At 39.6% G+C, this 144,179-nt stretch overlaps 3 protein-coding genes and 1 pseudogene across 4 annotated transcripts; 1 reads left to right on the top strand and 3 right to left on the bottom strand.

Annotated features, from left to right (window-relative positions):
* Positions 1–237: 237 nt before the first annotated feature.
* LOC122702726 lies at positions 238–908 on the bottom strand (annotated as a pseudogene).
* A 32,455-nt stretch (positions 909–33,363) lies between these two features.
* Positions 33,364–61,005, bottom strand: DNAAF10 (dynein axonemal assembly factor 10). Its single transcript, XM_043917617.1, has 8 exons — positions 60,703–61,005; positions 49,545–49,645; positions 47,071–47,201; positions 44,431–44,532; positions 41,679–41,794; positions 40,556–40,690; positions 37,377–37,474; positions 33,364–34,294 (listed from the first exon to the last, which is right to left on the bottom strand). Exons 1-8 carry the CDS (start codon positions 60,883–60,885, stop codon positions 34,087–34,089), a joined length of 1,074 nt encoding a protein of 357 aa, XP_043773552.1. The 5' UTR covers positions 60,886–61,005; the 3' UTR covers positions 33,364–34,086.
* A 253-nt stretch (positions 61,006–61,258) lies between these two features.
* On the top strand, positions 61,259–70,864 carry PNO1 (partner of NOB1 homolog). 2 transcript variants are annotated; one of them, XM_043917618.1, is made up of 7 exons: positions 61,259–61,615; positions 61,843–61,992; positions 64,166–64,249; positions 64,442–64,502; positions 64,743–64,860; positions 69,227–69,297; positions 70,190–70,864. In XM_043917618.1, exons 1-7 carry the CDS (start codon positions 61,409–61,411, stop codon positions 70,255–70,257), a joined length of 759 nt encoding a protein of 252 aa, XP_043773553.1. In that variant the 5' UTR covers positions 61,259–61,408; the 3' UTR covers positions 70,258–70,864. The 2 variants fall into 2 exon arrangements, with proteins under 2 accessions (XP_043773553.1, XP_043773554.1); XM_043917619.1 differs by lacking the exon at positions 61,843–61,992.
* A 4,958-nt stretch (positions 70,865–75,822) lies between these two features.
* On the bottom strand, positions 75,823–135,270 carry PPP3R1 (protein phosphatase 3 regulatory subunit B, alpha). The gene is made up of 6 exons (XM_043917614.1): positions 134,739–135,270; positions 101,466–101,505; positions 85,033–85,209; positions 83,895–83,954; positions 82,646–82,830; positions 75,823–77,968 (listed from the first exon to the last, which is right to left on the bottom strand). The coding sequence occupies exons 1-6, from the start codon at positions 134,739–134,741 to the stop codon at positions 77,921–77,923; spliced, it is 513 nt and encodes a 170-aa protein (XP_043773549.1). The 5' UTR covers positions 134,742–135,270; the 3' UTR covers positions 75,823–77,920.
* Between the last annotated feature and the right edge of the window lie 8,909 nt (positions 135,271–144,179).

Raw genomic sequence — 144,179 nt, 5'->3', positions numbered from 1 at the left:
TGATGTTTTTCTCTGTTGGGTATCAGTGGTTAATTCCTTTTTATTCTATGAATGTGTCAGAATTTGTCTATCCAGTTGTTAATGGGCCTTTATGTTGTTTAATTTTTTTGGTTATTATGAATTAAATAGCTATGAACGGTTAGGTACAAGTCTTTGTACAGACACGAATTTTCGTTTCTTTTCAGTAAATACATAGGAGCAGAACTTCTGGGCCATATGATAAATTTGTGCTTTTTTTTTTTTTTTAAGTTGCCAACAACACTTTATTTTTTCAACATCCTGTTCTGCGGCTTCCTTGGCCCTTTTTGCCCGGATGCCAAAGAGCCGGCGTTGGCGCGGGCCATGCGGAGACTAGCAAATGCCTTCAAGTTCTTCTCCTCCTCTGTGATGACTCTGGCTTTCTCCTTCTTATAGACGTTCCGTATGGGCATAACAGGTCCGGTCAGCTGAGTGGCCAGTTTGAGGTCTTCAGCAGAGCTGTCTCCCTTCTTGGGGGCCGAGGGCTTCCTGGGGAACAGGAAAAGCTTGGAGCGGTACTCCTTGAGCCGCTGCACATTGGCCTGCAGGGACTCCGTGCACTTGTTTGGCCGCCTCGGGTCCACCGAGATCCCAATGGTCCGGGCCACCTTCTTGTGGATGCCTGCCACCCTAAGTTCCTCCATGCTGAAGCCCCTGCCGGCGCGAACCTTCGCGTGGTACCTGATCGTCGGGCGTCTCACCACCGGCCGGAGAGGACCGGACGCGGGGCGCCAGGCGATGCGGCGCGCCTTGGCCTGCCGGGCCTTGCGTCTACGGATCTTGCGAGCCGGCTGGTTGAACCACGTGGCCACACGCCGCTGCTAGTCCTTGTGGAAGTGGGGCTTCAGGATCATGCCATTCTGGCTGGCCGCCATGGCTGCGGCCGAAAGGCCTCCTCCGAGGGCTCACGGCCGGGAAAGGAGGAAGTGCCCCACAGCACCCTGGGATGGTAGTGAGCCCGGCCCTGTGCTTATGTTTTTAAGAGACTGTCTAACTGTTTAAAAAGTAGCCATAGCATTTTACACTCCTACTTTTCCTACAAGGGTCAGTAAACTTTTTGTAATGGGCCAGAGAATAAATATTTTCAGCCTTGTAGGACATATATGGTCTCTGTCACATATTCTTTGCTTTATTTAACAACTCACTAAAAACATAAAAGACATTCTTGGCTTAGGAGTTATACGAAAGCAGGCCTTGGGTTGGACTTGACACTATTGCCAATTTGTATCAGTCAAGGTTCAACCAAAAGCAGAAGCCCCTGCATGATACAAACATAGTTAGGGAGTTAGCCCTTCGAATCTGCAGGTTCCACATCTGAGGATTCAACCAACTGCAAATCAAAGGGAAAAAAAGTTTTTTTAATTCCAGAAAGTTTCAAACACCAAAACTTGAATTTGCTCCCTACTGGCAGGTGTTACATAGCATGCTGTGTGCTAGGTCACTTCAGCCATGTCCTACTCTTTGCAACTCTATGGACTGTAGCCCACCAGGCTTCTCTGTCCATGGGATTCTCCAGGCAAGAATACTGGAGTGGGTTGCCATGCCCTCCTCCAAGGAATCTTCCAAACCCAGGGATCAAACCATAACCAGGGATTGAACTTGCGTCTCTTATGTCTCCTGCATTGGCAGGCAGGTTCTTTACCACCTGGGGAGCACATCTATGTAGCATTTACATTGTATATACAATTATTTACACAGCATTTACATTGTATGATGTATTATAACTAATTCAGAGATGATTTAACATATAAGAAAGAAAACGTGTGCAGGATATAGGCAATGTTGTATGTCATTTACATCTCAACAAATTTTGAAGTTAGAAAAGAATCCTTAGTAAGGATTTTAATAATGATTGACAATATGACCCATATGCTAGAGTTATTCTGTAGATTGCAGACTCTGCTGCCACCAGAGGCAGCATCAGGCAAGATGTGACCAATCTTTGAAGATTCAGTGAACTTTTTAGTTTAGTTGCCTGGTTGGTAAAGCCTGTACTTGTGATAAAACAGAATAGTTAGGAAATAAAACCACCACTGTGGATATATGAATGTGGTGATTTTTAAAAGTTGCCTGTGCATCAGAATTACCCAGAAGACTGGCTGTGATACAGATTGCTGCCCCTTCTCCACTCCCCCCAGAGTTAATTATTCAGCATGTCTGGGGTGGGGAGCAGAGCATTTTCATTTCTGGCAGGTTCCCAGGGGACACTCATACTGCTGGTTCCAGACCACACTTTGAGACTCACAAAACTCCCATTATTTAAGTGAACTCTGACGATCTATCTATGCTAGTTGCAGTATATGGGATCTAATTCCCTGACCAGGGATTGAACCCAGGCCCCCTGAATTGGGAGCTTGACCACTGGACCAGTCTTAACCACTGGACCAGTCTTAACCACTGGACCACCAGGGAAGTCCCATGCTGATTGTATTTTAATAGATGTTAAGTTCTTTTTGTCTTCAGGATGTAGATGATTTCTCTCCCTGATATTGATTATTATTAAAAAAATAATAGAAGTTTTCTGAAAGACAAACCATTTTGCCTATCTGAAAAATTATTTGAAACCAGTTGAAAGACTTGAAGACCAAACTGCTATTTGGGGACTCCCAGAGCACAGTTGTAAAAAACAGTCAGGAAGAAAATGACACAGACATCTAATGCTAAATGAATTACTATAAAAATCGATCTGTCTTTACCATTTAGCCTTGTCTGGATTAAATATTCCTAGGCTACAACATAACTCAGGCCCAAAATAGGTTTTAAAAAGATAAATTAACAGCTCTAAACTGAAACTTGTTATATTTCCCTATACTTTCCATTCCTGTTTTTTTCCTTTCTCATCCTGATGGATTTATTTTTTTACCCTTTCTGTTTTTCCTTTTTCCAACGAGTTCACTTTACTAAATACCTCCAAATACTTTTTCCCTTTTTGGAGATCTGCTAAGTATATACTTCATAGTTCATGTCAAGTGTCCAGAGACTGCATAAAGGAACCTATTATAAACAGCTGGACTTAGTGGGTTTGAACTAAACCCAGTGTATTCTCTGCATGGCTCCAGATAATTTTCCAAGCTAATGCTGTTATGATGTCAAATGGAAATGGCTCCCTGGACCCCACTCTGTCTTATGAAATTACACCCTCTGTCCTTATTTAATGGTGGGTATAACACAAAGTTAAGTTTTATGTGTTTGGCCTACCCACTCATTCAAATAGGAATAGTGAAGTCATTGGGGCAGGACTGACCTGTGAAAGAAATATCAATTCCTCAGGTTTAGAGGAACCCAGAAATTATGTTGATTTGCCAGCATGAGCTCTGGTGACTACATTTTACCACTATCAAAGCCAACTCACAGACGCTTAGTCTGTCCTGTGGCAGAGGAGTCACTGAAAATATAATACTTTATTTCCTTTATGTTGTTTATTCACTAAATTGTGTCCAACTCTTTTGGGACCCCATGGACTGCAGTCTGCCGATCTCCTCTGTCCATGGGATTTCCCAGGCAAGAATACTGGAGTGGGTTGCCATTTTCTTCTCCAGGGGATCTTCCCGACCCAAGGATCAAAACTAAATCTCCTGCTTTGGCAGGTGGATTCTTTACCACTAAGCCTTCCTTTATGAATTTGATGTCTTTACAATGGCTTGGTGTGTTTCATGAGATTCATATCAGTGTGATTGTTGGAAATCAAACAACTAACTTTTACAAAGCCATGTTGGAACCCAACCAACTCATTTGCTAAAGACTGATGGGGTTCTCCGGATGCAGGACCTTAACTTCTAAAATGGGACAGTCACAGGTGACCTGGAACAAATCAATCATCCTAATAAATTTAGCACATGTGGGTGCTGAGGCATCATTTCTGAAGGCCAGTATCCTCTTCTACAGCACTCTGAGACCCCACCAAAGGAGATGGCCTTTGTGTGAAGCCCAGAGCCCTTGAATAAGGAAGGTGGTTTTACCTCCTGAGGGGCTAACCTGAGGACTCCAACATCATTCACGTCCTCCCAGAGGAGGTGACTGGCTCCTGTCATCCTGTCACCCCTTGCGGATGCACAGCTCTTTCCTCACAAAGCTTTTAGCCATATTTTGGTCCGCCATTGGTCCTCCTCACCAGAAGCAATGGGGTCAGAACTTCTGCTGCCTCAGTTCTTATTTGGAAGGTGAGGCTGATACCAGTCACCCCACGTTTGCAGTGGAGAGTATGGAGGTGCTCAGTGAAAGCCCCTAGCAGCATGCCTGGCGTACAAGTGTCCTACAAACGCGAGGTTCACCCTCCTTTGAGTTTCTAGTAAATCTATAAAGGAGAAGAAAACAACTCTTTTAGAAGAGACAACCTCTAAATGATCATTTCCTAAGAGCCTAGTATTTATTTTTGTCAGTTTCTTTCAATGGAAGCTTTCTGTGAGAATATCGTAACTGAACTTGTATATTGAGAAGGTACTGACTTACTATGGTAACGGATTGTTTCCCATCCTACAGACATAACCTGAAACAGACCTGAACAGAAGCTGCAACTTAGCACACAGAACCTGGCCCTGAGACACCCAGATGGCATTTAAAGAGTTTGTCTCAAAGTATTAGACATGAGAGACACTCCCTGATTTATTTACTATGAACTATAAATTGGTGTAGTGGGTGGGAAGCTTTTAATTTTTTTTTCTATGAAAAATTTTAAACATGCACAAAAGCACAATAGTAAAATCGAGGGAGTTGTTTTTAACATAGCTGAAATTATATTGTTAACATAGGGAGCAGGGTGATTAAAGGAAAATGTCCCAACCCTAAGTTTATGCCTCCAATAAAGGAGTAACGGTTTATTTAGCAGTTGTAAGATTCTGTTTAAAAGTCGTATGGTACTCTCTCTCTTTTTGGGGGGCGGGGTGTGGTGTTGTTTGTATGATACTCTCTTTTAAGCAGTCATTAATGCAAAGCACTGTAAAAAGAAATACATTTTACCTTGTGACTCATACTTAATCTATGACCAAGATCAAAGTTTTCTAAAAGAATCCTTACTATTTGCAATGAACTCTGATTCATTTATTTATTCCTCCATTTGTTCAGTATATGTTTGTAGGGTTCTATAAAATAGGTGGAGTAACACCTGTTTAAAGAACAGGAATATAGAAAAGGGAAGAAATACCCCATTTGTCTCACTTAATCTTCTTTCTGAGGATGTAACTAAAATTATCCAGGGGACATAATTTCTTTTCTGCCATAGGAAGCCCACAAACCTAACGTTCAGGTAGCCTATTTATTATAAAGGAAACTTTGAACATTTTCATCACCATCTTGAAAACTGGAGAACCTAGGCACACATGGATCATTTAGATCCTGTGATCTGGTGGATTTTCTTCAGCAAAGTACACACCCAGACAGCTCATAGTCCCAAATCCTAAACAATTAAACACATCCTTTGCTTAAGTAGTGGTCAGTCTACTTGAACTTCTGTTCACCCTGGACCAGGATGAAAAATGAAAATGAAAAGTATGAAGAAGAAAGAGAAGAAAGCACTTGGATATGTCTAGCTTTGATAATTCCATTATCCTTCATCTACTCATCTACCACTTAGTTCCTTTTTCTTTTGTTTTCCTTTTGTTCATTTTTCAAGAAATAAACACAAAATAGCTCATCAAAATAGCAACCACTAAGGGGTTAGGAAGAAGGAGCCCAAATTTGATGTTATTTTGTTTCTAAAAGAATGAAAAAAATTCTAAACCCAAAACAAACCCTATAATTCAACCCAACTTGTTGCTACCCTCTGATTAAAGCATTTTTAAAAATAACAGATAGGAAGTTGAGATCTGCATTGAGATAACAATGGTTAGCATAGATCAAAAGGAATGGTACATATGTCAGTTAGATTAAGTGACAGGATGTGGGGAAGTGGTAGGTCCCATATCCAGTTACTTCATGCAAGAGTACATTTGCTGAATGCAGGTACTCTTCACGGGAGCTGCTCATAGATGGAAACCAGGGAAATTAATGGAAGGCAATCTATAAAGGTTAGAGTGTTTGTTCTAATACGGCTCCAAGACCACATTTCTCCTGATTAGTAATATTACTGTAATTTTTTATAACTACCTATCTTGCCCTGCCCAGGGTAGTAAATTATCTTTGAAGCTTTCATCTGGCATTTCTGGGAGGTCAGCATTATGTTTTAAGTACACTATAGCCCACATACATAAACTTAGTCATTAAATATAGACAGACTATCCCCCCAAGGCTATTAGAAGGAAAAATATTTAAAATCTGCCCTCCCTCCACACACAAACACACACAAATACAAAACACAAAGATTCCATCCATGGCATTTGGGGGAACAAAAGGGGCAAGAAATGTAGAAGAATGGCAATATCTGTGTACCCCAGAAAATAATAGTATGTAAGTTTGGGGACTGGGAAGAGGAGAGGATGAAAAATAGTAAAATGGGAAAGTCACACAACAGTTTTTCCTGGCAGGGAAATTTGCAATAGAAGGGTGTTGCTAAAGACTACAGTTAATGCCACAAATTTCTTTCAGATGCCATCACACATTACATTTCATAACAGAGATGATCTTGGCTAACCGAGGCCATGCTATAAATCAGAGAAATTAAAAAGCCATGTTACAAATTCTATGCAGCTTAACATGAAGGTTGCTTCCTCATTTAACTTAATCACCGAAATCTAAAATTCTAGAACCAGAAAAGACCTTCTCATTTACCTCCTATGAGGCTTAACTGGTGGCTCAAACAGTAAAGAATCTGCCTGCAACGCAGGAGCATGTGAGCGTGAGCGCTCAGTTTCTTCAGTCATATCTGACTCTTTGTGACCCTACGGACCATAGCCCAGCAGGCTCCTCTGTCCATAGTATTCTCCAGGCAAGAATACTGGAGTTGGTTGCCATGCCCTCCTCCAGGGGATCGTCCCCACCCGGGGATCAAACCTGTGTCTCCTGTGTCTCTTGTATTGTCGGCAGATTCTTTACCCACTGAGCCACCTGGGAATCCTTCAATACAGAAAAGCTGGGTTCAATCCCTGGGCCAGGAAGATTCCTGGGAGAAGGGAATAGCTACCCACTACAGTATTCTTGCCTGGAGAATTCCTTGGACAGATGAGGCTGGCAGGCTACAATCCATAGGGTCACAAAGAGTGAACACAACTGAGTGACTAACACTTTCACTCAGGTTTAACTACCTCCAGCTTAATTACAATCAAATCAAGTCACTTTTAAGCTGAAACAATTCCACACCCTTGATAATCAACAGGCCAGGACTAGAATGAGACTGAGGTCCTTGCCTTCCTCAGTAATCAAGATAAATATTATATTAACTTTCTCTACTCAAATTCCATCTCTGTTGGATCCTGTCTTTATTTAAAATTGTGATACCCTGTTCATCGTAGATTTTTTGCACTGATTTTTTAAATATATCATTTATCTTGATTACTGGGGCTTTTGACATTCTCAAATTATGCACCCTGAGGCCAGTGCTTCATTCACCCCACAGTTGCCCTGGAGCTGGAAACCCATTCTGAGATTTGTACAACCTCAGGTTCAGAAACTTCTTTATTCCATCTTGCCCAGGGTTTCTCAACCTCAGCACTATTGACATTTCTGGCCCAGATAATTCTTCTTGTGGGAGTTTGTCCTGTGCCTTGTAGGATATTTAGCAGCATCCCAGGCCTCCCCCAGCTAGATGCTGGCAATACTCTGCCTTTCCCCTCTTCTTACCAGCATTGCCAAATCATCCCTGGTTGAAAGCCACTGATGTAATGAAAGTCACCTCATTTCTTCACATTGTGTTCTCAGCAGAGACAGAAAGCAGCTTTTCATCATCCTCTAAATAATCACCCCAAGAGAGTCTTTGCTTTGTAGAATGTGTGTTTACATTCTAACTTGATTAGAGAGATGATAATCATATTAGCGTGTCTAGACTTACCAAGGTCAAACCCCTGGCCTCTGTAAGGTTTATTCCTGTCTTATATCTGGCATCTCAGTAGACCACTTGGCCATCTACAGCGGTAGCTTCTTCCAGAAGTTCAGCGATGCCTTGTAATTGTAACCCCTTTGTCAAACTGCAAATTCAACCCTTTCATTGCATAAGGTCAGAGAGATCCATTACCCACCAACCACATTTCACTCTCTTCAAAGTGAATTCCATCTTGGAATTTATCAGTAACTTTTTTGTAAGCTATCGTATCTTCTTCCATCTCAGAAGCTAAGCCTCCAGTGAGTCAGGTTACGTTAAATAATTCAGCAGTTCAACTTCCTCTGTGATCTTAGTTTTGTAAGTAGTACAATTTTGGGAAGCCATTTTGCTTATAATAACAGGAAAGATATGTATTTAAGTAATTTTCTTTCTTATTATTCAAAGGCCAAATTCATCACAAAATTTTTAAAGCTCTGAGTTAGACTTAGAAGTCAAATTACACTTGAAAGGTAAAAGTCCACTTCTGGATCCCAGTTTTGTAAAACCACACTGAAAAGTCCCATAATCATCCATGCAAATTGTAACATGAATCATAAATAGATCAGTGAGCTAGAAATTGTTCCCAGTGACCTCCCACCATCACCCTCCACTCTGTCGAACTTTCATAAAATTCTGTGTCCATGTGTGTTTTTAATTCCAGGTAAAAATGATGTATGGCAAAGTCAACCTACATTCAAGATTATGAGTGTATATGTTATATCAGTCAGTGTTGTTGGCTGCAAGCAACAGAAACTCATTCTGGTTGACCCAGCAGAAAAAAAGCATTTGTTGCTAAGTTATGAAATAGTTCCAGGACTTTCCAAAATGATTGAAACCAGACTAGAAAAGAAGACCAGATGAGGGAAGCTGTGCCACAGGTAGACTCCAGACAAAACACATCACCTAATCCACCTAGTGGGAACCACTACACTGACCCATCTCTGAAATACGGGTGCCACAGTTTGCCCAGCAACCACAGACACCCGGACTTTAGGTAGTGCTGCTCCTGCTACCGCTCCCTCAGTGCCTCTGGATTCTCTGCTGTCTCTGCCTCTTTATGTCACCAGCTCTCAATTCAAAGTCTGTAGCAGAGGCATCCATCCAGTCAACCCCAGGTCATCTGCCTGTGTTTTAGCTGCAAGGGAGGCTGAGACAATGTCTGGGCTTTTCAGCTTCTAAAGTGGAGGCAGGGAGCCAAGGGAATGACAGTTGTCCATTAGAGCGGTGATGAAGGGAGGTCATTAATAATAAATGAAGCCTTGGCCTTTGGAGTCAGACTAAAACTGAATTATAATTTATGCTCTATTACTAGCTATGGGACCTTGGGCAAATGACTTAAACCCTTAATCATGTCTCTTTCCTTGCTTCCATAACAAGTCCTTGTGAGGACTGAATTAAAATGTCCATGTAAAATTGTGTAGTACAGTATATGGTAGATAGAAATAGCTCAATACATCTATATGTGTGTATGTGAATATGTACACATTGTGTGTGTGCATTCCAGCATCCAACAGTGATAAGAGAGACAGAGTTTCTCCACTTCCATTCCCTTCCCCCTTGTATGAACCCCTACCAGATACTTGGGGCTTCCCTTGTGACTCAGCTGATAAAGAATCTGCCTGCAATGCAGGAGACCTGGGTTCGATCCCTGGGTTGGGAAGATCCCTGGAGAAGGGAAAGGCTACCCCCTCCAGTATTCTGGCCTGGAGAATTCCATGGAGTGTATAGTCCATGGGTTTGCAAACAGATGGACATGGCTGAGTGACTTTCACTTCACCAAATTCTTCCTATTTCAGACTTTTCATTTAGTTTAATACAGGACAAGACAATTCAGTTTAACTTTGGTCTCCCCAGTGAAAGCATACATGATCTAGCAGAGCAACACCAATGAAGGAATAATTATAATTCACATATGCTATAGTACCATAAAGTGAAAGTTCAAGGATTTCTCTGGCAGTCCAGTGGTTGAGACTTCACCTTGCAATGCAGGGGGCTGCAGGTTCAATCTCCGGTTGGGGAGCTAAGATTCCACATGACTCAAGGCCAAAAAAAAACACAAAACATGAGATAGAAGCAATATTGTAACAAATTCAATAAAGACTTTTAAAGATGGTCCACATCAAAAAAATGTCAGCGGATAGGATTAATTTCCTCTGAGGAGCTAAAAAAACCATTATAGAAGCAACTTGACTGGGAATATAAACAGTTGATAAGACTTTTCCAGAGAACAGAAAGGGAAGGACTTCTACCAGACAGAATCCTCTCAGTACAGCCATGTAAGTAAAGTATAGGTTGTGCCCAGGAATGGGGAAGAGTTCAGAAAGACAAAAGCAAGGAATTGGTGTGAAGATGGAAAGATGAACTGGGAAAGAGAAACTGGAGCTGGATGATCAAAATCCTAAGGTCACACCAGACTGATGTCTCTTCCTCTGCTAACACACATGGCGGCAAGACTGCTAAGAACTGATCAATAGCCCCAGCAATGTGTCTCGTCACTGATACTACTATCTTAGGTCACTCTTTACTCCTCGCAAAATTTTTAATTCATTATTCAGATGTTCAATCAGTCAACTGGAAAAAAAAAAAAAAGCACAACCTAAAAGTTGAGAATTTTATTTTATTCAGCAAACTCATCAGGGACTTAAACTTGGGATCCAGACTCATAGATAGCTCTGAGGGGCTGTTCCAAAGAGAAGGGAGGAGCCAGGATATATACGAGGTTTTGCAAAAAAGCCAGCTTGTCAAAACATTAATAGAGAGCTGTTAAAGGAAAAAGCAACCGTTTCAAGGTAATGAACTTAGTGTTTTCTACTTAAGAGTCTGGGCTCAGTAAAATCGTTCCTTTGATATGCTCCTCAGCTATGTGGGGCCAGTATCCCTTTTTCTCCATCCTGAATCCCCTCAAGGTTCAGTCTGGGGCAACTGCAGTGGCTGACGGCTTGAGGGCCACATCATCCTCTGTTTACTGATATGGCAAGTGGCATTTTTCGACCACAACCCCCAGGAATTAACATCGACTTAAGTGAGAAAAGGAAACAGGCAAAGCTTGTTCCTTCATGTTGTTGAGTCTCCCCACCCCCCCCAACCAGGGTCTCCAGGGCCCTCTGGAAGCCTCTACCTGTACAAGACACCAAATGGTATACAGCTAGGGGCTTCAGGCCCTCACTTGTGTTTCCAGCTCCATACTTTGCCATTCTTCTGCCCCCACCATTCATCAGAGCCCCAGTTTCTACTTAGGATGAAATTGAGAATGGGCCAAACAGATAGACCAGCCTCTGCCGCCTTGCTGGTCCATGGCCCTTCTTAGTAACACAGTACGTTAGTGGTTGCAGGGAGTCCCTTCACTGTGAACAAAGTTTTCCGACATCAATTTCTGTTTGCTCCTAGACGTATTTTTTTCCCAACCTCTCCACCCCTCACCCCTGCCACAGTTCGAATATGTGCTCTCATCAGACAGAAGAAGTTTTATCGATCACAAAATAAGGATGCTCAAGACATGGTTGCTCCAGAAAATCTGAGGTGAGTGGTTGCTTCCTCTTTCTTCTCAGGAAATAGAGGCAGCTTTATGTTGGGGCTGAATCTTCTCTTTCCCTCTGGACCTGGAGTTTGGTCTCCACTTCTCCAAGCCCATTCACCCGGGGATCTGAGCCCAGCAGCTCCAGCCTCTGCAGGATGAAAAATGGAAGGATTTGGCCCCTTGCTGTGGATGCGGCTACAGTACACCGATCACAGATCTGAGTGGGTTTCTTTCAGCTTTTGTTTCAGCTGCCAACAGCACAGGGGCTCAAGACCTGTGAGAAGGGACTTCCCTGATGCCCCAGTGGTTAAGACTCTGCAGTCCCAGTGCAGGGGGCCTAGGTTGGATTCCTGGTCACGACTAGATCACGAGTGCCGCAACAAAGGTGCTGGGTGCTGCAGCTAAGACCCTGTGCAACCCCAAACCAAAAAGGATCTGAGAGAAGCTCCAGAATGTCAAGGAGGTGGGGTCTGCCCGGGGGAGGCAAGGAAGCCTGGGGATGAGGCCCATCCCACAGTGCTGAGGCTGAGAGGCCTCCATGCTGCAGGGCCAGCCTCTTTAGTAACCTATTCTGGTAAGACATGAGGGGTGGATAAAAATGAGCTATTATACGTGGGACAGATCCGTTCCTGCAGTGGCAGTGTATTTTCCTCACATGCTTTTCTCTTCACAGCAAGTAAATGCATGTGAAGCCAGTGACTCTGAAGTCGGTCATATTGAATTTACTCAGTTTTCCTTTAGTCTTCAAGCGTGAAGCGTTGCAAACCTTCATATGTACACCGGGGAAAGAAAAAATGAAGGAAAAAAAAGACTCCCCAGAAAAACCTAAGGAAAAGCCTGTGAAAGAAAACAGTAAGATAAAGCAACACAATTTCGAATCTTAATCTCCTGAAATGGTGCCTTGAAAGCTGCCCTCTCCACTTTTCCGAGTGGGGTCTTCAAAACTGCGTGTCAAATCGTGTTATAACCTTGCTTCTTATCTGTTGGTGAGAGCTTTCAAGGCCCAGTAATTCCCCCAGATATGGCAGGAAAGTTCACAGTAGAGATTTGCGCACTTGACTAAGCTTTGCACAATGCTTTTTGTGGCAGGCTGGTAGAGGAGAGAGATTTGTTTTCCCTTTCAGAACTAAAGCATGCCATTGCCAAGGACACAGTCTTGAAGCCAACCGGAATCACTCCCTTGGTCAGATAATCTCCAGGACAATGACTTAATATTATATACTCTCTGTTTTGGTCCAATAAGACACATAGCCAAGGGGAATGCCCCTGTGTTCCCGTACAAGTGAAAACTAATAGACACAACCCCACCGATGAGGGAGGCTCTCTGGGGGCCCTCTTCCCAGATGCTCTCCTGGGGTACACCATCCCGTAACCAGCGAGGGCCTGGATATGTGAGTGCTGGCTGGAGGCGGGGATGGCGACTGTGCAGGGGACTTGGGAGAGAAGAGTTCCAGAAGCACTAACGGCTGTGGAGAGAGGTGTCACCCGCTGTAGGAAGGGTGGGGGACCACTCACTTGTCTCCTCCTCTACTCACCTGGTGGCTCTTTGGCCCGAGGCTTCCACAGGAAGAGGCGTGATGAGCTTTGAACGGTACCCTCAGGACGAGGGGTCACAAGCCCAAGTGTGGACTGGGGTCAGGCAGGTCACGTCAGTGAGTGACTCACCTCAGCCAGTGAGGTGTGAAACTGTAAAGATAGTTGGGGTCTAAGAAAAGAAAAGCAAAAGAGACACCATCTACTATTTTTTTTAAAAAAAAAACAGAGGCGACTTTCTGAAAATTAATTCCTCTTGGCAAACTAATATGCTTTCTTGTATTAGGCATGACATTGTAGCCTTTTTCCCTTGACTGTCCTGAGGCTCAGAGCTATATTTTGTACTTCTTTTTGATTTTTAAAAATTTTCCCTTTGCTTTTCCCCCTCTCCTTCCTATCCTTTTCCTCTTCCAAGACACACACTCAGACACACATATGCTTAGTAGTCTATAAGATAGGACATAGGTAACACAAGAGTTACTGGTTAAATATTTCAGAGTTACTAATGACTTATTATTAAGCATTAATGTATGCCACGGTCCTGTTTTTTATTTTCTTCTATTTTATGTATCTTCATTTAAAATGCTCTACCAAATGTCCAAACTCAGTGGAAAACACCATTTGGTTAATTCTAAATTCTGGCTCTGAACTGCAAGGGATCCTAATTTTAAAAACATTCTGTTATCCTCATTTAAGGACTTAAAAGTGTTTCCCTTTTGGAAGGTTTTTTTTTTTTTTTCTTTTCCTCACTACCATCTCTGTCTGCAAGCCAAGATTATGAATAGAGATGATATATTTTAGGAAGGGGCCATAGATCCAAAATTAATCTCTACCAAAGTTAATTCCTGCATAAATTAGGTTGAATGTGTTTTTCAACACCATAAATCAAAGGTAATAGGTATAAATAAAACATAAACCTAGGTTTCCTCATTTATAACTTCATATCTATGATACTTCAGTGTAGAAAAGGCAGAGTTTTTTTTTTTTTTCTTTTTTTAGAGCTGTTGGGCTAGCCATCTCAAAGGTTGTAGTAGACAGTGTAAAATTAAATGTATTTCCTCTCTATGGCTGAAACAACTAATAATCAGAAACCCACAGAAAAATTTCCTCTGTGTATTTGTGCAATACATCATGATGCTCCTCTGGGAACCAGCAAACCAGTAGAATTGCCAGGGACAATTTGAGAATGAGGTGGGAGAGGAACCAGCAGCTCTGGGGACCAGGAAACTTGTTCTGCTTGATGAAGCCAGTGGCCAGGTGTTGTCTTCAGGTTATTCTATGGCTATAATTCAGTTCTCGAAGAATCTGTGAGATGGGAAGAAAATAGGGTGTCAGGGTGACCCAGTTGATCATTCTGTGATCTGTAGGGGGCGTGCTAGTGTCTGATCCTCTCTACTTGACCAGTACGCACACTCACACACCCTCTCAACTGTCTAAATAAAGTGAAGTCACTCAGTCATGTCCAACTCTTTGTGACCCCATGGACTGCAGCCTACCAGACTCCTCCATTCATGGAATTTTCCAGGCAAAAATACTGGAATGGGTTGCCATTTCCTTCTCCAGGGGATCTTCCCGACCCGGGGATCAAACCTGGGTCTCCCTCATTGCAGGCAGATGCTTTACCCTCTGAACTATCAGGGATGCTCCCAACTGTCTGAATGTCCGCTGCTAATAGTTTTTTTTTTTTTTTTAATTTTTATACAAATATAGTTGATTCACAGTGTTGTATTAGTTTCACATGTACAGCAAAGTGACTCCATTATTGCTGCTGTTGTTCAGTTGCCGAGTCAAGTCCGACTCTTTGCCACCCCATGGACGGCAGGTCAGGCTTCCCTGTCCTTCACTGTTTCCTGGCATTTGCTCAAACTTGTGTGCATTGATTCAGTGATGCCATCCAACCATCTCATTCCCTGCCACCCTCTCCTCCTCCTGCCCTTAACCTTTCCTAGCATCAGGGTCTTTTTCAGTGAGTCAGCACTTCACATCAGGTAGTCAAAGTATTTACATGCATATATATATATTTTTTTTTTAACATTCTCTTCCATTGTAGATTATTACATGATATTGAGTATAGCTCCCCATGCTATACAGTAGGTCCTTGTCAGTTACCTATCTTATATACAGTAAGGTACATATTTTAATCCCAAACAAATATATCCCTCCTCCTCTTCCCCCTTGGTAACCATGTTTGTTTTCTGTAACTTATTTACAAAAACATAAATAGATTCACAGACACAGAAGAGCATCTGTTGATTAAGAGGAGAAAGGTAAAGAGAAAAGCACTGCTGACAGTTTTGCCTGGAAAATTGTGCCCCACCAAAGCCAGGGCAGCCCGCAGTCAATAGGTCCACAAGAAGCTCACTCCTTCTTCTCAATTCTGACTTGAGGTTCATACTCCAGAACTGCATTGTCCGATAGTAGCCATCAGTCTCACGTAATTGTATAATTTATTTAAAATTATGTAATTTATTTAAAGTTAGGTGATTTATTTAAAGTACACATGTAATTTAATTAAAAATTATATGCCAGTTACACTAGTCATATTTCAAATGCTCAGTGGCCCTATGTAGACAGTGGTAACTCCACTGTACTGTGCCAGTTACATAGACCATTCCCCTCTGCAAATACTTCTCCTGGACAGCACTGCTCCAGAGTCTACCCCTAGGGATCACAAAGTCCTGTCTTGCTTCCCTATCTGACTTTCTTGTCTCCTTTTTATTTTTTTATTTATTTTCTGATGGCCACTCCATCAGTGACTCATATGCACTCAGATCCCTGTGTCAAGCTCTGCTTCCACAAAATTTTACCCAAGACACCGTCTGTGTTGTTTTCAGCTCTAGACTCATTGTAAACCAACAACTAAACATTAACATATGGAACACATAGAGGGCCTTACCCTGGAAAGTGAAAGGGAAAGTGAAGTCGCTCAGTCCTGTCTGACTCTTTGCGACCCCGTGTACTATAGCTTACCAGGCTCCTCCATCCATGGGGTTTTCCAGGCAAGAATACTGGAGTGGGTTGCCATTTCCTTCTCCAGGTGATCTTCCAAACCCAGGGATCGAACCTGGGTCTCCTGCATTATAGGCAGACGCTTTACTGTCCTTATCCTGAAAGATACTCATATGTGCTGGCTGGCTAAAGCATAGGCCCATAGACAGGGTTAATGGGCCAGGTTTTTATAAAAGGAAAAGTGTTCTGGGACCATGGTGAAGCAGTTTTAAATCACCCAAGATTGTGACTGAGGAGGGTGAGTCTCTATAAGAGGCATGAGATGCCCAGATGTGTGTGGCAGGGGGGCCGGGGGTTGGTTGCCTAGGTGAACAGCGCTGGGGGCACAGAACAGTAAGTGCCCTGGATATGAAAGCAAATACCTGACTGATGGCTGAAGACGAGCCAGACTCTCAGTGTCAACTTTTTCATCTTTGTTGTGTTGCTAAGTCGTGTCTGACTGTTCGTGACCACGTGGACTATAGCCCGCCAGTCTCCTCTGTCCTTGGGATTTCCCAGGCAAGAATACTGGAGTGGGTTACCACTTGCCTCTCCAGAGGATCTTCCCGACCCAGTGATGGAACCCAAATCTCCTGTATTTGCAGGAGAATTCTTTACCACTGAGCCACTTGGGAGGTCCCCAAAGGTCAGAGAGAACCATCCAAAAACATTCTGAAGCATATGCCACATCTGTTGGGCCCTAACACAAAGATTCTGGCCCTTTATACTTAGGATTGTCTTCTTAGCATCCATATATGTGCTTTTATTTATTTTTTAAAAAAATATTTGGCCACACCACACCACATGTGGATATGGTTCATGCTTATATTTGTGAGAGGGGGGTGGAAGGGTCGGGGTGCTGGCATCAAAGCTGAGATGCACTGGGGACCTAGAGATGAAAGTGAATGGATTATACCCAGACACATGCTAATCAGTGGACTTGATTGCACACAGTGACCAGAGGGAAGGGATATCCAGGAATAAAAGTAATTATAATAATTACTTCTTACATTTACTGAGCACTTACTAAGTGCTTTACAAGTTTGATATCTTTTATAAACCTCTAAGGGATAAGAACTTATTGCCCCTATTTGAAAGGTGGGAATACTGAGGCTTGAAGAGGCTAAGTGATTTACCCAAGGTCATACAGGCAATTAAGTAGCAGTGGCATGACTGAAACTGTTTGGTAATTTCTCATTTTGATCTTTTATTTAGTTGTCTTTAGTCTGTAGGAATCCTGAAATCCTGAATTATTGACATCTTCCTGGCACAGTGGTAAAGAACCTTCCTGCAGAAGTGGGAGATGCCAGAGACACAGGTTCTATCCTTGGATCAGGACAATCCCCTGGAGAAGGAAATGGCAGCCCACGCCAGTATTCTTGCCTAGTGAATCCCATGGACAGAGGAGCCTGCTGGGCTAGAGTCCATGGGTCACAGATAGACACAACTGAACGACTGAGCTCTCCTCCCAAAGGGATTTGCATTTACTTTTTCCTGGAGTTGTGTATCCTACCAACAGGGGATGCTTTTAAACTTCATAACGAGGTATGGGCCCTGGTAGCAGGCTCAGGGCTTAGCTTCCAATCCCTGAATTTGAGGCTGACACTGACATTGATCCTCCAAGCCTTGCTTTTCTCCCTTGATTCTAGTTTTAGCTCACTGTGCATGTATATGTATGTCCTATTATTTTGTTATTGCTGGAAATTTCCTTCTGTTTCTGTATTTTTCTGACCTTGCCTCGAGGTGTTTGAGATCTTAGTTCCCCAACTAGGGGTCAAACCCGTGCCCCCTACAGTGGAAATACAGTGTCCTAACCACTGGACTGCCAGGGAATTCCCTCCCTTTGTTTCTTATGAGAGTTCAGTGTATTACAAAGCCTATTATTATCCTGCGCTAATGCCATTGGAACATCACATCAGGGCATCTGTTCACCATTCTGCCAGCAGCATTCCAGTTTCACCCTTAAAATGTGCTACAAAGACTTCACATCTGATTGGCCCATCCAATATTTTGGTGCAGACTTGGTCCCAGTAGAATTCTTCTGGAAAACAGATTGGTTCCACCTACTTTGACCACAGACTTGATTCTTTTATTTTTATGAGGAGTTCAGCTCACAGTCATTAACTGATTTTTAGCATTTCTGGCAGCTCTTTCAAATTACACAGGCTCATTTCTCTGTCTTCAAAGACTCTGATACATTTCCAGGGACATATATAACACAGTGTTACTAATGGAGTCATATTATACATGTTACAAGGTGTATAATATCCTGCAGCTTGCTTTTTGGTTTAAGAACATATCATAGTCCAACCCAGGGAGCCTCCCCGGTGGCACTAGTGGTGAAGAACCCACCTGCCAATGCAGGAGACATAAGAGATGTGGGTTCAGTCCCTGGGTCTGGAAGCTCTCCTGGAGGAGGGCATGGCAACTCACTCCAGTATTCTTGCCAGGAGCATCCCATGGACAGAGGAGCCTGGCGGGCTATGGTCCATAGGATCACAGTCAGTCACAACTGAAGCAACTTAGCACACACATAATCCATCTCAATACTTACAGTTGCCTCATTGTTTTTCAGAGCTGCATACTACTCCATAATATTATCGCAGTGTCTTTTTTTTAACAATTTAGTAGTCAATGGACATTTAGGTTATTTCCAATTTGCTTATATAAATAGTGTAGTGATATAATAATCATGTGTATAGGTGTGTACATATGTGAGAGTAACCTATAGAAAGGATTTATAAAATAAATTTGGGGGTTTAAAGAGTATGAATATTTCACATTTTAATGGATGTCACCAATTTGTCTTTCCCCAAAACCATGCTAATATAACAGTGTTTGTGACAGAACCTGTTGACACTAACACCAGCACAATATCCATTTCCCTCTAATTTCTTAGTAAGGGATTCCCTTTTTAGTTTCACAGTGGTGGTAAACCTAACAAAACACTGCATTTCACAGCCCCGCTTTCAGTTAAATATCATCACAGGGCTACCTTCTGGCCACAGAATTGTGAATGCAAGTGTTGTGTGGAGCATTCTGAAATACTGCTTCCTGGAAGTTATGCCTCTTTTGGTTCTTCTGCCTTTATTTCTCCCTCCAACCTGCATAGTGGTTAGATGGCTAGCATCCCAGTAGCCGTCTTGGACCACGAAGTGATTAGGAGACCATATACAGGCACTGTGGAGGAGAAAGGAGACAGAATCATGGAGCACTGCCCTGCAATCCTAGACTGCCTTCGTCTTAACTGCCATTGTGTTGAGAATAAACCCAGGACTTTCTGGGTCTTTGTTACATGCAACTGAAAGCAATCTCTAAATGACTTCATTGCTTCCAAACATTTAACCAATAAGCCAGTCTTTGCTGAGTACTTACTATGGTGAGCCCAGTCAAGTGCTATGGATAATCACCACAATGGCCTTGCCCATCCCCAAATTGGGCTGTCCTTCTTACAGGGGTCAGTGCCACCAGGTATGTGACCTTGTATTAATACATTGACTCCCCACCCTTTCCTCCCCATAAATGATCTCAGTCCACAGGACTGATCAAGCGAACTTGACATTCCCATCTCTTTGGCTCAGATCATCTAAGGAAATCAGTCTGTGGACACACACACACACACACACCAGTGCATACAAAAAACAAATCAGCTTTTCTTGGGGTCCACAAAACTTCCTTATCTTCCAGTCTCAGGAATTTTCCAGGATAACCTTTTGGCCCCCTTTAAGAGATAACCTGCCTGATGAAAAATGTGACAGCTCCATGGAATAAAAATTTGTAGAGTTAATAATTCAAAACTACTATTAAATCAATGCACTTCTTTTTGGTTTGTCAATATGGACTTTTTCAATTAGACAATTTTATTACAGTGATGAATATCAACAGCACAATTAAGAGACCACTGTTCTAACTTATGGTCGGCTTCGCCTAACGATCCATATTTGCTCTTGAATAAATGTGGTGCCTGTAGCCCCCTGAAGATTGATAGACCTTTATCAGCAGCTGAGCCTCTCCCATCCCTGGTGAGGATCAAGCAGGAATGACTTTCTTTTTTTCCCTTTTTTAAAATTTTTTAAATTATGAAAATATGATAACATATTTACAGGAGACTTGGAAATACAGAACAAGGCTACATATAGTTCCACTATATATTACAATTATTTTTTAAGTAGATAAATTAAGGTTTTTAGTTAGATTTTCAATACAAAACTAGGAGTGACTCTCTTCACATTTCCTGGAGGGATCCTGGCTGGGGCTTGAGCCCTTCTGGTGACAGATGTTATATACAGTGTCTGACAAGTAAGCTGAGTACCCAACCAAATCCCACTTTTCCTAGTAAATAAAGACAGCAAATAAAATTCCTTTTTAATCTCCGTGGGGACCTGTAGAACCTGTCAATTTGGAATCAAGTGTGGCAAAAGCTCAGTTAAACCCAGGGGATCTCTCTGCTCTAATCATGATTCATTGTCACTGAGTCATTTAGCCTGCTTGTAGGAGAAGGAACATGGGATTTGCAGCAGATGTCTGGGGACCAAGGCTCACTGGCCTGGCTGGGCCCAGGCCCTCCTGAACTAACCAGGATGATCAGGGAGCAGGAGTGCTCCCATCTTAGGACTCAGGCTGGTAAAAGAAAAGTTCACATACTGAGGTCTGAGAAAGTTATTCTGGCTTATCGACGAGCTCACTTGAATTTCATGTCAACTAAAACAGCCTGTTTGTGGCCTTTCAAGCAACAAAGTGTGGAAAGTTCTTAAAGAGATGGGAATACCAGACCACCTGACCTGCCTCCTGAGAAATCTGTATGCAGGTCAAGAAGCAACAGTTAGAATCGGACATGGAGCAATAGACTGGTTCCCAATAGGGAAGGGAGTACTTCAAGGCTGTATGTTGTCACTCTGCTTATTTAGCTTATATGCAGAGTACCTTATTCAAAATGCCGAGCTGGATAAAGCACAAGCTGGAATCAAGATTGCCAGGAGAAATATCAATAACCTCAGATATGCAGATGACACCACCCTTATGGCAGAAAGCAAAGAAGAACTAAAGAGCCTCTTGATGAAAGCGAAAGAGGAGGGTGAAAAAGTTGGCTTAAAACTCAACATTCAGAAAACTAAGATCATGGTATTGGGTCCCATCACTTCATGGCAAACAGATGGAGAAACAGTGGAAACAGTGACAGACTTTATTGGGGGGGGGGCTCCAAAATCACTGCAGATGGTAACTGCAACCACGAAATTAAAAGACGCTTGCTCCTTGGAAGAAAAGCTATGACCAACCTAGACAGCATATTAAAAAGCAGAGACGTTACTTTGCCAACAAAGGTCCATCTAGTCAAAGCTATGGTTTTTCCAGTAGTCATGTATGGATGTGACAGTTGGACTATAAAGACAGCTGAGCGCCGAAGAATTGATGCTTTTGAACTGTGGTGTTGGAGAAGACTCTTGAGAGTCCCTTGGACTGCAAGGAGATCAAACCAGTCAATCCTCAAAGAAATCAGTCCTGAATATTCATTGGAAGGACTGATGCTGAAGCTGAAACTCCAATTCTTTGGCCACGTGATGCAAAGAACTGACTCATTGGAAAAGCCCCTGATGCTGGGAAAGATTGAAGGCAGGAGAAGAAGGAGACGACAGAGGATGAGATGGTTGGATGGCATCACCGATGCAATGGACATGAGTTTGAGCAAGGTCTGGGAGTTGGTGATGAACAGGGAAGCCTGGTGTGCTGCAGGCCATGGGGTCGCAAAGAGTGGGGCACGACTGAGTGACTGAACTGAACTGAAGCATGCACTGTACATCTACCTCAATTATTAGAGAAAAGGGCACCTTGACCAAAAGTAAAGAATGTTCATGTAAAATATAGTGGTGACTCACTGTGTACATACTGATCTGGCTTTTTTGACATCTTGATGGAATGTGTACCTGACTTATTTAATGTTCTTTGTTCTGATAAGACATAGAACCGTGCTGGAAATCCTGCTTCTCCGGAGGAGTTCCTCAGTCATCTGAGAGCTGTCTCCAGGCTATAATCCTTGGGTTTCCCTGATGGCTCAGCTGGTAAAGAATCTGCCTGCAATCCAGGAAAGGAGATGCAGGTTCAGTCCCTGGGTTGGGAAGATCCTCTGGAGCAGGAAATGGCAACCCACTGCAGTATTCTTACCTGAAAAGTCCCGTGGACAGAGGAGCCTGGTGAGTCACAGTCCAAAGGTGCACAAAGAGTCGGACACGACGGAGCACAAGCATATAGTCCTCAGTTAGCTCAAATAAAACTCTTGCATTTCTATTATAGAATTATTATTTATTGATTTATTATTTTCATCAACAAGGCCCAAAATTCCAAGCAAGATGAAGGTTGCAATAGTTCCCACATTGAAGTCAGGCTATGTTGGCAGAGAAGTAGGCCAGCAGCTGGGCAACCAAGACTGCAGATGCATGTAGACAGGTTTTTTTGGTCCCCGTCTGCCCTGTGGACACCAAGCTTCAGCATCAGACCTGAGGACAGCAGCCTTACAGACTCTACTTAACCAGCTTAACCAGTTCCCACAATTGCATGTCAAACCCCTGTAATAAGCCCATAGTCACTCTGCTTCTCTGGTTGAACACTTACTGATACCCACCCCAAATCCTCCCAATAGAGTGCTCTTTAGTATAAGTTATCTAGAGCAGCAGTCCCCAGCCGTTTTGGTACCAGGGACCACAGTCGGCAGGGCCGGGGGGTGGGTGGTGGGTGGTGGGTGGATTTGGGGTGATTCAAACACATTACATTTATTGTGTACTTTATTTCTATTATTATTACATCAGATTCACCTCAGATCATCAGGCATCTCAGACCCCAGAGGCTGGGGACTCCTGATGGAGAATCTATTTCTGTTGCTTGCAGATCCTAAATCCCAAACCATACACATTGCCTAACGTATTTTTAAATGTTTTCAAAATATTTTTTAAAATGTCTTCAAATTATAAAGCACTAAATACATGCATGTCACTGTTCCTTTTGCTAGTATAGACTGTGCTAGAAAGACAGAAACTCTAGGGTCAGATGGACAGAGGCAAATCTGAACTCTACCAGGTAATACTCATACAACTTTGGATTAAGATACTTACTCATTCTGAGCCTGAGTCCCCCTTTGTAAAAAGTGGGAGAAAGTTAGCAGTTAGCACTAGCATCCCTGCATGCAAGAGAATCCCAAGCTGTCCCTGGCTTAAACAAGAAGCACGTTCATTAGTCTTCAGGTAGAAGCAGTCGAGGTAAACAGACTGTGTGGGCCTGGAGGCTCCGAGGTCATCAAGACCCAGGCTCCTCATCCTCTAGACTCTACCCTCTTCCTCAGCGTCCCCCACCCCTACCCTATGTTGGCCCCCCCTACCTGAAGGGGAAGCCGGCAAATATAATCTTCATTATGGGTTGTGATAAAGACTGGGCTTCTGTTACTGATGAAGGAGGTAACCCTGGGCACGGACTGTTGTTGTGTGTGGTGGAAGGTGCTGCCCAGCCCACCTGTGAACCACGCTTTTCCTTCTCCCCTCCGCCCCTTACAGTGCTCCTTGCTCCCTCCTCCCCCCCCACCAGAACTCCTCCCAAATTCATCAGCAGCTTCCACCGATACATCAGAAAGATGAAGTTCAGAGTCTGGGTTCCAGAGATGGACAAGCTACACTTCTTTCTTTTTTAAATCATTTTTTTAAATTGAAGGATAGTTGATTTACAATATTGTGTTAGTTTCAACTGTACAGAAAAGTGATTCAATTATATACATGTATGTGTCTATATTCTTTTTTTTTTTTCTGATTCATTTCCATTGTAGTGTAGAGGGAACCTCTTTAAAAGGAGGTAAATCACATGTAATTTGTTAAATTTTTTATTGGAGTATAATTGCTTTACAATGTCATGTTACTTTCTGTTGTACAACAAAGTGAATCAGCTGTGAAAGTGAAACTTGTTCAGTTGTGTCCAACTCTGCAATCCCATGGAGTGGGGACTGACAGGCTCCTCTGTCCCTGGAATTTTCCAGGCAGGAATACTGGAGTGGGTAGCCTTTCCCTTCTCCAGGGGATCTTCCCAACCCCAGGAATAGAACCCAGGTCTCCCACATTGCCAGCGGTTCTTTGCCATCTGAGCCACCAGGGAATCAGCTATACACACACATAATTCCCCTCTTTGTGGATTTCCTTCTCATTTAGGTCACCACAGACCATTGAGTAGAGTTCCAGTATATTCTCATTAATTATCTATTTTATACATAGCATCAATAGTGTATATGTGTTGATCCCAATCACCCAGTTCATCCCATCCCCACCCTGAACCACGTTTCTATACTTCTGGATCTCCTGCTTCCTAGCCACAGGGCTTTAGGTAAACCTCCTAACCTCTTGAAGACTGTTGCTCAATTGCATATGTCCATAGCAATAGCGCTGACCTCAAAGTTTTGTGGTGAAGAGTGAAAAAGTTACTGCGGAAGGGGAGACAGTATAGTGCCTGCCACATAGTTACTAAGCAGTAAATATTAGTTGTGATTATTGTCAATGTGATTATTTTTATGTTACCTTGGTCAAGTCTCTCCAGAGACAAACTCATGGTGTTTTTTTCCCTCTGGGTTCATTCTTCACAGCTTTCTTCAGCTTTGGGAGCCTGAATAGTGAGAAATAGGATGAGACTTAGGACGTTTTCCTAAGTTTTACTGAGCAGATTTGGGAAGTCCAGTGCACGCCCGATGGCTCTGCACAGATGAGTAAGGAGCCTAGCTGCCAGGACCCCCTCCTGAGCCCTCCCAGGAGCTCAGGGCCCCCCGGGTGGGTGCTAACAGCCTCCCCTTGTCTATCCTTCCGAGCCTGCTGTTCAGTGGCCTTGAGAACCAGGCCAGCTTCTTACCACAGCACAGGAGTGTGACTGCTATCTCTCACCAGATAAGCAGTGTGTTCAGCCCAGGTCAAACACTCACTTATCTGCAGGTGCTAAGCGCCAAGCCTCTGCCTTTCTTCCTCCAGTCACTTCTTTGCTCACTCTTATCGCCTCTGAGCCTGGTGTGGTTTGCGCACCTGATCTCAGCTTCTGGCTTGAGGCCTGAGCGGTGTCCTGGTTCCGGGGGACCGGAGTGTAGAGCGGCCTCCTTGGGCACTGCGCGGAGAAGAGCCCTAGGCCAGGGTCAGGGGACGCAGACCCCGCCTGTCTCCAAATGAACCCAACGGTCTCAGCCGTTTCTGACGCCTCTTCCAGAGCTGACAATTCTCATTTGCTACGAAAGGCCCCTGAGTGAGCATTCTTAGGGCCTGTGGATGAAGAATGTCACCTGCCATATCAGGAAACAGAGGGTGTTGTGGCCATCAGCTACTGCAGCTGCCCCTAGAGTGCACCCTGGGGGAATTCAGGGTGGAGAAGAATAGGATACTGGCCCTAGATAGTTAAGGTGCATATCAAAGGGGTGATTTTAGTGACTACTGCATCCTCTCATACAAAAAAAAAAATAGTGCTAAATTCATTAATTTAAGATGTCTGGTTTTCTTAATTAACAGCAATCTTTTGATGCTCCAACAACTGATTTTTTGCTTTGTTTTTTTAATGTTTGTCTGAGCTAGGTCTTGGTTGCTGCCCACAGACTTTCTCTAGTTGTGGCAAGCAGGGACTACTCTCTGGTTGTGGTGCGCAGGCTTCTCACTGCGGTGGCTTCCCTTTTTGCAGAGCACAGGCTGTAGGCACGCGCGCTTCAGCAGTTGCAGCACTCGGGCACAGTAATTGTGGTGAGCGGACTGAGATGCAGCACGCAGGCGCTGGAGCACGTGGGCTTCAGCAGGTGCAGCTGGAGGGCTCAAGGCAAAGGCTCAGGAGTCGTGGTGCCCCGGCCTAGGGGCTACAGAGCAACTGGGATCTCCCCAGACCAAGGCCCGAACCCACGTCCTATGCATTGGCAGGAGAATTCTTAACCGCTGGATCACCAGGGAAGTTCGACAACCTGGTTTTTGTTGCAAAACTCCTATGTATCCTGGCTCCTCCCTTACTGCTTCTTCAGAGCAATCCCTCAGAGCTATCTCAGAGGCTGCCCCCTGGGGCTTGAGTCCACAGCAATCCACCAAATAAAACATAATTCTCAACTGTGTATTTTTTTTTTTTTTTCAGTCTACAGACAGACCAAAGAAGAGAAGTTGAAGGAGATTTAAAATGAGGAGCAGGAAGTACGTCTTCAGCCTTCTGGTGAAGGAGGACCGTGAGTCTCTCTTGACTGCACTGTTGATGTTGCTTGTGTGGCTATGCGGTCTACGGTGCCCACAGTGGGCGGGTGGAAGCCTCTTGCTCATCAGCTTGTTCATGCAGAGACAGCTTGTGAGAGCAATGACTATCCCATGCAAATCCCGAGCAAGAAATGTGGGGGAAAACTCTAGAATATTTGCAGGAAGTTAAGTAATGACATAAAGAAGTCCTTACTTAAGAAACACTTCACATTACAATCAGCACTTACAGAATGAACCAGTGGTGGGCAGGGGAAGCACATATTATTTATGTACTCTACAAGATGATTTTCTCACTTTATAAAAAGCCAGATATTTCTTCTCGGACATCAGCACTCATGGTGCACTAAATGTAAAGTTAACGCATGTAATAAAGCTAATTAGACAACTTTTGACTAATAAACCTACTGTTTAATAAGCGTAATAAACATAGCCGTGCTCTGTAGTGTTATAGATAGATAAAGTGTTTTGTTTTGTATTTTAATAAACACACTTTGGGGATAATTTCCATAAGTGTTGTACAACAGACACTAACGTTTGCCGACAAAGTTCTGTATAGTCAAAGCTATGTTTTTTCCAATAGTCATGTACGGATGTGAGAGCTGGACCATAAAGAAGGCTGAGTTTCAAAGAATGGATGCTTTTGAATTGTGGTGCTGAAGAAGATTCTTGAGAGTCCCTTGGACAGCAAAGAGATCAACCAGTCAATCCTAAAGGAAATCAACTCTGAATATTCATTGGAAGGACTGATGCTAATGCTGAAGCTGAAGCTCCAATACTTTGGCCACCTGAGGCAAAGAGCCGAGTCATTGGAAAAGACCCTGATGCTGGGAAAGATTGAGGGCAGGAGGAGAAGGGGCAGCAGAAGGTGAGATGGTTGGATGGCATTACTGACTCAATGGACATGAGTTTGAACAAACTCTGGGAGACAGTGAAAGAGAGGGAAGCCTAGTGTGCTGCAGTTCATGGGGTCACAAAGAGTGGGACACGACTTAGCGACTGAACAACAACAAAAAACAACAAAGCAATCATACTCCAATAAAAATTAATTTAAAAAAGAAAATAAAGTCAGGTCAAAAAAATTCTATAAGATAATGTCTTTCTCAAGGTCCAATGTAACGTGTGTGCCTACTGTGAATTGAATAGAGAAGGCTTGTCAGTTGCCTTTGAAGGTGAAATCCATTTTGTGTGATGAAAGCTCTGTAATACTAACATGTTACCACAAGGGGGCAGCGCACCACAGGGTAGTTAACAGCAAAACCCGCGATTGGGAATGCGCAGCCTTGGGCGAGACTGCCTCGTTCCGGGACGGGGGTAGGGGGTGGGGGGACAAATCATTTACAGTTGTGAAGAGGCAGATCTGATGGTGCCTTGGCACAACCGAAAGCCCTAAGTATTTGCCAGAAACCTTCTGTTTGCCTGAACAGCCTTCTCCTGCAGAGAAAGGATGAAATCATTTTGTGTGATGGACAAAACTTAAACATTGACAGAAAGAATGTTTCCTATATAAATACAAAATTTGCCCACCGACATCATCAACAAATGTGATTTTAAGCAGGTACCAGTACACACCGAATCGTAAACATACTATTTTCCCTTCAAGTTCCTTTCGTGAGCTTATAGAAGTGCATGCTCTCTCACTCATGCTGTCACTCAGCCGTGTCTGACTCTTTGTGACCCTTTGGACTGTAGCCCGCCAGGCTCTTCCGTTCAGGGGATTTTTTCAGGCAAGAATACTGGAGTGGGAGGTGCCATTTCCTCCTCCAGGGGATCTTCCCGACCCAGGGATTGAACACGTGACTCCTGCATTGCAGGCGGTTTCTTTACTGCTGAGCCAGCAGGGAAACCCTAGAAATGCATGAAGTAAAATAATTCATTCATGTTCTACTGATCATGTCTCTGGACTGTCTCTGGATGGAAATAATGGTTAGGGTTTATAGTAAATTATCATGGAGTAAGGGCTTCCCTAGTGGCCCAGATGGTAAAGAATGTGCCTGCAATTACTGAGTAAAAATAAGTCCCCAAGAAATTTAGGATAGAAAATTAGAGGTGTTTTTGTTTTGTTTTCGGGAAAATTTTCCTTTGATATTTTTGTCATGGACTAGATTTCCATTGAATGTGTTTAAATATTATAAAGGTGATTAAACATGTCAGGAAACCAAGTGATTCTACTCTGTCTTGTCTATACCAGCTAAAGGACAAATCAATGGTCCTTTGGTTCCAGGTCCCAGATCTGGCCAAAAGCAGCACATGAACTGATCATTCCATAGTTTTCACCTCATGGGAAAACTTAGCCAAGGGGAGTTTATGCTTGACTATGTGGCAGATCCATGTATGTCTTCTGATACTCATTTCCCTGTCTTTCTTTGTACCAAAGCTGCCAGCTGTCAGCTGAGTATATCACTGCACAGAATAAAGTCTATGTTGCTCAGACTTACTTTTAGGTATGACCAAACCATGGCCTATAAAGATCCCCTTTCAATGGGATGAAAGCAAAAGTGGTGTTCTTTAAAGTGGCAGGGCATTACTTTCCTGATGGCTAAAATGTGGATGTGATGGTTGGAGCTGGAGCAGCCACATTGGGTGTTGTGGGGAAAGATGGATCATGAGGAGGGTGGAGAAACAAGACAGAGAGAACCAGGTCTCTCATCATTATGAGCCATCACAGCAGCCTGCATTACCTCCCTGGACTGCTCTAAGAAAGAAAAATATAAATATTTTGTGTTCTCAGTTACCTGCAGCTGAATCTGTATATCAATAGAGGTATCTTGAGAAAACAGGTGAGAGGTAATACGATGGAATTTTTACTCATTTTGTCATTGTTTCGTATTTTTTTTAATCACCAATCAACATTTAATTGAACACTGTATGAAGGACAGCGCTGGGTGATCTGGTATTATCCTTAAGGATAGAGTTGGATCAAGACACCATAAGCAAAGTTCAATTGTTAAAAAAATCCCTCAGGAAAATTGCTCCAGCACTACTGTATAAATATAGCAGTACTTGATCAGAGCCATAGCCGCTTCTGACATGTATGCTTTCCCTCCTGGGAGGAGAGGTGGTGTTTATCTTGAATTTCCCTTTGTGATGCAAGAACACAAAGTCAAAATCCTATTCCTCCCTTCAAACCTGAAGTTTGATGCAAAACATTCAAAGTCCGTGGACACTGTGTTGATGGCCATGGTATTGTGAGGCTAACCTGCAACTGCTCCTTCTGATAAAGAACGCTTTAGTGGGAGTTCCCAGGCGGTCCAGTGATTAGGACTTGGCGCTTTCACTGGCGTTGCCCAGGTTCAATCCCTGGTCAGGGAACGAAGATCCTGAAACCTGCGTGGTACAAAAAGAAACAACCACCCACCACTTTTCTGGTTCAAGGTTGAGCAGAGGCAGGCTCCTTCCCCTCTAGATCCCTACACAGTGTCACAGATTCTAGAAAAAAATGTTTTCACACCATCCCTTGTCCACCCAGTCCCATAGGGAAAATGAAAGGGGAGTCCACAGGCCAAAGGACTTCTCACCACCCCAGGCAGCACTCAGGGTGTGGGGCCGAGGGGTAGGGGACATTTTCTGGCAGCCCTGAGTCCTCACCTGGATGGATGAGGGACAGGACTGCTGTCAGCAGGTCCCAGTGGATCTGAGAGCAGCATGTGCCCAATGCCCCAGGTTCTCTCAGGAGCAGCATCAGGCCCTTCTAGGGACTTACTATACAGCCCATAAGGCCTGCAGGGTAGAGCCCAGCTCTAAGGAAGAGTTCCGTGGAAAGAGAAGCCTGGCAACCTAATCTCAGCCAGAGTAAGGAGGGCAGCTAGGCCTTGAGCGACAGGGGCTTTCTGGGCAAAGCCGATCCTTTTTAGAAACATAACTAAAAGCCAATGGCTGACTTATTTTCCAAATTAGACATAGCATCTGATGCAGATGGTGATATTCTACTCATGTTGCACAAGGCAGTTTTGTACAATGCAAAGCCTACAGGCGTCACCTACTTCAGGGGACCATCTGGTGACCAAAAGGAAAGCATCTCTCTCTATGTAGCAGCCCTTGCCTGAAGGGCCTAGGCCCCACGATGAGAACTATTCCTGGATCCCTTATCAAAACAGTCCACAATTTACCACCACACCTAGCAAAGAGCCATATGTTAACACAAAAGCAGAGAGGAACTGGCAGTAAAAATGTGCCCAGTATTCAAGGGACTCACTGCTCTGTGATGCTCTGATTATTTCAGGCTTCATTAAGGCCAAGAATTGATGCTTTTGAACTGTGGTGCTGGAGAAGACTCAAAGAGTCCCTTGGACTGCAAGGAGGTCAAACCAGTCAATCCTAAAGGAAATCAACTCTGAATATTCATTCGAAGGATTGATGCTGAAGCTCCAATACTTTGGCCACCTGCCTGATGTGAAGAGCCAACTCATTGGAAAAAGACTCTGATATTGGGAAAGACTGAAGGCAAGAGAAGTGCGTGACAGAGGACGAGATGGTTGGATGGCATCACCGACTCAATGAGCTAACTTTGGGAGATAGTGAAGGACAGGGAAGCCTAGTATGCTGCAATCCAGGGGGTCACAAAAACTCAGACACAACTGAGTGACTGAACAAGGCCTATATGAATTCTTTCTAAATGCTTTCAAGAATGTCTGCCTCTAATTCCACACTCACAGGAAGCCTCCAGAACAACACAGCACCTCAGAGAAGTTGACACAAAAAGAGGAAGGTGCACCAGTTGGCAATTTTAAGCACTGTGGTACTTAAGAGACTCAACCCTCACTGTATCATAAGGGAAGTGCCATCCTGGTTTTTGCATGGTCAGTTTCTACTATCTCGTGCAGGAGGGCCTCATCATTTCAGGTGGGGATACTGACAAAGCTGAGGATCAAGGTGGGGTCCACACTAAGGTAATGATCCCGGTCCGGGAGGCTAGCTGGCTCCATGGGGCAACACTCTCTAGACTCAGGATAGTAAGTAAGTTTGGGCTCACCTGCCAACACTAGGGAGTGGCTACTAATAGAGTGTGATAAAGCTTGTGAAGCTCAAGAGAAAACAAGTACCATGATTGATTAGCAATGTCTGCGATAGATCAAGGGCAAGGAGGGGTATAGACAGATGAGTGGGATGGGGTACCCACATAGCAAGTAATGTGTTTCATCACTTTTAACAAGCACATCACCCCCACCCTCCATTCTTCCATCTTTGAAATTGGGATGCCTCTTTTAATCACTGTGCCAGATTGTATTTCCAAAAATGAACACGATATTTCAGTCTCTCACATGTTCTTCCAGAACCTAGCCAAGCTCCCATCAGAAAATGGAATGTGTGTCCCCTCCCCTTGCATTGGTGGGACGGTTGGAGGGAGTGGGTATAACTGCCTTAGCTGATACAATAGTGAGGTAAAAGTGATGCTGAGTGAATTATGAAGGTAGGCCACTAAAAATGTTATTGCTTCTACCTGGCCTTCTCTTTGGGGATGCTCATTCTTGGAAACCAGCCACCATGCTCTGAGGAAGCCCATGCCATATGGAGAGGCCCCTGGTTCTCAGGCCTAGCTGAAGTCCCAGGGGACAGTCAGCACCACCTTGCAAACCGTCTGAGTGCTGCCTTGGAAGCAGGTGCTCCAGCCTTGAGCAAGACTGCCATGGACTCTGTGTGGAGCACAGATGAACCTCCCTACGAAGCCCTGCCCAAACAACAGACCTTAAACACAGTAAATGCTGCTGCTGTCTAAGATACTAAGGTTAGCAGTGGTCTTCACACAGCAGCCGCCAGGCGGCAATGTTAACAGTTGTCATGGCCTGCAAGTGCACACCACAACTTGTAGGGTGAGTGTCAGTCAACTGAAGGAAAACCTTGAAGACAATAGAGAAGCATGTTTTAAAGAAACGTTGCATCATCAACGATGTTTATGATAGGGCCTTACAAAGGACAATATCGTAAGGAGAAAAAGAGTCAGTTCAGTTCAGTCGCTCAGTCCTGTCTGACTCTTTGCAACCCCATGAATCGCAGCACGCCAGGCCTCCCTGTCCATCACCAACTCCCGGAGTTTACTCAAACTCATGTCCATTGAGTTGGTGATGCCATCCAGTCATCTCATCCTCTGTCATCCCCTTCTCTGCCTGCCCCCAGTCCCTCCCAGCATCAGGGTCTTTTCCAAGAAAAAGAATAGTAGTGACTCAATTCAAAAAATGACTCAGAAGGATCAGACTCTGAATAGGAAGAAATCTGAGGAATATCACACCAAATTTATTTTGAATATATTTTCCTTTTAAAGGACATACAAGAGTGACAATATAATGAAAAAAACTATAAATAAGTTTGAAAAAGCGTTCAATGAATATGAAAGAAACACTAAGTGATAAGAATGCATTGTATCAGTTTCATTGGCAACATTTTTCTTTCTCAGTGGTATAAGATAATCTTACAATCAAGGACATCTTAGGGCATCCTTGGTGGCTCAGTAGTAAGGAATCCATCTGCCAATGCAGGAGACACTGGTTTGATCCCTGGTCCAGGAAGATCCCACATGGCGTGGAGCAACCAAGCCCATGAGCCACAACTATTTAGCCTGTGCTCTAGAGCCCAGGAACCAGAACTACTGAAGCCCACATGCCCTAGAGCCCATACTCTGCAACAAGAGAAGTCACCACAATGAGAAGCCTGCACACTCACTTGCCACTAAAGAAAAGCCCGTGAGCAATAAAGACCCAGCATACTCAAAAGTAAATAAAGTTTTTAAAAATATGTTTTATCATTCTTGACTTAAATCTAATTATACCACCAAATATAAGTGTTCTAAGAAATTTCACAAATTTTTCATTTTTTTTCCTTTGAAAATTAAGAACAAAAACAAAACACATCAAAGATAGGTTTTTTTAAAGTTCAATTTAATTTTTACTTTAATAATTATGTCCGTAGCTTGGCTCTATAAACATTTAGGGAATTTTTAAAAGTTTAATTTTCTGAATTTAATATTATGCAAACAAGTGACTTTCCAAGAACCCCTGAAATCATAAGGATTTTATGAGTGTTCTGGTTCTGTCTCTTGAAGGAGGGGGAGTGGTGATGAAGTCAATGTCTCTGAGCTTAGTTGCAGACATGGGCATTGGAGAAACAAAGTGACTTAAGAGATGCTTATTAAGAATCAAAACTTCTACAGACTTCAAAAACAAAATTTATTCACAGAATATATTAAAAAGTTTGACAAAAAACAAGACTACAAAAGCCCCACAGTCTTATACATCTCAACATCATCACAGTCAGCAACTGAAAAGTCTCCAGTATTCAACTTGTTTTTTAAGATTAAAAAAATTTAAAAAAGAAAAGTCTTTGTCAATCACAGCATTTCATTCTGAGTTAAATTGCTGAAAACTGATGACCATGTCACTTTGGTATTTCATAGAGTAATGTTCTTCATGGAGATTTACTGACACTGAAATATCTCAAAGTGTATTTACTTATGAAGGTTAATTCACAATAGTCTTACCAAGGTAAACTATTTTAAAACAAATTAAATCACTACTACAAACTTGTAAAGACTAAAATGCAAATTACAGAATATGAAACTCTGAGGACATAGAACAAATTTAAAATAATTAATTATAGAAAAGTTGCAACTTTTTATCAGAAATGGAGGGGGGAGGAACAGAGTTGGCTCTGGAGACCTTGGTACCCCATGTGCAACAGCAAACCACCACCCAGTCAGGACGCTGGTCAGGCCGTGTGACCTTTCCCAGCCAGAAAGAGGCTGGCCCAGAGGTTTGTCTGGGGCCTTTTCCCATCAGTCAAACCGCACTTTGTTCAGTGAGGGTTAGAGGATCCCAGAACGTATTCTACATTCTCTGAGTATTTGCTTTGGAGGGTTTCAAGTCCAAAGATCAAATTTTGTGGAGTTTTGTAACGATCAGTACTCTCACTGTTTGGTCAAATGAACTACAGATGCACAGACCTCTCTTATCTGGACTCCAGTCCAAACTTGAAATGGGCTGAGTAGACAACGTAACATTCTGCAGAAGGCTGACGGAACCTGCAACTCCCATCTCTACACCCTCGGAATCTTTCTTTGATCGCTGAATCGGGTATTCGCTGAAAATAAGATCAAAGTGTATGAGGAGATAAACCTTAGTATTTGTCATTTTATTCTTACACATGTGCTCCAATAGCTATTTTTATTTCTCACTTGACTACTGGAACTGATAAATACTAAGGCATCTTTCTTGGAGAAGGAAGTAAATACACACTCTGGTATTCTTGCCTGGAGAATTCCATGGACAGGGGGAGCCTGGCAGTCTATCGTCCACAGGGTTGCAAAGAGTCGGGCACGACTGTCTGACTAACACAAGACATCTTTCTAATGTTGAGTTGTATTGCAATAAGGAGACAGTATTTCAACCTCAAGCCCAAACCCCACAAATCTCATAAAAAGCCATTATTTCTACTAAAAACGTTGAAACATCATTTCTGTTCAGCATGAGTATTTTTTATTTTACTGTGAAAGCTCTAGATTGATCTAGCATCTTTAATAAAATTGATCTGGTGCTCTTAATAATCTTTTACTATAATTCTCTAGATGTGGATTGTTAAGATGCCACAAGTAACCTTCTGTCTTATAAGTAACATTTGCAGAACCTCATCTTAACACTTCCAGAAGAGACACTGACGCTGGTTTCTAAGCCCAGAGCTCCTCCAAGCTGAAGGACCTTCTATGTACCATTTCTAAGGGAAAGTGCCATTGGGAGGAGATTTTAGACCTGGACATCATTGCCTCAAAAAAGAAAACAGTGAGTTCTAGAACGTTTGATCTTCTATCAGCTAAAAATATAAAATTATAACATAAAAAGAGCTGAAGGTTAACAACTCATAAATATGATTTGGTCTAGATTTGAGAAAGTGAGAAATGAAACACCTGTCCCCCATGGAGATGTGTTCCTAGTGAAACACAGGGGTATTCCTCCAAAGGTCTTTTAAAGCCTGTTAGGTATCAACTATGACTACCCTTATTTCAAAAGTAGTAATAAAGGCCAAGACTTTCAAGAGGCATGAAGCAATTCAGAAGCAGAACAGAAACAAAGAAATGATAAGCAGATAACCGCCTATCCTTTCTTCCTCTCAGACCCTACACCTCCTTTTGATTTTTAAAAAGAATACAACATTCAGATGAACAGACATTACAGAACATTTTCCATGTCTCTTGGCAAAGCCTGCAGTTGTTTAGTATTTAAAAGATAACAAAGATCTTTTTTTTTCTTTCCCTAAATCAGTGGAAACTGATCAAGATGGCTGAGAATAGGATGTGGAGCTCACCTCTCCCCACAAACACATCAAAAACAGGAACAATTCTCACTGAAAACTAACTAGAAACTGGCACAAGGATTTCTGTACAACCAAGGCTGTGAGGAGAAACACATGGAATTGGGAAGGGAAGAAAAGAAAAGAAAAATGATCGGGTAGGACGGGCCCCTGGGAAGGGACTCAGAGGAAAAGGGGAGATACATAGGCAGACACCCGCCCTGGGGGGAGGTGATGGGAGCTACCGAGTGGGTGCCTCCAAGTCCTATGTTGGGGAGACAAGTCCCCTTGGCTGCTTGGAGGGCCACTGGGACTCACAGGAAGGCTGCAGCCTGGTCCCACCTCCCTGGCTTCTGTTCAGCAACTTGGGATCAGACCCCTACCCTAATAGGGCAGTAATGGCCACTGAACAGAGGGGAGGTCCCACCACATCCCCGGCTCCAGCCCGAGCCCCTCCATCTCCAGTCACACCCCCTACCAGAGTGACGGCTGCCAGCTGCCCGGAGGAAAGATGCAACTTGTGTCCACGTCAGATGCCGCTCGCTCACCAAAGCTAACGCGCACACGCAGTCTCCCACATAAGAACCCCCTTTAAGACTTACATAGGCACAGAGGCAGAGAAAGTTAAGCAAAACAAAACTGCACGCAATTGAAAGAGAGAAAATCTCTAAAAAAGAATAATGAAACAGAAATAAACAATTTACCAGATAAAGAATTTAAAGCACTGGTAAGAAAAATGTTAACTGAATTAGGGGAAAAAACCAGATGTACACAGTGAAAATTTTAACAAAGAACTAGAAAATATACAAAGACCATTAAGAACTCAATAGGTGGAAGAAAAAAATACTAAAAGAAACAAATAACAGACAGTGATGCTGAAGAATATATAAATGACCTAGAAAACAGGATGATAAAAATCACCCAATCAGAGGAGCAAAAAGAAAAACAAATTTTAAAAAATGAAAACAGTTTAAAAGATCTCTGGGATGACATTAAGTGTACAAATATTCTAAAGGGAGTAAGAGAAAAACAGAAAGTCACATACAAAGGACTCTCCAGAAGGCTATCAGCTCATTTTTCTGCAGAAACTTTGCAGGTTGGAAGGGAATGGCACAACACACTCAAGAGTGCTGAAAGGGAAAAATCTGCAACCCAGGATGTTTTGCCTGGAAAGATGATCATTTAGAATAAAAGGAGACATAAAACAACTTCTCAGACAAGCAGAAACTCACCAACACTAAACCTACCCTAAAAGAAATGTTAAAGGGTCTTCTCCATGTGGACAAGAAGAATCTACAGGAAAGGGGAAAGCCCACTTGGAAAGGCAAATAGGGAGTAAGAGCAGACACGCGAACGCAGTGACAAGGTTCTTCCTGGAGGCCGGGCAGCGTCTTTAAGCTCTGTTCCTGTCCTATCACAGTGACGTCGCCTGAACTTGGGCAAGTCAGTTATCAGGATCTAAAACTAAGAATTTCAGCCCCTTTCCTTTCTTCCAAAGGTTCTGTTCTGATGACCGAATAATAATATTTCACAAAAACCTTCAGTCAAAGTCTTCCTATTAAAAAAAAAAAAAAAAACTAGCAAAATCCACGATTTCAAATTTATGAAATGAAGTGTTCATGAGCTACTCTAAAGTATGGAACATACCAGTAAAAAACCTACTTGTTGTGTTAAAAGGTTTATATTGCTATTTATAAAATATATATAAGTATATTGGTAAAAAAAAAAGGTTAGAAAGTAATTCTTATGTAATACCATGAAATTTAAAATCATATCAAAGTGAACTAAGTCAGAGGAGGAAAAACAGAGAGTTCAATCGAATCCTACTTTACGCCCACAAGTCCCCTAAAACGGGCACAGTGCCCTGGGAGAGACTTACTACTTCCAGAGGTGCAGGCTGCCGGCGCCCCCCGCTGTCAGGAAGACCTCCCGGTTCTGGGGCAGGTGTCGGACCTGCCACACAGTAGATTTATGAGCCTGAACAGAACAAGAGGCACACAAGCAGTGTATAAGTTTTTAGGATAAAGAAAGACTACCCTACATAGAGAACAGACATGGTTGCCAGGGGAGAGAAGGGGTGGGATGGGAAGGACTGGTAGTTTGGAATTAGCAGATGCAAACTATTATAACTGAAATACTTTGCTGTAGAGCAGAAATTTATACAACATTGTAAATCAACTATACTTCAATAAAACAAATTAGGAAAAAAAGACTGTCCTAGAAGAGAAACCTGTAAAAAAAACAATTTTTACCTCTATCAACGACAATTTTAGTAACTTCGATCATTTCAGTCACTGTTACAAAAGTAATTATTTTCTGGCATGTCTCTCTTTTTAAGCTTTCTTATTTATTTTTAAATTAAAAAAATTTTTTTGGGGCTATACTGCATGGCTTGTGGGATCTTAGTTCCCCAACCAGGGATTGAACCTGGGCCCTGGGCAGTGAAAGTACCAAGTCCCCTGGCACTTCTCTTTATAATGGCTACAGAGATTTATAAGGGCCCAACAGAAATTAGGAAAAGAATCACTTTTCTTGTTTTATAAAGCAAAGTTCTGCTGAACTTAAAAAAAAAAACTTATCAGATTAAAAGTCTTAACATTTAGCTTCATAGTGTCATACAAATTATGCAAATAGATTTTATACATTTAAATATCTCTAGCTCACTCTAAGGAGAAAAAAAACCTTAAAATACAAAAAAAGAAAAATATTTTCTAAGGAGAATAAAGGATAGACTGAACTTCTTTTTAACAACTTTACTTTTTTAGAGCAGTTTTATGTTCACAACAAAACTGACTGATAAGTACCAAGATACCAAGAATCACCATAAATAGAATGAATTTAATGTAAAGCTCCAAGTCTTATCTGTAATTTACACCACTGGACTTGTCTAGTCTTCAAAACAAGGGTCAGGAGGACTTACAGACAGTGTTTATGGTTATAACAAGCCCGGTCCTTTATCAGTCATATTAAAGATAGAAATAGCAACTGGATGAATGTTAACAGCTTGTAAATCAATCCTTATAGTGCTACATTCACTGTGTGGAACTTGAGAGAGGGAGGGGGGAGGGGGAGACAGGAGGATGGGGGAGGGAGAAAAGACTTCTGCTTCGTAGAAGTAGTGAGACCAGAGAACTTGATTTAAGCCACACATAAGACATCTGCATTTCAGTTAATGATCAGTCTTGACATATGATTTTAATAGCCTTTTAAGAGAATTACCATTAGCAGAGAAAAACACATATCTCAAAAGATACACTTTAAGTATGTGAGAGTCCTCAAGTGACTAGGTTCCAGCTGTTAAATCTTAATTTGTTTTGTAGCTTAAACTTCTCTTTTTCTCCTGGAAGCTGATAAAAAGCAAAAAGTAAGAGGGGAAATGACTAAAATACACCAGTCTTTTATTTGACAGATTTAGCAATTACTGGATTAACTAAATGTAACAAAAAAAATTTTTTTTGGAGACACTGTAATTTCCAGTTAAGGAGAAACGTGTTAACAATTGTATTTGGAACAATTTAGTAAGTGCTTTATGTTGCAGATGGGCTTCCCTTGTGGCTCAGCTGGTAAAGAAACCAACTGCGATGCGGGAGACCTGGGTTCGATCCCTGTGTGGGGAAGATCCCCTGGAGAAGGGAAAGGCTACCCACTCCAGTATTCTGGCCTAGAGAATTCCATGGACTGTATAGTCCATGGGGTCACAAAGAGTCAGACATGACTGAGTAACTTTTACTTCACTTATGTTGCAGATAGATACTTTATATACCCTTGAATGACAAAGGCAAAACAAAATTACAGTGGATAGCTAGTTACCTTAAGATTACAGTTCACTGAGCAGTAACAGTAATTTGTATGCAATAACAATTAGTTTAATAATATTAAGACAAAATATGAAGGTCTGAGAAGTACTACCGACTCCATGATAGAGGGAAAAGGAGCAAGGGAGTGAATTTTTATTTCCTGAGCAACTTACATAATTTAATATTATGGAAACTACAAATCTTAGACTGATTTTTCTTTTCTTTTATACTCGAGGAAGCTCAGAGTCACATTTCCAACTCATCTCTCGCAAATGATGGGATGTTTCAGCAGGAACTTTATGCCATCCCCTTACTCCAGACGGCAATTTCATTTTTTTAAACCAGTGCTTTCCACTTGTGCTGCTTCCTTCATCAATTTTTCTAATGTTGTAATACCAAATGTCTCCCTCTAAGTTACCTCAAATACTATTTGGAACAAGGCAAAGTATATCTATGAGGCTTCTCTGATGGCTCAGCAGTACAGAATCTGCCCGTAAGGCAGGAGAGGAGGGTTTGATCTCTGGGTTGGGAAGATCCCCTGGAGGAGCCCGGTGGGCTACAGTCTGTAGGGCCGCAAAGAGTTGGACACGACTGAGCACACGTGGATAAATGTTGATACATTTTTGAAAAGCATATAATTAGTATTATGTTAAGGTATATATTGGGCTTCCACGGTGGCTCAGATGGTAAACAACCTGCCTGCAATGCAGGAGGCTGGGTTTGATCCCTGGGCTGGGATACTGGCATATACCTAAAAGTATATAATTGGGTATTAATACAAATATATTTATTAGGAAACACCAGACTATGTTTTGTTAACCAAATTCTTTTTTTTTCTTAATTTTTTAAAGAAAATTCTGACAGTTGCTTTACAATGTTATGTTAGTTTCTGCTGTACAAAGTGAATCAGCCACACATAGACAGACATACTCTCTTTTTTGGATTTCCTTCCCACTTATCGTTGACTAATTTCTTAAACCAGCTAGTTTTCTTGTGATTGCTCTTAAACTACAAAATAAGAGTCACTACCAACGAAGGCCTTTATTATGAATATAATCAAGAAATATGAAACTGACAAACTTTGGGAAAAGTATTCTTTGCACAGAAAAACTTATCAAGATCCTACAAGAATATATTAAAAATAGCTCCCTTCATGCAAAAAACCTGGAAGGAACTTGGTGACTCATTCTATTTATCAGTCTAAAGCAAGCTATTAATATGAACATTCTCCTTCATAGAAAGGTATTTCCCTCCTCTTTACCTTTTCTGAAACAGAAGCAAAACCTTTGGTTGGATGCTGTGTTCTCATGTCAAAAACATGAAACTTTCCTTCCAGAGATGTAGCTACTAACTTATTCATACTTATGTCTTTTCTGTCAAACTCCAAGCTACACACCTGAAAATAGAGAATATTTATGAGTGATGCTCCAATGATTATATCCAAGAGTTTCTTTCAAACCAAGTAAAACAACTTTCACATTATTGGCTCATGTGAAAGCACTTAAAAAACAATCATTTTATCTTTTGAATCTGTATACCAAATACTTGTAACTAGAAAATTTTCTTCTCGGTTAGTAAGGTCCCATAATCATCTAAAGCACTGAGGTACATTTGGAAAGCCATAATTTAACATTTTACCATTATTACATAATGATTTTATAAAGTTAAGTCAAGGCTGACTAGAGGAAACAGGAAGGAACCACATTCTTCACTAAAGATGTACAACCCAGGAACCAAAAACCTGCAAGTACCTGGGAGTCAATTACATCTCGGGCTTCCTGATATTACCAGCTCACATTAACATCACACTGCGTAGCCCACAGGCATCCAGAGATGGGCTGTAGGGGCGGTGACCCACCAGGTACTGTCACACCACACCTGGGTGTGTGTTCTCCTTCTGCAGAGAGAGTCCCTGATTTTTTTTTTTTTTTTTGTAGTTTTGTTATTTTATTTTTGTGGTAACTTTACAGCATTTTAAGGTTATATATGTTTAAACATCTCCCTGAAAAGGGCTGACTTATAATGAACTAAACGTGACTGTATCATTCTTCTACTACAAGGTGGGAGAGAACTCCCTTTGTAAAACTATGAATCCAAATAAACGACTGTTTACAAAGCTGGCTCTGATGGTAACTAAAACATTACCAATTTCATTTTTTTGAAAAAGCAGTGTTCCGTCATTGCCACGGGTCTGATCTGAACACAAATCTAATCTGATTTTTAACCAGATCCTCAAAGGACTTCACAGACCCTAAAGGTTAAGAACCATCCATTCATAAAGGAGTTTTACTGAGACGAGTTATTAGGGGTGCTTTCCTTTTATAGTTCAGAGGTGCATGGAAAAGACATTCAGAGAAACTGCAAAGAATGCAAATGCACATTACCCCATTTTTTATATTTGTCTCCCACCGTAAGGACATATTTCTGAGATCAAACAGCTTGATGTCTCCGTTGTCGTAGCCGGCACACACGACACGTTCCTCTTGATTATAAGCGTTGCCTGGAAATCAGGACATGACATTTCAGATCTTTTTAAATGCTGATTTGAAGGCTGCTTAAAAAAACTTATGGACATCTGAAACTAACATAACATTGTAATCAACTATACTCCAATAAAAATAAAAAACAAAACAAAACAGAAAAATAACCTTACAAAACTACACAGGTCACTTGCACCAAATCAGGTGAAGAAGTCACATTGGGTAGAATCTCATTTTACTAATCCTATAGGACACCAGGATTATTAATTTAGTGTCTGATATTGTTTATCAAAAAAGCTCTTTACTGAGATTCTGTGCTCAAGAGATATATGAAAGTGTTTACTGGATTTTAAATTGAAAACAAATATTCTTTCTATACTCTATTTGTAAAGACTAATAATTCAAGCATAGCAGGATTTGGTAGAATAAATACAGTTACACTTCCATTGCTTTCTTTGAATGCAAATGGAAACTACTGTAAACTTACTTATTTTGCAAAATGTTGTTCTGGTGTTATCTTATCAGATGCTCACAGTTGAAGTAAATCTACAACCTGCAGTTGAATTCATCTTGCTCACATCCAGGAATTTTTTGGATTACTCCCTTTTCTTATAAACTCCAGCCCTGCATTTCCATTGGAGGGTTCACTGAGATGACATGACAGCAGCTGAAACTCATGATGTCTAAAACTGATGTCATCGTCTTCCTTTAAAAACTATTACATACTCTGTGGAACTTTTTCAATTAACATCATTCACTTCATAGTCAACCTCAAAATTCAGTTACCTTGGACATAATCCTTTCCCTTGTTCCTCATGTCCAAAAAAATTGCTAAACTGTATTTATTTTGCCACATTGTTATCTTCTGAATTTACTCCTCTGTTCCATTCTCACTGCTTCTTAAACCTACATATTTCCTGGAATACTGCAAAGAGCTTCAGAACTCACATTTCCTCTGCCACTCAGCTCTCCTGCCTACACGACCACAGTGTAAAGCTAAAGCTCTGATCATATCTCATCCTTGCAAAAGCCTTCAAAGGTTTACCGCTACCTCCAGACCATCTAAACACCTCTGGCTGTGGCCATGCGCCATCTTTAAGGCTATTCCTACCTCCATTCCTTCTACATACTCTTCTTCCAATACTTGAAATCTCCTCCCAATTTCAGTGTTTCAAATCCTACATATCCTTGGACTGAGGTCAATATGTTCTTTTGGCTCCCTTGGGATTCCTTCTGTATTGATCCATGCCTCTGTGACCTATTATCACTCTGACCTTGTATGAGTGATACAATTAATGTAAATAGCACTTTTTATTAAAATTACCAGCTTCTTGAAGTTAAAATAAGAGTCTGCTTCAGATAAATGTCCTTTCTTTAAATTTAATGTCCTATATTTAAAACTGCACTTACATCCCTTAGAACAATGATTAAAAAGCCTTTAATGGACCCAAAGTTAATTATTTTTTAATTATTACATAAATTTTATATGACGATTCTAAACACTAATTCTGAAATTTCTTCCCAAGTGTGCATGTTTTTGGTTTATATTGTTATTTATACACACATACATAGTAATTATAACATATACACATAGAAACCTCCCAATTTCAGTGGTAATTTAGTTTTAAAATGGGAAATTTAAAACTTTCCTCTGATGAAGCAACAATCCAATTTAAAACTAACATAAAAAGCTAGACAGGCCACATACATTGTTAAATCTCATTTTTAATGTCTGTTAATCTACACCAATTATACTAAGAAAAAGGGGAAAGAAAATAATGGTTTAAAACTAAATATGGACAGATCACCAGCCCAGGTTGGATGCATGAGACAAGTGCTCGGGCCTGGTGCACTGGGAAGACCCAGAGGGATCGGGTAGAGAGGGAGGTGGGAAGGGGGATCGGGATGGGGAATACATGTAAATCCATGGCTGATTCATGTCAATGTATGATAAAAACCACTACAATATTGTAAAGTAATTAGCCTCCAACTAAAAAAAAAAAAAAAACTAAATATGGCTCTTATCTTTATTATTAATAACAAAAATAATTGTAATTTTGGTGCTCAGTGAAAGATACAAGGGCAAACATCAATATTCACTTTAAGTATATTAATAGAGGAACATGATTATAAAATTTTTAAGATACAATTTTGTAATAGTATAATTAGTTTTAGAAAATACACACACACTGTGTAGCATACAATGTAAGCTTGGTCAGGTTACCATCTAAGGCTCTACTTAATTTCACTAATGGCATGTGGTTCTAAACTAGGTCAATATTACCAAGTTAAACAGAAATAAATAATAATAGTCCGTATTTTTGAACAGTTGATATCTAAGCACAATTCTAAGCATTTTACGTGTATTAACTCTGAATTCTCATAACAATACTATTAGGTAAATTCTATCATGACTTCCATTTTATAAATGAAGCAAGCAAAAATCAGAGAAGCCTGATAACCTGCCCTGGGTCACAAAGCCAGTAAGTAGCACAGTAAGAATTCAAACCCAGGCCCAATCACCATGTCTATTTGCCTCGATAAATTGCCAGAATAAGGTACAGAAGAGATTCTAAACCGACCATCAGGCCTTTACTGAAGCACTGTGCTTTTTATAATCTGGTATTTCAGGTGTAAGAGTCCTTCAGCCATTTACCAAATGCCACAGTCCAACAGTCTCTCTTGTTTTCTCCTTGTACAGGTTCCATATTAGCAACAGGATCATCTTTCTGCCTTGGGTCCCACACCTTTACAGTTCCTGACATTAAAAAAAAAGGAGTTGGCAAAATTCAATAGTGAATGATGGCATTTCTTTCTGCATTCTCTTCACATGGCTTCCTATGCACATGGAGATATTATTGATGTTACAATATCTGAGAAATAGTCACGTTTTTCTGACTTGTTATTGGGCAAGTTGTACTTAATATAAGAGATATATAACCCACATGTTATACCACCTGACTTGATTTCCAACTAGTAGATACACAACAAAGCCAACAAGTGTTCTTAAGTCATCAACAAGGTAGGACTGACAAGGCAAACACAAATGTTATATAATTTAAACCATGCCTTACTTTCTTGATTTAAGCCCAAAACAAATGTACTATTTATTTAGAATAAAGCAAGTGTCATTTTAATGTTTTCTCCTTAGTACCCATATAATCATTGGCATTTTTCTTATACATATAAATAAACTAATTTTTATATCTATGATTTCATATATGAGGCTTTAGAATACCATTTCATATACAATTCAGTTTCATTTCCCCATGGCAGTAAAGAAGAGAGAAGAAGTTAATAAAAGTAACCAGTAATTCTTCTCAATTTAATTTTAACTCCCTCATTTTAATGTAAATTATGGGAAAACTAACTAGGGTCACTGATTTTGAGAAACACAAAGACATGTAATAAAATGGTTATAAGGCAAGTACCCAAGTGAGATCAGAAAAAAGGTAAAAAAAATCCTTGAAAAGGATTACAAATGCAGGAAAAGGGGAGATATTTCACTAGATTTATGGCCAAGGATAAAGCTGGTCATTATAAAGGCTGCTTCAAGGAAAAATAAATTTCCTATAAATGTGACAAGTTATTATCATTTCTCTATGGACTTCCTTGGTGGCTCTGTGGTAAAGAATCTGTCTGCCAATGCAGGAGACACAGGTTCAATCCCTGGGTTGGGAAGATCCCCTGGAACAGGAAATGGCAACCCACTCCAGTATTCTTGCCTGAAAAATCCCATGGACTGAGGAGCCTGGAGGGCTACAGTCCATGGGGGTCACAAAGAGTTGGACATGCCTGAGCACGCATGTTATACATGACAGAACTCATAAAAATTGGTAACATTAAGTTTGTAATAGTTAAATGAACAAACAACATAAACAGAAAATCTGCAAAGCAAAATTAACTAAAAACCAAATACAGAGAGACGTTAATGCAAGTCAGGACTGGATAGCATTTTTATCTCTAAAATTAGGGGGAAAAAGGAATCAATGCTGGTGGGCAGACTGGCAGTCTACCTCATCTACCATAGTTGATATGGTAAATAGGTACTCTGGGAAGTTTGACAAGTTTCTTAAGTGATAAAATATGATTATTCCAAAAGAGTTACATACGTGATGATACTCATTTCATTGTCATTCTCCCAAAACAACAATTAAAACCTTAATGCAAATTGAATGTTCATTAACAGGGACACGGCTAAGGAACTGTAATACATTCATAGGATGGAATATTATAAAGCATCAAAATGATAATTATGAAGACCACACCAAAACAGCAATGTCATATGACAAAACATTAACTATAAAAAGATTAAGATACAAAATTGAGGGAATTGGGAATTCCCTGGCGGTCCAATGGTTAGCACCCCCTACTTCCACTACTAAAGACACAGGTTCAATTTCTAGTCCGGACACTGAGATTCCGTATGCCCTGGTGAAGCGACAAAAAACAAAAAGACTAAGAAAGAACAAAACTAAATCATGTTAACCCTGATAATACAGTGTTAATAAATTGTATCTTAGACTAGAAAGGAAAACCAACCTGATATTTATGCTAGTGTGATAGACTGTAATTTTTCCTTCTATAGTCCATACTGCTTCTATGATTGGAAAAAATATTTGATTTTTTCTAAAACACAGCTGCTCTTGAGAAACTGTTAGAAAATTAAATTCCACTTTTCTGTGAAAATAATTTCTTCATGGTCTTGAGCATTAAAAAAAACTAGCCAAACTAATAAAGGTACTGATCACTTAGGTCCCCCTTCTGCAGCAACAAAAATTCTGACTGTTAAATTCATAACAGCTCAGGACCCCAAAAGGCCTGTCGCTTGTTAGTCACTGCAGGGGAAAAGCAGAGTTGGAGCTCCGGAAGCTTCCTGCAAAGCTCAGCGGAAAGACCACAGACTGCAGTGTTCAACCAGCTGTCAATACGACAATTTTCACAAGTACTAATTCTGCTTTTTAAAAAAAGAAAATGAAAAGCTGCCACCCACAGTATATCGTCAGCTACCTCAAAAATTTCTAGAGACTTTTTAAATCCTCAAGGTTCAGAGGAAACTATGGTTGTTAATAGTTGAACTAGCTCAAGACTAAAATAGTAAGTGCTATGCCTCTATCTCAAAATCTCCCGAAAGCCTGAGACAATTGAGGGATACACAATCAAACTTGCCCATTAAAAAAAATAGAGAGTTAGGATTTAGGGGGTCAAGGATTAAGGAAGACTTCCACATAGAATATACTGCTGCACAGAGATTTAATTTAAAAAAAATTAATGTACACAGAATATTCTGACTTACCATCTCGGCTGCCAGTCACAATTTCAGGGGCCCCTTCCCCAATTCCAAGTCCACCAACACCATCTATAGTATTTATAATTTCTTTATGGCCCTTTACAGAGTACACCGGGACCTCTGGAGCTTCCAAATTCCTGAACGACAGAACACAGCTTCTTACTTACACAAACCCCAAACGTTTAGTTCACTACTCAAATCTAAGAATGCAGGCCATATTGAGATTTTTGATTAAAAAAAAAAGAGGGTTTTTCAATTAAGGTAATTTATACATTTACTTCCAAATTTTCCTCTATATTTTAGCTTCTTTCAAGGCCTCCGTGAGAGTTGTCATCATTCAACTTGGAATTCTAACTCCTGAGCCCACTTTACTCAATGGTCCTCAAAGACGATTGATCCAGGACCTCTGCACATGAATCCACCAGGGATGTTTCTAAAAAAATACAGATTCATAGGCTCCTGCCCAGACATAGTGAACAAGTATCTCTAGGGTGGGGCCCCAAACCTGTTGACTCTCTAGTACATGGAGGCTGATAATACTGCTTTAAATACAGAGTAAATTCAAAGAGATTTAGAATGTTTCCAAAGTGGGCCTTGGTAGTTTGATCTTGAGATCTTTTGAGAGATAAAACATGAGTAGCATTTGCTTTGTATGCATTTCTCCCTTAATATTATTTTCTGAGTTCCACACTATTTTCATCTAGTTACATTCTCAGTTTGTCGTCATGCTGACCACAATAGATATTACAGGCAAACTAGCTCAAGTCTCTAATTCTAGGTTAGTTAAGTGAAGGGAAGACTGGAAAGCACCTCTTCTATGTGTCTGAACCTATGACTGGGTGAGTGGCTCAAATAGGTTATGCTAATACACCCTTCTCTTGTCTCTCTCCATTCCACACCCCTCCTTCTGCTTTTGTATTGGAGCCTCTATCCACATTTCTTTTCAGCAAGTCAGTTTTCAAAAATTACTTGTACTTTTTCTTTTTAATGAACTTAGTTCTTCATGACATGTAATCTCAACTTACTACTAGGCCTAGAATTATCAGTAAAATCTTGCAAATAAAATTTGAGAAGTTCACCTGATTCAGAGGTGATGTTTACCTTTGTGGCATTAATTGTGAAAGCGTCAAGAGACTAAAGAGGACTGAGGTTCTGTTTAAAAGAACTGGTTTACTCTTTTCATAGACTTTGAAACATCAGTTCTTTTAACATGAAATTATGACTTACCAATGAAAATAAAGCAGTAATACCTATACTAGGAAGCTCTGTTAGGAAGACAGTCAACTGTTAGATTTGTTGCACACTTTTGTGCTGAAAATGTATCTATTTTAAAAAATAACACTCAGATTGGTCTCTCTCAAGTTCTTTGAAAGTATATGACACAGCAGGTAAAAATTAATGCATTCTGCATTCTAGTAAACGCCAACTTAAGTGCATGTGTGCTCAATCGCTCAGTTGTGTCTGACTCTTTGCAACCCTGTGGACTGTAGCCTGCCAGGCTCCTCTGTCCGTGGAATTTTCCAGGCAAGAAAACTGGAGGGGGTTGCCATTTCCTACTCTAGGGAATCTTTCCGACCCAGGGATCGAACCTGCATCTCTTGCATCTCCTGCATTGGCAGGCAGATTCTTTACCACTGCTCCACCTGGGAAGCCTGCTAATTATTAAGAAGTTAAAGCAAATGGAATTAAAATAGCTTCATTCTATGTTATATTATGATCCTAAGACAAATAAATATGCCAAAGTAATTCAGTTACAAAATAGCAGATTCTAAATTAGAATCAAAAAAGATCACAAGGTAGGGAAGACAGTTCCTCTAGAACATTATTGTATATTTTACATGATTAAGAGATAGTCTTAAAAAGGTTTTACAGAGGAATTTCAATTCATTCAACTCTAAATATGAGGAAATAACTCTAAATAAAACATGAAAATTAAAAGCATTTGGTACTATTGAGATTTTGCTTATTCAAAACAGGTTTGTCTTGAGTTACTCAACAGATGTGTTCCTAAAAAGTTGTGCTCAGATGTAAGTTAAAGCATAAAAAGAAAAAAGTTTAATGAACTGGGAGTTCTATGTTAAAAAAATTAAAACATACAAAAATATATTATTGTGTAACGCCAAATATCTTCTTAAAATGTAAACATCTAATTTTTCAGTGTTATACATGAGCATTGTTATATACTGTATCCTTCATGGTGGAGGGAACAGCCCTTTATTACAAATATGGGTGCTAAATGCTAGCACTAAACAGCCTGTGTGGAAATAAATATTAATGTTATTTGAAAAAGCTAAAGAAAAATGTTAGTATTTTAAAATAGATTTGAAATGTGAAATCTAAAAATATACATTAAAAAGTAATTGCAATATTCTTATAAATAGTTAAAATTTAACAAAAGCATCTTAAAATTCTTTCAGTGGAAGCATAACACAACTATCAAAGAAATTGCTTATGTCTTCACACTGACGAAATAATCTTACCATATATGAAGGTTTCCAGCAAAATCTCCAGTGGCCAGATATCTCTGCTGTAAAGATGTTGCGCCAAATGTTCCACATTTAATGGGTTTGGCCTTTTCAATCTTGACAGAAGGGAGGGAGAAAGGATAAGTCATTTAGGTAAGCACCTATTTGTAATCCATATTCACGGCTCTATATGGGAATTAAATAAGGCACACAATTTAAAAAAGCAATTAAAATGTTTTCTGATAAAAAATTACCATGCTTTTCCTTTAGTAATTTTTGTATAGTCTAAAAGTACAGGCGGGCTTCCCTGGTGGCTTAGCTGATAAAGAATCTGCCTGCAATGCAGCCATGAAATTAAAAGCAGCTTGCTCCTTGGAAGAAAAGCTATGACCAACCTAGACAGCATATTAAAAAGCAGAGACATTACTTTGCCAACAAAGGTCCGTCTAGTCAAACCTGTGGTTTTTCCAGTAGTCATGTATGGATGTGAGGGTTGGACTATAAAGAAAGCTGAACGCCAAACTGATGCATTTGAACTGTGGTGGTGAAGAAGACTCTCCAGAGTCCCTTGGACTGCAAGGAGATTCAACCAGTCCATCCTAAAGATCAGTCTTGAATATCCATTGGAAGGAATGATGTAGACGCTGAAGCTCCAGTACTCTGGCCACTTGATGTGAAGAACTGACTCATTGGAAAAGATTCTGATGCTGGGAAAGATTGAAGTCAGGAGGAGAAGGGGATGACAAGAGGATGAGATGGTTGGATGGCATCGCTGACTCTATGGACATGAGTTTGAGCAAGCTCCAGAAGTTGCTGATGGACAGGGAAGCCTGGCGTGCTGCAGTCCATGGGGTTGCAAAGAGTCGGACACGACTAAGTGACGGAACTGAACTGAACTGAACAGTACAGGCAGACCTTGGGAGATCTGGCAAGTTCGGTTCTAGACCACCAAAATAAAGCAAACATTTGCAATAAACTGAGTCAGATGAATTTTTGTTTCTCAGTGAATGTAAAAGTTATGTTTAAACTATCCTGTAGCCTATTAAGCATGCAAATCATTATGTCTAAAAGACAATGTACATACTTTAATTAAAAAATATATTATTGCCAAAAAATTGCTAACTGCTTTGATCATCCATGAAAAGAAACTCCTTATCCACTACTGTTTTCTCATGAGGCCGGCAATTCAGTCACATCTTCAGGCTCCATTTCTAATTCTAGTTTTCTTGCTGTGTCCACCACAACTTCAGTTACTTCCTCCACTGAAGTCCTGAACCCCTCAGGTCATCCATGAGGTCTGGGTCAACTTCTTCCAAACTCCTATCCACGTTGATATTTTGACCTCCTTCCATGAATCACCAACGTTTTTAATGGCATCTAGAATGGTGAATCCTTTCCAGAAAGTTTTCAATTTACTTTGTCCAGATCCATCAGAGGAATCACTTTCTTTGGCAGCTGTAGCCTTAAGAAATGTATTTCTTAAATAACAAGACTTGAAAGTTGACATTACTCCTTGATCCATGGGCTGCAGAATGGATGCTGTGCTAGCAAGCATGAAATCAGTGTGAATCATATGGGTTCATCTTCATCAGAGCTCTTGGGTGAGCAGGTATATTGTCAGTGAGCAGCAATATTTTGAAAGGCCTTTTCTTCCTGAGTAGTAGCTCTCAACAGTGGACCTAAAATATTCAACAGCTTGCTGTAAAACAGATGTGCTGTTATCAAAACTTTATTGTCCCATTTATAGAACACAGCCAGAATACTCAGCATAACTCTTAAAGGAATCAGCATTTTCAGAATGGTCAATATGCATTGGTTTAAAATTAAAGTCACCAGCTGTATTAGCCCCTAACAAGAAAGTCACCCTGTCCTTTGACTTGAGGCATTGGCTTCTCCTCTCTCGCTATGCAAGTCCTAGATGGCATCTTCTTCCAATAGAAGGCTGTTTCATCTACACCAAAAATCTGTTGTTCAGTGGAGCCTCCTTCATGAATTATCTTAGTAGATCTTCTGCATAACTAACTTGCTGCAGCTTCTGCAGCACCTGCTGCTTCATCTTATACTTTTATGTTAAGGAGACAGCTTCTTTCCTTAAACCATATGAACCAACCTCTGCTAACTTCCAGCTTTTCTTCTGCTGCTCCCTCGCCTCTCTCAGCCTTCAAAGAACTGAAGAGTTAGGGCCTTTGCTCTGGACTAAACTAGGCTTTGTCTTAAGGCAATGTTGTGGCTGATTTATTCAGGCCACTAAAACTAAAACTCTATATCAGTAATAAAGCTGTTTCACTTATCATTCCTGTGTTCCCTGGAGTAGAACTTTTCATTTCTTCCAAGAACTTTCACTTTGCATTCACACCTTGGCTACTATATGACGCAAGATGCCTAACTTTTGGCCCATCTAGGCTTTCAACATGCCTTCCTCACTAAACATAAACATTCTTGGTTTTTTATTTATAGTGAGAGACCTGTGACTCTTCCTTAGAGGCCACTGTAGGGCTAATTTCAATACTGTTGTGTCTCATGGAACAAGAAGCCCTGAGGAGAGGAAGAGGGTTGGAGAAAGGTCAGCAAGTGAAGCAGTCAGAACACAGACAACATTTACTGATTAAGTCTGCAGTTTTGTCAGGGTGTGGTTGATGGCATCCCAAAACAATCACATTATCATCATCAAAGGTCACTGATCAAAGGTCACCAAAACAAATATATTACAAGAATTACCAAAATATGATCCAGAGACACAAAGCAGGCAAGTGCTGGTGGAAAAACAGTGCTGACAGACTCGGTCAGCACAGAGTTACCAAAATCCTTCAATCTGTCAAAGATTCAGTCTCTGCGAATTCAATAAAGAGAAGTACAGTAAAAGGAGGTATGCTTGTATGTTAAATGAGTGAGTTTTCCCTTTCTTCTCATCTCGCTAATAAGACATTAAAATGCTGACACCTCTAATATCTCCACTGGTTTGCAAATATGCAGATTTCAGCATTTAATGTGGTATTCTTCTTTAAAAGCCTCTAAAGAAAAAGGATATACTGAAGATATTACTCTTCCAAAAAAAAAAAGAAAAACCACTTATGTGTCTTGTATAGTTTTCCCTGCAGAATCCTATAAACTGAGAATGATTCTCTCTGAGACCGTTTCAGTGCAAAGAGGTGTGTATACCTGTGTGCACCAAAGGCACAGCTGTTAGCATGGATTAGCCAATGTTTTGATATTTCTTTAATTTAAAAGACTGTTGGGAATTCCATGGAAGTCTAGTGATTAGGACTCCGAGCCTTCACTGCCAAAGCCCTGGGTTCAATCCCTGCTTGGGGAACTAAAATTCCACAGCCACTTGGCCAAATAAATAAACATAAATAAAAATAAAAGACTATTGTTCTAAGTTTATATATAACAGTTGATCCTTGAACAGCACAGGAGTTAATCCACAGGTAACTTATAGTCAGCTCTCTATATCCAAGATTCCTCTGCATCCGTGGATTCAACCAAGCATGGGCCATGTAGTAATGTAGTATTAACTCTTGAGAAAATACCCAGGTATAAGTGACCCATGCAGTTCAAACCCATGCTATACAAAAGTAATTGTAGTCACATCAGTAAAATAGCCATATGCAAACTCCACCCACGCATGTCACTGAAGTCCATCTTGGAGTCTACATGTCCAGCTGCCTTGGCCCCCGGAAACTCTAGAGGACGTGGAACTGAGGTTCTATGGGGTCACAAACAGTTGGATACAACTGAGTGTCTGAGTGCACACACATATATACACACATCCACATATCACACTCTAGCTGCAGAATAGCACCTTCCATTTACTGTCAGCTCAGCAGGACAAAACTATTTCTCTCATTTAGTCTCTTGCAATCTTTAACTTTTTTCTTTTTTGAATTTTTTACTGCAGTTGATTTACCATGTTATGTTTACTTACTCATTTTTAATTTTTGGCCATACCCTGCAGCATGTGGTATCCCAGTTCCCAGACCAGGGATCAAACCCGCACCCGCTGCATTGGAAGGCAGAGTCTTAACCATGTGACTGCCAGGGAAGTTCCCTTTTTTTTTTCCTTTTATTTTTAACAAAAATAGTACATGTTCCCTATAAAGATGCAAACAAAACCAAAGACCTGAAGGGTGAAAAGTAAGTTTCCCTTTGACACTTCCCAGAAGTAATCCCCATTGTCTTAGACCCTTTGCTACCTATTTACAACTACATATAGATTTGGTTTAATAGAGAGCATCATAATATCAATATATTGTCCACTGACTTGATTTTTTTCACTTAGAGATATATCTGGATGAATTTTTTTCCCTCTACAGAGTTCCCCAGTTTCTAGGGCACTTCCCCTGTAATCTTTGAGTTGCTGGGTCAATCTTCAACCCTACCACTAGGGTTGGCCTATTTCATGTACTTTGTGAAAGCAATTTTCCTACCACTTTCAATGTTTGGTTGGGGATTTCCACATAGGATACATGTAGCAATTTTCAAAGAAGAAAATAAAATTCACATAACACAAACTATAACTGAACTTCTCTTTCATGATTCAAAAGAAATCATCATACTCCCTGGGGCTTTGGAAACTCCCAGCCTGCTGAGCTTTCTGCCTGGGATCTGGATGAACTAGCAGTCAGCAGGTAGCCTGGCCTAAAATAAAGCTGGGACTCTTTGGAACTGTCCAGGACCTTTTGATTAAATTTTGTTTATTCAGACACCTGCAATAACATGGTGGTAAAAGACTGTACTGATGAGACTAGAACACAGAATGTTAATTTTTTCTCCTTTTTAACACACTGGTGATCTGAGATAGCATCAGTTATATTTGATATCAGAAAACTGATATTCATCTATTTCAGCTATTTTTCCAATTTTATGGAAAACATATCTTACAATGGGACACCATGGAGGATCACAATTTTGTCAATTTAATAAAGCAGTTTCCAATTCCACATCATTTACATCCTCCCCACCATCCCCTTCTCCCAAATAAAATACCTGAAACAATATGTTAATACTGACATAGCTAATCACTCAATTAACTAATTAATCATTGTAGCGAATCACTTAATCACACTATTAGAACACAATTCCTATAGCTAAACTAATTCAGACTTCCAACTTGGACCAACTGAAGAAACAGCTCCCCACTCCTTCCTCCCATTTGTCTCACGCAGGGCCTGGGTCCCCTTCAGGTCCAGGTCACTGCTAATGATTCCCTCAGTCTAAGGCAGAAGATATGAACAGACCTCTCAGGTAAGAAACAGGTGGGCCCTGAGGGACAGGAATATGCTTCCAGGGACTTGGGTATTAAGAACTACAGGAGGCCTTGCACCATATATTGATGAAACTCTCTGGGAAAATTCTTCCCCAAATCGCCTTGGGAAGATTGGTCACCCACCGTCTTCTCTTCCACCAGTTAAAGATTCTGCTTCCCATAATTCCACTGCTTTCCCCAGGAGTCTCTGACGGGGTCTCGCTTCCTCCTAGGTCATGGAAGAGAAAATTGCTGACTCCTACTTTTCAGTTCCTGTAGGAAGCACACACTTCCAAGTGTTTACTGCTACTAATAAAAAAACTGGGAAGCCAAAGTTTTCCTCTATTATGGCTTTACCTAACTTTTGCCTTTAGACCGTGTGGAATAGAGAAACCAGAAAACTGCAACCACTGACCTTCCAGAGCCAACATAAATTCACAGATACACAGATAGATACACACACACACACACACACACACACACACACAGAGCTAATGGATATTTTTTCTCAGGTTTAAGTTTTCTTCAATAATTTTTTTAGTTTGTCTGCTAGGAAATACTAGCTAATAAACAACAATAAGAAAACCTTGAAATCAGCATTAAAATTTTTATGCATGGTTACTTCCTGTGATGCAAATATCAAAGTATATATAATATATATACTCAAGAGTGTATGTATTTTTTTCTACTGGGAAAACATATCCTTGTGCAGAGGTAGAACTAATTATTACAATATTTCATGTTGTTCTAAAAACCACACCACAAAGTCCAGATGTACTGACACCTGAACACATCTGAGAATTCCGACCTTAGGAGAAAACAACCTGAGAACTACTCTAATATTAGTACATGGTGGGGCCTATACTCGATAATTTAACGTGTGTCATTGCAGGGATTCTAAAAGAGGGGTTTACTGCAAATAATGAATGGAATGAGATAAAAATGTATCTACACTTAGAGGCATAGGCCCACAGGAGTGGCACCAAGGCTTGTGGCATATAAATGTACAAAGCCCTTTGAAGGCTGAACATGCTGGTCTCTCCGACCTCATTTCTGGCTTCTCTCCTTTCACACTCCAGCCACACCTGCGGCTGCATTTTTGTTCTTCAGACTCACCAGTCAAGCTGCCTCAGGGTATTTGCATTTGCTGTTCCCACAGCCTGGACTGGTCTTCCCCCACATCATCATGTCTTCTACCAACTCCGATTTCAGCTTAAATGTCAACGCCTCTAAGAGATCCTCCCCACCCCTCCAATCTTAAGTGAAACCCCCAAATCCCAATCACTTGCCCTGTTTAATCTTCTTTCACTTATCAACAAAATTCTTTTATTCACTCAATTATCTATTTCCTCCCTTCCTAGAATGAATACCACAGGAACGGGGGCCCTCAGCAACTTGTTCAACACCTAATTGGTGTTCAACATTTGTTAAATGAAAGTATAAATGAACATGGCTTAACTTCTCAGTCCCAGTGCTGGAGAGAGGGAAACCACTGCTGGAGGTCATGTTCCCTTTTCTCCCGTCATATTTTCACCTGACAGACCATGGTTTTCGGTGTCACTTTATATGTAATAATAAAAACAGCATCCATATATGGAATACCAATGCATCAGATAACTGTTCTAGATGTCCTTCTGTACTAGTCCATCCCTTCTAACACATGCCACTGCAAACTGTTTGGAACACCCCTTTCCAGATGACAAGCAGGTTCAAAAGATGAAGAAACTCGCCCAAGGTTCCTACAGTCAGGTGGATTCCAAGCTCTTTCTCCTACCATAGGCTGTCTCCAGGACTATATGTAAATCAGTTAAATAAACATTTCCTATGTAGCCCCCATTCTGTAAACTCGAGCCCTTAGAAGTCCCAAAGAAATGCTCCAATCCTGAACTAGATTGGGGAGGTAAGTAACGCCTGACTTAAACCTACTTTCAGATTTGTGCCCTTCGGTTTTTACCTTCACTTTATGTCTTTATAAAATGTAAACATGATATTTATGCTTCCTGTTATTTTTTTATCCTTGTATCCTTTTATCAAAGGATAGCCATATATTCTTATATCAAAGATTTAACTAGTGGTCTGTTGCAAATGATGTTTTAAGAATCAAATTAAAGATCAAGAATCAAAGTAAACTCAAAATACAGAAACATATTGAAAAATAAACTCAAATGTATAAACATCTTGTTATCTGCACAGCAGGGAGGGCTGCGCTTTGCTCAGAAAGGCTGAGCTAGGTTGGCAAGTGGACTTAAAAAAGCAGAAATGTTTGCTCTTTCCTTAGACGTTCATGGAAATGATAACATCAGCTAAATTAAGAAAGGACATTGGAGTAAAGTTAATTTTTCTTTTTAATAGTTCATAAAACGGACCCCTCCTTGTCCCTGCTAAATGTTTTACCTTTGGAAAAGAAAAGATGAAAAGAATTCAGAGGACACTTAAGTTTTCCTGCTAGAAAACTGGTTTAAAAAAATGGAGATCTATTTTGCAAAATGTGGTCCACAAAGTAAATTAGAATATATTAACTTTTGCTATGATACTGAAAATGACCGTTGATGACAGACATATTTGACCCCCAATTGTTGGTTCTCTTTGCTCTAATAAGTTAACGTGATTAAGGAAGCCCATGATCGATAATTCCCAGCAGAGCTATTTTTGTTCTATCTGTGGGTGGATCTAGTACAGCTTGTCAGTATTTCCTCCTCCACATCCTGGCACTACTTAATTAACATTAAAAGGTTTAGTCAACCAAATGTTAACAAGCAGTGAATTCAGTGGCACAAGGGCTAAGAAAGCAGAACTTTATTAGATTATCACTAATTTTTAAAGTGTAAACATCCCCGACTGTAGCACTTTTCAGGGCCACCCCTAGTCCTTTGGGCCAAGTAGGGAGGGTTGGGGGGCGGGGGTGGAAGGCGCCCTCTACAGGCTGATGGAAGTCTCACACAAGAGGGGAAAAGCTGGAGAGAGATGGATTTCAGCCTTCCCTTGAACCCTTGGCCAGAAACCTGTGTGCAGTTTAACAAACTACTCAGTTGTATACGAAGACCCTGCCTTCATCCGCTATCTATCTGATTAGTAATAAGAAGGCACCAGCAAAGACCCATTTTCTTCCTTCCTTTTTATCCTGCACCCATGGACTCTGGAGCACAAGGCTTGAGGTAGTTCTCTAGGGATAAAATCAAGTTTCCTAATATTTTATGTTTCCTAACTTTTTAACCAATAATTCAACTAGCACAATGATAGCTAGAAACTAACTTTGCTCTAGAAGAGGGAAAAAGAGGGGAAATAAAGGAAAATGCATTTGGGAAGCCCCAAAGGTACCTAAGTGGCTCAGTAGTAAAGAACCCGCCTGCCAATGCAGGAGACTCAGGTTCGATCCCTGGGTGAGGAAGACCCCCTGGAGGAGGAAATAGCATTCCACTCTGGTATTTTTGCTTGGGAAACCCCATGGACAGAAGGAGCCTGGCAGGCTGCAGTTCATGGAGTTGCAAAAGATACAACTTTGGGACTAAACAATGAAGATAGTCAACCCTACTTACTCATTATAATCATCTGGTGGAAGTTTAAAAAATACTGATGCTGGGACTCTAGAGTCTAGAGGCAAGAAAGAGTCCCAGTGCATCAGTTTTCAGGGGTGGAACCAAGGCATGAATATTTTAAAACACGTACACACAAGTACACACAAAACAACAGTAACGATATACATTCAGATGTTCCTGGCGCACGGTAAGAGCTGAGAATCACTGGGGCTGTTCTTAACCTATGTTCTTTTCCACAGCATTATCACAGCCAAACACAATGTAAGCTCTCAAATCTGTGCATTTGTATTACCCTCACTTTAGGCAGTAGGCTGTTTAGGAGGAAGGACTCATCTTTCAAATATCTTTGATCCTTCTTTATTATAGTACCTTGAAATGATAGGTTCTCAATGGAAAATTTATGGTAGAAAAAGAAAAAAGTCAAAGGATACAGGTGAAAATATAAAAAGTGGATATTCCTAGTGTTGAGGTGGGTGACATCAATTTACTTCTTTTCCCTATCTATATTTTTGTTATATTCTATCATGAACATACATTACTTAAGTTAAAAAGCAAAATTATTAAAAAAAAATACTGCTAGAATCTTCTAGAACTCTAGAAGAAACAAAATACACTATTTCTCTTCACAGAACAAGTGTATTCATGAAATGTACACAAGTCATAAAGCCTTACCAAAAAAATGTCACTAGTATTTATTCCTGATAGTTCACCATTTTCTTTCTTCAATTTCAATGTTTCCTACGTGTTCAAACTCCTGGCCTCAATCAATTAATGATTAATAAATCAATATTTAAATGTTCCAAGTTATATCCTTTTACAGACATAAATTCACTCATTCTTTTAACACATCATTTATTGAGGAGCTGCTCCTTTTATACCACACTAAAGAACTGTCCTTACTCTCTGGAAGTTTACAATCTAATTAGAGATACATGGGACAGAAGGATATATTCCTAGCACAGATAATAAGTACCATAGGAAAGCAATAAAGAAAAGTTACTTTATGTGGGGATCAGGAGTGAGATGTCAATAGTTAAATAATCTGAACTGGATCTTAGAATAGCAACATGTGACTGGGGCTAAGTGATGAAAAACATAAGGAAAGGTAGGAAAGAAACAGCCATGTTTAGGAGCAGAGTGCCTGGCTAGCAAAGACAATCTGAACAAGAAAAGTGGCATTCATAGAAATTTAAAACGGGATGAGGCCTTACATACTTTCTAATCTAAGCTTTCCTAGAGAAAGTGTATGCATCCTTTGCCTATCAGTTGAGGCCCTAACTCCTCCAAGCAGATTCTCTCCATAGTTTTTGGTCCCTGGAGTTACAAACTTCCCTGTAATCTATGACAATGCTAACATCTGAGTATAACTGATCTTTTTTTTTTTTTTCCTAGGCAACCCAAATAAATGCATTTAAAAACTGGTAAACAGATATAAAAAGGTGAGTTAATATTGTTATTCTCCAATTCTTCCATTAGTGTAGCCTTTACAAAACTTGTAAACCTAACCTTGCCACACCCTGCTTAAAACCCTTCATTGATGTCCCATTTTTCTTACAAAAACAGGCATAAATCTTTTAAATGATCTACAGCATTTACAAGGCCTCCTCTCTAATGTTTTGTTTCAAAAGGAGATAATTTCTCTCCCTCATTGCTGAGCTGTTTCCTCTTGGAAATCTCAACTCCTAATTTGACCTAGTTTGCTTTTACTCAATGAAAATCTGGTTTTCTGGTTTTGTTTTTATTCTCATAGAACCATGTGCCTTTACATTAGAGAATTCATCTCAGTTTGTATTTTATGTATTGTTGGTTTGATTATTTAGTTGATTTTCTAACCCCTAGGAAAAAACCTCCATAATAATCGGGGACATTGTCATTTACTAGCCGGAGAATACCAGGCAATCAATGGACACTTGTTGAAAGAATAACTGTTTTGGATTGCCTCCTCCAATTACATAGCAGGCATCCTAGTGCCTGCTTTGGCTCTGCTTGTATGACCAAGTATTTTACTATCTTGTACCTATTAAAAGACTACACAAACAACTGCGCACTGCCCAGAATCGCCTCGAATTTAAATGTGAAGTCATTACGTCACCTCCAGGGACCTCGCACTGGACTGGGAGGGGGATGGGGATGACTGGCGGAAGGGACCAGCAAGGCACGAATGAATTAGCCCGATGAGAATTCAGGTCTCGAACCAAAGCGTTTACGTCCGAAGCATTCCTCAATCTGCGGTCAGCTTCGCTACTCCCGCGCAGCTTCAGCAGCGCTTTGGGGGGACTCTGGACAAAGGCTTTGGCAAAAAGGAACGCAGAACTCCCGCCCCCAAGATCCGCACTCCCCTCCACCAGCAGTCCCAGATCTTGGAACTGGGAGGTCTCGACCCGGCACCCACCTCCCGCAGCAGCTTTAGGTCCCCTTGCTGGATCTCGTACAGCTGAATGACGCCGGTGCCCCGTGCGAAGTTGCCCATGGTCACAAATTTGGCACTGCAGGGCATCCACTTACAGTCAAACACCGTGTAATTGAGACCCTTCTGGATATGCGAGATGATCTGAGGCTTCTCGAAGGCCGACATGGTTCAGCCGAGAGATTTCGCCTCCGCCAAGCGGGACTCGGCCGACAAACCCTGAGAAACTAACCTGGAAACCAGAGTCCAAACGTTAAGGCTAGTTTGTCCGTCCCGCTTGCCGTAGGCGCCCCTAGAAACCTAACAAGTAGTTTTAGGTCTCTCAGATAATGCCGGATGCTCTAGGGCAGGCACACAAGAGTTTCCTTCCCCAACAACACAAACTTGTTTATGGCTTTACCTAGTGCCTTTCGTACAGATACAGATTATGGGTTATAAAGCGTGCTGACTGCGAGAGGTGGGGGCAGAGGAAGAACCTAAGAATCAGGCATATTTTAGGACAGCCTTCCCCCCGCCCCAACAAAGGCGCACAAACTCCCGCCTTAGGTCCCCCGCATGGGACGTCTTAGGAAAGAGGGCGGAGCCCTGGGGCTGGTTGGCGGAGGTTGGGGGCCTGCGAGGCGCGCCTGCGCGGTACAGCCCCGCACGTGTTGGAGCTGGAAGCCGAGGTTGGGACTGGAGGATCTGGAGAATGGAAACCGTGATGGAGGCACAGAGCCCGTTGGCCGAGGACGGCTTCAGCCAGGTCACCCGCAAAGGTGGCCGGCGGGCGAAGAAACGGCAGGCCGAGCAGCCGTCCACGCTGGAGGAGGGAGGCGACGCGACCTCCATGGACACCGAGGAGGCCCGACCCGCAAAGAGGCCCGTCTTCCCGCCCCTCTCCGGGGACGGGTTCCTGGTACTGGCGGGGACCGAGGAACAGGAACGGGGCTGGGACCAGAGACGGGTCGGGCCGGTGGCCTCTGGGTGATGTTGACGCTTCTTCTGGAGTGAAGCTCAGAGGGGCGACTCTCCTGGTGTTTAATCTGTCCTATTAAAGGAGTCTTTTTGAGGATCAGTTGTCGTTTTACAACTTTACCCTCATTCCTTTAGACAACTGCTGAGTTGTGTTTTCTTCTGTCACAGAGTGGGAAAGAAGAAACCAGGAAAATTCCAGTCCCAGCTAACAGATACACGCCATTAAAAGAGAACTGGCTGAAGATATTTACTCCTATTGTGGAGCATTTGGGACTTCAGATACGCTTTAACTTGAAATCGAGGAATGTTGAAATCAGAGTAAGGAGAATATTAACCATTTTAAAATATGCTGAGGTTTTTCTGTCCTAGAAAGAACAGACTTTCTAGGAATTCTTGATGGGACTTACCTTGTTGAATGAGTTTCTTCCAGTTTGACCTGAAATTATACTAAAATACCAGCTGCGTCTCAGCACATTTTTCAGTGTTCTATGTTGATTGATTAAAGAGTTAATAAAGAGGTTATCGTAAACAGAAGTATGTAAATGAGCAGCCGAAGTGCTCGCTGCAGTACACTATATTTTAGTGTTAACTTTTTAGGAAAAAACAAGTTTTGAGAGTAAGTGTAAATTATGTAAAAATATTTGTTTATTTATTCCATGATGTCAGTCTAGGAGGTGGACAATTAAAATTAGTAGACTTTGGGGTTTTTTCCTATGGGTTCCAATTTTGCATCAGAATCAGTGACCAAAATTAATTATATCTTCCATTTTAAGGATTCATTATCAGGGCTGTTATGGACTTATCTCTGTTGAGGGATTAGAATAATGAAGCAAAGTAGCGAGGTACTGTCCTAAATAGTTGGCAGAGTTTAAAATACAGAACTTGACAGAATTTCTCTTTGTTCTGTCAGTTTCATTTAGGTTTTTATGGTTTTCTGCCAGAACTTCTTGTTTGCTTAAGTTTGCTTTCTTTAATCTCTTTAAATCTCATTTCGCTTCTCTATTCTCTTTGCCAGAGCCAGGTTAATTTTCCCAGACCACACTGCTTTTATTGACATCTTGATATCTTCAGTATCTCTGAAAGATAAAAGTATTTGAATTTGCCTTTGAAGTAGGAGTCTCATTCCCAAGTCCTCTTACCATTGCTTTGAACATTTTTCTTGTCCTTCCTTTTGGATGGATTTGCTCTGTGAAGACCTTCTCCTCCCTACTTCCTTTTCCTTCCTATATCAATTTCATCATCTTTTAGAGTCTAGCTCAAGTTCTTTCTCCTTTACCATCAGTCCAGTTTTCAGTCTAGTCTTCAGGGCTTAAACTTATGTTTTGCTGATTGATAAAAGGCTTAATAAAGAAGTTGTCAGAATCTCTTGATTGTGTATTGCAGCACCATCAGTTTGGACTCCTCTGACATTTGTCGATACTGCTTTGTGCCAGACACATAGTGGTGCTTTGCCAGGCACTACATCATTTTGGTCTTGAGAACAGCCCTGTGAGGTAGATAGCATACCCCATCTAATAGATGTGAGGAAACTGGCCAAGGAGTGTCTTGGGCAAAGTCATCAGTGCTAGTAGGGACCTCTCAGGCTCTTCTGTTCCAATTTATTTTACAGATGAGGAAACTTAAGACTTAGAGCATTCATGAGACTTGCCTAAGGCCACATATGGAATTGGGACTGGGATCTATAGTTTTAAATGTGCTGTTACACAACCGTGCATGGTTTCAAAGTTGTCAAATAGGCAGTCGCCTCAACTCAATTGTGAGTCTGTGTGGGAGAGTAGAACTCATGGTTTTGGAATCAGATCCATGTTCAGATTTTACTTTTTCATTTTGGTCCTTGAGTTTCCTCTAATGTAAAAGTATTTATCTTGCTTAAATTTAGGTTGACATGAAGATCGGAGCTATAGTGTGTCAAGCACCTGTGCAGTCCATGTCTCTTCCAGGGGTGGGCATTTTATGAAGAGCGCCTATTTCTGTGATTATCGAATAAAATCTTTGAGGGCAGGATCATTGCTTAAACCATTCTTTGTAGTTAGTACTAGAGTTGTTGCTTTGGGAAGGAAACATCAGCACAGGAATGGTGGGTGGTTGAAGTCAGGAGGTTAGATCTGGACTCCCAGGGAGATGGCACTGAAGAAGAGGACCAGCTTGGATGGAAATGAACTGAGGATGGAGGTTCCTTCAGAATGGGAGTGATTGGAGGAATCTTGCCAGTAGCTCCAGAGTCAGATCAGCCATGGAGTGCAGTCGGTCTTTGGACAGTGTTTGGGGGGAACTGCCCAGCCCTGGAGCTAGCAAAGTTTTGTTTTGAAAACTAAACACAGTATTTACATCACCAAAAACTGGGTCACAGAGAATATATTGGGAAGGGTGATAGTGAATGAAGGAAATTACAATAATGGGAAAGGTCAGTCCTAGTAGTTTGCTAGAATTTTGCTGTTTTTATATCCAGCTATAATTTGTGCCTCTTACCCCACCGTTTTTCTTAAAACAGACTTGTAAAGAAACCAAAGATGTTAGCGCTCTGACAAAAGCAGCTGATTTTGTGAAAGCCTTCATTCTTGGGTTTCAGGTGGAGGTGAGTAATTTCATGATACCCGAAATGGGGGCTCAGAAAATACTCCACATGAATGTTTTGATAGATTTGGGCATTTTTTTCTTTTTTAATTTGAGTGTTCTAGTTTTACAATTTATGAGTTAGCTTAACACTCACTCACTCACACAGGTAATGGATTGGAAGCATTTCACAGTATGTATTTCTGTATTGTAGGACGCACTTGCCCTTATTAGACTGGATGACCTCTTTCTGGAGTCCTTTGAAATTACAGATGGTGAGTGTCTGGTGGTCTTTTTGTATGAACTCCGGGATGGTACTTTTGTACTGCGGACTTTGTATTCTGCATGACTCTCAGCTTTCCAGTGGCATCAATTGAGCCATATTCTTAGCAGCTTTTTAAAAAATGCATGTTTTGTGTCTTTTAGGAGGGAAATTTGGTTAATGATTAAACTGCCTATGGAAGTGGGTAATGCTGGAATGGCTTCCTTCCTGAGGTCTTGCTTTTCTCATTTAGTTAAACCTTTAAAGGGAGACCACCTGTCCAGGGCAATAGGCAGAATTGCTGGCAAAGGAGGAAAAACCAAATTCACCATCGAGAACGTGACCCGGACGCGGATAGTTTTAGCTGACGTGTAAGTATGTGATCTTGAGAAAACTATTGTAATTTACATTTGGTCTTTTGCTGGTTTCAAGAAGTGATTAAGATTGTATTTATACATGACGTAACCCCTAAATCCTTATAAGGATATGCTTTTGACTGAACAGTTACCTACTCTGAGAGCAGATTTAGTTGAGAAAAATCTTAGATGTTACAGCTTTTTTCTCAATTTGCAATGAAGGAAATGTTGAGAATCACTGTTAAATTACATGACAGGGGAATATTTAAATAGTATCACGGGAGCCTGTTAAATCAGTAGAGGGTAGCAAGAAGTATGCGTGTTCAATGCCATCATGAGTCTTTGCTTTAAAAAAAGAGAATAGGCTTATGGACATGGGGAGAGGGGAGGAGAGGGTGAGATGTATGGAAAAAGTAACAGGGAAACTTACATTGCCATATGTAAAAGCGATAGCCAATGGGAATTTGCTATATGGTTCAGGAGACTAACAGGGGCTCTGTATCATCCTAGAGGTGTGAGATGGGAGAGAGGTTTAAAAGGGAGGGGATATATGTATACCTATGGCTGATTGCTGTTGAGGTTTGACAGAAAACAACAAAATTCTGTAAGGCAATTATCCTTCAATAAAAAAATAAAGAAAAACATAAATGTACATATACACATGTGCACGCATGAATATATAAAGGCCTTTCATAAAGGGAAGATGAGTGTTGCACATTGTTGGGAAAACTACAGAGCAGTTATATATGAACATCAATAAGATGATATGGGCTTAAAATAAGGGTGCAGGAAGTCAAGCTGGGATTACCCTTCTCTGCCTGCGGTGCAGCCGCTCCGGTACCAGCTTGGGGTTACTGGCAGATGGCGCAGAGATTATACAGTGCCGAGAAGTTGGGAGATGAAGCAGTTGACTGTGAGGAGGAGTCTGCTATTAAACCCAGAAATAATTTTATTTAAACTCATCTCATCTTTGCTCTGAGCTGAGGGGCTTACTATTATTTTCAAATCTATATTTTAGACTTTTTTATACTTAAATAGAAAACTTAACACTGCACTGGGGCCCTGTTTACCTGAAGGTAAGTGTGTTACAGCGTTGACCTTTCATGATTTGAGCCTGGAAATGGGGCTCCAGTCATGGGAAAAGCTCTCTTGAACTAGAAATTTCAATAATTTTGAAATGTGTTTCATACTTTAAAATATCATATACAGTCCTAATAGTTTTTTAATTTAGAAGTTTTAAAATGTAACTGATTTGCTGTAATTCTAATTATTTTTAGCACATTATATTAAGTTTATAATTTATAAATGTTTAAGCTTCCCTCAAAACTTAGTCAGTAAAGAATTTGCCTGCAATGCAGGAGACCTCAGTTTGCTTCCTGGGTTGGGAAGATTCCCTGGAGGAGGAAATGGCAACCCACTCCAGTATTCTTGCCTGGAGAATCCCATGGACAGAGGAGCCTTTTAAGGCTTGGCTTAAAATTTCCTTGTCAAATTCATTTTTTAAACAGCTGTATTACAGTATGATTTTCATTCAGTTAAAGTCACTTGTTTTAGGTATGTAATTCAGTGAGATTCTGGCAAATACTCTATAGTCCTGTGATCCCTCCACACTCAGCTGTGTCACCCCAAAAGTTCCCTGTGCATCTTTGCAGCCCCTCCCGATTCCCAGGCGGTCACTCATCTCCTTTCTGTCACTAGGGTTTTGCCTTTTCTTGAAATTCACATAGGTAAAAATACACAGTATATAATCTTTAGTGCATGACTTCTTTTATATAGCATGTGGTTTCAAGTTTCTCAAGTTTGTTGGTGGTTAGCAGTAGGTTTTTTTCCAGTGCCAGTTACCAGCAAAGAGATGTATTGTCCTGCAGTTTTTACTGTAGGTAGGCTAATTGGAAACCCATGTGTTCAGCAACTCATGTTAATTATGATAATAGCCATAAGATGGACTGTTAGCACCCGTAAATGTTCTTTCTCATGAGTTGCTGAAAACCTGGCAGAGTAGAATGTAAACACGATATAAAACTAACATCCATTTGTTCTAGATACATTCGGTATATCGAATGGGAAAGAATGTTGCCTATGTCTGGAGACCTACATACATCCCATTCCAACTACTGCCCTGAAGCTTTGGCTGTTTTAGTAGCTAAACTACTCACCCTTTATGTGTTTTTGCTTCTCTGTTTCCTCATCTTTCATGCCTGACTTTTATAGAATTTTATTTTTATCAAAGTTATATATGCACATACTTAAACTTGCCACTGTCTACTTCCATTTCCACCTCCTCTGAGGAAGGAAATTTCAAGTCTTCAGATAGAGCTCTTTTAGCTAAATTTTAAATGTTATTTATCTCTGTATTTCCAAATATCTCTATATGCCAGCTTCATTTTTTTTTTCCCAGATTCACTGTTGATCTTCTGTGAAAGACGAGACTTGTACTTTTTCACCCCCCACCTCGTCTCCACCGTCAGCCTTTCAGCAGGCCAGTGCTTGCCTCCCCCTGTACGGTGTGGCTTTTGTTCAGTCCATGCTCAGTGCTGTCTGAGGATGAAGTTGGTACTGGGGTGTTAACAGCTGACCAGACAGTATACTGTGTTTATCTGTCCTTTGCACCTCTTTTGTCACATGAAGAAATAATTCTTAATGTGTCTCTATGCTTCCTCAGTGTCGCAGTGACTAGAAAGCTATACTTGTATCTCCTCTTGGTGGACTCAGACGTATCAGACATTCTAGAAGTCTCTTCTGGAGGTTTCTGTTCCCAAAGCACTGTTCCCTTCTGCCTGGCACGCAGCTGCCATCCTGGCTCCGTTCACCGTTGCCCCTTGGCGCCTCTGGTGTTTGAGCCCCTCGGTTCTGGGATTCTTTGTCCTGCTTTGTTTTGGTGGCACAGATGGTCCTGGAGCTGGCTTAGCCTAGGAAGGACATCTGGTGAGACCTGGTTTTGAAGATGTCTTCCACTCTGCTGTGAATCATTTCCATGCAGAGCTGCTTCTAGTAACTTCATCTTCTAATCTTTGTATGCAGTATTTTCTTAATATCCTGTCCTTGATTCATGAGTGAGTGAAAAGTGCTTTTCTCATCTCACTAGTTTTGTTTTTCTTTTCTCCCTGCAGAAGTTTCTGTACCGATTTCTTCGCCTGCTGGTCATGCCACCTACTCTTTTGTATTAGATGCTTTCCTCAGGTTCTGATTCCTTGTAGTGAGAGCGTCCTGTGTAAAAGTGGGACCATAAAGAACAGACTAGAAACCCTGGGCTCGGGGTGCTTGGGAGTGGGGGTGGGAGAGACTGGTGGACTGTTGGCTTCACTTGGGTGATTGCCAGGCTGTTCCTTTGGGGAAGCCCTGATGTTGGTATCCTTAGTCTTTCCCATGGAGGCCAGTTTCCCCTGAGAAGTATCCTCCAGTCCCTCTGAGACAAAGGTCTGGAGCCCAGTTACGGAAGCCAGTTGTCGTTCACTGTGCTGACGTTCACATGGCCTTGCCTCCGCTCTGCTCACGGTCTTCCTACTTCTGCTGGGCCCGGTGACCCTGGTCAAGACCCCAAGTCTCTCGCCTTCTCCTATGAGCAGCTTACCACCTTCATTTTACTGGGGTAAAAGAAAGGGTAGTTGGGTGGTTGCCTGTTGCCTAGAGTGGGGAAGAAAACCTGGGGAGCATCTTGAACTGACTTTAACTTGTTCTCTTGTTTTTAGCCTCCATTTTACTCCAGTTTCAGAAATGCCTGAGCCTGTGGTGTGAAGAGGGTTCTGCTTTGGGAGAGGGTTTTTCCCCTGTAGATTTCGGCATCAGTTTGCTAAATTTACTGATATTTTGGAAGATGAGCTCAAAAAAGTAAAATGCTATAATATCAGTCTAATTGGAGCCATTCAGCAAGAATCCACATTTTGTAAAAGGGGTCTGGATAATCCTCAGTGATGAAGAAATTTAGATCATTTTTAGAAATATTTGCATTTGAAATCCAAATATATTTTAACTTAAGTGTAGTCTCTGCATCTGATCTCAGTTCTGCCAGGGTGTCATCTTGGACAGGTGTTGTGATTTCTCACAAACTTCTTTCTCATCTGTAATGTAGGAATAACTTCTGTCTAATAAAGCTTGTGTGAGGATTAAATGATGAGAACATGTATATGAAGCGTTAGTGTATGCAGAGTACTGAATGGAGGGAAGCCATTATTTACCAAGAATCTTGAACTTAGGTTTTAATTCACGTACCATAAAATCCTTCCTTTCAGAGTGGATGGTAGTATATTTACAGTGTTGGGCAACCATCACCACCACCTTTATTTAGGAATCCCATCTGTCATCTTTACAGAGTTTCTGGATCATGGGACTTAGTTAAGGAAGTGCTTTTTGTGGCTAACCTGTCTCACTTTCTCTCTTGCAGGAAAGTTCACATCCTTGGTTCTTTTCAAAACATCAAGATGGCAAGAACCGCCATTTGCAACCTCATTCTGGGTAACCACAGTCTCTTCCTCTGCTGTTTTCTCTGAAGGAATAGAGAATTTAGAAACTCAGATCACATTGCATCTCACTTTAGGGTCCAGTTGATAAAGGTAGCAGGCAGAAACTCTTGGGGGTTGGCAAGTGTTGGCCCAGAGAGGAAGCTGGAATATTTTTGCTTGGATTCCATCTGCGAGCCCAAGAGAAAGGGCTTATTGGATCACGTTGCTTACATCATGGCTGTGTCCCCCCGAGGAGACGCACTGGGAACCCTTGCATAGTAGCAGGGGGCAGTGTTTTAGGTTCAGCCAAAAGGGAGCTGCTGATTAGCATCAGTCGTCTTAATTACCCACTTGGTCCCATCTTCAGACCACGAAGTACTGTCGCTTGTGGTCAGAGATGCAGGCTGTAGAGCTTGCTGGGGAAACACATGGAATTCGCTCCGGTGTCCAGATCTGGGGCTTCCCAGGTGGAGCTAGTCGTAAAGAACCCGCCTCCCAATGCAGGAGATAGTATCGATGCGGGTTTAGTCCCTGGGTTTGGAAGATCCCCTGGAGGAGGGCATGCTAGCCCACTCCACTATTCTAGCCTGGAGAATCCCATGGACAGAGGAGCCTGGTGGGCTACAGTCCATGGAGTCACAGAGGCAGACACAAATGAAGTGACTTAGTATGCATGCCCAGGTCTGACTGACCAGCTGCTTTTTGAAATACTTTGACAACCTGGTATCTTTGGCACTTAGGATTTAAAAAGTTTTGGGAGAGTATTTATATGGTTTCCTTTATGGCTCTTTTGTTTTATAAGGAGGATCCAGTGGGAAAATGTCCTATGCAGTGTTGCAGGTGGTTGTCCATGTAGCATCTATATGTATATTTGTGAAGACAAGCGTTTTTATTTTCTCCTGCAGGAAATCCTCCATCAAAGGTTTATGGCAATATTCGAGCTGTGGCTAGCAGAGCAGCAGACCGATTCTGATTTCGCATCAAGGACTTTTAATCTTTGATCTCTATAGAGAAAAAGACTTTACTTCTACACGTTTACTTCTACATGTGGTCACCCGACACCGTATGGAGAACTTTTCAGTCATGGGTACCATTATTACACTAGCACATTAAGTATAATTTATCATTGTTTCCATTTTAAATCACATGTAGCAGGTTTGCATAGTTTATAATCCTCTTATTTGGGGGGGCACCTCTTATTTTAAGCAACAGTTCTTTATTTTCTGAGTTTTTTATTTATAAATTTATAATGTTTTCTAAATTTGTAAACATTTCTTCTCTGTCAGTTGTAATTAAAAGAATTATCTCAGAAAATCTGAGTTGTGACCCTTAATAGTGAGTGGTGTGTGACTATTTTAGACCCAGGTCATAAACAGCAGTTTGAATATACCCTGTGAAATAAGAAAAGACTAGTCTTTGTACCTATTTTTGCAGTTTGTAAAAATAAGTGTTCAATAAAAGCAGTCAGACCTTACCAGTATTGGCTATGTTTCTTCTTAGTAGTAAGGTGAAATGAGAATTTTTACCCCTAAGAAAACTACTATATTCTGCAAATGTAATAAAGTTTTAACAAGCATCTACCTATGTGTTCTTTGATTCATGTTATGCATTTTTTTAATGAAAGGAACTCACTTCATTAAATTGTGACTGTGATAGTATTCTCTTTTATATTATCTCCACAACCCTTGACCAAAACTGTAAACTTTAATTAGAAAATACATGTAAGAACTAGAAAAAGTATTAAGTATTGTTATTAAGAGTTCTGTTATATATGCCACTGTCCCAAACTAGCCTGTACACTGCATTGGGATTAGATGTACTTAGTATTACGGTGGGAATCCAGTGGGAGATGACTAGAAATGTCCCAGCAATATTTTTTTTTACCCTTTGGCAGCACAGCAGCATGGACAGAGTATGTGTGATGCCATATTACTCCTATCTTTTTGAAAAGTCGGAATTTGGCACTTAATTATTCTAGTCTGCACAGACTCCAGCAGGTACTTGCCTACTCCCCATGCCTTGTCTAGGAAATCAGATACAAAACTGTGACCACTGAGGGTGTACTTTTCTGAGGTATGGGTCCAGTTTTCAGAGCGCTTGGACTGAAATGAACCATTGCTTGGTAACCATAAACATTTTATGTTGAATTTTTTTAAAACATAATTTTGATTGGGAAAACACAGGTTCTCTATGCTAAAGTGAAGTTATCTTTTGGTATTTGCATTTCCTTTTGAAGGTTTCTTACATAGTTAGAATTATCAGTAATAAGAGAGCAAATGTATTTCTCTGGCAGTTGCTAAAATCTGCGATACTGTTGAACCTTCCCTGATCAAGCATCCCTGCCCAATGGGGAATTAGTACTGCTTGGAGCTTTAAAGAGAAACAAAATGTTAGGAGGCGTATGTGCTCAAGTTGTGTTGGACTCTGTGACCTCATGGACTATAGCCCGCCAGACTCCTGTTCCTGGAATTTTCCAGGCAAGAATACTGAAGCAGGTTGCTATTTCCTACTCCAAGCTCAGTTCAGTTCAGTTGCTCAGTCATGTCCGACTCTTGGCGACCCCATGAACCGCAGCACACCAGGCCTCCCTATCCATCATCAACTGCCGTGAGTCTACCCAAACCCATATCCATTGAGTCAGTGGTGCCATCCAACCATCTCATCCTGTGTCATCCCCTTCTGCCTTCAATCTTTTCCAACATCAGGGTCTTCTCAAATGAGTCAGCTCTTCACATCCAGTGGCCAAAGTATTGGGAGTTTCAGCTTCAACATCAGTCCTTCCAATGAATATTCAGGGCTGATTTCCTTTAGGACGGACTGGTTGGATCTCCTTGCAGTCAAGGGACTCTCAAAGAGTCTTCTCCAACACCACAGTTCAAAAGCATCAATTCTCTGGCGCTCAGCTTTCTTCACAGTCCAACTCTCACATCCATACATGACCAGTGGAAAAACCGTAGCCTTGACTAGATGGACCTTTGTTGACAAAGTAATGTCTCTGCTTTTTAATATGCTGTCTAGGTTGGTCATAACTTTCCTCCCAAGGAGTAAGCGTCTTTTAATTTCATGGCTGCAATCACCATCTACAGTGATTTTGGCACCCAAAAAAATAAAGTCAGCCACTGTTTCCCCATCTATTTGCCATGAAGTGATGGGACCGGATGCCAAGATATTAGTTTCCTGAATGTTGAGCTTTAAGCCAACTTTTTCACGCTTTCAGTTTGATCAAGAGGCTCTTTATTAGTCCTTCACTTTCTGCCGAGGCCTCTTCCCAATCCATGTCTCCTGCACTGGCAGGCGGATTCTTTACCTCTGTACCACCATCACCACCTTACCCATTCTTAGAATGGAACAGTGAAGAAATGTAATCAATTTGACTACATGACAGTGGTGGTTGATCTGGCAGTTCAAACCATTTCTTGAAATTCTCTAAAGCCTGGAGACTAATACTGAAAACCTTAGCCATGCTGATCCATATTTCTATGGTATCTATCATGCTATCCTGCTATTATTTTAGTGTCTGCCTTCCACCCTAAAGCCTCTGATCTTTCAATTCTCAGTATGTAGTACAATTTCTGATAATATCATGTAAGTTTATTAACATATTAACTGCTGCATTGGCTAGTATTATTTTCTTACTCAGTGGCTGATAAGGGAAGAGACCTTGGTGTTTCCTCCTATTGTTCCAGAAGATCTGGACACCAGTTATCCTATTTACAGAAGAAAGCTATGTTCATTGAGCCCTGGGAAGAGATGTAACTTTCCTGATTTCAGAACCATGGGACAGCATGCTTAACGTTAGATGGTATTGAGTGATGATGAACATAACCATCCTATAACTTGCAAAATGCTTGTATTCTGCAAATGTCAATGACTTAATTTGGTGAAAGAATCCAGTATTATTCAGGGACACCAGTAACCTTGAGGAGGTTTGGGAGAACAAGGATTCACTATTTTGATCCGCTTAGCTGTCAGATTTATGATGCCCAAGGGATTCCCTGGTGGCTTACCAGGAAAGAATCTGCTTGCAATGCAGATGTGCGTTTGATCCTTGGGTGAGGAAGCTCCCCTGGAGAAGGAAATAGCAACCACTCTAGCATTCTTGCCTGGGCAATCCCATGGAAAGGGAAACAGTTCATGGTTTCACAAGACTCAGAGACACCTTAAGTGACTAAACCAACAGGGTTAGCTAAAGCTTGAAGTGGCAATGGACCTTAGCTTAATATGTGAGCTAATGTAATGAGAAATTTTTGAGTATATGGGAATCTTTGAAGATTAAGAATTATTTCAAGACATATATGATGAGCTTGAACACCATTTCTTTCTAAGTCCTGGACAGCATCCAGAAAAACCAAGATTCTTTTTCTACCATCTTGTCTACTCTTTTAAACTGTGGTAAATTATACATGATTCACCATTTAACCATTTGTACAGCTCAGTGACATTTAAGTTCCTTCTCCTCCAACCATCAACCACCTTTCACTTCCAGAACATTTATCTTCGCCATCTGACACTACCCATTCAACACCCAACTCCCTATCCTCAAGGACTCCTCCCAGTCCTTGGCGACCACCACTGTACCTTCTGTCTTCATGAATCTGATGACTCCAGGAACTTGCATAAATAGAATACAGTATTTGTTCTTTCGGAACTGGCTCTTTTATCTTAGCATGTCTTCAAAATTCATCCATGTTACATAGCATGTGTCAAAATTTCCTTTCCTTTATAACTGAATAATATCCCACATTTTTCTTATCCATTCGTCATTGATGTTTTGGTTGCTTTCAAGTTTTGGCTATTGTGAATAATACTGCTATGAATGTGGGTGTGCAAATACCTCTGCTAGTCCCTAGAACTTCTTGGGTTAAGTATCTAGAAGTGGTATTGCTGGGTCATACCAGGTTCAATCCCTGGGTTGAGAAGATCCCCTAGAGAAGGGAATGGCAAACCACTATTCTTGCCTGGACAGAGGAACCTGGCGAGCTAGTCCATGGGATCGCAAGGTCAGACATGACTGAGCGACTAACACACACGGTTAATTGTTTGATTTTTTTGAACCATTATACCATTTTCCACCATTTGATGACTTCACCATTTGATATCCACACTAGCAATGCACAAGCATTCCAGCTACTCCATATCCTTACCAACACCTTTATTTTGCTAATGGCAATTCTAATGAAGTAGTATCTTGTTTTTACTTGCATTTCCATAATGACTAGCGGTACTAAACATCTTTTCTTGTGGCACTGACTATTTATGTTATGTCCTCTGGAGAAGTATCCAAGTAAGTTGCCCATCTGTTAATCAGGTTCTTTGTTTCAAGAGTGTAGCTCTTCACATAGTCCAGCTAACAATCTCTTAGCTGATAGGTGATTTACAAGTCTTTTCTCCCATTCTGTGGATTGCTGTTTCACTTTTAAGTCATCTTTTCTACTCTTAAGACCATGAGAACTAAGGAAAGAAAGGGAGACCTAGAGCTTAGATGTTACCTATTGATTTAAGCTTAACTAATCCATGAAGAGTCAGGGAACCCAGTGTTTAGTATCTCGTAACTAGTGCATGCCTGACAATATAGGTGTTCTGGGTATAAAACACCAAGAGCCTATATTTCATCTGGGCCAGGTACATCATTTACCTGTCGCCAAGACTCTCAAGTGCTCATTATAGTGCAGGCATGGCATAGGAACCCTACAAAGTTGTTGAGTGAATAAAAGTCCCAATACTAATGCTTATGAAGAGTAACAAAAGTACTGAATAGAACTTAATATCACAAGCTGTAGAAACAAGGTGTTTCCTACTTCATTAAGTATTTATTGAGTAAACACTAAGAGCTACGCAAAATCTAGACAACCAGGTCTATCAGTGAACAAGGGACAGAAATCCCTACCCTTAGGGAGCTTTCATTCATGTTACTTGAATAACCAGGGAAGACAAATACAGAATGAATCAGATAAGAAGGGGTTAAATGTTATGGAAGAAGACTGGGGTAAAAGGAGAATCAGGTGTTATTAGTGTGTTTAAATGGTGGCCAGGAGAGTTCCTGTTGAATCACGACGTGGCTGAACCCCTTAGCAGCATTCCTTGTCGGGAAAGAGGGTGTCAAGGCCTCCAGAGGAGCAGGAAAGCTGCAAGTAGAGGAAGGGTGACAGACTGCGTCCTACAGGTCATATTCACCTGTGTTTTCACCCAGTGACAAAGCAGACTGACTTATGGCTTAGAGTCAAAGATCAAACATCAACCTACCAAGGTTTTTAAAAGACCTAGAAGAATGAACAAAGACTATCCAATGGTGCTAGTGGTAAAGAATCCACTTGCCAATGCGGGAGACACAAGAGAAGCAGGTTTGATCCCTGGGTCAGGAAGATCCCCTGGACGATGAAATGGCAACCCACTCCAGTATTCCTGCCTGGAAAATTCCATGGACATAGGAGCCCGTTGGGCAAACAGTCTATGGGGTCGCAAAAGAGTCCAATGCAACTGAGCACAAGCACACAAACAATGGCTGGGGAAGCCTAAAGACCACCACAAATACACTCAATCAAGGTTCAAATATTTTATTTTCTTATTCATACAGTATGAAGTTTCCTAAAGATCCCACAACATGATGTTTCATGCAGAAGAAAAACTAAACATTCAACATAAACCACCCCCCACCCACCCACCCACCCATACACACTAAAAAAAAAAAAAGAAAAAGAAAAAACCCTCATTCCCCTGTAAGGAAATAATGTTTGCACTATATTTCTGTAACGCCAGCCAAGATATGCACAAGCAAGAGAAATAGAAAGCATTTGCTAAAATATCTGTAACAAATACTTATGTACAAAAAATTCACAAAAGACGAGTTCCCCTCTTGAAGCAGAGCACATGGCAGTTGACACTGGGACAGATCAAACCACTGGCTGGGATGACAAGCCACGTACTGATCCAGAGGAAGAAAGTTACATGTGGAGATTTTCAGTTTGAACATTAACATTTCCAAAGTTTGGCAACATTATGTTTTAAAATTATGCAAATTATGTAAACAAGAGGTACATTTTAAATTGATCTACATGCAAAACTCCATGTCATGCAAGGACACCAAGCACCGGGATTTCTCTCACAGACAGAGCCCATGGCGTGCAGCACTCAGCTGAAGGAACAGCGGTGGCAGGCGGCTGTGCCCAAATTAAGATGCTTTCAACCTTGATTCAACCTGCCCTTCCCCACTCGGAGTATAAAACCAACTTCCTACAAAATCTATTACAGGGAAAGACTACAGTCCTACAAAGCTAACCAGAATGTTTTCTTCCAGCCAATAGTACCTTTGCAGAAAAGGGAAGGGATGATAATAACATCAATTGGCGGAGCGTGGTACACTACTTTTAAATCACACAAAGTATTAAGTTACCCGAGACGTCTTCGGGCAAAGGAAGAACACCATCATGCACTCTCTATGCCTTGTGGTAAAGAAATTAAAGAGGTATAAATTTGGATATAATTTTGCTCTTCTGTGACAAACAGTTTAATAAGGTTTCTCCCAAGTAAGTCATATATAAGTATATGTGGGTGTATAGATATACACATGCACATTAAACATCACCAGTTTTTAGATTAGCTGCAAGTCTTCTGAAACAGAGAAGGGAAAATTTATGGTTTAAAGGTAAGTTTAATGAGAATTTACCACCCATGTAATGAAACATAAACGGATATCCTGAGCTATTACATGATTATTTCTGGAACTCTTCATTAAGTCATGTCTGAGATCAAATCAGGATTGCCTCACATAGCTTCTGTCCTTTACGAATAAAATCACGACGAACTGACACTGACTCGGGGACACCTAATGAACGCAATGGCTCCTAGTTATGAAGTAACAGAATGAGGCGTAAGCTCTGTGCAGTGACTGCATGAACACAAGAACGAGCTCATGGCAGCAGCGCTGGACTCGACTTTCTCCTCAAGCAGAGACGTCATCAAAGCTGCTCAGCAATGAGACCAGTCCCTGGAAATATATCATAGGTAGAAATTAAGGTACACACGCCTTTGTTACAAAAATGCAATCAAGGTAAATAAGAAGATGTTAACAAATGCTTTGTCAATCTCTCAAAGGAGAAAGAGCAGGCAAAGGAAAACAGCTGGCCTAACACCCGGCTCAAACTGTACAATCTCTGATCTATATATAAAACTGTGTGAAATAAAAGGAAGGATGTTGAATGTTCTGCTTGGCACTTTTGTACTCTTTTATCATTTTTGTTTCTGAATCAAGTATATTAAATTAAAGCCAACCTACTACACATATAGAAAGCTACATATATCTATATATAAATATTTACATATGTATATATAGATACTTTCTTGTTATAAAAGATGAAGAAAAATAAATTAAAAAGCCAACCCCTTCCCTTTCTTCGCCACATTGATATGCTCTTTTCATGCTGCTGTCCTTCAGCTTTAAAGTGCTACACTGAGTTATTGAGAGAAGAAGAGTTCAATAACACTTAGTTGGGCTTCATGAGGCTCATGTTGGAAAATGTGGCTTCACAGAGAAAAATACTTCCATTTAAATACACAAAGAGCATTGCTGGACGTCTTGAGCAGATCTTCAGAGATGGAGAAGAAAGCAAAAGTGTTGGGTGGTACTCTTTACACAAGAGTCACACGTCTACCACCATCTTTTTGTGGATATCTAGGCCGCCTACAACCTGCAACAGACAGAACAGACCACACTTGACCAGGTGTGAGGGACTCTGTTGTACCAGTCTAAACACCCTACGGAAACTGCGGTTTGAAAAAGCACACTACTTTAGCCATTTCCAGAAGCTGCTGTTCTTTTTTTAAAACTCGCATCGCCTTTTGTTAGAATTTTCATGGCTTCTTTCTCCCAGGATAACAAGCATTTTCTTGCGCTCTAACACAAGAAATGGCAAATTTTTCCGTAAAGGACTAGGCAGGAAATATTTTAAGCTTCGTAGGCCATGTATAGTTTCTCTTAAATTTTCTTCCTCCATTTTTTTTTTTAAACAGCACTTTCAAGGGTAAAAAACTTTTTTAGCTCAAAAACATAAAAAATAGGCTACCAGTAGGATTTGGCCCACTCTTTCCTTTGCATTTCGACATGGACTTCAGTGGTTTAATATCAAATGTTAACTAGGTGTTACCATAAAAACTCAAAAACAAAATACAGGCTTCACTGTCACTCTGTTCTAGAATATATCAAAAAGTAATGAATAAAATTTTCTGCACATTGCTCTTCCATGGAGTCAAATACACGTAGAGTTGTTACAGACACCTCCGTGAATACTGACACAGCAATGTCGAAGTGAGATTACCTGTAGCATTATTTGCAGGTAACTTTTATTAAGCAAAACCTACGTAAAATAGGCAAACCATAAAGGGTAACAGCTTGGTGAATTTTCAGAGTGATGACCCAAGTAACCAGCACCCAGGGCATCACCACGGCTCTTCTGAGACCCCCTCCCACCCTATCTCCCTCCTCCCAAGCCACCACCTACACATAACTAGTCACTACGACAACACCATGGATCAGGTTGATCTGTTTTTACACACTTTACAAATGAAATCTTTCAAGTCTGTCTTGTTTCACTCAACATTATGTTTGTGAGACTCATCCATGTTGTACATAGTTGCATCTGTTACTATTTTTGAACTTTTTAATTTTTATTTGAAAAATAAAGCTTAAACAGTCAGCTAGTTCTACAACTCCTGTCATGAAAACAGCCGTTTGCTATCCTGTCTTCAAATTTCTTTTTACTTTAGCGGCAATCATTTAGAATTTTCAGCTGATGTTCAATATTTGCCTATAAGACTCCAAGTAACATTCCTACGTTGCTTCTTCTTGGATTTAGTTTTAGGCATTATCCATCAACTTCCCATCACAGGAGATGCAGCTTTCATTTCCACACACACACACCTCTTCCCTTCCTACATTATCTCCTATCCTTCTCCTATCCTACATCATCTCCTACCCCACATACCTCCCATCTCTCCCATGCATCAAAGAGCTGCATGTTTGTTTTTGTTTATTAGATAGAAATTCAGCGTTTTATCTATGCCTATATAAAATACTACTTACAGCAGAAGAGAACTGTGTACTAGGATTACTTTTGCTTCCCTGCAGATCTGTTTTGCTACAGTTAATAACTGATCTTTTTCTTCACTGGGTGTTCTATGCGTTTATCATTAATTCAACACTAAACTTTGCCCTAAAGGCACTCAGATGTATTATATCAAGCTATCAATTTTATTATTTTCAAATCACTCCCAGAGCTTTTGGACTTACTCCCATCCAGGCTTGGCATCCATGGATCCTCCTAGAGGCTTTCTCTTCCGCCTGACCATCTGAGCTTCCTGGATCCCACACACTGACTTCTTTTTTTGATTTATAACCTTTTCATAGTGGGAGTACATCTTCTAGTAGTTTCCAAAAAAGGGAGGAGCACTTGCATACCTGAAAATGTCTGATTCTACCATCCAGTTTGAGTTTACTGAGAATTCTTGTTTTGTCCTCTATCTTCCAAGTCGCTAAGTGAGAAAGTTGTCACCATCGCGATTCTTGACTCTTTGTATGAAGCCGTTCCCCTGTCCCTCTACCAGAGCTCTTTGGAAGCTTGTAAACCATCTCTTTGTTTTAAAATTTCATGACGGTGTACCACGTCCCAGATTATTTTATATACTATGCTGGGTACTTGGTAAGTCCTTTCAGTCAAGGAAACTTTTGATTCTGAGATAATTTGCTGATTCATTTTTGATGATTTCCTTCCCTCCAATTTCTTTCTGGGACCTAACATTTGGAGGTCCTAACACAGAAGGATGTTAGACCTCCTAGAATGAATCCCAACATTTACATTTCCTAGAGCTCTTTTATCCATTGTCCAATTTTTGTTTCAAAGATCTAATATATTATATCCCTAAGGGTAATAATGACAGATTTCTGTTCTACTTTTGAAGTGTTTATTGGCCTTGCATAGGCCTGCTTCAGCATGCTTCTTTTTCAGGTTTGATTTCATCTCTATAATCCGTATCAGATCTGGTGATTCTGGGCTCTCTCCTCCTACGGAAAGTCCGCCCCAGAGCTTCTGTGCACGGGGCAGGGCTGCTGACTGCGCGCTGCACTTTGAACAACTGGGTGAACGCCATTTCTAGAAGTCAGCTTTCCCAAACAGGGCTTTTCCCACCTCTTGCCTAGAAGGTACAAGTGTAGCTGCCAGGGAATCAAGTCAGAGAAAAAGGCTGGAGGTGTCAAAATGCAAACATGCTGTTCTTCACTTAATTTCCCCAACACACATGTGCGCGCACGCACACACACAGCCCTATTTCACTCTTGCCAATCTCCCACTACAGTGTAGGAGAGACTGAACAGAGTCAGGAAGGAGACCTTGTTCCACTTGCTTCTTACACAGACTTAAGCAATTCTCCTGTTAGCCCCACCTTCACCCCCACTTTCAGTCATGTCTCCACTTTCTGAGCCTTTTAGGGGTTCCACATTATAAACCAAGCTGCTTCTCCGCTTTCCTAGTTGATAGCTTAGAATTTTCATTCCTATCTGCTAACCACTCAACTTTATAAATTACCAAACTGAGTTACTATCCTCTCTGCTATTCACCTGGTCCTTGTGGGTTTATAACCTTTTCTTTTTAACCCATTTAATTTCAGTCAAGTTTTCAAAGGAAACAAAACTAAATACATGCATTCAATCCATCAATGTTAATCCTGTCACTGATCATTTCTAAGATTTGTGTATGGTAAAGCATTCTGAAAATGTTAAAACAGATATGTAGTATATGATCTTTTAAGATAACTCTTTCTCTCTGTTACAGCTTAAGAAAACAGAATAAAGAGAACCCAATGAAGCCCAAGTTATGAGCCTGATAAATGTTCCCAAAAGTTGGCTTAATATACAAACATTTTCGTTCATTCCTGAACTATGCCCTCCAAAAATACAAGTAAGGGCAATTTATCACAAAGGCTGAAAAATAAACTCAAAGCTTAGCTTATGCCTTCAGTGTACAGACCATAATTTCTCTACCTAGGGATATATTTCCTTCCACTAGTAAAGTGATTTACATGTAATTTTAAATTACAGCTTATATTTACTAAATGCAAGTAGTCTTCACTTATACACATCCCTTCATATCACTCCAGCCAAGTTCCTCAATTTTATTTTGTTCCCTCAAGTTTTGGAATCTTTTTTTTTTTCCCTACTTTTGAAAACTGGCTGCTACCTATGATGCCACCACGAGGCTGGTCTCATGTCACGCACAAGCTGATGCCCGCCCGCGGGAATCCTTCAACATGTGCTGGCAACAGTGGGGTAGACACGGCGGAGGAACAGGACGCACTTGCAACAGCACCACCCGGCACTGGTTCCAAAGCTCAAGAGTTCATCCTATCTAACTCTCTTCCAAGAAGAACCAGCCTGTTCTTTAAACTAGAGCGCCACCCTACTTTTTTGAAACAAAATGCAAAGATCTCATTCCCTTGAGATGAAAAAAGATCCTTGAGGTATAATGTGAACTTCTACTTAAAAGCCGAAGTAGCTACTTAAGTCCTTATGTAACACATGACAAATTAATCTGTTTTCCCTGGTGTCCTCTAAGTAAAAAATGAAGAGAACGAAAACCTTCCATAGAAGCATCCAGTAAAGATTGAGAATTTTCAAAACGTTTTATTTTCTTTGCATTTCCTTTGGATTGTCCAGCATCCTCAGTTTACCATTAAAACTGCTTATGATGCATCAGAAAGTTACTATCTCTGTTTTAGGGGCATCAGCCTCAGAAGAGAAGCAATAAACAGGAAGCTGAGCCAGTGCCCCAGTTCCCACTGAGAGCAAGTCCTCCAGGGCTTCTCACAACTGTAGGCTATGCCTCTGTGGAGCCCTTGCCCCAGATCACAAAAACTACCCATTAGTAGCTTAGGAAAAAAGGAGAGGGGAAAACAAATCACCTTTCTACACTGCCTCACTGCTGAGTTTATGACAGATGGGGACTCCATTTCTTTCATCCTGTGACCAAGCCTCTGAATTCCTAGCTGAAATTTATGAACTCTTATTTCCTACGAAGTATTTTCAAATAACCTAGCTGTTCACTTGGGAGGCTACCAATAGTAAGTAAAAGTGACTAGTACCATTCTTGTGGCATTTTATCAGACAATCACTGAGAATATTAATTCTTGAGAATAATTAGTAATTAGTAACAGTTACAACAAAGAACATTTCAAAACTTTGAATCTGGGGCTACCGGGCAAAATCAAACACAGAAATTTCTAGGGCAAAATATAACTATAAGGAATTCTCTACTAAGTGATATTAAAAATGTTTTTATGAAACATAACTAATGAAGAACTAGCTTTTTTGTACTTACAGCACAGAATTCTTCAAAGGATATTCTTCCATCCCCATCCTTATCTGCATTTATTATGGTTTTGTCTACGATTTGCTGTAACTGTGTATCTTTCAGATTGTTCCCCACCATCATCTTTAGCACCTGGAAGAGTTCCCCATTGGAAATATAGCCGTCTTTATCCATGTCATAGATACGGAAAGCAACTAAAAAAAAGAGTAAGGAAAAATCAATGGCAATTACATGGTAATCATGAACACTTTCAAAGAGAGAGAAGATAGTAAGTTGCCCAGCATTTAGAACTCTACTATGAGAACAGCTCCTTCCCACAGAGATGTCGTTTTTAGGTGAAACTAGGTGGTTACAAGTATATGGGCTATGGAGTTAAGACTGCCTGCAGCCTAGAGTTTAAGTCATTTACCCTTTCCTAAGCTTCAGTTTCTGCACATATAAAATTGGGGCTAATAATAGTTCTAACTTCCCAGGTTCTTTACAGCAGGAGTCCCTAAACCTCCAGGATCTAATGCCTGATGATCTGAGGTGGAGCTGATGTAATAATAATAGAAATAAAGTGCACAATAAATATAATGCAGTTGAATCATCCCAGACCCACTCCCTACCCCAGTCCATGGAAGAATTGTCTTTGACAAAACCGGTTCCTGGTGCTGAAAAGGTGGGGGACTGCTGCTCTACAGTACTGAGTAAGATAATATACAAAGACAGCAACTGTTATTATTATAAATATTATTCTCATTTATATCAAGAGTTCATTTGCAAAGATGTTAGCATATAGCCTGTGCCTCAGAGAACTGTTATTGAACACAATGTCTCTCCAGTTAAGAGCTGAATATTTTAAAAAGATACCAGATGTTCCCTGAAAGAGAGGCAAGCCTACATAAACCAAAAGAGTAAACTTCTGGCTAAATAATTCTGAATACAAGTATAAATGAAGTTAGGCTAATCATATTAAAGCATTTCTTCTCACTTTCATGCCAGTATATTATTTAACCACAAATGGAATATAATCCTAAAAATTGTGAATCAATTTTGTGTACTGTACACCTTTAACTTATAAGCAACAATGACACATCATTAAAAAATACAAATTGCGAATGTCCCAAAAGAATTTTCTCCAGAATGCAAAATCTGTTATGTCTACTAAGGATCTAGAATAAAAGATACCTTTTAGAATATTTTAAAAGGAGGTTATAATGCAGCATGGGGCCGTGGTCTAAGAGGAAGAACGAGCTCAGTGAAGAAAAATACTTACACCTCAACTTCTGTTCCTTATCTCCTTTGACGCTGAACTGAGAGACCCCCTCAATGAATTCTGAGCAAGAGTAAAAAACATTCACAAATCAGAAGTTTCCATTTTTTACAAAGAACACACACGCGCATGGACACAAACCCTACATGCTTTCAACAGAATATCTTCCTGTCCCAAAAGAAAATATTACTAGTGGCATTTACAACTGAAAAAGCCAAATTTGAAACTTCAACAAACAAGGTTCTATATATAATTTGAACCTGGAACTCTCTAAAATCAAATCAACTTGAAGAAGCTGATTATTTATTATTATTATTTATTAGTTGCTACAGAGCATAACACTCAAAAAACATATTCCTTAAACTATTTAACTCTATATTCTTAGAATATGACTATACAAGAAGGCTTTAAAAAAATATTTACATTGTTTGGCAGAAAAAATTGGGAGGTTTCTGGTTCCAAAATTCAGAATCACTTATATAAACTGTTTGAAGTTTCATAACAAATGGTCATTTTTCTCCACTGCTGCTGAACACTAAATCCCAACCAGTTTAGAGCCCTTCACTTGGACAATTCAATTGTTCAAGTGAAAATAACAAAAATTAAAAAAATAATAATAATAACAAAAACTGTTGATTTCCTGATGAAATGAAAGGTTTATTTAAAGTGTAGAATCAAATGGTTGACATCAGCAAAAGCACTACTGTCTCTGTAAAATCTAGATTAACTAAATTAATCCCTTCTATGATAATACTCCTATCCTTCTGACTTCAGCTTATTTTTTATTGCTGACTTATTGTTAAAGTCTCATTCTTTAAAAAAAAAGTTTTAAAAAAATGTGGCTTCTAGTATTTTAAGTTTCTCTAAAATTTTCTAACAACAAAAGAAATACTAAATCCCATTTTTTAGATTACCTAAAAGGACACTTCGATCATTTACGTCCCAGAAAGTACAAGGTCTTATTAGTTGATTAAGGTTCATATATCACAGACTTTTGAGTTTTAACAATCTATTATTATAAGAAAACCAGTACTCAAGGACATTCAAGAAAAAGTCAACTTTTCAGACATTTCTGTACATAGAAATGTAAGACTATTCATAGATTATCTAACTTGCAGTTTAACTAAAACTACTTTCTTACCTTTAAAGTCTACTTCTCCATTCCCATCTGTGTCGAATATATCTATTACTCGCTGTACTAAGGGATTCTGTTGTAACTCAGGTAGAGACATGAACTCTTCCACACTCAAAGAACCAGAATTGTCCAAATCGAGCTTCTTAAATCTCTTTCCTAGCCTTTTAATTTCATCAGCATCAACTAAAAGCAAACAAAAAGAGGCGGCATGATTTACCAAATGATTGTATGATAACTACAAGAAAAAATTCAGCAGTTATCCAATAGTTTAATTTTCAATTTAGAGTTGAACATACTATGGACTAACTTTTTATAACAAAGAAAATATATCATGAAATTTTTTTCGTTACCTCTTTGCTTGTCTGTACCCGCCATAACATACAACCAACTGTATGCTGAGTACCAAGATATTACAGGATTGACACTGCTAAGCTGATCATGGAAGTCAGGTGGTTCACACCAGGCGGACTAAATCAATCTCTGCTATGTACACCAGGCACTCTGATTTTCATTTCTCTTTTAAAATTTTAATTAAGTTATTTCTAACAGTTCATGGTTCAAAATCTGAACAATGTTTGAATACAGTTCAATATTCAAAGTCTCCCTCCAATGCTGCCAGCTTCTTGAATATTCATCTAAAGATCATTCTTCACAAGTATGAACAAATAAAACCCAGCACTTTTTAATTTTTAATTAAATTTTAAGAAAAAAATTTAATAAAAGTTAAATATTTTTAAAGGTTCCTTTTCATTTACAGTTATTACCAATCTCCTAAAAATTAGGCACAGATCAAATCCATCCTGGCAACACCACTGAATGTTTCAGATCTGTACTTCTAAATATAAAGAATTCCAACTTTTGGTACCATCTTTCATCGAAGGTTTTTTCTGCTACTTGGAATCACACTCCCTTTAAAAGAGATGAACAAGGAAATACAAACAAACCTCACCCTTTTGACTCATCTTGTGACTCAGAGATACTGTTTTTCATGTTTTGCCAAGTTGAGACTCATGCTATTTTTCCACTTTTTGTAAGGATACCTCTGGGAGGGACTATCTTTTCTAGCAGTTGAAAGTTCCTACATAGTCAATTAAACTATACTATGCAAAGTATTATAATAGATAATCTTACAATCATATATATATGTATGCCTCTAAAAATTAAGATATTAAAAACAGATCTTTTAGTCTGAGTTTCTAAAATACAGCTATTACTATGGGATGTTAACACAGAAAACAACCAAATTAAATTATTGAGACCTTACCCAGATTAACGCACCCTTGAATATACTCAGGAATAAATGTGCAATCTAGATGGTTACTTATTTAAAGAAGTGATTTCAAGAATCTTATTAGTATTAACACATAAAATAATTAAGAAGTTGCTTTCAGAGATCTCATGATGCTACTCTAAGTTTAAATAAGTATTTCTAATAGGACATAATAACACTAAAGAATATATAATATTAATACATAGAAGGTTGCTTATTCATCATCTCAGATAAAGAAACACCAACAATTTACTATATATATATTTTTTTCTCATTTAGAAAAAAGAATATGAGTTACCAACAGTAGCAAAGAGATGTAGGCCTTCAAGCACTGTTATTACTATACACATACGCGCGCGCGCACACACACACACAGCTGCTACTCCACTGTTACGTGGTTTTGAGGTTTCTCAGAATGTAAAGGAAAAGAAATAAGCAGAATGGTAGAAAAACAAACTTTCCTCAAATCTTAGCCAATTCCCAAAATTTGTATAATAGTAATAAAGAACAAAAAACTATTCCTTCAAAAAATTCTAACAGCCACTTTATAAATAGTTTATTACCTATTGGTTTGTTAATGATTTAAAAACAAAATAAAGCAAGTCTATCAAATCCTTCGAGCAATAATAGTATTTTCAAAGAAACAACTAAATGTGATGTGGTATCCTGAACGGAATCTTGGAAAATAAAAAACTTTTCAAAGTCACCTTTTTTCCCACTAAAATATAGAGCTTACAATGTAACAATGATTAATTTCTCCATTTTGATAACAATAATTGCATTTCAAGTCTCTGAAATGTTAACATCAGAAGCAGCTGGGTATGTGGCAACTGAGACTTCTATTATTTTTGCAACTTCTTGGTAATTTTTCCTTACAGTCTCCTCCAATTTGTGACAACTCAATTTTTATCTTGTCTTTCATGACTTTGAAACTTTTGGTCCAGTATTTTGTAAAATGTCCTTCAGCAAGAATTGCTGATTTTTTTTTTTTTTAATGATTAGAATGCATTTGGGGCAAGAATACCGTAGAAATAATGTGCCCTTCTCATTTCATCATTGTCAAGGGTGGCCAAAGGGGTTTCTGTCAGATTTCTCCACTATAAATCTACTATTTTTCCCTTTGCATCGAAAAATACTGGGAGGAGTACTTTGAGACTATTCATATCCTATTTTCTCCTCAAACTCTGATCTAAATTTAGCATCATCTTAGGTAGGTCTTGTTTGTAAAATTTTATTTCTGTGGTATCGCCTAATAATTTTTTCCCTCATTATTAACTAGATTGTTACTGTTAAAAAAAAAAAAAAAAACTTTTTTTAAAAAAAAGTAATTCTTGTACAGACTACCATATGATTAAAGCCTTATACTGTTGTCAACAGAAACCATTGGGTAGGTTTTCAACATAAAGACTAGTTTTAAAGTTTTAAAGTCTTCTGTAAAATTCAGTCTACAAAAGTAATGATTATATTTCCAATGTTATCCCAAATAAGAAATCAAAACCACCAGGGGGCGCAGAAGGGACCATCACAGATAAAAACCTTCATGAGCAGCTCCAGTACTTTTGCCTGGAAAATCCCATGGACAGAGGAGCTTGGTAGGCTGCAGTCCAAGGGGTCACTGAGAGTCAGACACAACTGAGCGATTTCACTTTCACTTTTCACTAAGCAGCTCCATGACTATAAAGAAAGCTGAGCATCGAAGAGTTGCTGCTTTCAAACTGTTGTATTGGATAAGACTCTTGAGAGTCCCCTGGATTGCAAGGAGATCCAACCAGTCCATCTTGGAAATCAGTCCTGAAAATTCACTGGAAGGACTGATGATGAAGCTGAAACTCCAAATATTTTGGCCACCAGATGCGAGGAACTGACTCATCTGAAAAGACCCTGATGCTGAGAAAGACTGAAGGCGGGAGGAGAGGGAACAACAGATGATGAGATGTTGGCTGGCATCACTGACTCGATGGACATGAGTTTGAGTAAGCTCCGGCAGTTGGTGATGGACAGGGAGGCCTGGTGTGTTGCAATCCATGGGGTCACAAAGAGTCGGACAAAACTGAGCAACTGAACTGAACTGAAGCAGCTTCAAAATACACACCTAATTTCATAATAACCTTCTCTATAGACTAACAGTCTAATATTTATGTTCTGCACAGAACAGTTTGACAATGAAACAAAAAAGAGAAAATTCCCTATTAATATTGAAAGAGAATAAAAAAGGTATATTATGAAATATGGACATTTGTACTGTGTCTTTTTCTTTGAAGTGAAAAACTTTCAACCACTTTTAAAATATCTAGATTTTAGGGGGTATATCACAATTTTCTAAAGCAAGATGAAATATGTGCTTTTGGTGTTTCTAAATTACTACACACTTTAAAATGGTGGTGGTGGTTTAGTCGCTAAGTTGTGTTCTACTCTTGTGACCCCATGGACTGTAGCCTGCCAGGCTCCTCTGTCCATGGAATTCTCCAGGAAAGAGTACTGGACTAGGTTGCCATTTCCTTCTCCAGGGGATCTTCCTGACCCAGGAATCAAACCTGGGTCTCCTGCATTGCAGGCAGATTCTCTACCGACTGAGCTACGAGGGAAGCCCACTTAAAAATATTAATTATCAAATATACAAAAACAAGACATCAGCACCAACAAAAGGATGATCAAGTTGTAAATAAAATGCTAAAAACAAATTTTAAACCAACTTTGGGAAATAAATGATACTCCAAAAACACATCATCATATAGTTCTACAGGTTTTGACAAATTTATACACCTATGGAAATAGCACTGCAATCGAGACAAGAAGCACATGTTTGTCATTCCAAATGTTTCCTTGGGTCCCTTTCTATCAGTCACAAACATACCCCACTTACCTCCCCACCACAACTCTAGGCAACCACTGATTTGCTTTCTGTAACTAAATTCTGTCTAGACTTTCATGTAAATGGAATCATACGTATGTGCTCTTCTTTTTCTCATTAAGTTTTTGACGTCTTCTTTTCCTCATCAAGTTTCTGACATTAATCGGGCTGGTTCATATGTCAGTGGTTTCTTCCTTTTTATGGCAGAGTAGTATATATATTCCATTGTATGAATACTTCCCAATTAGTTTAAGCATTCATCTTTAATAGACATTCCTAATATTTCCTATCTGAAAATATTAGGAATAATGCTTCTAAGAACATTATACCTAATCTTTGTATGTTTCCCTGGAATATGTTGCTGGATCATAGGATAAGCACATGTCTGACTTTCAGAAACTTAAGTTTTCCAAAGTGGGTGTGCCATTTTACACTCCAGCAGCACCACCTGAGAATTCTAAGGGCCCTCTCTACCTCCTTGCCAGATCATGGTATTGTGAGTCTTTTTAAGTTGAGCCATTCTGGTGGATGGCAGCAGTATGTGATTATAGTTTTAACCTGCATTTCTCTGAGGATTAATGATCTTGAGGATCTTTTTCATGTGATTATTGGCAACTCATATATCTTCATTTGTTACATGACTTCAAATCCTTTCTCTCTTTAAATGTGAAAGGGAAAATGTTAGTTGCTCAGTGACATCTGACTCTGCAACCCCATGAGCCTGCCAGGCTCCTCCATCCATGGAATTCTCCAGGTAAGAATACTGGAGTGGGTAGCCATTCCCTTCTCCAGGGGATCTTCCGGACCCAGGGACTGAACCTGGGTCTCCTGCATTGCAGGCGGATTCGTGACTGTCTGGTTATCTTTTAAAAGTTTTAAAAAATTCTCTTTTTAGACTGGCACAAGTCCTTTGTCAGGCGGAGGTAGTTCAAGTATCTTCTTTTACTTTTTAAAGAGCAAAACCTTTCAATTTTGATGAGAACATTTTTTCCTTTAATGATTCATGTTTCGCAGATCAACTAAAAATCTCTGCCTATAAGATGATTTTGGCTGATGTTTTCTTCTAGAAGTTCCATAGCTGTAGCTTTTATGGTTTAAATTTATAACCAAATTTTTTCTGTATGTAAGTTAAACTTTCATTCCAGCTATTTGTTTAAAAGGCTCCCCTTACAATAGCATCTTTGATGTTTTTGTCAAAAACCAATTAACTATACAAATCAACAAGTTATACCTTAAATTGACAAAATGTTACAAGTAAAATATCCAATTAAAAAAGTTTTAAAAAATCAACCAAATAAAAACATACAGGAATTTATACCCTCTACTGATTTGCTTATCTATCTTATGTCAACACCACAGTTTTATGTTTCATAGTAAGTCTCTAAATCAGGGGACACTGTCCTCACACTTTCTTGTCCCTTTCCAAAACTGTGCTGGCTCTCCTAAGGCCTGTGATTTTTCTATACAGAATTAATAATTATTTGGTAGTTTTTGTTAAAACCCTGCTGAAAATTTGATTGAGATTGTCTTAACTCTGTAGATCAATCCGAGTCAAACCAATACCTTGAGAGTATCAAAATCTTCCAATCTAGGAATATGGTACCTCCATTTATTTAGGTCTTTTTACATGTTTCCTCTCAGGGATGTTTCGTACTTCAGTGTACAGATCTTAACATCCAGTTGGTTAAATTTACACTTGAATATCCCAATGTTTTTATTCTACTATAAATAGTATTCTTGTTAATTTCATTTTTTTCTCAATTGCTCACTGCTATTATATAGAAATTCCACTGGTTTTTGTATACTGTCCTTATAGCCTACAATCTTGCTAAATTCACTTATTTCTGGTAACAGAATTAAGATTTACTACAAACACAACCATGTCATCTAAGAATAAAGACAATTTTACTCCTGCCTTTTCAATCTGAATACATTTTATTTCAGGCTTCCCGTGTGACTCTGCTGGTAAAGAATCTGCCTGCAAGGCATGAGACCGAGGCTCGATCCTTGGATTGGGAAGAGCCCCTGGAGAAGGGAAAGGCTACCCACTCCAGCATCGTGGCCTGGAGAATTCTATGGACTGTATAGCCTATAGGGTCGTAAAGAGTTGGACATGACTGAGCGACTTTCACGTTCATATGCTATTTCTTCTTCTGGACTTAATGTACTGGCTAGAACTTCTAGTACAAGTTTGACTACAATTAGAGTGAAAAACTGCTTTCCCCCCCCAATCTTACATGGTAAGCATTCAGTCTTTTATCATGGAATAAGTATGACGTTAGCTGTAGGTTTTTTTGTAGGTGCCCTTTATCAGGTTGAGAAAATTCCTTTCTGTTCTTAATTTACCAAAAGTATTTATTAATGGGTACTGAACTCTTCAAATACTCTGCTACACCTATTGAGATTTTTTTTCCTCTTTTATTATGTCAATATAGTGAATCACATTGATTTTCTTTTTTTAAGTTAAAATCATACTTCTGGGATAAACTCCACTTGGTCATATTTTACTGTCCTTTTTACATATTATTTATGTGACTTAAAAATATTTAAGGATTTTTGCATCTATGTTCATGGTGAATACAGGTCTACAGTTTCCTATAGCATCTTTGGTATTTAGTTCAGTTCAGTCGCTCAGTCGTGTCCGACTCTGTGACCCCATGAACTGCAGCACGCCAGGCCTCTCTGTCCATCACCAACTCCTGAAGTTTACCCAAACTCATGTCCATTGAGTCGGTGATGCCATCTAACCATCTCAACTTCTGTCGTCCCCTTTTCCCGCCTTCAATCTTTCCCAACATCAGGGTCTTTTCAAATGAGTCCGCTATTCACATCAGGTGGCCAAAATATTGGAGTTTCAGCTTCAACATCAGTCCTTCCAGTGAACACCCAGGACTGATCTCCTTTAGGATGGACTGGATGGATCTCCTTGCAGTCAGAGGGACTCTCAAGCATCTTCTCCAACACCACAGTTCAAAGGCATCAATTCTTCTGTGCTCAGCTTTCTTTATAGTCCAACTCTCACATCCATACATGACCACTGGAAAAACCATAGCCTTGACTAGACAGACCTTTGTTGACAAAGTAATGTCTCTGCTTTTTAATATGCTGTCTAGGTTGGTCATAAATTTCCTTCTAAGGAGTAAGCGTCTTTAACTTTCATGGCTGCAGTCACCATTTGCAGTGATTTTGGAGCCCCAGAAAATAAAGTCAGCCACTGTTTCCCCATCTATTTGCCATGAAGTGATGGGACCGGATGCCATGATCTCAGTTTTCTGAATGTTGAGCTTTAAGTCAACTTTTTCATTCTCCTCTTTCACGTTCATCAAGAAGCTCTTTAGTTCTCCACTTTCTGCTGTAAGGGTGGTGTCATCTGCACATCTGAGGTTATTGATATTTCTCCCAGCAATCTTGATTTCAGCTTGTGCTTCATCTTTGGTATTGCTATTGGTGCAATGCTAGCTTCTATTTCCTGAAGGATTCTAGATTATGACTGATTCTTTCCCCCCCATTAAATGTTTGCTAGAATTTACCAGTAAAGCCATCTGGGCCCTGGAGATTTCCTTGTGGGAAAAAATTCAATTTCAGGAATAGATAAAATGCTATTAAGATTTTCTATTCCCTTTTGTGTCAGGTTTTAGGTACAGGTATACGTTGAACATATCACAGATTTGGTTCTGCTGCTGCTGCTGCTAAGTCACGTCAGTCGTGTCCGACTCTGTGTGACCCCATAGATGGCAGCCCACCAGGCTCTCATCCCTGGGATTCTCTAGGCAAGAACACTGGAGTGGGTTGCCATGTCCTTCTCCAGTGCATGAAAGTGAAAAGTGAAAGTGAAGTCGCTCAGTCGTGTCCTACTCTTCGGGACCCCATGGACTGTAGCCTACCAGGCTCCTCCGTCCATGTGATTTCCCAGGCAAGAGTACTGGAGAGGGTTGCCATTGCCTTCTCCGAGATTTGGCTCTAGACTATTGCAAGAAGAGCAAGTCACATGATTTTTTGGTTTTCCAATGCATATATAAAAGTTATCAATATATTTACACTATTCTGTATTCTATTAAGTATGCAACAGCATTATGTAAAAAAAAAATCTACAAATACTTTATTGCTATTATCTGAGCCTTTGGCAAGTCATTACAGAAACGTCAAAGATCACTGATCACAATCACGATAACAAATATAACAATAATAATGAAAAAGTATGCAATGTTGCAAGCATGATAAAAGTGAAATACAATAAAAAGAGGTCTGCCTGTATTCATTTTTCAAGGAATTTGTCTGTTTCATCCAAGGTGTAGAACTTACTGGAATAAGACTGGTTATAAAACTGCCTTGTTATTCTTTTAACATGTATAGGGACTGTAAGTGACTTCAGCTTTTTCATTACTAATACTGGAAACTGTTTCCTTTCTTTCTTCTAGAATGCTCCTTCAAAATGTGAACGCTATGCAACACTAACTTCTTCTACTTTGCATAAAAGACATAGTCAAAAATGATCCACCACATCAAAATTCACAAGGCAAACGAATACTGTCCAAAGATGTCACAAAAGAAGCTACACATTTAATCCTAAAAAAACATTCTTAGAATTTTCAGAGCTCACTGAGTTTCAGAAGAAAATCTGTCATAGAAAAGCCATGTAATGCAAAAAGCTGGAAGAAACCTTGGAAATGAAAAACTCCAGATGAGAAAAAAAGACCCAGAAACTTAAGTAAAACTGCTTAATCTGAAAAGCTTGATGGTAAAAGCTAGATAAAGGGATTTCTTGAAATACTTTATAATTTCTTTTCCTTGTTAGTTCCACCAGCAGAGTTAACATGGAACACTGGGCTAAGAGACACTAAATATTGTTGTTCCTCAACTCAACCTGTACTCTTGGCCAAGTGTGGAGAAAAGGGAATAATGACAGTATTTCCACACTGCAGGTAGATAAAAACCAAAAAAACGTATTTCTAAGATGTTCTCCAACTGGTTTTCCTGCTGAAGGTGTTTGTATTGCTGTTTTCTCCTTTTGGTTTATTTACACTGTGCTTCAAACCAAAATATGCAATAAGTTAATGAAAAAGCATATATTTATAAGGTCAGATAACATATCTTCAAGTTTTCTAAGTTACTAATAACTTGCCTTATAAGTCATACTCTTGGGAGGGAGGTTCAAGAGGGAAGAGGACATACATATACCTATGGCTGATTCATGTTGATGTATGGCAGAAACCAACAACAACACTGTAAGGTAATTATCCTCCAATTAAAAATAATTAATTTTTTAAAAGTCATATTCTTTTTTCTTTTAACCTAACTATACTATGTAGGTCAGTAACATACCTTATTCAAAAGATGTGGCTCTCAATGATTTCCATTGTTTTGTAAACCAAATCCAACCCTAATTCATTATACCACATTTCCAAGCTTTCCTTTTATCTATTTCTATATGTTGTGCTTGAATATGCTAGTTGCCCTTTTCTTTAGCACTGTTATCACTCCCCATCACCAACTCCCCCCAAAATACGGTATTTTCACAAAATCAAGCATTTTCAAGAGTCTTCTTTTATTTTCAGGACCAATTAGTCAAAAGACTTATTTGTGGCTGCTCCAGAGCTCAATCTGGATTATCACCAAGAATGTAATACTGCAACCACAGTCTCTGCTTCTTTTTTCTTGTTGACGTGCTTTTTATCTTAACACTAGGAAATTCCAGCATACAATTTGTGTAATGGCTTTTACTTTCTTCTTGATGATGTCTTCCACAGACAGTTCCGGCTTCTTGCTCTAATTTGAACCACCTGCTTTTCAGGCCCCCTGGCAGAGCTGTTATCCTGGGATTTTCACTGGTGTCTTAGAGATTTAGTTTCTTGGATCTTCTTTCTTCCTTTTTTCTCTACCTTCTATTTCACTTTTCTGGGTGCATATTCAAGAACTCATGAAAGGTAAATTTTGCAAGTCCTTAAATTTCTGGAAATGTCTTTAATTTGATCTCTGACCTGAGTAGTCATTTGGTTGATATCAAATTCTGGATTTAGGAACTCAGAACTTTGAATTAACTGCCCTATTGCTTTCTAATACCTATTGCTGCTGCTAAGAATTCCAATGTCAGCAGACTCTTATTCGAGGCCAAACTTTTCCCTGTCGAGCAGCTTCTAGGGTTTTCTTTTTTGCTTTTGGACTTCTAAAATTACAAAAGAGGTTAACACCAAATATAGACCTCTTTTCATCTAAACTTCCCAAGTATCAGAATGCTTTTCCAATCAGAAGATACAATTTTTCAGGTGAAGAAAATTTTCTCCTACTAATGCACTGGTTATTTTTGCTTCTGTTTTTATCTACTACATGTTTTGAGATATCTTTTAGGCAGATGTTATTACATTCTGTATTGTTCCCCAAGTTCCTTGCATATTTTTCCATATCTTTTGCTCTAATATTCTGAGAAAGATCCAAGAATTTATAGTTTTGCTAAATGCCTAGATAGGCTTTCTCACCAGCTGATGTAACTGTCTTCTACATACCAGCTACAAAACGATTCAAATTTGTGGTAGACTCTCAAATTACTACAAATTACTACTAGACTTTTCACTGCTAAAGCTAAAAATGTCTAAGTGCTACCATGATGCCAAAATCTGACAGTATGGATAAAGAAAACAGAGGTAGCACTTCATTTTTCTTAAGACTACTCACCTAAAAATCTGAAATATTTAGAATATAGAGGACCATCCAGGGATTTTTTTTTTTTTAAGGTACTGTAACTACAAAACAAGGTAGCAAATTCAAGCCTAGGTGTTCAAGTTCATGTACTATACTTTATTACTCACCAATAAAGCTTTACTGAAAGAAAAGAGAATGTATGCAATTCTCAGTGGACTAGGTGAAATATGGTAGAGTTCAGGATCACTAAGCAACTGATAATCATGGTTGGTGGACTCTTTAAAAAGCATGAATTATGGAATACCTTTATGAAGATTTTAATCTAAAATAACAAGTGTATCAACGTTAGTGACAAAATTTTTGTTGATAAAGTCTCCTCCAATAATTTTTGAGATGATGAATGATGTGGGAGTAAACCAGATATTACTCTTTAAAATACACAACACTGAAAAATTATAGTGAGTTAACTAGTCCATATAAGAAAGGAAACATAAAGGAATGCAGAAGTGAAAGAGGAAATCAAATGAACTTTAGATTAACTTTGTCTGTGAAAAAGCTTTGTTTTCAAAACAAAGAAACATCCAAGTATAAGTAAAGAATATGAACATGTAAACCTCCCTGAGACAATCTGACTGTGAGCAGAAATATTCAAACCAGAAACAAAACTACTTAAATATCAGACTGTTGACTTAAAATGAGAGCAGTGTTCTAGTGGCTAAAGGTGTCTTCAAGGTTTCTACAGATAGCTCATTATGCAAAGGGAAATGTTCCTTCAGAGCCTGCCAAGCTCCTCTTGGGTCACCTTCTAACAAAAGAAAACTGAGAAATCTCTTCAGATAAAAGACTTTTTTTAGTCCTTCATCTGCATTCAATCTACAAAACAGGCCCTATGTTTACCAATTTTATTAAAATTATTCAGAGTTATACTGGCTTTATCAACAGTAAAAAAATTAGTTGAATCTGACTTTCTACACACCTCCACCTGTGCTCCAATCTAGCCCTCTGCTAAACTATCTAACCTAGTATCTTGTACTCAGCCATTTTTCCAAGTTATCATGCCAAGTTACAACCACAGTCTTCGAGCAAATCACCCCAACAGAGTATACATTTCCTTCTCCAGACAGGTTAGCCAATAGAAAGAACAAAGTCACAATGGCCGGGAATAATTTAATTCAACAAAAACCAAATACTGAATTAAGAGACATTAAGATACACACACACACAAAATCAGAATACCTAAATATATCTTAGACAAGTCCAATTTTCCATAAAATCATTCATGTAGACAAACATAACATTAATCTGACAAAGAGTTACTATAAGAGAGGCTGTACGGTATTGACTAAAGATACAACTCGGGAACATGACTGCTTGATATAAATCACAGCCTTTTTACTTTACCTGCTGCTGCGTGATCTTAGGTCAATTACTGACGTCTCTGCTTTTTCATCTATACAATGGGAAAAGTAACAATACCTCTTTCATGAGACTACTGCAAAGGTTAAAAAGTAAATCTAGGTGATACACTTAGAACAGTGCCTGGTATGTGTTAAATGCCATGTAAGTATTTGTTATTATTTATGAAAACAAATGGAGTGATTGCTAACTACTGGGTTTTTCTAAAGATACAGCCTTTAAAATTATCCAACTAGCTGTCTATACAATCCAGCACTGAGCTCATACTAACTTATTCAGTCAACAGATACTTATTCAGCATCTGCTCTATGCCGGGCATCACACTTCCACTTCTACTGTCAACACCTCAATTCTTCCAGTGGTGACAATGAGCTTAACCACCTCTTATTATTATTATTATTATTAAAGCTGGCTGTGTTGCATGCCATAGTGAAGTATACTTAAATAATAATTTCTCCTTTATATTAGTCAGTTATTTTCCACTTTTTTCACTTATTAAAAAATACATATAAAGGAAACTTTAGACAAATGTAAAGGTTGACAAACTCATAATGAATCCCACATACCCATCACCCAGTTTCAATTATTAACACATTAAAAATTGTATTTATAATCCACTTCCAAGTATTTTAGAGCAAATCCCAGACACAGTAGGACCATGTCCGTGTAACTGTTCAGTATTTAACATATGTCTCTAAAATATTCTTTTAAACACAATATTATTCTAACTAAAACAGTAATTATTACTAATTAATTCCTTGATAGTAAATAATCAGTGTTCAAACTTCCCCAAATACCACAAATGATTTTACAGGTTTTTTTTACTCCATCGGATTTAGCAGTTGGGCACTGTGTCAATAAAATGAAGGTGACCTTAACAGTAACAGTTTCAATAAAAGTAGGAGATGAAAGCCAGAGTTGAGCAGGCAAAGAAATTAACAGAAATAAGGAAATGGAGATCACTGTATATGCTCTTGCAAAGCTCAAATATGACAGAGAAGGGGGAAAAACTGGGAGATACATGCAGGATCAGGATCAAAGGGGAGCTGACTATGTAAACTGAAGAAAAATGAAGAAGCTGCAGACATAGGTAAAAATAGAAAGAAACTAAAAATTAAGGTCTGAGAGGTGAGAGGGGATGAGACTAAAAGCACAAGTGCAGAGGCTGACCTTGAATACGGGAGATAACCCAAACTCTGACATTGAAAGCAAACAGCTGTTAAGCCTGACTAAGAGAAGGGGAAAATTTCTGTGTGGGCAGGCAGCGGGGTGATGGAGTGAGGAGATAATGAGGTTAACACTTTGAAACGGCCTCAAGTTTTCTTGAGCATTTCTTAAAGCATTAGAATTAAGTCACTGATTAAAAGTAGGGTGCCAGAAAGAATAACGCCTGGGGTTAGATAAAACGTCAAAGATCAGGATGGAATTTAGAGACTGAAAAAGGCAAATGACCAGACAGATGTAAGAATTAATCAGCATTCAAATCTTACGCAGATTTCCAAAAACAATTTCAAACATTACCCTTTCCATGAAGCTTTTCTTAATTTTCTTAACCAATGGTAATTTCCCCTCTTGGAGCCTTTGTTTTTATTGCTCATAGTGGTTTATTTCCACTGGGAAAAAAATGCATTTCTCTTTCTCCCAGTAGCTAGACTGTAAGCACTCTGTGGGTACTTACCTGTGTGTCACACACAAGATGATAAACAGTACTTTACAGTATATATTTAGAATCTTATTACCTTTTACAAAACAGTACAATTTAAATACTAAAAGAGCAAAAGAGACAGTAACTACTAATGATTTGAGAGGACTACGGAAGGTCTCCCAGAGAACACAGACCTGAGCTAGGTCTTAAAAGGGAAAAAAGGCACAAGCTGAACAGGGAAGAGTGTACAGTCAAGTGCCCCAAGGATTGGTGCTAACACTACACGTGGTAAGAGCCATTTACAAATAACACTCAGCTCTCTCATTAACAAAGTTTTGCAAATGAGCAAAAAAGACTACAATGTGTGGGTGGGGGGGAAAGTTGTGGTTTTAATGTGGATAAATTCAAATTCATCCAAATCATGTATAAAATGTATTCTAGTGGCCCACTTAGGACGGAGGAAGACTTCATTTTTCCTGGATGACAGGAGAATTCAGACAGACTCACACCTAGCTGAACAATCACTAACAAGCACAGATCTTTAGCGACAAGGCTCAAGCCCCCTCAAAGCACAGATGAAGTCAGAAGAAAGATGACTTAGTTCTGAGGATAAAACTGAAAGAAACAGCTTTAACAGCGTATGAAATCTATTTCAAATACTTACTATTTTAAAAAACTTGGCTTTCAACATCTTGGATACACTGAAGGGAACACCATCTTGCCTTTCGCTCTGGTACATTTTTCTCCACCATCAGGTAAATGACCCTCAGTCCCAGACTCACAGGGAGAGCAGGTTAGAACCTGGGATGTACTGTCCCCTTAGGACCTCTGCTCCCTGATCAAGAAACAAAAACTAACCTCCCAGTACCTCGTACCTTTCAGAGTCGTGCTCCCCACAGCCCACCCCAACTCTATTTGCAGCCTGAACCCTAGTTAATTACAGGCTTCTACAACCCATTCTTAGCCCACTGGCAACAGGAGGAATGCTCACACCACAGGCTCAGGCTGAACAGTAAGCGGCAAGGTACAATTTTGAGCAGAGCCCTTTCAATTCTAAAGAAACTGTGTAACTGACACATTAACTATAGCACGGACAAGAATTATAGATCGAGGTTAACACTTGGGAGCACTAGTCTGTTAAGTTACTCTACCTTGAACACATTTCACAGGTCAGACGAAAACAGCCAGAGACAATATGTGAACTAATGGGCATGGCAGTGTTTCAATAAAACTTTATCAATAAAACTGCTGGTAAGTAGTAGTTTACCAACCTCTGGTCTAGACAGTCATGATTAGTTATGGTTTTGGTCCATTCTAACAATACACTGGATACAACATTTTACCTTCATGCTTAAAACAGAAATATACAGCTATGTATGATCAAAGTTATATAAGAAATTCATAAGGGAAAGCTTGGGAGTAAACAAATAAAGTAAAATAAAATGTAAATAGCAGTAGAGATGGCCAAATTATGGGTAAGTGGTCAGAGTATCACCATAAAAAATTTTTTTAATTATATTAGTTACAAAATAGAAAATAAAATGGATTGCAATGTATTAATAAACAAGTAATTTAGGCTTATGGTAACTGCTATAAAGAAAATAAACAAGGTACTATCCTTGTTACAATCTGAAGAGAGTAGAGAAAGAGAAAACATCTCCAAAGAAGGGACATTTATGCTGAGATCTGAAAGACAATGAAGTCGGTCAAGAAAAGAGCTGATGTAAGAGCATTTAATCAGAAAGCAAAAGAAAGCAAAGGTGTCGATGAGAAAAGAAAGTGAAAAGTATTAGTCGCTCAGTCATGTTCTAAGTTTTTGCAACCCCAAGGACCAACAACTGTTCTGAGAAAAGAAAGTGACTAAAGAAATGATGAACGATGGAAAAACAGTTTTAATAAGACAAACCTCACTGCAAAGTAAGTTGTCTCCAAACAAGGTACAACCAGCTTCATCACACAGGGAATGGCAGAAAAGGCAAGGAAGTTTCAGAAGAGTTTGGGAATTCTGGAACCTCAGGATTGTATCTAAATCTACCAAGGGTCCCCATGCCAATTCCCATGATCTCCCTTCTTCCCTAGTCATTGTACTTCCACACATGAGACCTTATGATTTTTATCTGAGCTCCCTGGTCCTCTGATCCTTGAATCAAGAATTTGTAAGACTGCCATGTTCTTTATATTCTCCAGTATAGTCAGAAATAACCAGCCCACTCACACTTATACTCCTCATTCTGCCCAGAAAGGTCTTATGCAATAGCTGCTTAGTCTACCAGAGTTGTGCCTCCAATAAGCATTGATTTTACATAGCCACAGGCTAAATAAATTAATTGTTTACTTGAAGTTTTGTTAATCTGAAAAACTTCTGTTGGGTTAAGCCACTGAAATTTGAGGGTCAACTGGTAATTACAACACAGTGCAGACACTAATAGTAAAGAGATCTATAAAAAAATATCTTTCACTATTCTGGTAACTCAGAAAGACTCTAAGTCAAATTCACTACCCATTTAAAACTGCTAAGAACTAACTTTGCCATACAAATACACAAAGGTGTATGATTTATACATGTACATATACAAAGATGTGAAAATAAATGAAATTCTTGATAAGAATATTTCACTTACAGTGTGAGCACATTTCCAAAGGATAACTTGCCTCATTTCCCTGGAGAAAAGAAATAATAATAATTAGTCACAAAACTGACACAAATGTTTCAGAAGATTGAACTTGAGTATTTTGAGTCATGAAACATTGAGCAATAGCCATGAACGAATGTGGCTAGACTATAAACATTTTTTTATTTAAAAAAATTATACAATATGATAGAAAGAGCTCTTGCATCAAACAGGCCTGAGCTATAGCTCTGTCACTTAAGACACAAACATTTGATTAAAATTTATTTTACATATTCTTAACACCCTAAACATACTGTATACCAAATTTTAACACACTACAGACTGTCAATGCTATAACCTGTCTTGCTGGATGAACTCATTTTTGGGTAGAGTTCAGAATAAAGCTTCTCCTGCCATCTCTCTTTAATTGAAGAGCTTACTGAGACTTCAAAGCTGTTAAGAAAAATCTGTTACCTTTTATACCTGCATTGAAACTGAATTTTCTATATGCTATGCAACTAAAATAAGAAAAATAATAGGAAGGCAGGTCCAATGTAAGATAGCCAGCCACTTGAACTCCAGTGTTTTTTTTTCCAGGAGAAGTCTTATCTCATGGATAAACTCTAAGTTAATACAATTTACCTGGATTCCTAACTTAAAATTTTACTTAAGGAAAAAAGTGCTGAAGAAAAACTACAGACCTGATCCAAGGCCTACATTTAACAATTGTTGATGACTTGGTACATGGAGGTCAAGTAAGTTGGTGAAAATCAGACCATTTGATTAATAATAGAATCAGGTACGTGTGTGCGTGAGTGCTAAGTTGCTTCAGTCGTGTCCAACTCTTTGTGACCCTGTGGACAGTAGCCCTCCTGGGTCCTCTTGTCCATGGGATTCCCCAGGCAAGAATACTGGAGTGGGTTGCCATTTGCTACTCCAAGGGATCTTCCTGACCCATGCACCGAACCCGCATCTCTCATGCCCCCCACATTAGCAGGCAGGTTCTTTATCACTAGCGCCACCTGGAGTAGCTCTACATCTAAAACAGTAAAAATTTCAAGTATAACAGGCTCATATGAAGTAAAAATGATGAAGAAAATTTTTGAAAAAGTCAACAGAACTTAAAAGTAATACAAATTGAATTTTTAAAGTTTAGTATACCTTGCATCCTATATCCCAGCTATCTAATTGTGACCCTGTCTAGCAGGAAGTGTACAACAGGATTAACACTTAAATATTGGAATATACCAAAATGTTCCAAGAAGCTACTCAATGCAGTCTGAAATGAGAAATATTTTAATCTGGCAAGTTAGCTTTCAAACTCTTAGAAGTATTCTGAGTAAACGTAAGGTCTAAGAAAAGCTGATCAGTAAATTAGCATCTGTAATTCTTATCTTGCCAACAGTCTTTTCCTTGAAAATTATAGCAGATAATTTAACTGGATAGTCTAATTTTAGGTCAATTTAAACATCAAATATATATTAAACAGAGACAGAAGTAGCAAACATTGATTAAAAAATGACATTATTAATGAGCAGAGATAAAGTTCTACTTATTTTGCATCTTATTCAATTAACCTTACAATTCTTACCATGATTCTTACTTATCTTTTACTGTCTCACATATTTAAAAATTCCACTCTACCTTACAATTATGTTTCTTATGAGGCTCTCAAAAAAGTACAGTGATTCTTATACTGTCACTATAAGGTGTTTTTAAAATGCAGATGGTGACTGCAGCCATGAAATTAAAAGACACTTACTCCTTGGAAAGAAAGTTATGACCAACCTAGACAGCATATTAAAAAGCAAAGACATTACTTTGCCAACAAAGGTCCATCTAGTCAAGGCTATGGTTTTTCCAGTGGTCATGTATGGATGTGAGTTGGACTGTGAAGAAAGCTGAGCGCCGAAAAATTGATGCTTTTCAATTGTGGTGTTGGAGAAGACTCTTGAGAGTCCTTTGGGCTGCAAGGAGATCCAAACATTCTATCCTAAAGGAGATCAGTCCTGGGTGTTCATTGGAAGGACTGATGCTGAAGCTCCAATACTTTGGCCACCTCATGCGAAGAGCTGACTCATTGGAGAAGACCCTGATGCTGAGAGGGACTGGGGGCAGGAGGAGAAGGGGACGACAGAGGATGAGATGGCTGGATGGCATCACCGACTCGATGGACACGAGTTTCAGTAAACTCCGGGAGTTGGTGATGCACAGGGAGGCCTGGCGTGCTGCGATTCATGGCGTCGCAAAGAGACACGACTGAGCGGCTGAACTGAACTGAATTTTTTTAAAATGTTGTTTAAATGTTAAAATGTAACTGTTTCATAATTGAAGGCAAAAGGGTTATGTAGTAGTTTCAGGGAGGACTTAGAAACCAGGTCCTTGTTTCTGCAGCCCACTGACCTTCACAGTGTTATAAATTCTTTATAAATGATACCATCCATCCTCTGCCTGTACCACTTCCTTCTAAGCAATCACAAGACCCAAGATCAATCTGGCTGGGGTTCTCGGGGCTTTTCCATCAACAGTGAATGCTTCATCTCTCTCCTAAAACTTATTTCAACCTCAACCTGTCTAACTTTATACCCAGAAAATATTCCAAATATTTAATATTAAGGTAAAATGTCTTTCCAAGATACCCCCTAATTAAGAAAAATATACATTTCCCTCATTTTTAAATATCTTCCAAATACAACTTTCACTATTTAACACAAACATAACAATGTCCTGTAGAGTATACAATGTGTAGAAGTAAAATATGTAACCAAAAAAAAATGTAAAAAATTAATATATTTGTCAAGATCTTATACTACAAGGAAAACATTACATTATTTGAAGGTAGAGCATGATGCTGAAGATGCATATTGTAAACCCTAGATCAATACTTTATAATAAAAAATATATAATGGAATCATAAAAACAATCCAAAGAATGGCAGATAAATAGGAAGCAAGCATCAAAAATCATATGAGAAAAAATAGTAACTAGCAATTTAGATTTAAATCCAAGCATTCTGAGAATTATGTTTGATATAAATGGCCTAATAACTCCAATTAAAAGAATATACAAATATATGCTATCTACAAGAAGCCTACTTTACAGATAGGTTGAAGGAAAGAGATATACCATACAAGCAATAATCAAAAGAAAGATATAGTGGCTAGCAATAATGAACAATGTAGAGTTAATTCAGAGCAAGGAATGTTACCAGTGGTAAAGAGAATTATTTCATAACCTTAAAAGAGTCAATTCATTTAGAAAGAGGTAACAATCTTGAAGCCACCCCGATGGGAAAGTGGCATACCACAGCAAAGAGTAGCCCCTGCTCACCATAACTAGAGAAAACTCGCACAAAGCAGTGAAGACCTAGCAGAGCCAAAATTAAAGATTTAAAAAACCACTCACCAATGGCTGATGATTTAATATGGGCTGGAGACTGAACTCAACCACCATGGGTGAGTGGTTTAACAAACCATGCCTATGTAATGAAGCCTCCAGGGAAAAAAAACCCCAAAAATATGGGTTGGAGACCCCTTCTGGGTTTGGGAGCACCTGGAAACAGCATGGAAGCTCCAGGTGCCTTCCCATGTACCTCTTCCATCTGGCTGTTCCTGAGTTACATCCTTTCATAATTAGCCAGTGGTCCAGTAAGTAAAATGTTTGAGTTCTGAGATGCACTAGCAAACTAATCAAACTCAAGGTGGGGGTTGTTGGAACCTCCCATCTATAACTGGTTGGTCAGAACCTCAAGGAACAACCTGGACTTAGAATTCCCATCTAAGGGCTGGGGGGAGGGGTGGAGGCAATCTTGTAGGTCTGAGCCCTTACTTAACTTGTGGAATCTCATGCTATATCTAGATATACAGTGTCAGAATTGAGTTGAATTGTAGGAGACCTGGTATCCAGGAATTCTGTGGTTGTGTAGGGAAAAATTCATTTTAACTGGGCCCCAGAACCCTTTCATATACAGGTATCCCACAGTAATCACAGGGGATTGGTTCCAGGACCCTCCCAAATAGCCTAGTCCATGGATTCACTTCAGTCATGGAGTACTACAGTATTCATTAGAAAAAAAAATCCCTGTATTAGTGGACTCGCACAGTTCGAACACATGTTTAAGAGCCAACTGTATGCTTAATAACAGCTTCAAAATTAAATGTGTCAAACACAGAGAACTGAAAGGAATGAGACAATCATATCTGGAGATTTTAACATTGCTCTCAAAGTAACTGACAGAACACAAGGAGACCAAAGGATAAAGTAAACAGAATTATGGAAGATCAGAATAACACAGTATCAACCAAGATGTCCTAAAACAACAAAATACTCTATTCTAGTGCACATGAACATTCATGAAGATAGACATTATTCTGAGCCTAAAAAAAAAAGTCTTAATAGAGGACTGAAATCATACAGAATATATTTTCTCATTACAATGGAATTAAACAAAGATATCTGGAAACATTAAAATATCTGAAAATAATCAACACAATTCTAAATAACCCAAAAGTCACAGAAGAAATGATGAGAGAAATCAAAATATTTTGAACAGAGTGAAAGCTGAACCGATCAGAATTTAAAGGCTGCAGGTTAAGTAGTCTTTTGAGGAAAGTACTACTGGAAGAGAAGTCTAAAATGCAAAAATTGCTCCCACCTTTAAAAGCCAGAAAAAGAATAAATTAAACCCAAGGCAAGGGGAGAAAGAGAAAACTAAAACAGAAATTAATGAACTAGGAAGTAGACAAATGGAAAGAAAAATCAGTAAAATCAAAACTTCATTGTTTGGGAAAGGTCAATAAATAACACCCCAAGCAAATCACTATAGATCTTAGAGACATTAAAAGAAAAGTAAGTGTATATTTTAAAAAGTATGAAAATAAAATGTTTAACTCAGATGAAATGGACAAGTTTCTTGAAAAATTGAATCTACCAAAACTGACTCAAGAGAAAAAAAGAGGTAAGTTGAACAGATCTATTGCTATTAAATTGAATTTGAGGGGGAAAAAAATACCTTTAACAAAAAAACTAAAGACCTGATGCCTTCACTGGTCAATTCTATTGCATATTCAAAGTCCAAAAACATACATATTCATTTAGAAAGCAGAAGAAATAATTCCTAACTCATTTTATGGGGCCAGCATTGCCTTGATAGCAAAATCAGACAGCTACATTACAAAAAAGAAAACTATTCTCCAGTATTTCATGTCCATGCATACAAAACTCCTTAACAATATTTGCACTGTGGTGTTAGAGAAGACTCTTGAGAGTCCCATGGACTGCAAAAAGATCAAACCAGTCAATCCTCAAGGAAATCAGTCCTGAATATTCATTGGAAGGACTGATGCTAAAGCTGAAACTCCAATACTTTGGTCACCTGATGGGAAAGAGTGACTCATTGGAAAAAACCCTGATGCTGGGAAAGACTGAAGGTGGGAGGAGAAGGGGATGACAGAGGATGAGATGGTTGGATGGCATCACCAAGTCAATGGACATGAGTTCAAACAAGCTCTGGGAGTTGGTGAAGAACAGGAAAGCCCAGCGTGCTGCAGTCCATGGGGTCGCAAAGAGTCGGACACGGCTGAGCAACTTTTACTTTCACTTCACTTTCAGATTTTAAAGTCCATGAAGACAACAATTATCTTATTATGTTTTGATATTCCTTGCCAGGTTTAACATTATCCTAACTTTATTGACTTCCCTGGTGGCTCAGATGGTACAAGCGTCTGCCTACAATGCAGGAGACCTGGGTTTGATCCCTGGGTTCAGAAGATCCCCTGGAGAAGGAAATGGCAACCCACTCCAGTATTCTTGCCTGGAAAATTTCATGGACAGAGGAGCCTGGTAGGCTACAGTCCATGGGGTCGCAAAGTGTCGGACACAACTGAGCGACTTCACTTTCACTCACTAACTTTATTTAAGGAAGAGTTTTATAGGTACATATAAAAATCTACATAGCTTAAGGAATTTGGTTTAAGTGGACTTTTAAGCATCAATGTGTTAACAGTGAGCCTGTCGCTTCAAGGAAAGCAACTGATACATGAAACGTGAAAAAGAGAAAACCGCAATAAGAAAATAAAAGATATAAAGAACCACCAAACAGCAACTTTAGAACTGAAAACCAATAACTGATACAGTAATGCAGTGAGTAAACGCAACAGAACAGAGCAGACAGAGGCAAGAGTCAGTAAACTGGTAGATACAGGAAAAGAAATTATCCAGTCTGGACAACAGAAAGAAAACAAACTAAAAAAATTAGTCTACAGAGCCTCGGGGAATTACAAACTGAGGGATTATAAAAAAGGTTTAACACCTGCCATACTTCTGAGATGAGGAGTATGTTTTAGAAGTTATTAAAATGGTCTGACTTTATCCTAGAAAAAAACTGATTTGTGAGAAATTGACAAATTTGTTTTTCAACAGATATAGACACTTGGACTGATTCTAACTTTCCCCTCTAGTCTGTGCTACTCACCATTTAAAAAAAATTTATTATGATTACAATTTTGGTACACATAAAAATCAGTAAGAACACTAAAATATTTTCTAAAGAAATTTTCTAGCAAAGAAATGCAAATATATTTGGGTCTCTTTTATCTCACTTTGTTTAGAGTTACTTTGATCTTAAAGTGTCAAGATGTGAGAGAACAAAAATAAATTTTATAGATGCATACTATAAAGTTCAGAATATTTTCAAAGGGCATGCTGTCAGAATATTTAGACATTCATTTTTATCTAGTAGACTTTAAAACGTGACAACATTGTCTTCTTTGGTTACAGGCTCTCCTTGTGAACTATAAATATTATTTCAGTAGTAAGAATACATACTTGTTTATCTAAAGTACATATAAATGCTTAAAAGATAGCCGTATGAAAAGTGTGCATCAAGGAAAGTAGAACTCTAAAGTTTTTTTTTTTTATTATTATTATTATTTTTTTTAATTAGTTGGAGGCTGATTAGTTCACAACATTTCAGTGGGTTTTGTCATACATTGATATGAATCAGCCATAGATTTACATGTATTCCCCATCCCGATCCCCCCTAAAGTTTTTTTAATAACTGAACTTTTAAGAATTTGATTCTCCCAATATTCAGTCAAGGATGAAGTAGGTCTTCATAAATGTTCCTTACCCAACTGAGTTAGTTTCCCCAAAGCATATTTTTCTGAAGTTTTGCTTTTTTTGTTTTCCAAATTATGAATGGGTGGGACTTCCCTAGTGGTCCAGTGGTTAACAAACCACCTTGCAAATGCAGGTGACGTGGGATTGATCGGGGAACTGAGACCCCCGTGCCACAGGACAACTAAGCCCACGGCAACCACTGGGCCCGTGAGACTCAACCCGAGCCCACGGCCAGCAACAGAGGACTCTGCGTGACGTGACACCAGTCCCCAGGGTCTCAAGCTTAAGGCCTGAGGCGGCCAAATAAATTAACTAATACTTTCTAAACAATTACGAATGGGTCTCCAATTTTATCAAATGCACTTTCTTCATCAACTGATACAATCATGTGATTTTTGTTCTTCAGAATGTTAATATGATAGACTATATTAAAAATTTTTTTTTCTTTTCAAAGGGAGTTAAGAGGAGAATCAAACAGCTGGCTGAAAACTCAACATTCAAAAAAATGAAGATCATAGCATCCAGTCCTATCACTTCATGGCAAATAGATGGGAAAACAATGGAAATAGTGACAGACTTTATTTTCTTGGGCTTCAAAATCACTGTGGATGGTGACTGCAGCGATGAAATTAAAAACGTTTGCTCGTTAGAAGAAAAGCAATGACACACCTAGACAGTATATTAAAAAGCAGAGACATGACTTTGCCTGCAAAAATGTCTGTACAGTAAAAGCTAAGGTTTTTCCAGTAGTCATGAACAGATGTGAGAGCTGGACAATAAAAAAGGCTGAGTCCTGAAGAACTGATGCCTTCGAACTGTAGTACTGGAGAAAACTCTTGAGAGTCCCTTGGACTGCAAGGAGATCAAACCAGTCACTCCTAAAGGAAATCAGTCCTGAATATTCATTGGAAGGACTGATGCTGAAGCTGAAACTCCAATACTTTGGCCACCTGATGCGAAGAATCGATTCATTAGAAAAGACCCTGATGCAGGGAAAGATTGAAGGCAGGAGGAGAAGGGGACGGCAGGATGAGATGATTGGACGGCATCACAGACTCAATGGACATGAGTTTAAGCAAGCTCCAGGAGATGGTGAAGGACAGGGAAGCCTGGCATGCTGCAGTCCACAGGGTCACAAAGAGTCAGACACAACTGGGCAACTGAACAACAGCAACCTCAAATGAATAAATCTCTGGATGGTTATTCAGAATGGGATAAATAAAATAGACATTTACATTATTAAACAAGATTTGATATTACTATACTACCTAACTGGGGGACTTCCCTGTAGATGGTAAAGAATCTGCCTGCAATGCAGAAGACCCTGGCTCAATCCCGGGGTCAGGAAGATCCTCTGGAGAAGGAAATGGCGACCCACTCCAGTATTCGTGCCTGGAGAATCCATGGACATTGAAGCCTGGTTGGCTACAGTCCACGGGGTCACAAAGGGTCAGACACGACTGAGTGACTGACACCACTAATGTCAGTTGATTTTCAAATAATAAAGCAGCCCTGCTGCATCCATGCAATGAGCCATACACGGTTATGATATTTAAAAAAAATTTTTTTCACCTAATGTTTAATTCTGTTTGCTTATATTTTGTTAAGGATTTTTGCATCTAAACTGATAACGGAAATACTGACCTATAGTTTTCTTCTTTGTATCTTTTAAAAATTCTTTTTTTTTTTTGGTATCAAGGCAATAGGACTATTTAAACTATTTCATGCTGGGTGAGGTGTGGTGGTTTGTATTTTTCAAGAAACTGGTCCATTACATCAAAGCTGTCAAATTTAGGTGTGCAGAGCTGTTCATAGTATTTATTATCTTGTTCACATCTTCAGGGTCTATGATACTACTATTGTGTTTTATTCCTGATACTGTTACTTTGCTGCTTCTTTAATTTCTCTCAGTGTGGCTAGAAGTTTATTGGTTTAGTGATCTTTTTAAAGAACCAGCTCTTTCTTTCACTGATTTCCTTTACTGTCCTTCTGTTTTCAATTATCTTGATTTCTGTTTTTATTTCTTTCCTTTGGGTAGATTTTTCTCTTTCTTCAGTTCTTGAGGAGGGAGCCTTTTTTCTTTCTCTCCTAGGAATCCAATGACACAAGTGTTAAATCTTTTTTTATAGTCCCACAGTTTCCTGAGGCTCTGTGGATTATTTTTATCATTCTGTTTTCTTTCTCTTCTTCAGACTAGGTAATTTCTTTTCCTCTATCTGCCAGTTTACTGACTCCTCTGCTCTCTTCTGTTGAGTTTACCCACTGCATTACTGTATCAATTATTGTTTCTTAGTTCTAAAACTGCCATTTGCTTCTTGGTTAGATTTAATAAAATTAATACTTTTTACTGCTTTACCAACGATATTGAGAGAAACTGGTGTTTTTTTAAATTGCAACTGCATGGCAGTGAATATAATGACTACTGATACAGTACAGTGTCACTGTTTCATTCATGCTAAGGTATCAGCAGTTTTACCTGTCACTGCTTTTGCACCATCAGTGCAAATGTAAACAGAGTGAATAAAACAAATATTATTTCTGTGTTATAATGAAAACAGCTTTTGCTGGTGGACCCCATGAAAGGGTCCTGGAGATTTCCCAGTTATCATGAACCACTCTGAAAACTAATGATCCAAAGATCTTATTTAAATTTTGCCAACTGAGAAAAGCGGCATTTGAAGAGAAATTCACCAGTGAAAAAGAAAATCTAACACAGCAACAAAACCAGTAGACTATGCATCTGTTCTACTTTTTCTAATATTCTATTATGGTTTCATAATAACAGTCTATATTATTCTATAATACATAAATGTGTCCCAATAGCATTCTTTATGAAAAAAAAAGTCTTGGATCATGTATTGTGATTAACAGCCATGTCGCTCTTAATTAAGAGTACTTTAAACTGGAACAATTCTTCAGTCTGTTTATCTCTTTTGTAACTCTGATATTTATAAAGAATATTTGCCAGTTATTCTGTAGACTCTCCTTCAAAGGGTTTACCTAATGCTTCCTCATGATTTGATTTGGGTAAAATACTAAAGAAGTGGTAATATGTTCTTGCCAGATAGTGGGGGAAAGGTAATGTTGGTTTTTCTCATTACTGGTAACTCTGATCACTTAGGGGCTTCCCTGATAGCTCAGTTGATAAAGAAATGCCTGCAATGCAAGAAACCCAGGATAGGCTACCCATTCCAGTATTCTGGTCTGGAGAATTCCACGGACTATATACTCCATGGGGTAGCCAAGAGCGGACATGATTGAGCGACTTTCACTTTGACTGATCACTTTGACTGGATAGATTTCTCCTTCATAAAGTTATATTTTTCCCTTTGTACTTAATAAGCATCTTCTGGGAAGATATTTTTTGGTCTATGTAAATATCTAAGTTACTCCTCAAACTTTCATCCATTCATTTTAACATCAACTGATGATTCTTGTCTGAGTCAATTATATCATGATGGCTGCTGAGTTAGCCAGCCTCCAAGATGATTTCCACCTCCTGATATTCCCCTTGCCTTGTGTGACTTGTATAATCCCCTTGCCTTGCGGTGACTTGCCTTTAACCAACCGAGTATGACAATATTAAGGGGATATCACTTTTGTGATTAGGTTACAAAAGACTGTGACTTCCAAACCTTGCCAACAAGTCTCTTTCTATAACCTCATCTTGCATGCTTTAATGAAGCTCACATAGCAAGATGACCTCTAGTCAACAGCCCACAAAGAACTAAATGTTGCCAACAACATTGTGGAAGTGTGGAAATCAGATTCTTCCCCAATCAAGCATTCAGATGAGACCACAACCCACAGACTAGCACCTTCATGTCAGTCTTTCGAGTTTCCATGAAGTAGAAAACACAGCTAAACTCAGAGAAACTGTGAAATAATGTGTGTTATTTTAGGCTACTACACTGTCGGGTAATTTGTTCTGAAGTAATAGATGACAGACACAATTGCCATATGGTATTTTTCTAATTTCATCAATCCTTCAACATTTCTTATTTGGTTTCCTCCTGTAGGAAAGATTTCTTTTTCCTCCATATCCACAAGTACTTATATATTTCAGCATGGACTTAATCGGTTTATTTCAATGGGTTATAATCTTTTGTCATCACTATCTAACTCGATGTTTAAATTGTCCCACATGTGACTAGTGGGAACCTTCCCCTTTAGGCTAGTTCCTGTGTTCTTTTAATATATTCCCATCATTTTATGAGCCCTCCTTACCTTCGGGCACAAGATGTTGCAAGCATACACTGCACTTTGCCTGCCCCAGTCCTGAAATCAGCTTTTTCTCAAAGGAGCTCAAGATCCTTTTGGTGGAGAATGGTTAACGGTAACACTTCATGAAGAAAGTTCTTAATTTTAAAGCAGGCTAGCTTATTCATCTCATTTTACACTATGACGAATTCATAACACACCTGATTACTTTTTCACTGAGCTGTCTGAATGTAAGTATAACTTTGCTATATGAATTTGTAGCTGTTTATACTGCTTTATTAACATTCCAAGGTATTTTTCTGCATGTAAAGAGCCTCCCATTTATACCCTTTAACAGAGCCGTGAGTGAGGAGAGGGAAAAATGCCCATCCATGTGCAATACAATATGTGAGGCATGATCAAAGTATAAACACTGCAGTTTCTCAAGTCCCCTAAACACACAATTTGAAACTGCAGGGGAGCTATGGACATGAAGGTAGATATATCCACCAAGTACAGAACCTGCACTTAAAGGAAAGATCTTAACTAGAGATATGGTCTTGGACATTATCAGCATACAGATAGTAACCTTCACCACTCAAAGGGGAGTTCATTTAAAAAGGAAAACAAAATAAAAAATAGCAAAATACCCACACTTAAAAAATTAGATGAGAAATTCACTAAGAACAAAAATTATTAAAAACAGGGAGTCAGTAGAATATGGTCCTATGCAAATAGTTTAATATTCTTTCATGGTTTTATCATAATCTATATTATTTCATGATGTTTTCTTAGACCACAATAGAACATATATAGTATTTTCATTCTATTAGGGATCATAATCTAATACGGTTCTAAAAATTGTACAAGGAAAAATTTTAAGTATGAAGGAGTTAAGAGTCACAAAGGGGACAAATTACAATTATTTCCATGGCAGGGGTAAGTCCAGACTTCAAAACTCATACTATTAAAAATAAGATATAATTTTAATTTGATCAATAGGAAGTCTTAAATCCTTCAGATACTTTAAATGTATTCACCTAAATTTCAGTAATTAGTTCAAACTAAGCACGCAGTAGGGACTGACATGTACACACCGCTGTATTTAAAATAAAATGCCTTTCAATGGGGGGCGGAAAAAAGACTATGCAGTACAATAAATGTTGTTACTTTGTCAAGTTCTAACGGACCTTTTTTAAGGCAAAAACTGATGGATCTAGAACATAATCTTTAAAAGCTTTGTGAATATAAACGGGGATGGAAAAAGAAAAGTTAACAAAGTTACAAAAAAATAAGAAATACTATGTGCTGTGTACTCCATTAGCAACTTCAAGTATCTTATCTCATTTATCTTCCAAAAAAACTTCTGGGTAAATGAAGTGGCAAGGTTAAACAGTTTGCACAAGGTCACACAGCTGGTGGTAGTGGAGATCAAATTTGAACCCAACCTAATATAATTTCTATAGTATTCTTATCAATATATCATAAAGCCACACCCTTTCTGCATTATACAAGAGAAAAAAGTCAGTGAAACCATATTCATCACGTCTTAGAACACTTAAGTTCAAAGAGGCTTGTCGCTGACAACTCATACTAGCAAAGCAATTTAAAATATGTTGCTCATATATCTAACACAATGGTAACAATTGCAGAAACATGACAATGAGAGGGTGTGAGATAGGTGGAGACAGCTGAGAAGAGGGGTAAAGGAATGGAAAGTATAAAATAAATGGAAATGGTCCAACAAATTCTTGCAGGGAACAGTACTAATTGGTACTATATTTTACTTTAAAAACATACACAATCCCAAAACAAAACAGAAAACTCTAAAGTCACAGCATGTTCAATAATTGTAATTGAGAAAATAATCTCCAAAGGAAATAAAGTCCCAGTAGTGGAAGAGTTATGGACTATGGTAAGAGACCACAGGATATAGTGGCTACAAGATATAGTTTTAGTAGAGACAATGTATGGTGATTATGGAGAAGGCCAAGGAACACTAAAGCAAGGGTGAAAATGAAGACAACACAACAGTGGAACCAAGAGGGGCAATAGGACACAGGTACTTAAATTCTGAATGAAAACTGTTTTATCCAGATAAATGTTAGATGATAACAATGAGAAGAAATAAAGGAACGTTCAGTCAGATAGAAGGAAATGATTTTGCAGGAGAAATCAGAAGTAATAATCTGTAAGGTAGCCAAATCAAGTCTACCACCTCAGGTATTCTTTTTTTAATTGAGATACAATTTAGACATAACATTCTATTAATTTCAGGTGTATAACACAGTGATTCAATATTTATACATATTGCAAAATAATTACCACAAAAAGCCAAAACTCAACAGCTTACATAGTTAACAATTCTTTCTCTTATAATGGAAACTTAATTATTTTACAATATTTTGTTGGTTTCTGTCACACATCCACATGGATCAGCCATAGGTATACATGTCCCCTACCTCTTCAACCTGCCTGCCACCTCCCACCCCATCCCACCCCTCTAAGTTTTCACAGAGCACTGGTCTGAGCTAAGTCATGTAGCAAATGCCCACTGGCCATCTACTTTACATATGGCAGTGTGCACGTTTCCATGCTACTATCTCCATTCATTCCACTCCTTCCTCACCTCTCCACGTCCAAAAGTCTGTTTTCTATGTTTGCCTCTCCACTGCTCCCCTGCAAACAGGTTCATCAGTACCATCTTTCTAGACTCCATATACATACGTTAATATGTATTTTGCTCTTTCTGACTTACTTCACTCTGTAAAATAGGCTCTAGGTTCCTCTACCTCATTAAAACTGACTTCAATGTGTTCCTTTTTATGACTGAGTAATACTCCACTGTATATATGTACCACAGCTTCTTTGTCCATTCATCTTTCAATGGATATCTAAGTTGCTTCCATCTCCTAGCTACTGTAAATAGTGCTGCAATGAAAACTGGGGTACATGTGTCTTTTTCAATTATGGTTTCTTCAGGGTATAGGGCTTCCTTGGTAGCTCAGACAGTAAAGCGTCTACCTGCAATTCGGGAGACCTGGGTTTGATCCCTGGGTTGGGAAGATCCTCTGGAGAAGGAAATGGCAACCCACTCCTGTACTCTTGCCTGGAAAATCCCATGGACAGAGGAGCCTCGTAGGCTACAGTCCATGGGGTCGCAAATAGTTGGACACGAATGAGTGACTTTACTTTCACTTTTCTTTCTTTCAGGGTACATGCCTAGTAGTGGGATTGCTGGGTCATGTGAGATTTACGCCTACCTTTTTAAGGAATCTCTCTCCATACTGTCTTCCTTAGCGACTGTTATCAATTTACATTTCCACCAACAGTACACAAGGGCTCTCTTTCCTCCACATGCCCTCCCCAGCATCTGTTGCTTGTGGATTTTTTGATGTGTGTGAGGGGATATCTCATTGTAGTTGTGATTTGCATTTCTCTAATAATGAGTGATGTTGATCTTCTTTCCATGTCTGTATTAGTCATCTGTATCTTTGGAGAAATGTTTGTATAGGGCTTCTGCCCACTTTCTCATTGGGTTGTTTGTTTTTTCTGATATTGAGTTGCATGAGCTGCTTGTGAATTTTGGATAGTAATCCTGTGACAGTCATTTTATTTGCTATTATTTTTTCCCATTCTGAGCATTGTCTTTTCACCTCGTTTATAGTTTCCTTTGCTGTGCAAAAGTTTTTAATTAGATCCCACTTGTTTATTTTGGTCATTATTCCCATTACTCTAGGAGGTGGGTCAAAGAGGATCTTGCTGTGATTCAGGTCAGACAGTGTTCTGCCCATGTTTTCCTCCAAGAGTTTTATAGTTTCTGGTCTTACATTTAGGTCTTTAATCCATTTTATCTTTGTATATGGTGTTAAGGAGTGTTCTGATTTCATTCTTTTACATGTAGCTGTCCAGTTTTCCCAGTACCACTTACTGAAGAGACTATCTTTTCCCCATTGTACATTCTTGCCACTTTTGTCAAAGAGAAGGTGCCCATGGGTTTATGGGTTTATCTGGGCTTTCTATCTTGTTCCACTGGTCTGCATTTCTGTTTTTGTGCCACTACCATACTGTCTTGATGACATTTTAGTTTAGTCTGAAGTCAGGAAAATTCATTCTTCCAGTTCCATTCTTCTTTCTCAAGACTGCTTTGACTGTTCAGGGTCTTTTGAGTTTCCATAGGAATTGTGAAATTTTTTGTCCTAGGTCTGTGAACAATGCCGTAACAGGAATTTTTCAGAGCTACTCTCCTAACAATTTTCAAATACACAACACAGTATTAACTATAGTCGCCATGCTGTACATTTCCATGACTAATTTATTTTATAACTGGAAGTTTATAGCTATTGACACCTTTACCCATTTCCGCCCCCTACCACCCCTTGCCTCTGGCAAACACTAACTCTTAATCTGCTATGTGTAAGCTTGGTTTGTGGTTTTTGTTTCTGTTTCTAGGATTCTACATATAAGTGAGATCACAGGGTATTTGTTTTGTTCTGGCTTATTTCAATTAGCAAAATGCCCTCAAGGTCTGTCCATACTGCTGCCAATAGCAAGACATTCTTCTTTTTTATGGCCAATATTACATTGTATATGCAAACATATATACCACAATTTCTCTAACCATCCATCCACGGACACTTAGGCTGCTGCACGTCCTAATTACTGTAAATGCTGCAATGGATGGGGATGCATGTATCTTTCTCAGAAAGCCTTTTTTTTTTTTTTTTTTTCATTTCTTTTGAATAAATAACCCAAAGTGAGATTCCTGGATCATATAGTTAGTTCTATTTTTAATTTTTTAAGGAACCACCATACTTTTTTCCAAAGTGGCTACACCAGTTTACATTCCTCCGAGCAGTGCACAAGGATTCCTTTTTCTCTGTATCTCTGTCAAAATTTGTTGTCTCATTTTTATATATATAAGTCATTCTAACAGGTGTGAGAACCATATCTTGTGGCTTTAATGTGTGTTTCCCTGATGATTAGTGATGCTGAACATCCTTCCATGTACCTACTGGCTATCTGTATGTCTTCTTTGGAGAAATGTTTGTTTGGATTCTCTGCCTATTTTTCAGTCAGACTTTTTATTCAATTGAGCTATATGAGTTCTTTATATATTTTGGATATTAACTCATCAGGATACATAATTTAAAAATATTTTCTTCTGTTTGGTATGTCTCTTTTTCATTTTGCCGATGGTTTCCTTTGCTATGCAGAAGTTTTTTAAAGCAGTCCCAACTTGTTTATTTTTGTTGCCTTTGCTTTCAGTGCCATATCCAAAAAAATCATAGCCAAGATGCATGTCAAGTAGCTTTATCGCCTGTTTTCTTCTAGAAATGTTATGGTTTCAGGCCTTATGTTCCAGTCTTTAAACAACTAAGTCAATTTTTGTGTATGGTGTAAGACAGTGGCCCAGTTTTCCCACCACCACTGAAGAGTCTGTCCTTTCCCCAGTTTTATATTCTTGGCTTTTCTATCATAAATTAACTGACCAAAGATAAACAGGTTTATTTCTGGGCTCTCTATTATGTTCCATTGATCTGTGCCTGGTTTTATGCCATCATCACACTGTTTTGATTACTATTGCTTTGTGAGGGTTTTTTGTTTGGCTGGTTGGATATTTGGGAGTTTTTTGGTCACACCCTGTGGCATGTGGGATCTCAGTTCCCTGACCAGGAACTGAACCTGTGCCCTCTGGGCTGGGAGCACAAAGTCTTAGCCACTGGGCAACTGAGGAAGTCCCAAGGATTTCTTTTTAACAATAGCTTTATTGAGATAGAATTAACAAACCACATAATTTGACTAACGCATACAATTCAGTGGTTTTTAGCACATTGGCAGAGCTGTATAGACATTACCACAATTAACTTTGGAGCATTTTCATCACCCTAAAAAGAAAGTCTATACCCACTGGCAGTCACTCCCATCTCCCAGCTTCACCCCAACCACAGACAACCACTAGTGTATAACTTCCTGTTTCTACATGCTTGTCTCTTCTGTATCCAGAATACATGTCAGTAGAATCATAGGATAAGTATTCCTTTGTAACTGTTTTTGTTTTTTTCTTACTTAGCAGATATTTTCTAGATTCATCCATGGTTAAGCAAAAAATTTCTTTTTACTGCCAAATAATGCTTTGTTGTATGGTATATACCACATTTTATTTATTTATCCATTCTTCAGTTAATGGACATGCAGACTATTCCCATTTTGGGGGTTATTATAAATAAGGCTGTTATGAACTTTAGTAAATGTTTTTCATTTTATGTCTTATGAGTATATACTTAGGAATGGAATTACCAAGTCTTACAGTAGCTCTGTGGAGAAAGGAATGGCTACCCACTCCAGTATTCTTGCCTGGAGACTTCCATGCCCAGAACAGTCTGGTGAGCTACAGTCCATGGAGTTGCAAAGAGTTAGACACAACTGAGCGACTCACACTGACACTCATGCACACACCCAGATAACCCTATGTTAAACACTCTGAGGAACTATTTTCTAGGGCGGGTACAACATCTACATCCCCACCAGCAGTGTTATGGGGGTTCCAACTTCTCCACATCCTCCACACGTACCTGATCTTCTTTATTACAGCCATGCTAGTGGGGTGTTAAGTGGTATCTCACTGTAGTTTTGATTTGCATTGCCCTAATGACTAATGATGTTGCCCATCTTTTCATGTGCTTACGGGACATCTATTTATATTCTCTGGAGAAATATCTATTCAGATCTTTTGCCCATTTTTTAGTTGGGCTGTCTTTTTATTGTCTAGTTTTAAGAACTTGTTATAAATTCTGGGTAGAAATCTATGGTTTTGGTTATGGAAAACTAGGTACAGAAAATATTTGTGTTAAGAGGCTGACAAGAGTAGGGTGACAGTTATACACTGATGAGGGAAAAGGTATAGTATAAACTATCAGAAGCCAGATATAATTCTCACTGCCAAAATTCCCATCAAAAATCTGTGACTTCTGTTCAGAGTACCAAATAAAATATTGATGAGGTTGTTTTTAAGACTATAAGGCCTATCCTCTGGTCATGTAAAGTAAGCTAGCCAACTAGTAAGAACTTAGCTGCCTGAGTAAGGAATCTGGTCTTTTTCTGGTACATAAGAAACATGAAAAACACAAGGAGACCTAAGAAAGAACCCTGCTGTGAGACTTGCAAGAAAGTTTTTCCTCCCTAACAGAGAGACACTTGAAGTGTTACCTGCTCTTCTTCAGTCAGATCTCAGTGTCTAAAACTACGACAGCCCTCTCCTGACGTGCAGAGCTTTAAAGTGCACTGGGCCTATGTCTCTGGTGAAACTGATGAAAACTGCTGAACTACCCTGTAACTCTGGCTCTGGGCTTCTTATTCTGTGAAATAAAACATTCCTTCTTAGTTGGGAGGGTCTTGTTACTTGTATTTCAAAACATTCTGATACATTTTCTACTTTGTCAATAAGCAAATTACTGGACAGAGCTATTACAAAAATAAGGATGAAATAATTATGAAATCTAGACCTGCCTAGAATGCTACATACTATTTTTCAGTAGTCTGATTTTAAAAAACGTGAACAGTACTTTGCACTATATCAAGCATCCTATGTAACTACCTTACCCAATACCCACCAGAACTCTAAATCAAGCAGTCCTAAGGCCATTTTACAGATATATATCTCCAGTATAGGTCTTCCAATTCTATAGCCCACATACCACATCATAGTATGTCTCATAGTATCAAATAAAATGCACTAAAAACAACATAATTGATAAACCGTAATGGAAAAAGTAAAGAATGTCCGTGAGTGTAACTGAGTCTATGCAGCACAGACTGGCACAACAGTGCAATCAACTATACTTACAAAGAAAAGCAATACAGTCAACAACAAAACCATTACAATGTTCTTTCAGCACTTAAATAATTACTTGACATTATACAACTCTATTAGATGAGTAATGTGACTAAAATGAATTTTTAAAATGTCCAAAACCTGCTACATGTTAAGTTTAAACTGGGCAAGCAGAGTGACCAGAGAAGTCCAGCACTTTCTAATGGCTCCAGAAGTACTTACACTGTATTATAATCTTTCCCTCTGCATGCCTGGCTCAATTTATGCTGTGAAGTCTTTGGGGCTATATATTTTTTTCCTGTCATCTCTGCATCTAACACTATACTTGATATTTCAACATATGTAGTAGGTGAAGATAGATGCTTGCTAAATTAAGAAATCGAAGATCTAGAGCTGCAGTTCCTCTTTACCAGTTGTTCTAGAATACATCTAGAAAATGTTAAGGTAAATCAGTTTAAGTAAACAAAACTAAACATTACTTATAAATTTTGAATGTTATTTGTGAAAAAATTTTCTTACTGTTTAACAAATGACATGTAACTGACACTTTACCCATATATGTAAAAAGAACCTTAAAGAATAAAAGAATACTGTAACTTTTAGAATCAACAGCAGTTTCCACTTTGGTAGCTTTCCAGTTGTGCCTAACTCCTCGTGCTTTCTAACTGTTTATTCACAGGACTATCGAAGACCTCCCCCCACCCCCGCCCCTAGAAGATAGATATAACTCATTCTGTTGCACCTCTGCTGGCTTCCCAAGTACCTACCTGCCCACCCAGCATTAGCATTTATATTCCATGAGCATACCACAAAAGCAACTGGATAAACAAAGATGAACAAAAATGCACCCCCCCACCCTAGAGATTTCACAGCACTTAAGAGGGGAGGCAATGAAACACAATGAAATATGGGATGTACTATAATGAAAGTTACTTACAAGCGGCCATTAATTACATTGAGGAGTTGGGAAATGCAACTGGAATAGGATCCTGAAGTTTGCCAGACAGAGAAAGCATATGGAAGGACATTGCAGATGGAATAAACGTATATACAAAGGCACCATTAAGTGAAAAATGAGGCATTTAAGAACCAAGAAGTTTGACCTGGTTATAGCATAACCCTGGCTAGAAATAAGGATCAGAACATAAGTGCCATGCAAAAGAATTTAAATGTTGAATTCTGGAAGATGTGACATCAACTTTTAAATAAGGTAGTTAACACTAGATTTTTTTTTTTCAGAAGACAAATTCTAGTGGTAGTGTGGAAGACAGAACAAAGAACCTAGAGGCAAAAAGAGCAAAGCATCAAATAGGCTACAGAAATAGTCCAGGTAAGAAATAAATGGAACTGCAATGATGCCAGAAGCATAGGGATAAAGTTGATTCAGGAGATAATTTGGGATCTAAATGACAGGATACATTTACTATAACATGATACTTAATGTTCCTGAAAAATCTTCATGGTCTAAAAACTACACCTTAAAACAAAGATACAATCAATCACAGTTTAAAAATAACATGGCTTAAGGAAAACAGCTGGAAGCAAGACACTCAAAATCGTGGCAACTTTAACCAGACTACTAACAAAACTAACAAGAATCATAACAAGTAACATAGTTAAAGATGTGCTAAATAACTAACAAGCATGCACTTTCTAAAAGTACAGCTCAAAGTACAGGAGTGCTTCCAGAACCTGCCAGACACCAAAATCTGCAGATGCTCAAGTCCTCTGCATATGCAATTCACACCTACAGATTCAACCAACCCCCGCTCTTGCAGTACTGTATTTACTGAAAAAAACTTGCGTGTAAATAGACATACCAAGTTCAAATCCATGTTGTTTAAGGGTCAACTGTAATAGAAAAAAGTGTAAAAGGTATCTGAAGCTAAGTTACAGAAACAAAGAAAAAACAATGCAGAAACAACTGGGGCATGGAGAAGGAAATGGCAACCCCATTCCAGTACTCATGCCTGGCAAAGGCCATGGACAGGCGAGTCTGGCAGGCTCTGGTCCATGGGGTTACATGTCTGAGCAACGTGTGCATGCGGGTGGAGGGACATAGGTTGATAGCAATAAACTGGTAGAACTGAAAAAAAAAAACCCTGAGGGAAATGTGCAATAAAATCTTTCAACACAGATAAACTGTAAGTATCAGTCAAGAGGAAGAACTCAGTATATGAACAGAGCATACACAACTCTTTGCTTAGCAGAATGCTGCTTTCAGCTGTGTTATTGTGTTTTAGATTCAGCTGCCACTACTGATGGCAGGAAGCATTAACACACTGGGAAAACAGTCCATTTTCCTCTATATGGATAGGAGGTGAGCCAGTCTGGAATGCCTCAGAAGTCCCTCGAGTGAGTAAGTGAGTGAGTTTCCCATCCCCAAACCACATCAGGGGATGTTCCCGTGTCACACTCTCTTAGTACAGGCTCTAACGGACGACTGCTTAAGACTTAGGTAGTAGTGAAAATGCAAGTTGCTCAGTCGTGTCCAACTCTTTGCGACCTCATGGACTGAACAGCCTGCCAGGCTCCTCTGTACATGGAACTCCCCAGGCCCCAACAATGGAATGGGTGGCGATCTTCTCAACCTAGGGATCGAACCCAGGTCTCCTGAATCGAAGATGGATTCTTTACCATCTGAGCCACCAGGGAAGCCCAAGAATATGGGAACGGGTGGCCTATCCCTTTTCCAGGGGATCTTCCTGACCCAGGAATTGAACCAGAGTCTCCTGCATTGCAGGCAGATTCTTTACCAGCTAAATAAAAGGATACCAGGTTTCCAGAAAGGAGCAAATGGACAGATATTGTTTCCATTAAGAAAAATTAAGGAATAATGAAGCATGAATATGAAGATAATATAATGAGTGTGGTTTTAGTCACATTGAGTTTGAGGCATTTTACAGACATCCTCATTTAGTATATATCCAGTAAGCAATTATGGACTAGAGAAGAAGAGAATAATGTGGGCCAAAAATATGAATCATCAGTACATAGAAGATGGTGAAACTCTGAGAATAAATAAAGAATTCATGAACTCACTCAATTTACTCACTCAACAAGTATTTACTGAATTCCTATAATATGTAGGAGCCTAGGCTGGCAGTGATTTCCAGACTATCTAGGGTCACCTGTCTCTCAGGTGCAGTTATTCCCACTTTACACACATACTAAACAAGGTCTACAGAGTTTATGGCATTTGTTCAAGGTCACTTAGCTAGAATGTGGCCACCTGATGCAATACTTTGGCCACCTGATATGAAGATCCAACTCACTGGAAAAGACCCTGATGCTGGGAAAGACTGAAGGCAGAAGAGGGCAACAGAGAACAAGATGGTTGGACGGCATCACTGACTCAACAGACATCAGTTTGAGCAAGCTCCAGGAGATGGTGAAGGACACGGAAGCCTGGCACGCTGCAGTCCATGGGGTCGCAAAGAGTCGGACACGACTGATCAACTTAACAGCAACTTAGCTAGAAAATGGCAGAACCAGAGTCTAAAGTCAAATCTTTTCAACCCCCAATCTCATGTTGATAATTAGAAGATTACTGCCAACATAGCATAATCATTCCAGCTCAGCACTATCTAACCAGCATTATGCAATGATGAGGGTCTTCTATATATCTGCAGCAATACTGTAACCACAAGCTACAAGCAGCCCCTGGGCACTTACAGATATTATGACCAAAGAAGTGAATTTACAATTTTATTTCATTAAATTTTTTTTAAATAGCCACATGTAGCTAGCAGCTACTGAACTGGACATCACAGATCTAGACGGCAGTAGACTGAAAAAACAAGAAAATAAGCAAATACAGATAAAGTCAAAAGTATGATGGTCAAGAGTCACAGCTAGATACTGAGGGCAGACCTGAAGTATACCTGAAGTATACCTGAATTCAGAAATTCACTATTTGAGAAAGATTATTATGAACTAGTTTATAATTCATGAAATTCTATTTGTTAGGAAAATAGATGCAACATAAGCACACATTAAATCACAGGTTTCCCTTATTACTTATTAGCACTGGTTTTACCTGACATTCTAGTTATTAAAAATTGTGTTACAAGCAAATAACACTACAGGCTGCAGCTTACTGCCTGCCTATAACAGGAGGATGCATGTGGCACTGCGCTCAGGAGGATAGGAACGAAAACTCACCCTGAAAACTACAGACAGTGAGGAAAGTTCGTGGAAGTGCTGACAGACAGCTCTAACAATGCCAATGGTAAAGGCTGGGCTCTATTTGTAGGGAGTTGTGCATCACACTCTCGTCCCTAGGTTTAAAACTGTATACCTAGTTCTGACATACAAGTAAAAATGAATTCTCTGTAATTGTTCACGAAAGTGAAGAGACCTGGCTAGGGCACAGATGAGCTTCATAACGCTCCTGGAACACAAGTCAAAGTGCTATCTTATTTCCAGAAATGCTTCTAGGATAGCAGTGGGCTTACCACATGACCCTGCCGGTGATACTGGTAAGAAAGAGCTTTAACTACCAAAACAGAACTCTGCGAAAGTAACCTGTAAGAACCTATGACTTGCTGAAGCACCTGCGCTAAATTTTAAAGGATTTCCTATCGAAATCGTCTAAAGTTTTAAACATTTTTTATAGCACACAACTATAAAAACCAAAGACAAATCCGAAAACATGAATTAGTCACATTTCATTTCAAATTTTTATTCCTGCACCAGATCTATACGTTAGCTATGTGCTGTGTGTTTAGTCGCTGGGTCATGTCCAACTCTTTGCCGTCTCATGGACTGTAGACCACCAGGCTCCTCAGTTCATGTGGATTCTCCAGGCAAGAATACTGGAGTGGGTTACCATGCCCTGCTCCACGGGATCTTCCCAACCAAGGGATCGAACCCAGGTCTCCCACACCGCAGGTGGATTCTTTACCGTCTGAGTCACCAGGAAAGCCCATACATTAGTTATAATTACTGTCAACCCGAGACCACAAAGGAGGTATGGGACTCTAAGGAGAAAACTCAGAAAGGGAGAGAGTGAAGATGGACTGCTGAATAAACAGGTTTTATTTGGAAGGGTAAAAGAGGAAGAAATTTAACTTGGCAAGCCTGAAATAAAATGAAAGCTTTCTCTACTACACTTTGAAGATCATTTTCTCTTTTTAATTTAGAAAATGGCTATCGATGTTGTTAACACTTAATAAGATGCTAAGTGGGAAAAATAAGTACAAACAATGTTCTAGTGAAATATTATTTTCCCTAAGAGTAATTTTTATAAGAATACTGTCATAGTTCATGCTGAAGTACCAATCTCAACCATTATGAAATTGCTACCTAACTTAAAGTATGCTGAATTGTTTCTGACTCAATGCTTACATTTGAAATATCACTAAAAACCTTGGAATAAAACTGATTGTAATGAGAAAACTAGAGCATGGCATCATTAAAAATCTCTTTAAGTCTTACCTTAATAAGAGATAAATTACCAAAAAAAAAAAAAATTAATAAATCCACACACTGGCATAGCTTTAAGAAAGGGACACACACACAAACTCCTTGTAAGAACATACAAGACACTTAACAATGATCAACACAAGAAGAAGGAATGACCAGGAAAGACTTATTTTCCACTTCATAACTTTCAGTATGGTTTTATGTTTTAAGTAAATGTATCAATGGTGTGTTTAGAACTTTAAAAATGTTTTAAGAACATTAATCTACAACTAGATGTTCCCCTTATCATAAAATCTAAACTCAGAAAACAGTTCCTCTTAGAAGTAGGTAATTTGATTAGAAGTTACTAACACAAAAACTGACAATTAACCTCTTTTCCTGTTAAAACCCCTTTTTCCTAGATGAACTTTCTAGATCTTGGATCTATCTATTATTTAATATTTACCTAATACCCTGTTAACCACCTATCAAATCTTTCAAAATCGAAATTATAATTGTGTCCCTACTTCTCATCCTCAACCCACCCCATTCACCTCAGCATCAGCCTCAACTTCAGCAGATCTTGCCTCAAACTATGTCCAGTTGCTGAGATGATATGGGGTCACATGGTTTGAATTCCATTATTAAAACACACCTGTCATCATGACTTACTCTCTTCATCTTCTTTTCTTTCCCTCTCTTTCCATGTCCCTCTTTTCCTTTTATCGATCTTTTTTTCCTACCACTTCTTGGGCTCATTCCATTCAGTTCAGTTCAGTCGCTCAGTCGTGTCCGACTCTTTGCGACCCCACAAACCACAGCACACCAGGCCTCCCTGTCCTTCACCAACTCCCAGAGTTCACCCAAACTCATGTCCATTGAGTCGGTGATGCCATCCAACCATCTCATCCCCTGTTGTCCCCTTCTCCTCCTGCCCTCAATCTTTACCGGCATCAGGGTCTTTTCAAATGAGTCAGCTCTTCCCATCAGGTGGCCGAAGTATTGGAGTTTCAGCTTCAACATCAGTCCTTTCAGTGAACACCCAGGACTGATCTCCTTTAGGGTGGACTGGTTGGATCTCATTCCATTAATCATCCTTTTTCTCACAGCTCCCTCTCCTGGCTTTCTTCTAACTCGAAAGAACATCAAGAATTACCCCCACTGCAAACCACTCAAGGTAATCTTTCTTTGTCCATTTTCCATAAATGGCTCAAAAAGTGAACTGACACTCACTGCCCTCAACTCTGTCATCAAGATTTACTCCTTTATTCCACTTATTCATCCACATATTCCTTCTTCAAACACTACTTAATCTCTATCATATATCAAGCATTTGGATTATAACAATGAAAAGACAAAGACAAGGCCTCTGCATTCTCAGTTTACATTCTTTGCAATCTTATTTTCATTACCTAGGGCTTAATTGAAGTTACTGTCTTAAAGATTATAACTTCTATAATAGTTTTCATTTTTAGCTCCCTCTCTCCCATGTTAATGGTTGAGAAAAATCTCTCTTACTGTCTAAGGAGACTCATATTCCCTCCTACCTCCCTGGGGCCCTCAAAACATTAAGAATTCCAACTTTTCCCTTTGAATCTTTAACTGCTCCTTCTTTCCTGGTTCATTCCCTTAACCCTAAAAATAAATTCTTCCTCAAACCTAAATTTTCTGACTTTCATCGTTTCCCCATAAATCAAGCATTAAAGAATAGTCTATTTTCAGTCTCTGGCTACCCATTTATTCCTCAACTCACAGCATCCTAGTTTTCCTCGCCACCAGCACAAAACGTTGTTTTTTTCTAATACTATTGCCAAAGTCACCAGAACTTGCCGGCTCCCTCCAAAAGACACTTCTCAGTTCTTCTCTTTCCTGATCTCTGCAAAATCTACACACTGCTGACTCCTTCAAATGTGACATCAATACTCTCATTTTCCAACTATCTCTCTGGCTTATTTATTCTCAGACAACATCCACAGGTTCATCTGCTATTAAATGCAGTGTTCTTTAGGGTCTGTCCTCTTCATCATTTTATATTCTTTCTCTATAGGATTAGGCTTCCCTGGTGGCTCAGTGGTGAAGAATCTGCCTGCCAATGTGGGAGATCCAGGTTCAATCCCTGGGTCGGGAAGATCCCCTGGAGAAGAAAATGGGAATCCACTCCGGTATTCTTGCCTGGGAAATCCCATGGACAGAGGAGTCTGGTGGGCTGCAGTCCATGGTGGTCATAAAGAGTCAGACACAACTTAGCGACTACACAAAAAGATCTATAGGCTATCATTCAGCTTCATGACTTCAACTACTACCTAAAACAAATACAACTAACACTCAAATCTTTAATAAAAGCCCAATTTCTTTTCTACATCCCAATATAGCCTGTTAGCCATATCCACCCAGGTGACCCATGACTACTTTCAATTCACTGTGTCCTAAGTAGAAATCATCATCACTCCTCCCAATCTCCTTCTCCTGTTTCTCCTAGACAGAGAATCCACATTTCTAACAAGGTCCCAGATGATGCCCATGCTGCTGGTTCAGGATCCTTATTTTGAGAATCACTGCTCACACATATGCTACCTCTTTCTGCCTCCAGGCTGTCAAGTTCATTCTGCTATCTCCTAGGCCATGGTATCTATGCAGCAAGCACTGTTAATATTTCACAGCACTCTATTCTACTGAACTTAGAATCTTGCAACACAGCATTCTAAGCATTATTTACCAAATGATAAAAGAAGACTAGAGATGAAACAACGGTCATTACAGCAAATTGGAAGTTTCTTTAGGATGGGATAGCATTCTAGAATATCCTTAGAATCAAATCTTAATCAAGTACACAGAGGCTTGATAAATACCGCAGAGTGGCTGGCACTATTATCTACCCAGTCACCCAAGCCAGAAGCCCCAGCAGGATTCACCCCTTTCCTTCCCCATAAACTAAGACACCAAGTCATACCTTCTGCCCTCTAAATGTGTCTCATACCTGGTCTCGTCTCGTCTCTCCACCTACACTGCTACTACCTTCTTTGAGGTCCTTATTTCTTGTGACTGCAGTTAACTTTTGAACTGGTCACCATGTCTACTTTCATCTTTCCTATTTTATCCCCAGACCATCAAATTCATCTTTCTAAAAATGTGAATGAGATAATGTTATTCTCCTACTTAAAAACAATAGCTTCCACAGGCTTTAAGAAAAAAAAAAAAAAAAACTTACCTCCTGCATGTGTTAAGCAAACCCTTCAATAATCCTGCCTCCGGCTACCTGACCACCCTCTTTCTCCATGTCACCCTAACAGCCATGCTGAACTTCAGGCCTGGATAGTCATACCTCGGCGTCTTTAACCATAAAGCTTTCTACCTAGAGTGCCTTTTCCACTGGCTAGATGTTCATTCTTTTAAGACTCAGCTCAGGCACCATCTCTTTCAAGAAGCTTTCTCTGAGTGACATTCATCTCTCCACTCGGTCCCCAATAGTTTGGATTACACCTCTGTCCTGCCACGTGCTCTTACAGCACCCTGTGTTTAATCTGTTAACACACATTACACTGTGTAACACTTGTCTTGTTCACCCAGTTGATTAAGTTCCCAAAACTACAATTATGTCTTCTGTTTATATAGTCAATGTTAGAAATATTAACAGATACCCAGCTGAAAGTCAAATAAATACATTCCAAGTTGTTCTCTGATTCCTCTGCCTTTTCTAAACCCAGCTTGCACATCTGGACGTTCTTGATTCAAGTACTGCTGAGGACTAGCTTGAAGGATTTTGAGCATAACCTTACCAGCATGGGAAGTGAGTGCAATTGTCTGGTAGTCTGAACATTCTTTAGCACAACTCTTCTTTAGAACTGGGATGAAAACTGACCTTTTCCAGTTCTGTGGCCACTGGCGGGTTTTCCAAATTTGCTGACATATTGAGTGCAGCACTTTAACACCATCATCTTTAATATTTTAAATAGCTCAGCTGGAATTCTATCACTTCCACTAGCATTATTGGTAGTAGTGCTTCATAAGGCCCACTTGACTTCAAGCTCCAGTCCTGAAGGACTGATGCTGAAGTTGAAGCTCCAATACTTTGGCTACTTGATGCTAAGAGACGACTCACTGGAAAAGACCCTGATGCTGGGAAAGGTTGAAGGCAGGGGCGGGGGATGACAGAGGATGAGATGATTGGATGGCATCACTGATTCAATGGGCATGAACTTGGGTGAACTCCTGGAGATGCTGAGGGACCAAGAGGCCTGGCATGCTGCAGTCCATGGGGTGATAAACAGTCAGACACAACTGAGAGACTGAACAACAACAACATTACTCTCCAAACTGTTGTTGTTAAGTCGTGTCCAACTCTTCTGTGACCCCGTGGACCATAGCCCGCCAGGCTCCTCTGTCCATGGGATTTCCCAGGCAAGAATACTGGAGTGGGTTGCCAATTCCTTCTCCAGAGGATCTTCTCAACCCAGGGACTGAACCCATATCTCCTGCATTGGCAGGCAGATTCTTTACCACTGAACCATTCTCTAAATGGTGGCTCTCAAAATTTAGCATAGATCAGAATTACCCAGAAGGCAATATCAATCGAGACTACTTGGCCCCACCCCGGAGTTCTAGATTCAGCTGGTTCAGCGTGGGACCTAACAACTTTCCAGATGATGCTGATACAGCTAATACAGGAATCACATCTTGAGTGTCAGAGCTCCAAATATATGTTGTCTCTTCCTCACTCCAGAATTTAAAGCCTTTTCCCAGCTGCATCCATCTCTGACTACTGCAACCCAAATAATCTTTTTAGACCCAGCCCAACTGTCATCTCCTTCATAAAACGTTCCCTAATCCCACAGAAAGTGATCTTGCTCTTTATTTGTATCCAGCCTTGTGTACATGACTCATATGGTAATGAATGCTAATTTTTTTCCCACACCTATTGGCAGTTGTCTTCCATTCTCCATTTAAACGATGGAAGGAAAGCTGCCTTAATCATTTTAATATTCTCCACAACCTAGCACAGTCACCAGTGAAGAGCAGATGAAATCGACAAGCATTTGTTGATGTGAATGAATCCCTGCTGACTGCCCAGACTCTGAGCCCACAGTCTGAGTCGCTTAATCCTCCTGGCCCAAGCTGACTCCTTACACTGCTCTGTCCTTTTTGCTTGCCTGACTACCTATGACAGACGCCTGATCCTCCCACACTTATCTGTCCCTCTTATTGCTGACTGACCCTTAGTCAGCTTCTTTACCTTGTACTCTGAACCTTTTTATTTTTTTAAACAACTATGGGACACAGCAAGTGGAGAAATTTTCTCTTTATGATTGTTTTGAATTTTAATTCTGCTGGCCATAAGGCAGGTTGCTTGCCTTTTTTTTCCAAGTAGCCTTTCTTGGTCAGAGAATCCGAACTAAAATACCCTGTGTACAACCCCAACTGCAGTTATTGCAGACAGCAATAAATATGCTTCAGGCTCTCATCACAGATAGTGGAGATAATTTTAATAAAAAGTTTAAAAAACACAAAAATATAAAAAGGTCACTTAGGAAATATAAGTTTACCCTAAGAAACAAAATTTAAAAGAATAGCTAATTATTTATACAGTATGTTCATTTATGCATCTAAAACAAAATCTGTATTACCTATCCCAACCAAAAACCTGGTCATATTTCTGAATTACACTAAGAACAAGTAAAAACCACCTCTGATAAATGAAAAGTTAACTAGTTTCTAAAAATGCCCTTACAAAGTTTACTCCTTCAAAACTGAGACTGTTTTCAATTATACCCATCTAAACAAGCAGTGTTGGACACGACTGAGCAACTTTCACTCACTCAAACAAGTATTCTATTTGATTATTTTATTCTTATTCTACCTCAGCATTTCAGTAACACTGAAGTACTCTAAAACCATACATAACTACCTACAGAAAAAATTGTGATGACATCCAGTTATTTCAATAAATATACATTCATTTATGTAATCACAGAAAACTGATCATTTATGATTCAAGAAAAATTCTTAGGAGCTCAGTACCCACTATTTTATATGGGAGACATGCATAATTTTCAGCCCACTTGCTCAACATTTTAAGAGTCAAACAAAGATGATGAAGAGAGGGAAAGATACAACAGGTAAGAAATAAGTTGGCTACTTTTAAGGTAGCAACTAAAATTAATACCTGTCAAGAGAGTCTTGATAGATTCAATCCAATCTCTAAGCCTCTGTGCTTTCCCCTTACCTGAATTAATCACTAACTCACAAATTAAAATCTATTGACAAAAATCCAAGTATGTCCATGATACTCAAGAGAAATTACAAAGATTTTCCAAAGACAGTGAAAGTTTTCAGAACTACATGCTCAATTAACAAGAAAATGAACCAGATCACTCCAAAACCTCCTATTTATTTGAGCTAATCAATACTCCGTAAGGCACAATTGAGGTACAGGCTTGACACTTTCGAACCAGTGCTATACTCAGCAGACCAACACAATCTTAAAAGTTGAGGAGCCACTGTCATGACAAATTATGCCCTGAAATGGTATTGAGAGGACGGCAGAAAAAAGAGCCAAGAGCGAACCAGAAAATAAATACTAAAAAGGAAACTGGAAAGAGGGAAATAATGACCTGGAAGAAAAAAATATCCTATGGGAAGTTTAAAACACTTTTGAAAGATAAAGAAACACTAACATTGAAGATAAATTTAAAAGCTAAAAGAGGATTTCCCAAATTCTGACTGTAGTTCAAGGCAAAAAAAAAGGGGGGGGGGAGGATGCACCACAGAAGGGAAAAGAACTATTTGGAAGTCAGATCATTCTCCTATACACTACATAAACAAGACTAGGTCTTTGTTCCTCAAAACGTATCATTTATAAATAGAGGTAAAAAAAACACTGGAAAAAGATCTTCAAGATCTGGACCCTCGGGTAAAACACATCTATAAGGAAGCTGTATTAAAGCACTAAAGCACAATTCATAACTCCAAAAGATTATGCCAAAAAAAAAAAGAGAGAGACTGTACTATGAATGGGTCTGATATAACTTGTTTTTGTAGCACTCTGGAAAAACCTAAGTTTTGACTTTGAAGGCCAAAATCGCCTCGAAGCTGCCTCCCAAGTTGGCAAGGAAAAACCTCCTCCACATATCAAAATTACCAAACATTTAAGTCTGCTCCTAATCTGAATTTTAAGGACACTAATAGGTGCACTTGCGGCTTCCCAGATGGCTCAGTGGTAAAAAATCCGCCTGCCAATGCAGAAGACGAGGGTTCGATCCCCGTGTTGGGAAGATTCTCCTGGAGAAGAGAATGGCAACCCCACTCCAGTATCCTTGCCCTGAAAATCCCATGAACAGAGGGAGCCTGGTGGGCTATAATCCATGAGGTCGCAGAGTCCCACATGACTAAGCACACACACAATAGGTGCACTTAATCACTTGTCCTGTTTTTTAAATAAAAGCTGACTTACTCGACTACTGTCACTTTCTTCCCCCACAATCACACTAAACTTATCTCAAGTTGCAGTCCACAGAATTTCTTCACTCACCCACCACGCTATTTTGAAATACTGAAATTTTACATACAAGATGAAATACAATACAATTAAAAGCTGTAAGACATTACTCAACGCCTAGCAATCAGTAGGAATAATCTTCGGACAACTGTTGAAAAACTTTTAGAAATAGCCTAACGACCAAATCACCTGTTCGGATATCTGATCTATATGAAAAAGCACTGCAAACTTTTTCTACTCTGCATGCAATTCTTGATTACAAAGAGAAAACTCCACGGGCTAGCCGGAGCGAGAGAACCGGTAGGGTAACAGGCTAAAAGGGCGTCGTTGATTTCTTGGCTACAGTGACAGAGGCGGGAGACACACCCCTAGCGTCGGTCGGAAACACTACAGCAGCGAGTTCTACCTAGGGATTAATGTGAGGGTAAGGAAAGACAAATTTAAATCGCCATGATTCAAAAACAACCAGCACCGGAGAGACTTACGATGGTAACAAAGAAAACGAGAAACCCTTGGCAGTCTGTAAGCACTTTTAAAAACAAGTATACCCGTTTATCACAATCCGAGCTACACTGTGTTCATGAATCTACACCTTGGACCTTTCCGGTTCGCCACTGCAAAGAGAAAACCAGCAGCGAGGGGGGAAAAAAAAAAAGCCTCGTAAGGTTGCAAACAGCAGTGAAATAAACACTAACGAGAGAGGGGGGAAGTAAGTGGCAGGATTCCTGCCAAGACTCGCTGCTTCAAAATAGAGTGGGAGTGGGATAGAGAGCGGCCCTGGAGAGAAAGTGGGTCTTATATAAAGAGCCATTCGCCACCTACGATTGCCGTAGGATTCCGGAATCTCCCCGAACTTGAGAGAGTGAGTCTGGGGGTGAGAGAGGGGGCTCCACGTGGAGGAGGGTCCGGAGAGAGGGAAAGCGGGCCGATCTGGGGACAGTCCCGGGCGGACGGCCGGGGTGGCTGGGGGTCGAGGCCCGAGCGGAATCCCAGGGGCGCGGGGTGGGGGGGGGAGGGGTGGAGCGGCGCCCCGCGGAGGCCCGGGGGCGGGCGCGGGGGCCCCGCCGGGCTGTCAATCTGCCGCCCGTCGCCCCCGGGCCGGTGGGCTTTCTCGGGTCTCTCGAATTTTCCACCGGGGGAAGCCGCCCGGGGGCGTCGGGGCTCGCCCCCGCCCTCGCCCCTGGAAGCGGCGGGCGGGGAGCGATGGTGCGTGGGGAAGCGGCGAGCTCACCATTTTGCTGGGCGGTCGGCGGCTCGCTCGCGCAGAGAAGAGTGTCGGCGCTCTGACGGGCTCCCGCAGGAAGCGGCGGCGGCGGCAGTGGCGGCGGCGGCGGCGGCCCAGCTACGCTCGGCTGGGGCGGCTGCGGCCCTCGGGACGCCCGCGGGGGAAGGGGGGGTTCAGGCTGGGGGAGGGCAGGCGGCGCCGCGGGGAGCGCGCCGGCCGGGGTGACTGGACACGCGGGAGCTGGCGGGGAGAAGAGAAATTAAGGTCGAGATTCAGAGACGGAGAGCGCGGGAGGAGACACGGCGAGCAGTGGGGAGAGACCGAGCAGGGGGGGAGGCGGGGGAGAAGGGGGCCAAACGGCTTTGGGGCTGCAGCCTCGCACTCGCGCTCGCGCCCGCACCGGAGCCGTGACGGACTCACTGCAGTGGCTCGCACTGACCCGCAACCTCAAGGCACGAAAAAGGGGGAGGGCAGGAGAGGGAGGGGAAAGCGGAGCGCAGCGGAGCGCAGCGGCGCGCGGGGCGGAGGGCGGGGGCGCGCGCGGAGCCGGCGGCGGGGGCGGGGCTTCCGCGAGCGCCGCACATCCGGGAACCCGCGCACCCGCTCGGCGGCGGCCGCGGCGGCGCTCTGGCGAGCTCTGGTTGGGGAGCGCGGAGCTCGCCGGCCGCCCCCTGCGTGCAGGGCGGGGGGGAGCGCGGGGGCGGGGGCGCGGACGTCAGTGACGTCGCGTGGTGGAGCCCTTCCTGTCATGTGGCTGGAGGCGGGCGGGGTGGAGGGGGTGAAAGAGGGGGAGGCTGAGCCGAGAGGGGGAAACGAGGAAATACGAGGGTTCCCTGTGAGGGAGGAAGTGCGAGGGGTGCGCGAGCCTGGCCACAGGGGGCCTTGGGCCCGGGAGTGAAAACCTCGTAGGAGAGGAGGAACAGATGAGCGGCCCTAAGGTCGGAACACCCAGACTCTTCACCAAAAAGAGGCCAACCCCAGCCCTGGGGCTCGAGGGAATCAGTTTGCGCCTGAAGACAGGTATCTTTGCATCAGTGTGATGGCTTGGATGCCCTTCAGAAGGCATGTCGCATCTAGACACTTGTCACCCAGGTGCAACGCCCGCAGGCCCACACTCCTATATAGGTTGGCAGTCAGGAGCCGGGTTGGGAAGACAGGAGGAGGCGTGCAGTCAACGAAACGGACGGTAGAGAGGCTGCCGCGAAGCCCTTCGCACACAGCTCTGGCTTTTCCTGAAACCCTCCAGGCTACCTTTTTGACGCGGCAGTGTTTTGGTGAAACGTTGAAAGGCCAATTGCCCACTTGTCCCTTTAGTAGGGGTGTATTCACTTTAGTGGTAATTACTGTTCTCAGAAAATTCGGACTGCGGTGGGACGTGGAATCCAGAAAAGCCTAAGGAGGAAAGTTATGTTCAGGGAAAAAGAAAAAGAGCTGCCAGGAGAGGTGTGATTAAGGATAATGATGGAAGCAATTTGCAAAAGTTTTAACCAGTTACTCCTTTTCAACTCTTGATAATCTCGTGTGTGTGTGTGAGAGAGAGAGAGAGAGATGTTTACTGAGTGGTCATGATGAACAAATTCTTTTCAATAGTTTTATTAAAAGCTATAGTATTTTTAAAGGCAGTCTGCTAAAGCTCCTTACATGGGTTTTATTCTTACGCGCTAATCATTTTTCTATGTGATAAACATTCATCATTTGTAATAGAACCTCAGTGATGTGCCCTGGAGATGTGCAACTCACCCTTCGTCCCCGCCTCTTCTTTTAAAAACTACTGTGTTTCCGTTTCAGGGTAAATACGGAAAAGTAACTTTGATGACAAGCTGTATCACATAGCGAATGTGTGAAGGAAGGGCCAAGAAATGACCCTGTTTCTTCCACCGTTTAATCTGTTAATAACTCTTGCCTTAGATATGTTGCTATTTAGATTCTAATATGTATTCCAAAACAGAGGGAAATCTCTGAGGTATATTGTCATTTATGTTTGCTAGGTATATTAATTTTAATTAGTTTTTCATCATCAAATTAAGACAAGCTCACTTTTTAAAAGAACAGTATTTTAAAAATTCCTCCCCCTCAACTCAGCCTCTCAGAGATCATCACTGTAACTGCATTTGTGTGTCCCTCGGATACATTTAGTGAAAATGAAATTATCATTTTGACTGAGGATTAAATACTGAGAAAGAATTTGAGCTATATGGGATGCAATAGATTCAAAGTGACCCATAATTTTGTCATGATTTGTACCAATGTAGGCTATAATCATTCAACAAATATCTGTTGTGAACTTAAATCAGAAATTTAAGAGTTCAGAGCTGTGAAAGATTGGCTAGGCTTTGTGACTAACAAAAGCAAGAAACCAAGGCCAGTTCACTTGTTTCTTGGCATCTTGCAAATTTACCGGAATTCACCACTTATATTCTCCCAGTTTTGTATATACTGCATAATATACAAACTGGTAGCATCTCTGACTCTGAAACAGATTATTCTGAATTCATTAAGAGAGGTAAATCCAAAATGCACTTTTATTGTCCAGGTTTTTCCCCTGAGGTCAAAATAGAAAGTATTGTAATCAGTCTTCTTGTTTTTTTTTACTAAGGGAACAGGTACCTAGTGGTCCTGCCAAAAACACACAGGGCAAAGGACATATCTAATAAGTGGATTATTATTTCCTAGAAAACTTAGCATCTAAAAGATGATTTGTTGGGGAATATTATGGAGGTAAGTCGGAGGGAGAGACACTTAAGACAGAGATACCAGTTACAGGAATGGTAAGATAGCATGAGGTCAGGAGAAGTATCAATAGTGGAGAAAAGGAAGGGATCAATAGGAAAGACATGGAGTAAAAATGGACTAACTATGCAATTTAACCAATGTAGGGAATAAGAAGAGGGGAAATAAAAGATGACCATTATAGTTTTAGTTTGATGACAGAAAATAGTAGTGCTATTGAGAGAAACAGAGAAGTCTGGAGAAGTTTGATTACTGAGTGGGAAGAGATGAGTTTGGATTTTAAAATGCTAAATTTGAGTTGCTGGTGAGATATCCTTGTGGAAGCACCCAAGGAGAAAGAAGCTGGAACTGCAGGGTAGAAAGGGAGAGAGATGTGGGAATCATCTCAATAAAAGAAATCGAAATTGAAATCTTCAGGTGTCCCCTTATTTAGTCACAAGAAAAAGAAAGGACCCCAAGATCATAATAAAGCTAAGTAGAAAATTTTTTTGAGGTTTTAAGAAAAAGAGTAATGTTTGCAGTCATATTTGACTGCACAACAGGTTTAGACTTCAGTGTCTCTGCAGTTATCTTTCCGAAGTTAGCTATATCACAGGTAATTTTATCAAGGTCATTATGATATCCAGAAATCTACCTGGGTTTCTGGTCTGATTGTGGTCTGATAAAGGTCTGATTGTGGTCATTTCCTTATATGTCATATATAAGAGTGGCAGAAGAGCTGATTACCATTTCTATAGTTGTTTAAGACATTCCTGTGCAGTATTACCCCAAAATACGCACTGCCATTCACGATTATGTTGAATGACAGTGTGGTCAACATAAAGTTAAATGGTTTAACTTTTATACTCATTTAACTTTATACTCATACATGGGAAGAAAATGCCAGTTGAAAAAAATCAAAACAACTTGTAAATAATGTCTGTTCCTTTTTAGTACACATCTGTTAACACAGAGGAAACATCTACCTCCCCTCCTAAATAAAACCATACATGTCCCAGCTCAAGAAGCCAAAATTTAAGAATATTTTGTACCTTTCCATCATCCAGTTTCATATAAAATTCTCGTTGCTGTGAGCACCGAGGTTGCATGGGGAAAAAATCACTTTCCTTCCTAGAATCTCTTTTTATACCAAGAAGAAAGCAGGGATGCCAGGTAGCCCCCTGCTCCATGGTGTGGTTGAGGGAAGATTCTTTGGCACCTGAGTTGGCAGGGAAGTGGCTAGTTCCCTGCTTGCTAAGCAGCGAAGGTAGGAACCAAGGATTCCAAGTTCTATCTTGGAAACTCATCTCTCCATAGAAATGATTTTACAAAGAATTCTGTAAACAATGGCCTTCCTACAAAAGCCTACTTATATTATAATGTAACTGAAACTCTGTATTTGCTATTAAAAACACAATGATAGAAATCAATGCCCTTAAAATATATATAGCTTTATGAATTAATGAATTTGGGAGAAATGTGTACCAAGTGCTGGGTGGATGTTTTTTTTAAATTCTACACATAACTAGTTTTAAAACTATGGAATTGTATGCAACTTTTCGAATTACCATAAGAGAATTAATAATATTGAGTCTGTTCAAAATCTGTAATTTACTTTTCAGATGAAACACAGGTTAGAAATATTCCTTAATTGGGAAAGTTTCCAAAACTTATTCAGTAAATTGGCTATATAAATCACTTTTGTATTATATACGGGACCAAAAAGGAAAGGGGGGGGGGAAGGAACTTCCTGAGATTTATTCCTGAACCTCTTAAATCCACATCTAATTCCATGTGTTGAAGGAAAAATTCAGTGTTTTTGAAGGCAATGCATTAACACTTTTTACATGATGAGCTTTATTATATTTCTAAACTGATGATTTTTCTATATGATAAGTACATTATAATTGAGTAACTACGTGATAATTGAGTAATTACCTGCATAAGTATAACAGTTGAAACCATGAGAGAAAGGTCAGAAAACAGCATAGAAGCAACAGGGCCAGACCAAGGGCAGAATCAAGGTAACATCTACATCTAAGTGGCTAAAAGAGAAAGTAATGACAGAAACAAAAATGAACTAGACCGAAGGGCAGGCGATCCAGCACAGATGCTCAGGAAACCAAAGGACGGGTTTTCAGGAGAAAGGAGTGGTCCAGCAGTGTTGTCAGAGAGGACCAAGTCAGATGGAGTAGCACAGGCTGCTGGTTTACATACATATATATCCATTGAGATGTGCTAGAGTGTGTCTTAAAATAGTCTTTCTGAGTTAGAATTCTCATTTCTTTGGTCTCTTGCACATAAAAATGAAAACCAAGGAAAAGCTGTTACAGTATTTACATTTAACTAGTTTACAAGAGTATTTACATTATAGCATTTTTTACTTCCCCGGTGGCTCAGACGGTAAAAGCATCTGCCTACAGTGCGGGAGACCCGGGTTCGATCCCTGGGTCGGGAAGATCCCCTGGAGAAGGAAATAGCAACCCACTCCAGTACTCTTGCCTGGAAAATCCCATGGACAGAGGAGCCTGGTGGACTGCAGTCCATGGGGTCGCAGAGAGTCGGACACGACTGAGCGACTTCACTTTTCAAACAGTATTTACATTAAGTGTATCAGAAACAAATGATTTAAATGAAAAACAGATATAACACTAGAGAAGACCTGTTTGTCATACTTGTTGACTCACGTATATACTTATTCACATTATCCACATGTGCTTCACAGGAGACTGTGTGTAACACTGAAGTGAGACCCTAGTTCTGATCCTACCTCTGACTCCAGTCCACTTCTATGAATTACGAGTTCTCCGTTGATGAATTTTGGATAGTTGTTTAAACCTAAGTTTGTGCTGTGTAGTTTGGTAGCCTCCAGCCACTTGTGGCTGTTTACATTTAAATTAATTAAAATTGAATAAAATTAAAATTTAGTTCTTCTGTCTCATTAGCTATATTTCAAGTGGTTGATAGCTGTATATTAGTGGCTACCGTGTTGACACCACAGAAGTACTATTGAACAGCTCTCTATTGATCAAGTCCTTTACCTGAGAATATGCATCACCAACCACTGACATATGTTTGTTTGTTATGAGGGTAAGCAAATTTCAAATACAACAAGTTAATTGAAGCTAGTTTAGATGCCCTTGGCATTTGAACAAACAAGTAATAGACACTAAAAAAAAACAAAATGTATATTGGAACAAATGAGAATGGACAAATCTCAGGAAAAAAAAAAACCCTGTGTATGTGAATATATTAGAAAGAGAGACTGAAAAATAAAAACATTTAAAGTTTATTGTCAGTACTTTTACTAAAATGCATGTATTCTATATTAAAATGTTTAATATAGCTTTTTCAACATCTAACTATATTGCAACAAAGATACTAAAAATTTTAAAGTTATAAAAATATTTTTAGCAACTGCATAGAACTAATAGTTAATATACTTTGTTTTCACTAAAGAGTTTTATTTTTTATTATTATCTGGTTTCTGTATTTTACCCACAACATTAATGTAGACTTCACGTAGCACTCAGGATACTATAGAGAAGTTTTAAAATGCAAAGAGAATGTGTAAGAGATAAAGTATTAAGCCTGTCATCTCACAAAGATTCCTAAGAGATCTTTAATAAATAAGGGATCAGGGTTTCAGTTTTATATTCCATCTAAAAATAACATTCCTTAGTGCTGAATCAGGAGTTTGAGCGTGCAGCAAACTGAATCCTCTTCTTTCAGTCATCAGGGGTTTTCTCAGGGAATTTTCAAGACAAACCTTGGCTTCCAAAGGAAAGGAAATAAATAAACTAGCAAAACAAAAAAAGATTGATTTGGCATAAAATATCCATTCATTGACTTAACCCATCTGATATATGAAAAGGTATGCACACCAGGATCAGACTAACCCCAAGAAAAGGGAACGATATTTTGTAGATATAACTACAGGTACTAGGAATTAGTTGTTTATAAGATGGCAGATCTCAGAGGTCCCCCTGACTTCTCTGGGGCAGTGAAGAGGCAATGCGATGCCATTACAGTGCCATTAAGAGAAAGCCATACCCTCATGATGGTAAGCCATAAACTGGTGCTTAGCTTAGCCTGGCATTTTCTAGATGGGTGTGTGCAGAGTGGGGAACACTGAAGCTCAGTATTAGGCATTTGTAACCAGTCCTTCACTGCCATTGTTTCCACTAGAGGGAACTACTCTGAATGTCTCACTTTTGAGGAAGCCTGGTTCTCTCTTTTTTCTGACTCTGGACACTGGGCAATTGTTTAATGACATAAATGGAAGAGCTTAATTCTAAAGGGCCCTTGGAGGAAAACCACTGGATCAGTAGCAAGGTTATGGAAAATGTTTTACATACAGAAAATTTCAAAACAGGAAAATGATCTGTAATTATGTCAGCAAAAGATAATTATTGTTTATATTTGGATGTGTATCCAATCTTTTTTCTATGTATATATAATATAAAATATATAATTATAAATATATATAATGTATACTAAAATATATGTGTATAATTGGGACCTACTGTCTTATAATCTTCTACTTAATATTTTGGAAATGTTTCTCCCATCTGTACATATTCTTCAAGAATATGATTTTCAACTTATATGTGTTCAGTAATGTTAATGTATGCCATAATTTATTTAACTAAGAATCTCCTATAACTTAGTTTTGATTTTGGTTGTTTTCAGTTTTTCCTATTACATTATATATTAAACACTTTTGTAAAATCTTTGTGCACATTTCTGATTTTTTTTTTTTTAGGATACATTCATAGTAGTGGAGTTATAGAACCAAAGGGTATAAACATTTTAAAGACTTTATATTACATATACGTAGAGAGACAGAGACAGAGAAAGACTCCAATTACTCTCAAGAAATTTTGTAGATTTCCCACCAGCAATGCACATTTCTCAACAGCAGTATAAACTGTGTTGATATTTCTTTTAAATGTAGAGTTGTTTTTTTTTCAACTGGCGCCTCATTATAATTTGTATTTCTTGGTTTACTAGTAATATTGAACATTTTTCTTAAATTTTGATCTTTTAACTCAACTGCTGAGAATATATTCCTGTGACTTACCTGTTCATTGCTCACTTTTCTTGGGGAAATTGGTCATTTTTAGTGATTTATAAAAACTTTTTGTATGTGAAGGATATTATCCCCTTATCATGTTTTGACTAGGTTTGTGGCATTTTTAAAGATTATTTTCCCATTCTGAATATGGGAGAGAAATAACATATGAATGATAATTTAAAAGTTAACACCTTTAATATATAAATATCTTCTAGTTAATTAAGAACTTTTTTCATATAATCTATCCCTCCCATGCAAAACATTATAAAGTATACATTCAATGGTTAGATTGGAAGGTAGACTATCTAGTAAATTACCAACCACTCTTTACTTACAGAGAATAGGTTAATTAATGCCGACTTGACAGTAGCTACTTAACTCTGTTTTCTATTGAATAGCAAATTCAATTCATTCAAAATTTTATTTGACTTTATCTCTCAATCATATTCTTCAATGAAGAGGAAGGTAGCATATGAAAATGTTGCATCAAAGACACATAATGAACTATATACACAACCAAAAACTGAAATCTTCAGAGGCTGAAAACAACTGAAGATATCTTCTGAATATGTCAATGATCTAGGGTCCACTGTATTATTTTGCATTATGTATCAGTTGCACACATAGCCTATACAATGTATATGGTTATAAAATGTATGTGTATATGGTTATAAAATGTATATGTGAGATACACATTGCTTTATGTTTTTTCTCTATCAAGTACACACACTACTCAAAACATTTTACAAAAATTTATATCACATTTTCTTTCTCTCCATGGTATCCTAAGTAAGATAAATGGCAGAAGATTAAACCAGCCTTTTATTTATACATATAGGTAACTGTAACAAAGCTTCTCTACATTTACAATTGCATGAATACATGAAAACGATTTGCTTCAACAAAAGTAACATCATAACTAAATATAGTCATGAGCCCAAGATCCATGCTGGGTAGTTAATTCTCATTGTGTTTTTCTGTTGGAATGAGTTCTTGTGCAATATTTTAAAATAGAAATATCTTTAAAAAAAAAGAATTGACTAGTTATACCAGCTTCATAGAAATTTGTTTTTGCAGGGCAAATTGGTTGGAACCAAATTTGAATTTTTCACTAGCATATTCTCTATAATGCTGTTCTTCCAGAAAATGTAAGACTAACCAAAAGGCAAATTTTAAAGAAATATACTTGTGCAAATAAAAATATACAATATAATATTGTAAATTTATAATATTTAAAATAATATTCAGTAAATGAACCATGCCTGCATATTCAAGATTCTATCACTAAAATAAATGAGTATGCTTTTTAAAAAGTAATTTCCTCCTTTGAAAAGAATTTATAAACATGTATGAAATACATGACATTTATAATACTGTAAATAGAACTTGTTCTATAAAATTAGCAAATTGCACCAGTGCTAAAGTTCTCAAGGTCACAGCATGAAATGGCAATGTAGATGTATTTTATGCATTTTGTCAGATTGGGGAAGTCGACTGTATTTCTAAGAAGGTGTTTTCATTAAAAAGTTGTACTTTTGAGTAAGGCTGAAATGTTTGGGGAATAAGTTTCATCCAGTGAATCCTGTGTTTTCTGTGATTCTAAAGAGCATCTTCAGGTCATCATAAAATACTAACCACTCTGTGTGACAAATCAAAAGGAA

Source organism: Cervus elaphus, chromosome 11 (assembly GCF_910594005.1).
Source record: "Cervus elaphus chromosome 11, mCerEla1.1, whole genome shotgun sequence".
Lineage (NCBI taxonomy): Eukaryota > Metazoa > Chordata > Mammalia > Artiodactyla > Cervidae > Cervus > Cervus elaphus.
This window is presented reverse-complemented; position numbering and strand designations above follow the sequence as displayed.

What these genes read in the sequence shown, in the direction of transcription:
- PNO1 (XM_043917618.1), top strand. Translation starts at nt 61,409, where the DNA reads ATGGAAACCGTGATGGAGGCACAGAGCCCGTTGGCCGAGGACGGCTTC. An exon ending in GTCCTTTGAAATTACAGATG is followed by an intron (nt 64,503 to 64,742) that starts GTGAGTGTCTGG and finishes TTTCTCATTTAG; the next exon opens with TTAAACCTTTAAAGGGAGAC. An exon ending in CGGATAGTTTTAGCTGACGT is followed by an intron (nt 64,861 to 69,226) that starts GTAAGTATGTGA and finishes TCTCTCTTGCAG; the next exon opens with GAAAGTTCACATCCTTGGTT.
- PPP3R1 (XM_043917614.1), bottom strand. An exon ending in TAAGGAACAGAAGTTGAGGT is followed by an intron (nt 82,831 to 83,894) that starts GTAAGTATTTTT and finishes TCTTTTTTTTAG; the next exon opens with TTGCTTTCCGTATCTATGAC. An exon ending in CCTTTGAAGAATTCTGTGCT is followed by an intron (nt 77,969 to 82,645) that starts GTAAGTACAAAA and finishes TGTCTGTTGCAG; the next exon opens with GTTGTAGGCGGCCTAGATAT.
- DNAAF10 (XM_043917617.1), bottom strand. Translation starts at nt 60,885, where the DNA reads ATGTCGGCCTTCGAGAAGCCTCAGATCATCTCGCATATCCAGAAGGGT. An exon ending in ACCTAAAGCTGCTGCGGGAG is followed by an intron (nt 49,646 to 60,702) that starts GTGGGTGCCGGG and finishes CCTTCTGTCAAG; the next exon opens with ATTGAAAAGGCCAAACCCAT. An exon ending in AGACAAATATAAAAAATGGG is followed by an intron (nt 40,691 to 41,678) that starts GTAATGTGCATT and finishes CTCTATTTTCAG; the next exon opens with GTGTGTAGCTTGGAGTTTGA.